The 131962-nt window shown below is 37.8% G+C and overlaps 6 protein-coding genes, 1 long non-coding RNA gene and 2 pseudogenes across 11 annotated transcripts; 5 read left to right on the forward strand and 4 right to left on the reverse strand.

The window, feature by feature from the left end:
- Positions 1-252: 252 nt before the first annotated feature.
- Positions 253-821, forward strand: LOC143594161 (histone H4). Its single transcript, XM_077073541.1, has one exon. The coding sequence runs from the start codon at positions 435-437 to the stop codon at positions 744-746; it is 312 nt and encodes a 103-aa protein (XP_076929656.1). The 5' UTR covers positions 253-434; the 3' UTR covers positions 747-821.
- A 1345-nt stretch (positions 822-2166) lies between these two features.
- On the reverse strand, positions 2167-5125 carry LOC143594165 (putative protein phosphatase 2C 23; annotated as a pseudogene). The gene is made up of 4 exons (XR_013146275.1): positions 3438-5125; positions 3244-3357; positions 2671-2934; positions 2167-2484 (listed from the first exon to the last, which is right to left on the reverse strand). The product of XR_013146275.1 is annotated as a putative protein phosphatase 2C 23 (transcript).
- An 18796-nt stretch (positions 5126-23921) lies between these two features.
- On the reverse strand, positions 23922-74558 carry LOC143594164 (uncharacterized). Its single transcript, XM_077073544.1, has 3 exons — positions 73764-74558; positions 72992-73667; positions 23922-24190 (listed from the first exon to the last, which is right to left on the reverse strand). Exons 1-3 carry the CDS (start codon positions 74556-74558, stop codon positions 23922-23924), a joined length of 1740 nt encoding a protein of 579 aa, XP_076929659.1.
- A 3637-nt stretch (positions 74559-78195) lies between these two features.
- Positions 78196-80488, forward strand: LOC143594162 (uncharacterized). The gene is made up of 4 exons (XM_077073542.1): positions 78196-78309; positions 78403-78488; positions 78581-79421; positions 79700-80488. The coding sequence occupies exons 1-4, from the start codon at positions 78216-78218 to the stop codon at positions 80278-80280; spliced, it is 1602 nt and encodes a 533-aa protein (XP_076929657.1). The 5' UTR covers positions 78196-78215; the 3' UTR covers positions 80281-80488.
- Positions 80489-81820: 1332 nt separating this feature from the next.
- Positions 81821-92619, forward strand: LOC143594166 (DNA-directed RNA polymerase III subunit 1-like; annotated as a pseudogene). The gene is made up of 24 exons (XR_013146276.1): positions 81821-82048; positions 82143-82278; positions 83545-83694; positions 84827-85004; positions 85090-85274; positions 85464-85576; positions 85759-85858; positions 85959-86183; positions 86522-86670; positions 86745-86886; positions 86970-87110; positions 87481-87669; positions 87758-87974; positions 88125-88218; positions 88887-89121; positions 89209-89400; positions 89490-89588; positions 89672-90301; positions 90381-90532; positions 90634-90789; positions 90858-90971; positions 91790-91863; positions 91958-92365; positions 92437-92619. The product of XR_013146276.1 is annotated as a DNA-directed RNA polymerase III subunit 1-like (transcript).
- Positions 92620-94728: 2109 nt separating this feature from the next.
- Positions 94729-96034, reverse strand: LOC143594163 (uncharacterized). The gene is made up of 3 exons (XR_013146274.1): positions 95962-96034; positions 94913-95353; positions 94729-94740 (listed from the first exon to the last, which is right to left on the reverse strand). It is a non-coding gene; the product is annotated as an uncharacterized LOC143594163 (long non-coding RNA).
- Positions 96035-99312: 3278 nt separating this feature from the next.
- On the reverse strand, positions 99313-108395 carry LOC143594167 (uncharacterized). Of its 3 annotated transcripts, none has more exons than XM_077073545.1 (6): positions 107819-108395; positions 105248-106505; positions 104690-104734; positions 103603-104595; positions 100064-102307; positions 99313-99871 (listed from the first exon to the last, which is right to left on the reverse strand). In XM_077073545.1, exons 2-5 carry the CDS (start codon positions 106196-106198, stop codon positions 101690-101692), a joined length of 2607 nt encoding a protein of 868 aa, XP_076929660.1. In that variant the 5' UTR covers positions 106199-106505; positions 107819-108395; the 3' UTR covers positions 99313-99871; positions 100064-101689. The 3 variants fall into 3 exon arrangements, with proteins under 3 accessions (XP_076929660.1, XP_076929661.1, XP_076929662.1); XM_077073546.1 differs by lacking the exon at positions 107819-108395 and having other exon boundaries at positions 100064-101087; positions 101430-102307; positions 105248-107111; XM_077073547.1 differs by lacking the exon at positions 107819-108395 and having other exon boundaries at positions 99313-99667; positions 99765-99871; positions 105248-107111.
- A 12440-nt stretch (positions 108396-120835) lies between these two features.
- Positions 120836-121768, forward strand: LOC143594158 (putative F-box protein At3g16210). The gene has a single exon (XM_077073539.1). It carries the CDS (start codon positions 120836-120838, stop codon positions 121766-121768), a length of 933 nt encoding a protein of 310 aa, XP_076929654.1.
- Positions 121769-125507: 3739 nt separating this feature from the next.
- Positions 125508-126572, forward strand: LOC143594159 (F-box/kelch-repeat protein At3g06240-like). The gene has a single exon (XM_077073540.1). The coding sequence runs from the start codon at positions 125508-125510 to the stop codon at positions 126570-126572; it is 1065 nt and encodes a 354-aa protein (XP_076929655.1).
- Positions 126573-131962: the final 5390 nt, after the last annotated feature.

Here is a 131962-nt window from a genome sequence, read left to right on the forward strand (position 1 = left end):
CTACAATTAGATCCCTCTAATATAATAATTGTAATATCTAATCTAACATGTCTAATAACGTCGAACCAAACACGCACATTACGATGTGCTAACTCGTAAAATTTAGACCAAAAAGTAAAACATAATATTCGTAAAAGATTAAAACGAGTATGAGACCAAATTCAAAAGTTAAAAATGTTAATCGTAAAAGATGTAAAAATATTAGTTTCAACTTTCAAACACGTCACCAAGACAAAATCCGCGTCTTCACTAAACAACCAATCATATCAATTCCTTCTTCCCACACGGATCACAATCCTACGGCTCTCCACCCACCACATCCTCCAAATCCAACGGTCCACCACACTCCACTAACCCCAATCACCACTATACATACCTCACCTCTCCACCCCAAATTCCATCACAAAATCAAACAAATCAATCAAAAATACAAAATGTCAGGCAGAGGCAAAGGCGGCAAGGGTTTGGGCAAAGGCGGAGCAAAGCGTCACCGGAAGGTTCTCAGAGATAATATTCAGGGGATTACGAAGCCTGCGATCAGGAGGCTGGCGAGACGTGGTGGAGTGAAGAGAATCAGTGGTTTGATTTACGAGGAGACACGTGGCGTGTTGAAGATATTTTTGGAGAATGTGATTAGAGATGCGGTGACGTATACTGAGCATGCCAGGAGGAAGACGGTTACGGCGATGGATGTGGTTTATGCGTTGAAGCGACAAGGCCGTACGCTTTATGGATTTGGGGGTTAGGGTTTGTGTAGTAAGTTTGGTGTTTCAGTGTAATTGAATCTGTTTTATTATGTTTTCAGCTTAATTGAATGATCTGAAAGGTTTATTATCCATTCTGATATTGGATTTGTTAATTTCTTCTATTATAATTGTGGTTGCTTTCAATTAAATCTATATTCATTGCTGGTTGTTTCAGTAGATAACAGATGGCAGTCTGTTTCAATTTAATACAATTCTACCATTTTTTATGTATACTTTTTAGTGTAATTGAAGCTGTTATATTAATTGAATTTAAAGGATGTTTCTGTTATTTTTAATTTGAGACTTGCTTCCAGTATAATCCCTGTTTATTCCAAATTCTTGCAGTAGATAACAGATAGCTGTCTTTTAACAATTTAATTAAAAATTAGTTTTGACACAATCCTTATGTTATAGGTTTCTTTGAGCTGTATCATTAAGGATTTTATAAATTTTCATGATATTTGTTATGTTTTGAAGCATTTGTGTGAAATGAGTCTAGAGACACCCATATGGCACAAACTTGTATTGAGATTCATTTGTTTTGTTCTGCTTTAAAAATGTTGCTCAACTCCAACTCTATGCTAGTGTAATACTTTTGGCACATATGTTAACTAAATGTGTGTTCAGCCACTCATTTGGCATGAGCTGGGTCACCAGAAAATGGTTAGTTATGGTTTTAATGGCACAACAAAACGCCTACCAAGACAAGTATCCGTCACATAGATTAGGAAGTGTATGAAGCAAGTCCCAGTGTGTGTTCTTTTCATCTTGTAGCTTATTGTATACAAATTTTGTTGGTGTAACTTTTTAAATCTTCTTTGGTTATGACTTATGACATTTAGCCTTTTTGATTTGACTAATTTGTGTGTTATTAATTTCAACCCGACTCTCAAAAGACACCTAACTAACTCCAACAGCATGTTTAGCCACAACTGACTAGGCTAATTAACATACGTTTATAAGACAGTCTTCAAAATTGTGTTAATTTGTGGCCAATGTTGGAACACATGTAGTCAGATGAAAACTGCAAGGACGGAGGTGCATGAACGAGAAACACGGATAATGTGCACCCTTCATCCATGATGGTGGGAGGCGACCCGTGATTTGCATGCTCTTGTTTTCTATTGTTTCAAGATTTGCTTGTTTTCAGAAGATCTTTTAATCCATTTGTTGTATTCACTATAATGCAAGTAATCCGGTATATATATTCTTTAAACTGCTAAATTCCCCAAATAACCTACATCCTTTGTCTGGGTTAGAACTCAATATCTCACACGAAGAAAGTAAGAAACAATAGCCTCTACATAGCTTTTTCTCTTATGAAAAATTTATTTATTAAAACCATTGACAACTAGAACTAAATGGGGTCATTTATTAGAATATATTCATGCCAAAATTATATTCATAAACATTTGAGTAAAGTTTTCACACCTTTACAATTCCTAATCACCCAACTTACATTTCACAACCAACTCTCTTTTAAAGTTCTGGAGCTTCATTGCCATGTTACATAAGGGTGACAAAGATTTTTAAAAAAGAACCAAAGATAATCAAAAAATAGATGTACGCATTCACATATTCTCGTCACATATCATCGGGTCGTTCGTACCTTGAATACTCGCTCACACACACGATCTCCATATTCTTCCTTCAAGCGAAATCACAATAATCGAAACATCATCATGATAACGCCTTCTATCCCCTTGCGGTATTTCTAACAACTCATGAAAATCCATACCTATAAAAACAAACAAATTTCATTAACCACATCTCAGATAAGTAGTCTGTCAAATATGATTAAACAGTTACTTTTATGCATCATTAAACATCTTAGACTATCTTTTGATTTTATCGGTATGATCTGTTAGAGATAAAATATAACTTGGAAAAATGATAACTAAAAATGAACTGGATTTATTATTACCAGCTTTCTTGGCTGCACGAAACAATACTTCTTCGATTAGATGCTGAGCCGGATCACCTTCTGGGGACCATTGAATAAAAAGCTCGACTTCAGAAACGGCCTCCTCGTTAGTGAAATATTGATAAAGCCCGTCTGAAGATAATATTAAAAATCTATCTCTCGGCCTAATCGGTGATGGTAAAGACTCGGGACACAGTTTATGTATGAAGAATTTCCAACATAATCAATCCGAAACATCTCTAAAAGTGCATCATTCCATTTAGGCTGCAATAAATCAAGAAACACATTGTAAAAAGTTAATTAAATGATTAAAAAAATAAAAACTTGAACAATCTTTACATGCCTATTTCTTTTAAAAGTCACTGTGAAAGTCAACCAACATATTCTATGTAAAAAGTTATGGAAGATTCAATCTTTATTTCTACCAATTTGGTTTGTTGATCCAAATAGGAATTTTTTTTAACTTTTTAAAGCACCAACAAGGAATTGAATTCACATTGCTTTTATACAAAAAGATAGATCAAGTTGAGCATTGTTTATTGACAATTGGTGATTGGCCATTTAGTCAAATACCTGTTTGAGGAAGCCAGCACCGAAAGCACGAGTGACCTTGAGTGACCCTTTAACGCGGTCGTTCATAATCGCACAAGAATCATCAGGGTGTTCGCTCTTTATTCTTTGAATTTCCTACAAAAGATTAAAAATATTTTTAAGGAAATTATTATATTAAATTTTCAACTTTTAAGGTTAAAAGAAAAAACTTTTACCTCTTCAATAGAGGTACTATGATCCCACCGTAAGCTGGCAGGCGGTTAATGTTGGATTTGTGTTAGTAACATCCGTGTCGAAACCCTCAAGATCATACAATGTTTCCTCTTTAATCCTCTCTAGATCATGTCTCCAAAGATCAGGCTCGGGTTTTTGAGCTAAAACCGCTCGACTATCTCCTACACTCATGATATAAACATCTTCTTCTTTCATCAACATTACAAGAACACACGAACCCATCAACGCTAATTCAGGATTCTCATCTAGCATCTGATCCGCCACATTAAAATAAGCTTCTTCCGTCTTCTTCAACCCTTGAGACAACGCTTTCAAAACATCCGAATGGTTTATCGCATTCGACCCATTTGAATTCAATTGTTCCCTTAACCTCCGATCCAACTCTAACCGCTCCCGATCAAATTCACACTTCCATCTCCTATGATTATCTTCCCATTTCTTCGCAGCCATTCTACTTCTAACCCTCGAATTCTTGCTTCGTTTCTTGTTTTGACTCGTTTCAAAATCCTCGACCGGATAACGCTCCTGCTGATCCACACATGCTCGATTCTCGGTTTTTAGATATTGATCATTTACACAAGATTCCATTTCCATTTCAACTACCGGTCGAACTGAATTCGACGAATCAACCTCAACCTCATCATCCCATAACAACCCCTTTAGCTCCTTATGAACATTCGGGTACAAATTCGTTAACAAACAATCGGGTGCATCCGGGCCATTAAACCCGTCATAAATCCCCACGAAAACCCACCCGTGCTCCTCCGAAACAACCACATGTACCCGATCCTCACCCGCTTTCCCTTGAGCCCATTGCAGATTCTGACTCCGATTATTATTATTATTATTATTATTATTATTATTATTATTATTATTATTATTATTATTATTATTATTCAAACTCTCATCTTCATCAAGAAAACTACATTCACTGCTCAAATTAGCACTACTAATTGTCAACTCATTATTATTATTAATATTATTCCTCTCAACAGCCCAATCCGGAACCTTCAAAGACCCTTTACTAATCGGAGCGACAACCGAATTCTGCCCGCGGGTCACAAAACTCCTCGAAATCGCCCGTTGAATGACCCGAATCAACGACTTCTTCCTTGATCCACGTTTAAACTTAAACCCACCTTGTGAATAGCTTCTCTGGAACTGATCCTGAGCACTCTTTTCAATTGGGCCCGAGAAAATCGGGCCCGACTGAAACCCGCGCTCAATCGGGCCCGAAAGAAACCCTCGTTCAATCGAGCCTGAGAACGGGACAGAACCCGAGAACAACGGGCCCGAATTGATCGAATGAATCGAGGTTCGGGGTAACGGTTGTAACGGGATCGAAGCGAATGAAGTTGAACTTTCGAAAGCTGAGGCTTTATCGATGGAATTGAGATCGATTAAGGAAGTTGAGAGTGGAGTTGATGTGTTGGCGGAGACTGATGCGCCGGAGATTGAGCGGAACGTGGTGGTTTCTTCGGAGCAGTGGACTTTGGAGGAGGTGATTCGGGTCGGGTCGGGTCGGACGTAGCAGAAGGAGTGACCCAGATCGTCTAGTGGATGATCGGGGGTGTGTTTGTGGTGGACGATGGTGTGGGTTCCGGTGAAGCATTTACCTACTCTGTTACCCATAATAATAATATTATTATTATTATTATTATTGTTATTAAGTTATAAGAATTGAAATGAATTGAATTGAATTGAATTGAATTGAATTTGGGTTTGTTTGATATGTAAAGATATGATGATGAAGAAGGTGAAGGTGGATGGATGATAGAGAGAGAGAGAGAGAGAAAGGGTTGACTTTTGTGAGGAGATATTGAAATCATAAAAATGAAATTAAATTGTGTGTGTGTGTGTGTCTGATCAGCTTTCAATTTTTTTCATTACTTCATTGATACTGTGTGTGTGTACAATGGATCGTTGACTAAGATGTGGGTGTGAGTTTGGTTTGTTTTGAGTTTTGAGTAAGATTGAAGTACGTTGAGACTTAAGGTTTTAATTACTATGCTTTGGAAGGCTACTCTTGGTACAGGCGCGTGTTGGTCACGATTGACATTGTTTCTAGAGAATTCAAAGATTTGGAAAAAATTTAAAAGTAAGCTACTTTTTAAGACTTGTTGCTATGGGCATTATTGGGGGTTTTGATGTCCCCACCATAGAGGATCAATGGCGAAGCTTGGATTAAGATATCGGAGGGGCCGGACTCAAAATGTATACAAAATTTCACAAACAAAGAGGGGGGTGGGGTGGACTTAAATTTTCAGCCGAAAACGGCTAAATCACTACGTATAGAAATTTTGGGCGAGAACGACTAAATTTTACACCATGTATAAAAAATTTCAGACGAAAACGGCTAAATTTTACACTACGTATATAATATTTCGGTCAAAAGCGTCTAAATTTACACTATCTATAAAAAATTTCAGCTGAAAATTGGTAAATTTACACTACCGCTTAAAAAAACAGGGGGGTCGGGGCCACCCCTGGCCCTAAGAGTCCTTCGCCACTCTAGAGGATAGTCTAAGGGTAATATAAAAGATTAAAAACTTTAAGGCTTACAGTGGATGGTTACAAAATGAGGGGCTTTTCGATAAGTGGCGTCACGTCGGTAGAGGGACGATTTTCATTTAAGAGATGTAGTGGTGTTATAGACCAAAAATCTCCTCTAACGGTTACCATTGGTCCATTTAATAAAATAACATTTATTTTTAACCTCGCCGGCGACAAATCAATGTCGCCCACCTCCCTGTCGTCCCATATATCAACCGGGGTGGTGTTGCCGCTAAAAGTTGCCCCAAACTCCTTCCTTTGCCGCGCCAGTACGCTCAGACTAATCGTGTTGAGATAGTTGGTTGAATTATTTATTTATGTGGAAAGAATTAGGCGTGTGACTTACAACTAAATGGTTGTGGTTCTAGTCTCATTTGAGACATATGATAAATTAGATGGAGAAAAAACTTTTAGCTGTTAAAAAACATTTATATATGTATTCTTGTTAATTACATCAACCTAATATGAATACCTTAGAAACAAGTAGTCTAACACATCTTGTTTAACTAATTTATCTAAAGTATCAAACGCTTTAACAAGTTAGCGAGTAGTAATTAAGTTGTAAATTGTCAATCGGGTTTGTGGGTTGTAATATATGAGTTAAACTTCTACAAACGAGTTGATGAATCAACTAGTTTAACTTAATGGGTTAAATAGGTTAACTCGGACACTATACGTTTCATTAAACATGATGATCCGATTAGATATGATAACCCAAGACCTTATTATTTTGATATCATGTTTCATTCGGTTAACATCCGTTGATGTAGTACACGCATAAAAGTAAACAAAAATTGAGTATTGTGTAAAAAGTCAAAAGCATACATAAGAGGTGTGGGAATGTCAAAGTCATACATTAAATATTAAATAAACTAGATACACATTTACAAGTATGTTTGTTACAAACTATCAATACTAAAAGCAACAATGTGTATTGAAATGGTATGAAGTACGTAGAGATTCAAACCAAATTCAACATGTGAATATTAAAGCATAACCAAGACAAATTCAAAACCGGTGATTAAGGCCTAAAACAAACAATGCATGCACCGGAAGTTACACACACTTTTGCCTTTGTTGAATTGAATATGGGTGCGAAAGTCGTATCTTGATGGTGATGTGTATATATCTTCTCTTTTTTCTAAAAATATCAAGTGAAGGGTTTGATTTATGACTGAGTTACCGTCAAACTCTTTTGTTATCGTTAATATTCTTTATATTCATCGGTTTTGTTATTCTTTGATGACATAAGGACCATGTAAAACAGTAAAAGTCAAGTCAAAATCTTGTGCTTTTCGGGTGAATTCACATTCACTTGATGTTGGATAGATAAGGAGTTGGATTTCATTACCCCAAAATTTTCATAGGCCAGATTATGGAGTTTGATGGATACATCATAAAGTCATAAAAGTAAGAAGTATCAGTATACTATTAGTACTAAAAATATCAACTTGTTTTGTCACCCAACTATTGTTTTTATACCAATAACTTTTATCTCATCATCAACTAACCTCTTTAAAGTTGTGTAACTTGTGTTTGTCATCAAACATGTTTTGTTATGTTGTTAGCTATCAATAGAGAACGATTTCATATTAGAAAAAGCTTCTAACAAGAAGCTAGAAACATAAGCATGCAATCCAAAAAAAAAAAAAGAAGCTCAAAGAACTAGGAAGTTAACAAAATTAAAATTACACCAAACTGATCACTCAAAAAATGGTAGTTTCGCTCTTTATTTTACCCAGTTGTTGGTGTATATTCGATGTAGAAATGACAAAATTTCCAACAAACTAGCTTCCGGATCCAAAAAGACAGTGTATAAGGTTGTCTTACGTCATGCGTATTTTGGTATTTGTATTGACATGAAACGTATGTCCACAACAGAGCTACAAGAGGGGCAATCATGTTACACCATGCACATATTTGGCACCAAATGTACTTTTCAAAATCATAGAATGTCAGTAGAAGTTGCTAAGACACTTATTTGAGAGAGCCTCCAACGTTGGAATCATTTTTATCACAAGCCTCCAGCCAAAGAAGTTGTTTTTTGATGGAATCTAGTTTGTCCAACAACGACAACGAGAATAAATAACTTAGTTACAAGCATCTCGTTCAATTTCCAAAATGAGAGATTATACTGAGAATTATTTGAAGTTGTTGTAGGAATTCTGAATGGCACGACTTATATACTTTAAAAATCATGTAGTCTCGTTTTTATATTAAAGTATCTCATTGGTGTGTAAGATCCTTAATCGGGTAAGACATGAATGTTTTAACTAAAAAAATGTTTTGTTATATGAGAATTCCAAGTGAAAACTGATGATTAAAATCAGACAAGTTGATTTCCTTGTACATGTGTTGCATCGACACAATGTTTGGGGTGAAATGCCGCATCTGTACAAGAATTAGTTAAGGCATTTAGGGTGTAACCGCCTTACATCATAACCACTATCGACAATAACTACTACCAAAGTTCTTAATTGCTACCGCATACAAAGTTTGCCACCATTGCACAAACTTGTTTCATTATACAAGTTTTATCCCGCTTTTAAGATTGCTACTTATACATAGAGATGTTCAACGAAACCGGTTCCTGGAACCGAACCGGTGGACCCGAACCGGTTCCTACCCGTTTTTTGTAGGAACCGGACCCTATCTGATTCAACCCGATGATCCGTGACCGGTTCTTGCATTTCTGAGTGGGGGCGGGTAGGAACCGGAACCGAACCGGAACCGGTTCTGGAACCGAACCATCCGGAACCGGTTCCTAACCGTTTTTTTTGGCCATTTTTTTGACCGTTGGGGTCAAAAATAGCCGTTTTTTGACCGGTTACGGTACAGGAACCGGGTTAGGAACCGGTAAGAACCGGTTAGATAGGTTAGGGGTCCGAGGGTGGGAGAACCGGTTCGGTTCCCTAACCGGTTCGAGCCTGGAACCGGTTTAAAAGGGGGTTTTGAATATAGGAACCGGTTAGGAACCGGTTCCGGTTCCTAGTCCCAAACCGTTTTGAACATGCCTACTTATACACATTTAGCCACCAAGCAACAAAAAATGCTACTTGTTTTGAATCTTAAAGTTGCTACTTAGCATCGAACGTTTACTCAATACCTCCAAACATGTATTGATTGTTATTATGATTTCTCATTTGTTCTCAAAGTAAATCAATTACTTGTAATAGTTTGATGAAACTAAAATTAGCAACAGCAGTCTCACATCAAAACCAATTTGTCATTTCAATCGTAAATTACCATTTGATTAAAAAAGACAACACAATGTTATACGCTTATACCTCCCGAGTTTCCAAACCATCTTACACGTTCTCTTTCACCACCATTCCCAATTCCTTTCTTTCTGTATCGTCATTCACTTTGCACATGCCAGATGATTCTAAAGCAATGTGGCCGAGATAATTCACTCGATGAGCTTTGATCAGTCCACACCGCCTCCGTCAATAGAATCCATGTTCTTGAAGCGAATGAAAATGCCCAAAAACCTTAACTAACAAAATGTCGGACTAGATTGCAATTAGGTCGTTTCCAAGGGTCCAAAGGTAAATTCTCCTATGGTAGCGCACTAGCGCGTGAATAAATAAATACGAACCCAAATTGAAGAGTTCATGTTTTCTTGTATTTAAATTTTAACATGTCAAAAAGAATTCAGTAACTTCGTAATCTATTATTGACTTGCTTGATTATCGTAACTAATACGTGCCATAATACTCATAAAAGTTCATTGTCAAATGACACGTGGAACTCTCTTATTGCCTCTCATATCCTTTTATTTTATTTTTTTTTTATTTTGCAAGTCAAAATAGTTTCTAACCGACAATCAAAATTTGAGCAATATTGACTCTTAAAGTTAATTAATTTATTTATTTTTAATGAAATAAGATCTCATACCCTTAACGAGGTCATGTCTAAGATCAACTTCTTGACCGTTGTGAGATTGTATCCCCCTGTCCCCTGATACGGGGGAAGCAGATGTAATCCTTAAACACTCATTCAATGTCAGGTTTGAACACATGATTAAAGTCATGATTCGTCGTCTCTTCAGCCAGATGTCCTTCAAACTAATCCAAATGAGAATCGAAAATGCATCTTCACTTAAAATGGACATACTTATTACTAGACCAAATTCTCAGGACAATAATTTATTTGAATAGACAAATAAAATGAAATTAAAATAATATATTTATGATCCAGTTGAAATTATGCATAAAATTTAATAATAAATAAAAATGTAGAAAAATATTAAATTCGGCGAGGTGGGGTGGTTGCAACTTGCCAAATAATGAAAAGACCATTAAATAAAAAAGACCAATAAATACAGGTAGAGTGTTTTAGGCAGCCTTGCCATTATATGCGTGTCTTTATGTTTGACTTTTTAATATTTGTCACTTTTATTTTAATTACAATTTGAATAGGTGAAATATCGACTATTTCCACCACGGATTTTGTAGGACCATATTGCTCCTCCAACATTCCTCATGCTTACCAATATTTTATCTTTTCTTCTTATTTATTTCTCAACCCAAAATTAATTCACTTTTTGATTTTTTTTTAGGTTTTTCTTTATATAAGAAAATAACAAACAGCATATCTATTAATTTTTTAATAAAGTTAGTAATTTGTTGTCCTTTTACAGCCAACTCAATGGTGGTTTCGAAAGGGTTCCTTCAAGAATAGAGGATATTGTATTTAGGTTTGGACCTTATTTGAGTTATTCCAGTGAAAGGATGACATACATTTTTACTTTTTTTAATTTGTTATATATATATATATATGTAAATACTAGTTTTATTTCCTCGTATTACAAGGTTTTTTTACATTATTCGTTTATAATATATTTTTTTGGACGTTAATTTTATTTATTATTAGCAAGTTAATAATATATTTAGGATTGGAAATGATGAAAATGTTTTACAAAAAAATAAAATGTTATATCCCAGTTTAAAAGATATTTGGGTTTAGTGTCCCACTTATTTGTTTTATTATAAAATTGTTTATTAATTATAAATAACATTTAAAAAAACGGATACTAATTTTTAGTATATCACTATATCCTTATTTTATAGGATTTTATATCAAATATTTAGTGAGAATAATTTTTAATCTAATGAGATGTTATAACCCGTTTAAGGGATATCTGGGTTTGGTGAGACTCATATCCGTGAATTAGGGTCAAATACATGAGAAACCTCCATTTACCAATAAAACAATCTGGTAGCTTAAGAGAATATAGATAGATTTCGTTTATATATATTTACAATATTTAAGTTTTTAAAAGATAATAAAAAATATATGTTATTAAAAAAGTAATAAATAAAATTCTAATAGTTATTACATTATAAAATTTCAAATCCTCATTTTTTATGATGTTAAGATATAAAAAATTAAATACACTATAAAATTTCAAATCGTTTGGTTTTTCTTTTATGCGTCCTCACTCCCACGTACAGATTTCTGCATTGCTAGCCTTCTTTAGTTCTTCCTCACTGTTGATGGATGAGGCAACCACATATATGAGATGTTGTAACCTATTTAAGATATATCCAAGTTTGCTTATAGCCCATGACTCGTGAAAATTATTGTTTGATTATAGAAGACTTTATAATAAATGAGTCATATGCCCGCTAATTGAAATCAACACATGAGAAACTTCATATTACAAACCAAATAATATGATGGCTTGAAAGACTAAGGAGCAACAAGAGAATGACACATACGATTTTTTTAATAGACATTTTAATTAGATAGTAAAAAAAGGGTAAGTTTGTGTGATAAAAAAAATCATTTTAATAGCGCGTGATTTCTAGAAGCATGTTTTGACAATTTATTTGTCATATAGTAAACATGTAAGGCTGAGGGGTGTGGGGCTTCAACGGGGGCGCTAGAGCCTCTCCGCTCGCGCCCCCAGGCGTTAACACAACACCACCAGGGCGCTAGCGGGGGCGCTAACGGAAAAAAAAAAGAGAGGCGTGAGCTGGTTAGCGGCTGAAGAGAGAGAGAAACTTGCATTGTGTTTAGAAAAAGAGCCGTTGGGCTCTTAAATAATAAAAAAAAATATTTTCTTAAACTATAAATATATACTTTTATAAAATATACTTCATTTCACAATTATACACTTTTCCTCTTAAAATCCTCTCAAAACTAACACAAAAAAAATGTCGTGGTACTCGTCTGATTCCAACTCCTCCGAAGAGGATGATTTGCTTCTTCATGTAGGGGGAGTTTTGACCGCAACCGTGGTGGATCTCTTGCAAAATCAAGCCCATCAACCACGAGTCCCGAGAGTTAGAGCACCACCTCGTGATCGTGATCGATCGGGTGCTAACGATACTTTGATTAGGCATTATTTTAGCCCTCAACCGGTATACGAGGAGTCGGATTTTCGAACTCGTTTCCGAATGAGCAGACAATTGTTCATGCGTATAGCAAGTGATTTAGAGGCACGATATCCCTTTTTTCAACAAAGGGAGGATGCTATGGGTCTCCCCGGTTTTACCTCTCTTCAAAAATGCACGGCTGCTATCCGTCAATTAGCGTACGGCATCTCGTCGGACGCTTTGGATGAGTATTTACATATGTCGAAAAGGGTTGCACGTGAATCCCTTCATTTTTTCTGCCAAGGTAAAAAACATTAATTTTAGTTTTTATTAAATATTTATTACATTTTTTAATATATATTATATGTTTATAGATTATTTTATATACGTAGGAGTCATATCGATTTACTCTCGGAGATATCTGCGTAAACCTACAATGTATGACATCCAACGCATATATGAGGTGCACGCAGAAAAACATGGTTTTCCTGGGATGCTAGGTAGCATCGATTGTACGCATGTTGGATGGGCTATGTGTCCAACGGCCTAGCGAGGTCAGTTTCACCGTGATGATCATGAAGGGCCGACCCTTATACTTGAGGCGGCGGTGTCACAGGATCTTTGGTTTTGGCATGCTTTTTTTGGTGTTGCTAGGTCAAATAACGACCTTAATGTTATCGATCAGTCACATTTGATCAACGACCTTATCGACGGGGTTGAACCACCTCAATCTTTTGTTGCAAATGGAGAACTCTTCAAGTACGGGTACTATCTGGTCGATGGTATTTACAACGAATGGGCTTTGTTAGTTCAAGCTTTTACAGATCCAATCGCCGATAAACGGAAGTATTTTACAAAGAAGCAAGAGTCTGCTAGAAAAGATACTGAAAGAGCTTTTGGAGTTCTAAAAAAACAATATTATGTGCTAGCGAACCCGATACGTTATTGGACTCGGGAGAGGATAATGGACGTCGTCTACACGTGTCTGATCCTACACAACATGACGTTAGAAGACGAGGGCAAAGCTATCTGCCAAAACTACCAAGGTGACATTCCGCCAAAACCGTCCACAATCAGTGATCAACAAAGACTTCATAACATAGCAAATATCAAGAGTCGTGAGATACACGGGAATCTTCGACATGAGTTGGTTGAACATTTGTGGGCGAGGCGACCCGATGATCTTGTATTAGATTAGTGTTATTATTAAGTATTATTGCTTGTTTAATTTTTAGTATGTTTTTTTTTTTAATTTGAATTTTAGATATTAATGTGTTTTTTTATTAATGTGTGTTTTTTTAATAATTTATGAGTTTTTTAATAATATGTTGTTTGAATATATTTATAAAAAATAAAAAAAAAATTTCACTGGAGCCCCTCCACACCAGGGGCCAGGGCTCCAACAACCCCCTTATCCAGTTTCTCTCTCTGTCACATGTCATAATATTATTGGTTGGAGCCCCACTAAAGCCCCCATTAAAGCCCCCCACACCCCTTAGTCTAATTATTTTAAGCGAACGTACTCTCAAATCTTTTGAAATGACGAATACATTTATAATATAATATATTAATATTCTTAGAATTGAAAAATATGTACCATTACAAGTCTGATTCATGCACTTGCACAAAAACCATATATATCAAAACAAAAGGATAACCAAATAAATATCTTTTAAGAAAATAACGTGGATACACGAACTAGCCACTTGTGAACAATTTTAATCCGCCTCAGTAAGACTTTGAATCAAATCAAGGTTAAACAAACTTGAACTTAATTATTGATACGTGTTTAATAAACAAATTCGGAGTAAAAAACCTCACGTATCACGTTTGATTAAGTTGTTGGGCCTAAAAAACCATTATCATTGATAATGGTTTGGCTTTCCGTTGGTGATGTACTACACCGGGCAAGAAGGTGTGCGAGTCGTACCATCGGCCGGGGCACATAAATTTCGGGGGTACAAATTTTTTTATACATATTATAAATATATGTTTTTTGGTGTTAAAAATAAGGTTATTTGCAACGGTTTATGAGATAATTACATATTCATAATGGTTTATGCTTATAATAAATGTGTCGATAAAAGTTTTATCCATGTACATTAACGAATAAAAAATTTCGTTAAGCATACGGGCCCTTTTATTTTGGCTGAGCCGAGGTATTTAAATTCTCGGAGACGACCCTGTTGATCGGGTTGATAATATTTGTCTCTTGGGGGGCTTTATAGAGATTAAGGAACGACTTGGTATTAAAGAAGAATCGTCACAACAAACAAACAATCTTTGATGATATTTTATATTTTTCTTTCTTTTGGTATAATACTATAAATCGGAAATGCAAAATTTCTAGAATCCATTGGCTTAGGAATTCATTATTGTATATGTAATTATTTTGTTATCCTGGCGTCTTGCTAGGTTTGTTTCTTTATATGACATTTTGTCTTGAAAAAAAAGTGACGGTTTTCATTTTATCTAATAAAGCTAGTATTACACAATAATATAAAATAAACAGTATATATAGAAATATATATTAATAAATTTTATTTATCAAGCATGTAACAAGTTGTCAGGCTAAGTTTAAGCTTAAAAAGTTATTAATGAGTCAAGCTCGGGTTTTAAACATATAACTCAGATTAAGCCGAGTTCAAGACCAAGAGCTCTTTTAAATAAGATCAAGCTAAGTTCAAGACCAAGAGCTCTTTTAAATTACATGATCCTAACTCTAGCTTTTTTAAAGTAAGTCGAGTTCAGAGTTAAAAGAACTTGGACTCTACTTATTCATTTAATCCAAACTTTATTGATATCCTTTGGACCTTTTTCAAAGTTTCTAAAGTGTCCAATTTTTGATTTTCATATTATGAAAGGAAATTTCAAACATTGACCATCAGACCCTTTTGATTGAGTAATCGAATTTAATTTTAAGTTTTATTTATTGAAAAATAAAAGTCAAGGAAAGAAACTTCTCCATTTGGCTTTACCTAGGCTAAATACTTCTGTTTTACCCTTGATAGCATGTGGAAGATTTTAAATTTATTACTTTTAAACGTTTATAGAATGATTACAATAAAGGTTATGATTTGTTATACTTTTATTTTTATGATAATGTCAAAGTTAGGTGCTTATTAACTTTTAGAATTACAATCAACTATAAACGGTCAAAGCAAAGCATAAAGTACAACCCCGTAATGCAAAAAAGTAAATAAACAGTACTATTCAATGTATGACCGACTTTCTTCTTTATAATATGTATATAATAACTGTTTTTTCTTAATTATTTTGAATCATTATCGATGAAATTAAGCTATTACAATTTAAATTATTTTTTTTAAAGAAAGTTTGGGATGGCCGGAGGATGACAATGATGGACATTGTAAGGATTAAAGATCGGTTGGGAACGGAATGAGAAGAAAGTGAAAAAAAAAACTTATGTGTTGTTAATGTGGATGAAAGCACTAGTCAAAGATAAGAATGATTTAATTCGTTTAAATGACAATTGTTCTCTCTCAAATTACAAAGCATGAAACGTGCTTCACGTGAATAAACGGTGTTCAATACAAACTTTGAGTAGTGAGAAACGATTCAGCAGAAAGCAAAATATTATATTAGGTTTAAATATGTTATGTTTATAATCTCCTATTTAATATCATAAATTGATAATTACTATCAATATTATTATAAAATTATTTTGTTGATCAATAAGGAAGGGATATAGTGAAGCAAAATATTCCACATATCCGATCATAATATATTGGTGGAGATGTCAAAGCCAATATCATTTAAATATTTGTAAGTGGAGACCTTCTAGGCCCACCCTCTCCACAAACCTAACCACACATACCACCTCCCTTCAAGTCTTCAACACCTTCATGTACACCTTCTCTTATGCATTATTTTATTTAACAAATGGTTCAACCCAATTAAAGAAACATTCGGATTTGTTTTAGTGCTTTAATCCAGTTTAAAAATTATCAAAATATGATTGAGCTTGACAAAAGCTTCTAGATCATATACAATGACAACCAACTCATACTATATTATTATATGTTGTTTTGTTATTTGTTAAATGCAAAATTTTCTTAATGTAGTTGTTTAATTTATAACTACATTAATATTAGAGTTAGTTACAACGCTGACCTTATCATTACAAACATGATATATTGATGCTAACATTAGAGACAATTTTTCTTTTGTCCAACTTTGAAAAGTAATGATTTTGAGGTATATAGGGTTGGTTTATATACATAGTCGTCTAAAAATAAAAAGTCATAAGAAGGGTGTCAGTTGTCAAACGGACTTCAATTGAGTTCAAACTAATGGTATTGGAATCGTCTCATCAAATTCTACGATATTAGATTTTAGGTTTTCACTTTCCATTTCTAGCTTGTAGATTTTCAAATTTTTGTTCAAATCATTGTGTATTTTCGTCATTGTGTCTTTTTTATGATGTTGTGTTATATCACTCAGCATTGTTGTCATATTTTGTTTGGCATATGTATAATTCACAATTCGTTATGTCTTTGTACCCTTTCTAGATATATGAGACCGTGAAGAATAACTTAACCCTATAGTTATAACGTAACATATTTTTGTGTAACGCTTTTAAAATTATGTAAGTTATGATAAAACAATTATTTTGTCTTTTACAAACCAAATTGGCCGTTTACATAATTTACTCCTAACATACAGACAGTGACATGCCCATGAAATTTTCTCATAGGGGTGGGTCTGTCTCTGCATATAGAACCCAAACTCCCAATTCCGGCAATCTCCTCCCTGCAGCCTTGAAAATCGCATGTTGCCCTCTTTTCATGTATCAACTTACGTAATCGAAAGGTTCATAGTTCCCATAATGAATAAATGACTTAAAAATTCATTTACGAGAACGCGCTTATCTCCGATGGAAATCACAAAAATCGGTAAATTTTCGGAGGGGCCGAACTCAAATTTTCGAGAAAAAACTGGATAATTTGCACTACATAGAAAAAAAACAAAGGGCGCCGTGAACGCCTTGCCCTATCAAAGCTTCATCCTTGGTTGAGAGATGAAGCTTCCACCATGGTCATTGCATGGTTTTTTCTTATTGTAGCATGTAATTAATGACCGGTTGGAAGTAAGAAAAAAATAAATTTCATTCATGGTCAACTAGGCACTCGATGGATTTTAAGTTGTTGCATAAGGAGATGGCCAAAGAAACATGAGGCCGGTGGCCAATTTTCATTTAATTTTTATATCTAGCAATATTACGCTCAAGCTAAATGTAAAAAAATATTCTCTTTTACGGTGTAACTTAAAAAAATAATAACGCGGATAAAATTCAATAATAATGGATTTTCATTTCCCCATTATACCTCTATAAACAATAAAATATAATATAGAACTAACTAGAAATTCAACGGTATTGATCCATATAAGTTTTGAGTTTTTATATTTAACAGTAGGTAGTCAGTTGATCATTTCAAAAGAAAATTGAACATTTGCACGTGTATGAATATTTAATTGTGACCTTTTCATCAAGCATTTTAACTAGTTTTGCCCTTTAAAGAAAATGTTTATTTTGTTTGACAAAATAGTTATACATATATGGGTTGTGGTATACATTTTATTGAAGCTATATTAGATTTTGTCGTGCAAAGGTCTATGTTGAGAAGCTTTCATAGGCCAACATTGAGAAACTTTCTTGTGGATAAAACGGGTCGAATTTCCTTGACTCGTGTATTATTGACATCTTGGTGAATCTGGGCCGGGTTATAACCGGTGTACTTATATTTTAGTTTCACCACACATAGTGTGTTGGGCCAACTTCTTTTATTTCGCATTGGGTTGCAGTATTATTAGGCTCATCAATCAAGTATCAAGGCTTGAGTTTAGAATATAAATTTAGTCATTTGGTTAGTTGCATATTTTCTTGCTTCAATAAGTTAAAATGATTTGAGTGGATGTGTTCGGCTAACTTGCAAGGTATAAACATAATTTCTTACACAAGGGTAAATTCCTTAAAATGAGAATTTTGACTAGTTGGAAGCTTTATCAAGTAAAAAACTATAATCAGTGTTCACTATGATGGGGAGAAAATGTTGTATATATTTTGTATTCTAGAATCAATCAATTTAATAAATAAACCTGGTAATCATGTATGTGACCGTAGATCACAAAATTGTAACCCTGATTATTCTCTGAATCGTATAATCACTATCAGATAAGTCTATTTGTGGATTACATACAATGATTTATCGTATTAGACGGAGAAGTTTGAACATGAAATTGAATTTTTTTTGTTGATATTGTGAATTGATGAAGAACCAGAGAGAACCCTTGTATCCGTCTGCTCTCTTCTGTCTCATTTTGATCGATCAACATATCTCCAGGGATTATGTTGATCAAGATTCCCACATGAGCCCAAATAAAATAACTAAAATCCCATTTAAGCCCAAGTAAAATACTTACACTCAATTATAAAAACAAATAATAAAGCCCAAATAAAACTTAAAATTAAGTCGAGTCTGCATTTCCGTGTCACATTACTCGTTTATTTCTAACTTTATTTCCTCGATCGACAATTTAATCTAATAGCACTAAAATGACCAACAGAAAACGTTGACTGAGTGCACGATGTATCAATAGAGGCTAAATCAAACATTTAGTTGATTTGAGTAAAATTATATCTTTAATTGATTTGTATAATATTGATTTAGTCTGCATTTCCGTGTCACATTACTCGTTTATTTCTAACTTTATTTCCTCGATCGACAATTTAATCTAATAGCACTAAAATGACCAACAGAAAACGTTGACTGAGTGCACGATGTATCAATAGAGGCTAAATCAAACATTTAGTTGATTTGAGTAAAATTATATCTTTAATTGATTTGTATAATATTGATTTAGTCTGCATTTCCGTGTCACATTACTCGTTTATTTCTAACTTTATTTCCTCGATCGACAATTTAATCTAATAGCACTAAAATGACCAACAGAAAACGTTGACTGAGTGCACGATGTATCAATAGAGGCTAAATCAAACATTTAGTTGATTTGAGTAAAATTATATCTTTAATTGATTTGTATAATATTGATATATTTCTTTGCTTTTGTCGTCTGAACTATGTTCCTCATGATGCATAACAATAATAAATGTTCACTATGGGCTTTGTCTTTGTAGGGGTATGGTACTAAACCCGGTTTTACGATTCTAAATTTATTATGTTTGGCTTACTTTATTATATGGACTAATACAATGTTATTGGGCTGAGGGGGTTTTGTGGAGGTAACCCTAATTGGGCTAGGCCCATTAGGGTACCATGATGGTGGCCATGAGACTCTCTATATAAGGAGGTCTCCACCTCCTTATTAGGGGTCATGCTCAATAAGAGCCACCACCACTTTTTGTGTCTGTAAACAAGAGATCTCAGGATTTCTTAGCAGTCACCTCCACTCCCCCAAAAAGCCATCGCAGGTCTCAACATCGCAGGTCACAAGCACAGCCGCATAAGAGGATCAAGACGTGGTTCGTTCATCTCGAAAATCCGTGGAAACATCGTCATGGATCAGGTCAGATTCATTTCGTGCTTCGACATTGGCGCCATCCGTGGGACGGCAACGAACTGCCCTTCGATCTTCATCTCGGCTGTCGGATCTCTCCCAGGAAAAACCCAGATCTGGAAGTTTACAGAAAAAGGCTTCAAGGCTTGTTCTATTAAAGCTCAAAAAGATCCATAGATCTAAAAAGAGGCTTCCAGATCTGGGCAAGAAGAAACGGCCTGATTCGAATGATCAGGTCTCCGGATCTGTGATGGTTTTAAATCTGCTCCGGGCTTCAGATCTGTCCAGATCTGATTTACAGATCTAGGTCTAGACTACAGACCTGGATTTTAGGTCTAAAGTTGCAAATCTGACTCTAAAATTGCAGATCCAGAAATTACCAGACTTCCGCCGCCATGTACGCACGCCCGCGGATTCTCACTCCGCAGCGGTGCATGTGCCGCCGCGGAAACCACCATCTGGGTTTTGCGCAAGAGACCTCCGCCATGCACGCGCACTCACGAGTCACCACTCCATCGCCGTGCATGCGCGCATCAGGCTACGCGCCAAACTTCAAGGTTGGGAATCCTCATAATATCCCATATGGCTACGCGCCAAACTTCAAGGTTGGGAATCCTCCTAATATCCCATATGGCTACGCGCCAAACTTCAAGGTTGGGAATCCTCCTAATATCCCATATGGCTACGCGCCAAACTTCAAGGTTGGGAATCCTCCTAATATCCCATATGGCTACGCGCCAAACTTCAAGGTTGGGAATCCTCCTAATATCCCATATGGCTACACGCCAAACTCAAGGGTTGGGAATCCTCATACCATATGCTCACGCATCACATATGCTCACGCATATTACACATGCTTACGCATCACATGCTCACACATAACACAGTCTACACGCACGCGCATGCAACATCTGCGCGTGGCGCATAACACATACCAAAGTCTACGCGCACGCGCATGCAACATCTGCGCGTGGCGCGGGACATAAAGTAGCTCGTAAGACGCCTCACGCGCAAGCTTTATTATTCACACAGCTCGTAAGACGCCTCGCGCGCAAGCTGTTATTATTCTTATAGCTCGTAAGACGCCTCACGCGCAAGCTTTATTATTCACACAGCTCATAAGACGCCTCGCGCGCAAGCTGTTATTACTCTTATAGCTCGTAAGACGCCTCACGCGCAAGCTTTATTATTCACACAGCTCATAAGACGCCTCGCGCGCAAGCTGTTATTACTCTTATAGCTCGTAAGACGCCTCACGCGCAAGCTTTATTATTCTGCGTACTAAACCCGGTTTTACGATTCTAAATTTATTATGTTTGGCTTACTTTATTATATGGACTAATACAATGTTATTGGGCTGAGGGGGTTTTGTGGAGGTAACCCTAATTGGGCTAGGCCCATTAGGGTACCATGATGGTGGCCATGAGACTCTCTATATAAAGAGGTCTCCACCTCCTTATTAGGGGTCATGCTCAATAAGAGCCACCACCACTTTTTGTGTCTGTAAACAAGAGATCTCAGGATTTCTTAGCAGTCACCTCCACTCCCCCAAAAAGCCATCGCAGGTCTCAACATCGCAGGTCACAAGCACAGCCGCAGAAGAGGATCAAGACGTGGTTCGTTCATCTCGAAAATCCGTGGAAACATCGTCATGGATCTGGTCAGATTCATTTCGTGCTTCGACATTGTCGTGGGTTCGAGTCCCACGGATGGCGCCAATGTCGAAGCACGAAATGAATCTGACCAGATCCATGACGATGTTTCCACGGATTTTCGAGATGAACGAACCACGTCTTGATCCTCTTCTGCGGCTGTGCTTGTGACCTGCGATGTTGAGACCTGCGATGGCTTTTTGGGGGAGTGGAGGTGACTGCTAAGAAATCCTGAGATACAAAAAGTGGTGGTGGCTCTTATTGAGCATGACCCCTAATAAGGAGGTGGAGACCTCCTTATATAGAGAGTCTCATGGCCACCATCATGGTACCCTAATGGGCCTAGCTCAATTAGGGTTACCTCCACAAAACCCCCTCAGCCCAATAACATTGTATTAGTCCATATAATAAAGTAAGCCAAACATAATAAATTTAGAATCGTAAAACCGGGTTTAGTACCATACCCCTACAGTCTTAAAACGAACCATTAGGGTTACCTCCACAAAACCCCCTCAGCCCAATAACATTGTATTAGTCCATATAATAAAGTAAGCCAAACATAATAAATTTAGAATCGTAAAACCGGGTTTAGTACCATACCCCTACAGTCTTAAAACGAAAATTTGTGTCAAAACACAAATTGTGAAGTCTACTATCAAATTGTGTAAGTTAAGTTTTCAAGACTTCATAGCATGCTATTGGAAGACGCCTTTCAATCATTTTTGTTCTATGCTTCCAATTTATTAAAGTCGTTACCTTTTATTAACTTTAACAAGTTATACAAATAACCACATATTTGATTTGCCATGTAAAAGTTCCATCATTCATATAAAAGGCTCTTCTAATTTTTATAAACCTTGCTTTAGTGGTCATTTTCAACTTTAAAATTCGAAGACATATCCTCATCACTCATCAGCCCACACTTTTAAACATCTTTATATCTTAAAACTCAGATTTAGTTTACAAAAGTTATGCTTATAAGTTTTATAAAATGTATTCATTTTATGTGATTTGTAGGCTTGTTGAAGACTTGAGATATCACAATTTTAATTGATTAGCATCGATCATGTTCCTTATGTTGCTTGATTCTTTAAATGTGTGTTAACTTTCCATCAAATTTCATGTCTATGATAATTCTTCTGTTTAATGCTTGCTTCAATTTATCAATTTGGACATCCTTTTCGATGATTCGAGGATGTGCTGTATGTAGGGGTGAGCAATCTGTGGTTCCAAATCGCCGAAACCTGGGAACCAAAACCGAACCGTTAGATTTGAACTGTATTAGTGTATTCGCGTTCGGTTCCGATTCTTAAATGTGGGTGAAAATAGTTCTCGGTTCGGTTCCGATTAAAGAACCGTTAGAACCGAGTTGGGTTTAAACTTTAAAAGTTATACTTAAAACCCTATTTATATAGTGTTGAAATATATGTATAATTTCAATTCAATATTAAAACATTTTTTTATATCATTTTTTCTATTTGTTGGTTAACTTGTTTTGTTTGTTTATGTTTCATGTTATATCGAGAATAATGGATACGGGTTCGATTGTTGGCTGAAGATTGTGTGGTTGATTGGGCTTAAGGACTGGCCGGTTTATGATTGAAGTTGGAGTCATAATAACTAAAGATTGTGGGCTGGGCTCGTGATGTCTAAAAAGGTTGGGCTCATAAATATTCAGCTGGGCATGAATGTGAGGAAAGGAAGAAGAGTTATATATGCGAATATATGATTAGTCTGAAGACTGATCGGTCTTTGTCTTCTTCAATCGTCAGAGATCATCTTGCTTGCTTTCTTCTTAAGAATCTTTAAGTCATCGTCTTTATTGTTTTCATCATTGTTTTCGCTTGTTGAAACTTTCTATTGAATATCTTGTATTTAGACTTTCGTTCTTTTCTTGGGTAATAAAGATTTGATTAGATGTTTAAATTCTGGTTTTGTGACATATAGACATGTAGTAGACTTTCCAACTTCGAGGTTACATACAATCCCATTACAATATCATAAGCGACAATCATCGTCCCGTCCTAAATCTATTTTAATATATAGTTATGTTTTAAAATATATTTGTTTTTTGTAATATCTTAACATATTTTTAATCCATTCTCAAACCCCTTCATTAAAATATAATATCTTGATATGATAATATTTTATTTTATGAGTTGTCTATTTTTTTTTCTTGCACATTCTTATAGTTCATATTTGGTTTATTGGAATTTAATAATCCAAACTTTGGCCTATTGGCCGATATTAATTCCAACTTAAGAAATTCCCTAGAATAATCCCAACTTTCACTCTATTGGCCTCCACTGAGCCTTTTGTTAACAGGAACTAACTCATTTAGTTTTAAGACAAAATATGTCATTTCTACAAATTGAGGGTGACAAACGAAAAATATGAATTAACTTACAAACTCAATGACACGGGCGCCACCACCACCGCGGTTGCCGCCACCGACACCGCGACCCTCGACACCGCCACCACTACAACCATCGCCGTCAACACCGTCACCACCACCACCACCACTGCAGCCTCCGCCACCGGTGGTGGGGGTGTAGGCAGTGGCGGAGGTTGCGGTGGTAGTGGCGGTGTCGACGGCGACGGTCATGATGGTGGCGGTGTCGAGGATCGCGGTGTCGGTGGCGGCAACCGCGGTAGTTGTGGCGGCAACTCAATTTGTAGAAATGACATATTTTGTCCTAAAACTAATTGAGTTAGATACTGTTAACAAAGGGCTCAGTGGAGGCCAATATAGTAAAAGTTGGAATTATTCTGGGAAATTTTTTAAGTTGGGATTAATATCAGCCAATAGGCCAAAGTTTGGATTATTAAAATCTAATAAACCTTCATATTTAGGATTTAACTGGAAACCGGCTTTAGTGAGAACCATTTACATGAGAACTGTTTAAGCTGGTTCTGAACTGAACCGAAACCGTTAAAATACGGTCCAACCCCGGCTCTTATTTTAGCATTTAACGGTTTCGATTCGGTTGTATTAGATGTTCAAATTTTTATTGCAATCAAAACAAAACTGCGTTCGTATGTGTGATATAGTCAATTGATGAACACGCTTTACGTTTAAGAATTAGACACAATGGTGATCACATGATTAAATAATTAATCTTTAAATACTATTAAAGCAATACAATGTGGACACATGGCCTTCTTCTAGGTTGTCCATATGTGCAATCCAGTCACCATATTTTCATTCTCATGTGCTCTAATATTATGCCATGTGTCATGTTGACCAAACACCAAAAAACTTATTTAAATCTTAATATTTTCCATAAAAATCATTTTAATCTCTCTCCCTTTCTCTCTCTCTCTCTCTCTCGACTTACTAACTCCACCATCCACCATCTTCTATATTCCAGTAATGTAGATCGGGATTAATCGTTTTCTGGTAAGGTTATATATTATACTCTAATGGCCAACAATGTTATTTGATTTTCCGGTAAGGTTTTCCGATATGGTTTTATATTTATTTTAATTGTTATATGATTTTGTAATAATCTCTTTAGGTTGTATATCAAAATCCAATATTGAATTGATATTTTGAAGTTATTACGGTTTTCCGGTAAGATTTTTGTTTTCCGTTTTTTTTGTATTTAATCTCTCTCTCTCTCTCTCTCTCTCTCTCTAAATCCACCATCCACCATCTTCTATATTCAGGTAATGTAGATCGAGATTAATCGTTTCCCGGTAAGGTTATATATTATACTTTAATGGCCAACAATGTTATATGATTTTCCAGCAAGGTTATATATCTTTTTCCGGCAACATCATATTTTCTTCCAGTTATTGTAGATCTAACCTTTTTATCTTTATTATCATTGTTAACTGATTTCTTTAAAATCAGTTTATGTTCTAAATCAAAAACGGCGATTAAGCTAATATTTCTACGTCTTTACGTTTTTCCGGTAAGTTTTTCGGTTCATGTGTTATACCTATAACAATGGTTGTTTTATATTTATTTGAAGTTTTTATATTTTTCCTGTATTTTTCTTTTACATGTTGTTCTTCTAGGTTCTACATAAAAAGTTTCATCCATGGACATTATCATTAGTCTTTTTCCGGTAAGGCCAATAATAAATTGTAAATCAGTGGTTTAAAATTCCATAACATGTAGCATTACCGCGATTAATTTTTTTATTTCTAAAACGATTACAATTTCGAATTTTAAATTCCAAATTTAAGTTAAATTTGAAACTTGTAAATGGTAAGTCAATATTCCATAACGTCTAAACTTACCATCATTACAATTTATTATTTTCTAAAACGATTTAATTTAAAAAGTTTAAATTTCCAAATTTAAATTAAAGTTGATTTTTTTATTTAATTGTTGGTCAAACGTTTAAGTTGGTAAGTTAAACGATTTGATTTAAAAAGTTTAAATTTCCAAACGATTTGATTTAAAAAGTTTTAATTTCCAAATTTAAATTAAAGTTGATTTTTTTATTTAATTGCTGGTCAAACATTTAAGTTGGTAAGTTAAACGATTTGATTTAAAAAGATTAAATTTCCAAATTTAAATTAAAGTTGATTTTTTTATTTAATTGCTGGTCAAACGTTTAAGTTGGTAAGTTAAACGATTTGATTTAAAAAGTTTAAATTTCCAAAAGATTTGATTTAAAAAGTTTAAATTTCCAAATTTAAATTAAAGTTGATTTTTTTTATTTAATTGCTGGTCAAACGTTTAAGTTGGTAAGTTAAACGATTTGATTTAAAAAGTTTAAATTTCCAAATTTAAATTAAAGTTGATTTTTTTATTTAATTGCTGGTCAAACGTTTAAGTTGGTAAGTTAAACGATTTGATTTAAAAAGTTTAAATTTCCAAATTTAAATTAAAGTTGATTTTTTTGTTTAATTGCTGGTCAAACGTTTAAGTTGGTCAGACAATTTTAAATTGTCTGGTCAAACATTAAAGTTGAATTTAACTTTTAGTTGAACTTTTTAAATGGCTGATTAAACAAACATTCATAATGTCTAAAATTACCATCACTAAAATTTATTATTTCTAAAACGATGTAATTTAAAATTTATAAATTTTCAAATTTAAATTAAACTTAAATTTTATGAATTACTATGTAAATATTTCATAACATGTAACATTACCACGATTAAAATTTATTATTTGTAAAACGAATATTAATATTTAATTTTCTCATTTCAGGTTATGTTCCTAACTTGATATAACTAATTTCATGGGTTGAAGATTTGTTGATAAGATATCTTATTTTTTGTTTAATATTAATTTATATTTTTGTTATTATTCATGTATTTATGTATTTTTCACTATTCATGTAATTTATTTGATTTTTATATAATCAATCATATATAGTTGTTGGTTTTGTCTATTTAATATATTTTAATCAGAACCGATGTATTAAAGAAAAATTTTATTTTTGTATCTTATATTTATCTATTTATTAATGATAATCTCTATAATTTATAATAATTATTATAATTTTAGTAATTTTGTGATGCGTGTGCGCGTGTAGTAGTAAATTATAAAATGATGGAATAATTTGCTTTTGCACAAGATCGTGTTTTAAATTTATAAAAGTGATTTCTACATAGACTAAACACACACAAAATAGGCAAGTGTACCTATCGTATATGTAGAATAGTATTGGTAAGAACCAAGTATCGATCCGTAGACACAAATGTTTCTAATAATAAATCGTTGTTTCACTTTAATCGGAAGTTTCATTCATTTTGGGGTTAATTTTTAAACTTTTTATGAAATGTAAATACTTAAATATAATATATAGGTGACCAAGACAAGAAATTCTAACCGAGTTGTTCAATTATGCGAAGGTTACTATCTAAGATCAAGAATCCACTCCATTTTAGCATTGATAATTAATATGTAGACATGTGATAAACTTACCGTAGCAATATATGATAGATAGCTCCTTATACCTTAATTGAGCATCTTTGGCACTAAGGAGATGATATGCGCATTTTAAAGTCCACCCTTTCCTAATGTCATACCATCTCAATGATGTCAATTTAAGTTGGCAAGTAGTTTCGTAAAGTAGAAAGATTAGGATTGACTTCAATTTCTCGAATACCAATTCTAACAACTTCGGGTGGTTGTAGTTCATCACACAACCTCCCCTTGGTTGATTTAAGTAGGTTATGATTACACATTCCGTTAACATATGGTTTCTTTAACTAATTTGATATCCTAAGCAAAGCCATTTTCGGATTACCAAGGTTTAGAAAAATACACCATAACTTATATCTCATTATTTCTAAGTACAATATAAGGATCCATGTTTCGATAATGTATCAAAGTATTTCTATCTTTCAAGAACATGAATCGATCATGAACGATTGCCAATAAGATTGACAACCACCAACTTTGAATTAGTAATTTAAGATGGTGAAACAGTTCTCATCAAAAGATAATTGTAATATAACCATGTACTTTACTATACTACATCACATGTCTTGATTAATTATCAAGTAAAACAAAGCTTCTTCATAGATTTTAAATGGTAAAAGATGTTTAGCTCATAATGAGCATGATGATAAACATTAAGGTGATTGATAATAACAAATACATGATTAAACTTGGAACAATCTAACCAAATGTAGATGAATCCTTCTTCTTAATGATGGTAATGATGGTTGATGATGCTGATTAGTGGTGATGACCTCTAAACCTTCAAACTCTTCAGTAGATCTTCAAAGTGAGTGTTAGTGTGTGTTTTTATAAGTGAAAACCGAAAAAAACTCTTTTCAAGGCACACTTGATGAATGCAACATGAGCCACTATTTATAGGCAATCTGGATGGTGAGGCACGGCCCCGTGCATGATAAGCACGGCCCCGTGTTCTTTTATGACATGTGCCAGATTTGTTTTGTCTTTTGTATGAGGTGGCAATGGCCCCGTGGTTAGCAGGCACGGCCTCGTGGTTTTTACTGACATGTGCCTAATTCTTCTTTGTCTTTTCTGCATTCCCGTCCACGGCCCCGTGCATGCTGAGCACGTGTAAGGCCCCGTTACCGGTAGCCCTACTTTCGTGTTGGATTTACTCATAACGCAGTTCTAAATATCAGAGTTAATTATAACATTCGCGGAATATAAAAGCTTTCATAAAACATTTCATAACAAAACACATCTTGTCTTAAAACGTCATCTTGTCTTTCAAATAAACAAAACATTAAACTTAAACGTCTTGAGTCTTCCGATGCCAGCCTCTTATTCAGTGCCACGTGTCTCCTCAAGCGAGCTGCCTCATCCTACTTACCTGCGTGCATACTAAAAGTCAGCTACGCTGAGTGAGTTCTAGTTAATCATACATTATACAATACACATAAACTTATATTCTTTCAATCATACTTTCATACTTTCTTTTGTTTTAACTTGCTTTCATATCTTACGTTATAAAGAGCATTACGCCCTACATTCCTCGAGTATTATTAGGGCTCGGTACCCTCCTTCCTCGAGTATTATTAGGGCTCGGTACCCTCCTTCCTCGAGTATTATTAGGGCTCGGTACCCTCTTTCCTCGAATATTAGTAGGGTTCGATTCCCTCTTCATTACCATACAACCATACATCATACCTCGAGTATTATTAGGGCCCGGTACCCTCTTCGTAACCATACAACCATACAACTATCCTTTCATTCTTTTATTAACTTTATCACATTCATACACATAAGCGTACATATCATACTTACCTTATACATAGCGTTACAACCTGGCAGTACGTGCAATATCCGAAGATCGTTCACGTACCATCAGGAAATCATTCATACATTTCACATCATTCATATAAGGCATACACTTATAACTTAGGATAAGTGTATTAACAAACATATCGAGTATACACACAGCCCCGAAAACATAACACAGAAGTGGGGCTAGAAACTCACCTGAATCCTGTTACGCTCTCCGTTAATAGTTATTCCCTTCTTGAGCTGTGCACGGCTAACTGTATAATATTTACACGTATCAATTAACTACTACTACTCATGTTGTATTTCTATCTTTATATGACCCACAACGAACGGGGGTCCGGGGGCAGCGCCCCTGGCAGCGGGGTCTAGGGGCGGCAGCCCCTAGCAGGGTCCAAGGGGCAGAGCCCCTGGCTGGGGTCAGCTTGGAAAAATTTTATTTCCATTAACTGTCTTAACACATTTTTCATTAGGTTTTTTATTTATTTTCTAATCGAACTTGACTTTAGGCGAAGTTAAACCTCAGGCGAACTTAGCTTTAGGCGAAGTTAAACCTTAGGCGAACTTAGCTTTAGGAGAAGTTAAACCTTAAGCGAACTTAGCTTTAGGCGAAGTTAAACCTTAAGCGAACTTAGCTTTAGGCGAAGTTAAACCTTAAGCGAACTTAACTCAGGCGAAGTTAATTAGTTAGGCGAACTTGCTTGCAAGCGAAGTTAAGCTTGCAGGCGAAGTTAAGCTTTGCAGGCGAAGTTATGGCTTTGCAGGCGAAGTTATGGTTTTGCAGGCGAAGTTGCCCAGTTCAGCACAGGTTTGGTTTTTATCAAGCATTTTGGCGATTTTAATACCCTTGTTATGGTTCGACATCACCCACTACGTTCCCTAACCGTTTTCGGTCGTATATATATCCCGTATATACTATAAAGGTTGGACCTTTAAGTAAAAACGTTCAATACTACGTGAACTTTAAAGGTCAAGAACATACCTTTAGCGCTCGTTCGATCTTGGTTAGCTTGTTTATGCACTCTAGATCTCGTGTAATAAGATCTAATACCAACTAACGTTTACTCTCTCTCGGATCTTGCTCGTTTATGGTGTGTGTGTGTGTGTTTGGAGTGTGTAGAGATTATGATGGAAATGAAATGAGGGTTTAGGGTTTTAGGTTGGTTTAGGGGATATTTATATCCCTTAAGCCCATGGACCTAAGGCCCATTCTCATTTAACCCATCTCAATTAATCTAAGTCCATGATCCGTTCTTTACTCGATATTAATTAATTAATAACGCGAAATCACTAAACGTAACTTTCTTTATTCAACATTATAAATTTTAGGATGTTACAGCACGGCCCCGTGCTTTTGTTCTCAGGTTTTGTCTTTTCTCGTGTCCGAAGCATGTGAGCGTGTTTCTTGAGGCATGGGGGCGTGTTTCTTTGTTTTCTTCTGTTTTTCTTCGTCTTTTTGCTTGTTTCTTCGTTTGGGGTTTGGTTTCACCTGAAATTACGTTTTATTATGATAAGTAGTCTGTTATGCTATGTTATTAGATAGAAATTGCAGTTTTTAGAGATTATTTGATGCCAAAAAGATGTATGTTTCTATGTTCATCATTTTGTTATTATTAATTTATTACATTTTCTAATTAGTTGTTACATCTTATTTTGACAGAAATAATAACATTTACTCCTTACCATTTTTATATTTCAATATATTTGACTTAAAACATTATTATTTTATTATATTGTAAGATACATTATATTTTTTATGTATAACCAATTACATTATATATGGAAAACCCAATAAATAAGTTATAAAGTTTTCATGAGTTTAATTACAAGATATTTAAACTTCTTTTAAATTCAGAAATTGACCAATATTTCAACAAATTTTTAAAGGTTTTAATACTCTCAATAATTTTAAACTCATTTCAAAATCTTTCCATATTTTTTTGAGGTTTTCAAATTAACCGAATTAATTTGACTTTCCTTATTTGTTAAAAAAACCGATTTAATAAGTTATAATTTAAGTATCCCATTAATACAATTTATTGAGTTTGACTATCCTTATTTTTTTAAATAACTAATAAGGATAGTTAAACTCAATAAAATGTATTAATGGTTTTAATACAATTTAATTAACATATTTAAACTCCTTTTAAATTCGGAATTTGACCAATCTTTCAACAAAGTTTTAAAGTTTTTAATACTCTCCATAATTTTAAACTCATTTCAAAATATTTTCATAATTTTTTGAAGTTTTCAAATTAACCGATTTGATTTTCATTTTTGTAATTATTTCTAAATTAATTAGTTATATTTTTTCACCTTTAATTATTTTCAAAGTCAACATAAATTTTTTTAATTTTTCCAAAGTTAATTGAAAATTCATTTATTGTAAAATGTTTTCAAGTTTTCCAATTTTAACAAAATATTAATGTCAGTGATTTAAAAGTTTGTTGCAAGATTGGTCAAAAATCAAACAAAATTTCATAATTTTTTAAAGTTGACTAATTCCAATTTTTTTTTATATTTTGTAACTATTTTGAAAATATTTCAAAACAATTTGTTTTAGAAGAGTACAAAATTTGTTAGGTATAAAATGACGGCCAAAAAAGGTTTTTATTGATATATCTTTTTGATTTAATGGTTTAAGTTAAAGATATTTTATGTTGTCATTTTACTTTGTTTGTTGTTGTATGTTATTTTGTTTAAATAAAAACAAAATTTTAATAAAAACAACTTTATTAATGTTCAAATGTTACTCATTATTAAATATGTTATTATGGTATATTTAATTGGATGCTATTGTTTTATTATATTTTTCAGGTGGTGAAACAAAATGAGTTTATTTTGATAGAATATTTGAAGAAGTTGATAGTGGTTTAATATGAAAATACATGTTTATGTGTTTTGTTGATGTTTTTTGGTTGTTCGATGTACATTAACTTATTGTAACTTTTAACTTTTAAGATCTAGATAATGTAAATGGTTAACGTTTTGGTCCGAAAGTTTGAAGAAGTATTGTGTTGTTTAAATTGTTGTTTAAATTTATTATGTTTGTTATGTTCAAATTAACTTCCTGTAATTTGGAAGTTTTAATATTAAGACAACGTAAATCTATTAGTTTTTTGTTGGTATGGTGATGCGTTAAGTGACAATATAAATGTATCAAGTTTTAATAGTTAAATAAATATTATGTTTGTTTAAATTGATGTTTAAGTTGATTATATTTAGTGACAAGTTATTTCATCCGCGTGTCACGCAGGCATATACCATTGTATCCCATTCAAGCCTTAAATAGTTTCAAAATCCGCCTACTTCTCTGTTTATTTTAGGAAATTTTTGTACTATCATATAGAAAATAAATCAACCACTAAAATGTGAAAAATATATAGTACCTCAAAAAAGATATTTAGTGTGATAGTTGTATTTTATAATTTAAAGCATATACATCCCTCTCATCATATTTTATCATATAATTTAACTAAAAATCACATTTTTCAATCTCTCTCTATATTTATTTTTGTCTTACTCGCAAATTGTATTATTACTTTTTTCGTATTTTACACTTACATAAATTTGATAGAGGATAGATGGTAGCTTTTTATATATGAAAAACACTATACTTTTTATAGCTTATGGCTAGAGAAGTGGGTATAAGTCGTTTAAAGAACTTTTTATATTATAAAGATAAGAAATATTTGATACATAGGTTGTGATTTGTGAATGCTCTTAGAGCATTCTCATTTTATTCTTTAAAATTATGTTAGGGAAGTTTGAAAATTATAATGTGAGGTTTTAGTGTAAATTATAGAGTGAAAAGAAAAAATGTAATGATTTTTTTGTAAAATTGGGGAAACAAAGTTTGCCCTTATTTATTTTTTAACATTTGTTTAACTGGTTGTGAGTATAAGAGAGATAAAATTGTAATGATAAAAGTATAAAAAAATATTATTTAATTGAATAAAAAAGAGAAATGTAGGGTTTTTTTATTGTAACAGAGATGATAATGTGAACATGTTAAGAATGCTCTTACATAGTTACATTGCATATTTCTTCCTTCTCTACGGCTTAACCACTCCCCGCCATCAAAATTCATGTTTTTTTTTCATTCTTTAACGGCCAAAATTCATGGTCTTTTAAGGGTTTTTATTTTCAAATTTAATAGTTGCTTTACGAAACATTGTTATAATCACCGGGATACAGAGCATGTTCGGTTCAACAGGGTTGGATCCCATTGATATGGATCGCGTAGGAACAAATGCTTTAAGCTGGTAATCCGGTTTTGCTATTAAACCGATACCGAGAAAAGTTTCCATTACAAAAATGTTTATTATATGTTTATATTAGTTGAAGTTATGACCTTTCATATATGCTGAGTTTGTTATTGATATCACATTGTTTAGTAAAAATTAATGTTGGTCATTGGTTAATAGTTTAAATTAATAAAATGTATTTTTTTATTATTTTATGCTATATTTGGAAGAGTAAATTATAAAGTAGTTAATATAGTTATTTCATGGACCATGGACCACTTCAACGTCGTTTTCATTTATATTCTACATAAATTGTGTTTTTATACTTATATAATACATATCACGCCTGTTATTGCATAAGATATTGTATTATTTACACGAACTTATGGTATAGTTTGAAATACCTGGTTAACTTTTCTTTTAGTTTAGAACTTTTAATTATATTTTTACATTATTACACAATTTTTTACAACGATTAAACTTAAGTCTTACATATTGGAAAGACAACATCTTCCAACATATTGTTTAATAATAAGTTGGACATGCTAACGGATTTAAGTTATATGTTTAAAAAAAGTATTTTTAATGTATGATATTATTATATTTTTTTAGCTCGTGTGCATAAATTTGAATTTATCACAGTAACTTTTAAGCATTCATTATTTTACTTTTATTTCTATGAGTTAATAACTTGAAAACTATTTGACAGAGATTAACGTTAAAAGAATATATTCATCATTTTGAACATATAATCCACAAAAGTTCTTGCTCGTCTTTTGATTAAAAATCATTCTTAATTTGTATTAGAATATAATTATGCAATAAGACAAGGATGTTTGGTATTTGTAAAACAACTTGAAGAAACCGATATACAAAACAAACGGAATTATTCAAAGCATGAAGTTGAATTCATTGACAATCATTGTTTGGTTTAGTTTCTAGGTGCTTTATAAACAGTCATGCTGTTTTAAATATAACCGGACGAATAATATATCGGTTTTGAAAATAATGTTTTTGAAATGTAACTTGAAAGGAGAAATACGATGAAAAGTTATATCATATGAATGTTCGAACGAATCTTAAAAAGATTATAGCTAACTAGTTTTTTTCTACCTGGCGCGTTGCTCTGGGGCAGCTGGCAAAACCCTAGTGTTGAAACAAGGCGTTGGTAAAACCCAAGCGTTATGATGGTGCGTCGACGCGAATTCTATCGGTATCGGTTATGTTTGTTACAACATAAACACCGTTGGTAAAATTTGAGCGTTAAAAACCAAAAATTAATTCGTCAAATTAACATACAAAAAGATTAAAATATAAAAATAGATATGAATCTAATCGATTCTGATTATGTTCGTTACAGTACTAGAGCTAACAAACAAACAAAATATATAAAAATTGAGGTGGACCAACGGCTAATGGGGTGGGTCGGTCGGTAAACTTGCACATTGGTAAGCCTAACCGTTGTTGCTCACGGACGTTGAGACTGTGAGTTTTCACGAATTATGTAGGCTCACGTCAGCTTCGTTATGGTACCAACACTAAAACAAAAAAATGGCGCCTGGTCGGTTTCTATTACCTTCGTTATGGTAAAACCCAACCATTGAGTCGGTAGGTCAACGGAAATTCGGTCAGTTTCAGTTATTTGCGTTATTGTACCTGAACTAAAACTAAAAATAAATCAAAAAAGATTATAAAAGTTGATGTGGACTAATTGGGTGGCGTCGGTTGATAAAAATCGAGTGTTGGTAGAACCCGACAATTGTCGATCATGAGCATTGAGACAACCATTCTACGCAAATTCGGTATGTTTTTGTTACGTTCGTTACGGTACCAAAACAAAAACAAATAAAATATAAAATTGGATTTCAGACGGTTTTGTTACGGTACTGAAACTAAAACAAAACACGGTGAATCTATGCGAATTTGGTTGGTTTATGTCACGTTGTTACGGTACCGGTATTTAAACAAAACAAAATTGACATTTAGTCGATTTCCGTTACGTTCGTTGCATATTAAAACTAAAAAAAAAAAGACAAATGTATTGTACTAATACGGTACCGCCAAGTGACTCAATGGACATGGCACCAAAACTCTTAGTTATTGCTATTAGTAATAGTAATGACCAAAATAATTGATAAGCACATTTCTTGAATTTTACTCACATACCTGTGTATAAGTGAATGTACATATTTTAGTACGAATTGTTTAGAAAATTCAAACTTCTGCATGTCTGTATCATGCAAACACGAGCGTTGGATCTTAAATGTCGAGATCATGCAAGCGAATTTTTTGATTCATCCCAAAATTTTATTTTTCTAAATACACTTCTAAGGTCTTTAGTCGAATAGTTGCCATCTAATATTCTCAATTGTGTCCATGTTGACCAACTTATTGTGAAACACCCCCCCCCCCCCCCAAAAAAAAAAAACAAAAAACAAACCAACAAACATTGTTTTTGTGTAATTTACCGAGTTTTACGTTAACCACGATGTTGTTAAGCGGTTTACTTACACACTAAAATAGCATCTGAAGAGGTATGTACCCGCCTCAACATCGAGCGGGGCGGGTCAACCCACAAGATATATACAAGACATTAGAAATCAAAGATATTATCAAGGCACAAAGCCAAAACTTATGCGCACAGCGCATATCGCATATGCTCAAGCATCACATGCTTGCACATATCACATATGCTCAAGCATCACATATGCTCACGCATCACATATGCTCATGCATCACATATGCTCGCGCGTATCACATCCTCACGCATCATATATGCTTATGCATATCACATCGTGCGTGGCGCATCCGCGCGCGGCGCATATCACATACTCGCGCATCATACATGCCCACCCATATCACAGTTGCGCATGGCGCAGCTGCGCGTGGGGCATCCGCGCGTGACGTGTATTACATGCTTGTGCGTATCACATCTGCGCATGCGCGTGAGAATAAAGAGAAGACCTCGCGCATCCTCAGGATGGGCGCATATCACACATACACATAATCAACCTCGTCCTTATCCAAATCAGGATTAGGGCAACCTTGATTGTGCACGTCAGACAACCTTCCAGAAGGCATCTTTTTAAGGAATAAGGATATGCTGTTGTTGACAGCTGCTAAATGAAAGGTGGACAGCTCGGCATGACTCATGGGTTACCACGTGATTATAACCAATGAAAAAGCACCAGGTGTCTCCAAGGACACGTGGCGCAAATCGATTGGAGGAGGCCAACAAAACCCTAATTTGGTCCCAGCTCAATCAGTGGAAACCCTAGCACTATAAATACAGCATCAACTCCACAAGGAAAGATATACAAAAACACAGTCACACAATCATACAGTATTCAGCTATTAAGCAATACTCTCCAGATTCCCTTACTCACACATTATTATCTTCTCCTACATATACTTATTCTCACGCCGGAGGGTTACCCCAAAGAGGACCCCTCTGTCCCTTTCTGAGGGGTAAGTTAACGGCGTTGTTCATTTTGTAGGTGGAAGAACACAGATCCAGAAGAACCATCGGTGAAATAGTACAATCAAAACCCGAGGAAAGTAGATCTGCTACCAGTGAGTAGATCCACGTTTCTTCATTGGCGCCATCCACTGTTACAAACGGCAATCAGATCTCATCAGATCTACATAAAAAAAATCAATCACCATGGTTTCTGGCATTCGTAACGCTGATCAAGCTCTGGAGGATATTGAACGTGAGGGTGTCAATGAGGGACAGCAGTTTCTGAGGGTGCCGCGTGATTCTACGCGCACCACCAGTAACCGTCCCTTCATCACAACCCCTCACGGCCAGACTGAAACTCCTCCAGACGATCTCACGTTACAAAATCTTGCCGGCGCGAAACTGAAAGGACCAATGGGTCCAGAAGAAGAAACAAATGATCCGAATGAATGGCTCATAAACGAGCAGCGGCGTCTAATGGAAAAGTACAATGAAATGGTCAAACAGAAAAAGCCAGCCGACCAAACACAAAGGCAAGCGTTTGATAAGCAGACTACCAAAAGGCCGCGCGCGCCGGAAGACGGACATTCTGTTCACACTGCACACACTGAGTTCAGTGATGAAGAAGTGCATAGCATGAGGAAGACGCGAGATACTCATGCAGGAGGCTCACAACTCCGCGCGCCTGTGAACATGGCGCCTGGAGCCAGAGCAGATCTGGATCTGCACATGCCGTACAGCCCGCCAGTGAGTGGGCAAGTGGACGTAACCACGCCGTACAGGCCGGCCATCTTAGTGAAGCACTCAAAATTTACTGAGCGCATCGCTAAGGCCCCCATCCAGCACAAGACCAAGATGCCAAGTGGTCTGGGCAAATATGATGGCACAACAGATCCAGATGACTTTTTGCAAGGTTTCTATAACACGGGAAACCTAGAGAGCTGGACGATGCCAACATGGTGTCACATGTTTGCCCGCTGCCTTACGGGCGCGACGCGTGTCTGGTTCGAGAGCTTGCCGACTGGGCAAATTGATGGGTTCGAGGAACTATTGGAAAAGTTCCAAGCCCACTTCGTACAGCAGCGCAGACACACGCGCGATCCTGATAACATCATGCACTGCGTGCGCAGGAATGATGAAACGATTGAGGACTACATCACTTGTTTCAATCAGGAGTCTCTGGCAATCGGGGGTATAACTGAGCAACTCCTGCGCGTGGCTTTTATACAAGGCGCGCGCAGTGATCAACTCCGCCGAGCTCTCGTAAGCAGAGATGGTATGCCCACCACTTGGGCAAAACTAATGGAAGCATCGCGAGTCTTCGCGAGAAATGAAAAACAGATTGCCCAAGATAGGGCAAGAGAAAGAGCGCATCAGGCTGAATCACCGCACAACAAAGAGAAGAGGGCCAAACAGAACTCTGTATGGTCCAGGTTGCAACCAACAAGTTTTTCTTCCGCAGAAAAGCAAACGCAACCAAGCTCACCCCAGCCCCAAAAAGATGTTCGTAATCGCGGGGAGGGTGACAAGAGGGAGGGCGGCAGAGATCCTAGCAGACCTCTGCCAAGAATATGGACTCCCCTCACTAAAACACCTTCACAGGTGTTAAGTACTGAGAATGTCCAATTCAAGCCCCCCAAGCAACTACACTACAAGGGACCGCAAAACAGTGGCAAATATTGTGAATTTCACAGGTCCCCGGGCCACAACACCGACGCATGCCATCATTTAAAGGATGCGATCGAGAAGGATGTAAAATCAGGCAGGCTGGCTCACTTGGTGAAAAACCCAAGAATAGAAGATGAGCAACCGGAAGGAGCCTCTGCCAGCAAGAAATACAAAAGAATCTGTGTGGCTGAGGGGGGACGACAAGGGCAGACGTCAAAAAAGAGAAGCGCGCAAATCCACGGAGATTGGCGCGAGCAGCAAGTTATCTTCCCAAGAATCAGTGGAGGCCCTTCAATCAGCAGCCCTCTCGTCATCACCACACACATTGCTCATTACGAAGTGTCAAAGGTCCTGGTGGACACTGGAAGCGAATCTGACATTATGTATGAGCAATGTTTCAGAAAGTTAGACCCGGCAGACCAAGCGCGGCTCGAGATGGTGAACGCACCAATCTGTGGTGTTTCAAATGAAATCATCCATCCCCTAGGTCAAATTCAGTTTGAACTAACTATGGGGGATGATGAGCACAAGCGAGCCGAAGTTGTCAACTTCTTGGTCTTGCCCACCACGTCATGCCACAATATGATCCTGGGTAGGGGAACGATTGCCCAATTTAATGCTATACCGTCGCCAGCGCACGGCGCATTGGGGTTCCCTACACCAACAGGCATAACATTTGTTTACCGCGATCATTTGTGCGCAGTGACAAGTACGCCGCGGGAAGGGAGAATGAAACTTCCAATGGCGGACAATGCGCCAGAGAAGTGGATTTTAAACCCAAAATTCCCAGAGCAAACGGTCACAATTGGCGCTACCATTTCAGACGAAACGAGATTGAGAATGAAAAGGTTGCTCACAAAATACACGTCGGTCTTCGCGTGGCAACACTCCGATATGACTGGGGTCCCGCGAGACTTGGCGCAACATTCTCTTAACACGTTCAAGTCGGTGGAGCCAATTGCTCAGAAAAAGAGAATCATGGGGGATGAAAAGGCGAAGGCCATGAATGAGCAAGTTGAGGACCTGTTGCGCGCAAACATCATCCGCCCGATCCGATACCAGACGTGGGTAGCCAATCCTGTGATGGTAAAGAAAAGCAACGGGTCATGGAGGATGTGTATTGACTTCAAGGACCTCAACAAAGCATGTCCGAAAGACTGTTACCCCCTCCCAAACATCGACGCAAAGGTGGACTCCGTGGCGCCATTCAAGCTCAAATGTTTCCTGGATGCCTACAAAGGCTATCACCAGATTCAAATGGCACCACAAGACGAAGACAAGACTGCCTTCAAAACCGACAAGGGTGTTTTTTGTTACACAAAAATGCCCTTTGGTTTAAAGAATGCGGGCGCCACTTATCAGAGATTTAGGGATTCGGTTTTCAGTGAACAAATCGGAAGAAATCTAGAAGTCTACGTTGATGATTTGGTGATCAAGAGCAGGGAGGAGAGACAAATGCTCAAAGACATCGAGGAAACTCTTCAGCGCTTAACGGAAGTCAACATGAAGCTCAACCCGAGCAAATGTACTTTCGGCGCGGAAGAGGGGAAATTTCTTGGTGTAATGGTCACTAAGGATGGTTTCAAGGTGAACCCTGAAAAGGTGGAAGCCATCCTTGACATGCCTTCACCATCCACCATGAAAGAGGTTCAGAAGCTGAATGATAGATTGGTGTCAATCAACAGGTTCCTAGCGAACCACGCCAGCAAATCTACTCCATTCGTTAACACTTTGAGGAACTGCTTGAAGAAGAGCCAATTCAAGTGGACGCCTGAGGCTGAGCAAGCTTTCAGTGAGATAAAAGAATGTCTCATAAAGCTGCCCGCGCTCACAGCTCCACTTCCTGGCGAAACCCTTACATTGTACTTGTCAGCTGGAGACCGCGCCATCGGCGCAGTATTATTGGTGGATCGCAAGGGGATCCAAACGCCAATATACTATGTGAGTCGGGTGCTGACAGACCCTGAGACGCGCTATTCCATCATGGAAAAGTTAGTTTTGTCACTAACACAAGCGTCGCGCAAGCTTCATAGATACTTCAATGGTCATCCTATTGAAGTTCTGACAGGTTACAACATCCAGCAAGTCTTGCGACGCCCCGCGTTCTCCGGAAGGCTGACAAAGTGGGCGCTGGAATTAGGTGAACACACGATCACCTATAAGCCCCGTCCAGCAATAAAGGGTCAAGTTTTAGCGGATTTCATCACGGAAATCCCAGAGGGAAAGATTGAAGAAGCTCAGCGCGAGGTAGACCCTCCGCGAGCAAATGATGAAGAAGATGTTTGGAGGCTATTCACTGATGGAGCCTCCAACAGCGAAGGGTCCGGCGCAGGCCTCAAACTGGTGGACCCTGATAATCATGAATATACTTATGCTATTAGGTTGGACTTCAAGAGTACCAACAATGAGGCTGAGTATGAAGCCCTGCTGGCTGGTCTGCGCATTGCGCGCAAGTTTGGAGTTAAAAGGCTAGAGGCCCATGTTGATTCTTACTTGGTAGCTGCACAGGTCAATGGCCTTTATGATGCCAAGGAGAACACCATGCCTCTATATCTAGAGCAGGCAAAAAAGCTCGTTGAGCAGTTTGACTTCTTCAAAATCATACACATCTCGCGCAGCGAAAACAAGTCCGCTGACGCGTTGAGTAAGATGGCATCAACTAATTTTGATCACTTTGGCAAAGATGTCAGGGTGGAAGTGATGAGCAACCCGTCAGTGCAAACGCAATCTGTCCTTGTAATTCATACAACCCCTTCATCCTGGATAACTCCAATAATGGAATTCCTGAATGAGGGGAAGTTACCGGACGATCGCGCACAGGCGAGAAAGATAAGACACAAGGCGCAGAACTATGAACTACTTGATGGTACATTATATCGACGCTCTTATCTTGGACCGCTCATGAAATGCCTGGATGCTGAAGAAGCAAGCTATGTGATTAGGGAGATTCACGAAGGAATCTGCGGAATACACGCTGGCCCGCGCATGGTGGTTGCCAAGGCAATAAGCTCAGGCTACTATTGGCCAGGCATGTACTTGGATGCGCTAAAAGAAATACAAAAATGCAAGGCATGTCAGAGCTACGCGCCAAACACCATGCGGCCAAAGAACAACTTGATTCCAGTGACCTCCGCATGGCCTTTCCACAAATGGGCCATTGATATTGTGGGGCCCCTGCCGCAAGCGCAAGGGCGAGTGAAATTTTTGGTAGTGGCGGTAGACTATTTCACAAAATGGGTTGAGGCCAAGCCACTAGCAAAAATCACAGCTGAGGCGATGAAGCAATTTATCTGGAGCCACATCATTTGCCGTTTTGGCCTTCCTATGGAAATTGTGAGCGACAATGGCAAACAATTCACTGACAAGAAGATATCCAGCTGGCTCAAAGAATTGCACATCAACCAAATCTTCACTTTGGTCTACCACCCTCAGGGGAATGGCCAAGTGGAGCGCGCGAATCAAAGTTTGTTAAATGGGCTGAAGAAAAGGTTGGAGGGAGAATCCCATTCTTGGGTCGAAGAGTTACCTAATGTCCTGTGGGCGCACAGGACATTAAGCAAAACTAGCAATGGCGAATCCCCGTTCAGCCTAACCTATGGGACAGAGGCTATGATCCCAGCAGAAATTGGACGCCCATCCCATAGGGTACTCATGATGAGCAAGACTGATAACGAGCGCGAAAGAAGATTGGACCTCAACTTGCTTGAAGGGCGCAGAGAAGCGGCTATCATCAATGAAGCCAAATACAAGAAAAAGCTGGAAAAATATTATAATCAGCGCGTTAAAGAATGCCACTTCAAGAAAAATGATTTTGTCCTTCGAAACAATGAAGCTAGCCGCGCAATACCCCCAGGAAAAATGTCCCCCAATTGGGAAGGACCTTATCAAATCTCAGAAGAATTGGGGAAAGGCGCGTACACTTTAAAAGATTTGAATGGAAAAAAGATACCGCGCGCGTGGAACGCAGCACAGCTTAGAAAATGCTTCATGTAAAAATTCAAATATGTAATCAAGGCTTTTAAGCCATCATGAATGATGATTCGCGCTATCTTTCAATATTTGTTCTATTACCTTTGCATACATGTTTCACACTTCCTTTATTAATTTGGAGCAATATGACAACACTATATTGACTTCAAAACAAAATAAAACGAAGTAAAACATACATGCGCGAGCCTTAGCTCAAACGCGTTAATGAGTCTTAACTCTAAAACGTCAGGGCTTAGCCCAAACCTGCGAGCCTTAGCTCAAACACGTTAACGAGTCTTAACTCTAAAAACGTCAGGGCCTTAGCCCAAAACAAAGAGCCTTAGCTCAAAACATTCACAAACATCCATCTTACATCCCGCGCAGCCTGATCATAAAAATCCCTAAACACAACTAAGGCAAAGTACATGCCAAATCATAGTTGTTAAGGTCTCAGGTCGAGGTCGCGCGCGGAATCATAGTGGATATCTGAGTAACACATGCTGACATGTAATGGCTAAAACTCATAATTCCATATAAAGAACGCGCGACAACGACGCGCAAAAAAGGAATAGTGAAAAGTCATCGCGCGTGTCAGCATAAACAAGATACTGCGAAACCACTTACAAAATAGGACTATGGTTAAGTAAATAATTTCTTTACAACCTTGTTCTTATTTTAACGTGCAAGCATATCTTATATCTATACAAGCAAACATGAAGAGATGAATGGAAATGCGCAAGATGTGAAAAAGGGAAAACAAATTTCATTCCATAGCATTGAAATTTACAAGTGTGATGAGTTACAAATTACAAGTATAACAAAAAACAAAAAAAAAATTAGAAAGATGAAGGGCTTCTCAAGTCTCCACGTCGACGTCAGCCACTTCATCACCCTCATCATCTCCCGCAGCATCTGGCGCGGCCCGCTCCTCATCTCCAAACTGACCATAGTCAAGTTCTTCCTCCTCAATGGAGTCTTCTATCACGACGGTGTCAGGAGCAGATTCTTTCGCCGCGCCAGAGCCGCTGGCAGGGGCAACATCCCCCGCGCCACCATCATCGCCACCAGCCCCCTCGCATTCATCGAGCAACTTCTTTAGCGCGCCGAGGTCGGGCTGGTCAGCAAGCGCAGCTATCTGCAAATCATTAGAAAAGTATTGAGTACAAAACACTTGGAAAATTAATCAAGAAAAACTCATTAAGGTCAAGGTACCTGCACAAGGATGGGGATGGGAGTATTCATATACTTCTCCCCCACCGCGGCCATGTCCGCGCAGGCCGCGTCGCTCTTGTAAGGGTACTCGGATGGGTTCTTCTTCAACATGCCATATTCATAGCCATCCGTAAACCCTTCAGCTCGACCCACCAAGCGCGCGGCAGCATTGCAGTCCATCACAAGGGCCTGAAACTCGCCAGAATATTTCATCGCCAAAGCGCAACGAGTCATGCCCTGTGACACCAGCCATTGGCGATCCTGCGCGAGGCTAGCAACAGACGTCTCGAGGGCAGGAACCTGGGAGTTTAATAACTCAACAGTTTCCTTGGTCTTTTTTAGCTCCTCTTTATCAGACGCTGCTGCAGCCAAAATTTTTTCTTTCTCCGCCTGCGCAGCATCAAGTGCTTCCTGGCTAGACGCTGCCGTCGCCAAGGCCTCATCTCTATCGGCCTGCGCGGCCGCCAACTCCTTCTTCAGGCGCGCAACCTCACTCTCCAGTGATGATTTCTCAGTGATACTCTGGACGATAGCTTGGTCACGCGCCTCCGCCTCCAGTTCCAAGTCACGCACTCTCCGCGCGTACTTGGCAACTTCGGCCTCCGCCACCTGCTGCTTCTCCCGCGCAGCTTGGAGCTCATGTCCGCGCTTAATAAAGGCGGTGTTGGCACTTGCTCGGTTTTCACTGAGCTCCGCCTGGAGTTTCTCAGCTCGTGCGCGAGCATCAGAAAGGTTCCAGGCAGCCACCTTAGCCTCTTGCTGGGCTTCCACAAGAGCATCGCGTACTTTAATATAATCACGATGAAGCTCTTGGGAGGCAGCAAAGAAAGCCGACCCAGCGAAAATGTGATCGTTGAGCAAGTCAGCGCGGGTGCGCCCCTCCTGATACCTCCTTTCAGTAGGAGGCACGGCATGAGCCCGGAAGTCCTCGCATACACCCATGGATTGGAAGGAACTGTCTTCGTTAATATTCCATCTCGGGCGGTAAACGTGGTCACCTTCCTGCAAAACACAAGAAATGTTCTAAGTCATAAAAACATACTTATATGGAAGTACGCGCAGCGGAGCAACAAATTAAAACATACCTGCGGGGATGAAGCAGAAAAGTCAGCGCCAGCCTCACCAGAAGTCTGCGCTGCGAAGTCTTGTGGCATCGCAGGGCTGGCACGGACTCCGAAGGAGTCTTCAGCTTGAGCTCCCTCATCCTCCTCATCTTCTTCAATCGGCCTCTTCTCCTGCGACCTGGAGGGCTCCAAACCTGTCTCGCGGAGAGGGCTGCGCGTAGGAGGAGGCGAGGGAGGTCTCGACGCCGCCAGTTCGGCGCGCAATACGGCTTCCTGCTCCTTTGTAATCCCAATAAGGGGAGACGCAGCACTAGCAGGAGCAGGAGCAGGAGCAGAACCAGCGGCGCCGGCAACGGCACCAGGAGTGTCACCAGCAGCTTGTACGACAGCTACAACTCCTATGAACAAATCAACAACAAAAAATGGTTTATGATTTGATCAAAACAAAAAATTCAGAAGACAATGGCGCAAAACATACCTTGGCGCAATTCTGTTCGCGCGGCGAACATCGCCATAAAGTTCATTCTACCCTTTTCTGAGGGTAGAACAGGGGACTTCGAAGCAGCCCCCGGCGCAGCCTCAGCACCTTGTTGCGCCTGCGGCTGATCTGCTACCGTCGCCGGTCCTGCAAACATTCAAATGCGAAAAGATTTAATAATAATTCAATCAGAATCGCCCTCATTGAACCATTATAGGTAAGCAAAGTATACCTTTCGCAGGCGCGACACTGCTTCTCTCTTCAGCCGCGCGAAGGGAGGAGGTCACGCCACCATACCTCAAGTGGACAGGAGGTCTGCCCACTTTCACAGGCAGGGAAGCTAAAGAAACCTTGGTGGTAAACACCTGGGTTTCCTCAGGTCCCTTCGTTTGAGCATGGGGATGAGCGACAGGGGTGTCATCTTTCTTCTGTTTCTTACCGCCCCCTGCGCCAGATTTCCCCTTAGCTTTGCGCTTTAGTAGGGGCGCCTCCTCTTCCTCCTCCTCCTCTTCCGCGAGCTCCAGCTCGTAGTTTTCGAGCGCATCTGCAAATACAAGCAACAGAACTGTTAATAAACTTTGGTATTCTAAAGGAATAAGCATAAGTGCGAAGGCTTACCAGGCGCGTCGCTATCAAAGTCAAATTCCAGATCCACAGGGATGAACATGTCATCGAAGCGATCTGGGAAGCCCACCTCCCCAGCGCCCAGCGGGACGGAGCCACCCTCCACTTGATCGTCGTATGCGGCGTGGAAAAACTCCTTGGTTACTGCGCAAAAACAAGACAAATAATATCAGCAAAGGCAAATTTTATTAGCGCGAAAATAAAGCAATGCGATAACTTACGCAAGCCGTCCACTTGGATGACAGGCTCCGCCGCGCTGTCGGCCCACAGCTTACTCATGCCGACCCCCACCAGCGCCTCCTCGCGAATTTTCTTGGCGGGGGATGGTTCGGCGGTCAGTTTCTTAACCCAGGCGCCGGTTGGGTTCTTAATAACATCCGCATCCGCGGGCGTAGAATCGATTGCGCGCATCGTCATGCGGATGGGGATTACACCAGCCCTGATGTAGAAGAACCTCTCAGACCAGTCATGAAGGCTCTTGAATGACACGGTGCTGCACTTAACCTTCTGACTGCGAGGAATAAAGGAGATCCAAGAATCTTGGATCTTGGGCTTGTAAAAAAATTGAAAGCGCCGAGGGGTGGGCTCCTCGCGCTGTGATTTGCACATGAACTCGAAATGAGTCATGCGCACAAGTCCAAACGGATGGACTTGGGATATATGAATCCCGAAAAACCGTAACACCGCGCCTACAAACCTTGTCATCGGAAGACGAAGGTTGTAGTGGGTGAAAAAATGGGTGTACAGTGAAATATAGCCGGGAGGCGGGTCCGCCGCCGTTTGCCCGGCCACAGGCAACATGCAGCCAAACACAGGGAGAAAACCCTGTGACGAGATGAGGCTGTCGAGATCGGCCTGCCTCAGTTTGCAAGGGATTTCATTCCACCTTTTCGTGGCCTTGGTCCTCCCTACTTCCTCCGATGTGGTCTCAACAACCCTCTTCCCCTTGCCCTTTTGCTTCAATGTCGACATTACCACAGATTTCACACGGCGTCTTCGAGAGGCAATAGAGGTGATTGAGGGGTTAGAGGAGTCTGAGCTATCAGACATACAATAACAACAGCAACAGATAACAGGGTATCTGGAAGCAATAACCAGAAAATCGGAAAGATAGAAGCTTTGGAGTACACAACAATGAAGATGAAGATAAAAATTTTTCCTAAGGGCCTGCTTTTATAGGCCCAGGAGAGAGAAAATTGGCAACTGATCAGATTTCACGCGCCCCCACTCGCAGGTGTAAGCCAACGCGGGCGCGGCACGTGTCCCTAACACTGTTGAGGGGACATAAAAACGTAACGGAACTGCCACGGAGCAGAGACGCGCCCCCACTCGCAGGTGCAAACCAATGCGAGCGCGACACGTGTTCCAGACAGCTGTGCGAGGGGACATGAAAGGCAACTGTAGCACCTCGAGCACACGAAACGTCTGACACGTTTCCGGCGCACGTCACCACCAACCAACCACGTGTTTGGACCCTTCGTTTCAACCAAATGGATAGAACTTCGCGCAACGATGGAAACAACCAAGAAAACGACAAAACCCCATTAAAAAGACCAAATCAGTAAGTCTAATATCTATCTTACCGCGCTAGCGCGAGATAAGACACACATTAGACTGGGGGGGCTTGAAGAGGTATGTACCCGCCTCAACATCGAGCGGGGCGGGTCAACCCACAAGATATATACAAGACATTAGAAATCAAAGATATTATCAAGGCACAAAGCCAAAACTTATGCGCACAGCGCATATCACATATGCTCAAGCATCACATGCTTGCACATATCACATATGCTCAAGCATCACATATGCTCACGCATCACATATGCTCATGCATCACATATGCTCGCGCGTATCACATGCTCACGCATCATATATGCTTATGCATATCACATCGTGCGTGGCGCATCCGCGCGCGGCGCATATCACATACTCGCGCATCATACATGCCCACTCATATCACAGTTGTGCATGGCGCAGCTGCGCGTGGGGCATCCGCGCGTGACGTGTATTACATGCTTGTGCGTATCACATCTGCGCATGCGCGTGAGAATAAAGAGAAGACCTCGCGCATCCTCAGGATGGGCGCATATCACACATACACATAATCAACCTCGTCCTTATCCAAATCAGGATTAGGGCAACCTTGATTGTGCACGTCAGACAACCTTCCAGAAGGCATCTTTTTAAGGAATAAGGATATGCTGTTGTTGACAGCTGCTAAATGAAAGGTGGACAGCTCGGCATGACTCATGGGTTACCACGTGATTATAACCAATGAAAAAGCACCAGGTGTCTCCAAGGACACGTGGCGCAAATCGATTGGAGGAGGCCAACAAAACCCTAATTTGGTCCCAGCTCAATCAGTGGAAACCCTAGCACTATAAATACAGCATCAACTCCACAAGGAAAGATATACAAAAACACAGTCACACAATCATACAGTATTCAGCTATTAAGCAATACTCTCCAGATTCCCTTACTCACACATTATTATCTTCTCCTACATATACTTATTCTCACGCCGGAGGGTTACCCCAAAGAGGACCCCTCTGTCCCTTTCTGAGGGGTAAGTTAACGGCGTTGTTCATTTTGTAGGTGGAAGAACACAGATCCAGAAGAACCATCGGTGAAATAGTACAATCAAAACCCGAGGAAAGTAGATCTGCTACCAGTGAGTAGATCCACGTTTCTTCAGCATCCAACTTATACTTATTTTGAATGATTGATAAACCCATTTCGTGAGTAGTAAATAATAATGACTATAAAAGATAAAATCTGACGTTTTTTGAATATAGAATGTTAATATTTTAAACTCATTAACGAGGCCACGTTTAACATACATAAATTACAACTTTATGGGAAAATGCCACTTTTTAAACAAACACGTGTTCGTCCCACATTCAATATAAATTAATTATTTAATATGTCCGAAAAGACGAAAATAGTGGTCACACTATATAAATGTCAAATACTATCTACTCCTCTAATAAAAGAATAGTATTTTTGTTACTTGTTACTCTCTTATTCATCCTCATATTTTTTAAACTCATTTTTTATTAACCTAAAATAGTCTTATTCTTATGTATATATAAAGCAAGTGTGTTAATGTTTATTTATTTCTTTTTTTATTCTTTTTATATTTTAACGTCATGTTTATACTTAAATAATAAATTAACTATAGAAAAAGAACATGTCAAATGGAATTGAAGTGGTCGGAATATTGCTTTATTATTATTTTTTGTAAGATTTTCAGCTATATAAAATAAAAGTCAATTACAGTATTTTCTTTCTTCAAAAATTTTCATTATATACATTTATTACATTCTCATAAATTTGTTTATCGACATACTAACAATTTAAATTTATTCTTTTGATTTATTTTGGAAAGCTAGAATCAAGAAGTTCTTTTCTTAGCTATCATATATATAACTAGCTTGTATTCCCTGTAATACGGGGTTGTTTTATATTATTTGTTTCTAATATTTAATATATATTTTTGGATTTTAATTTTATTTATTGTAAGAAAGTTATTAATATACTTAGGATTTGATGATGAAAGGGTTTCACAAATAAATGAGATGTTATAACCCGGTTTAAAAGTTATACGGGTTTGGTGAGACCCATAGCCTGTTTCTTTTTTACTATAAAATTGTTTCTTAATTATAAATCATATCTTAAAAAAACGGATATTAATTTATGGTATATCCCTATTTTATAAGATTTTCATATCAAATATTTGATGAGATTAATTTTTAATATAATGAGATGTTATAACCCGTTTAAGAGGTTATCCGGGTTTGGTGAGACACATACCCGTGAATTCGGTTTAAATGCATGAGAAATCTTCATTTACAAATAAAACAATCTAGTGGCTTGAGAGAATTTAAGGAGGTTTCGTTTATATATATATATATTTAAGATTAAGATTTCATACCTAATTTATTTTATTATTTATGGTTAGCTTGTACTTGAAAGAACCCTGTTTTCACACGGACATCTACATGTCGCTTTTTCAATATTTATAGGTAGGCAAAAAATTTTTATTATTGATAAACTAGGTATATTGACCAACACAACAGCAGACGTAGTTTACAAGGGAATTTTTTCTTATTATTAAATATTTGTGTAATGTTTCTTTATTAATTCCATTAATTTTAATATAAATCTTAATTTTATTAACAACATATGATACTTGTGTTGCCGATTATATTTTGATTAATGTTCAAATTTTAAAATTTTCATCAGTTCCCCGTGTAATACACGGGGCTCAAACTAGTATAGATATAAAATTACAAGTTTACAACGACCAATCAGTTGATTTTAGTAAATCTTCGAATTGGTACCCAAAAATAAATTACAAATATATATACGACAAGGTTGATAAAGACTGTCAGGATTAGGGGTGTTCACGGTTTTTACATCAAACCGTAACCAAACCGTTAGTAACGGTTTTTTATTTTCGTAAACCAAAATCAAACCGTTGAACTCTTAAACCGAACCAAACCGAACCGACGGTTTGGTTCCGGTTTGGTTTCACGGTTTGGGCTTGTTGGGGTTTTATACAAAATGCCCAAAGTAATTTATGATATGTAATTATATAGCTCTTCATAATTTACAAAATTTAATAAATACCGTTACAACAATTGATTTATGGATTCTTATTCGAAAATTTGAAAGTTAAATTAAAGACTTTTGCGTTTTAAATGGGGTTTCGCCCACAATTTTTTTATTCACTGTTGGTCTTTATATTTATTAATGTTTGTTATAAGCGTTAGTAATTTTAATTTAATTATTTCTATTAGTATATTTGTATATACATACATATGCATATATAATATAATATATTTAGACAATATTTATAATTAAATCATACGGTCCGGTCCAGTTTTATACGGTTGGTTTTGGGTATAAACCGTAAACCAAACCGTTCGTTACGGTTCGAAAATATTGAAACCAACCGACCGAAAGTTAATAAAGAAAACCAACCGTGAAATCAAACCGGTTTGGTCGGTTTCGCGGTTTCGAACCAAACTATAAACACCCCTAGTCATGATGTTCACTTATGTTTATTCACACGTTTGATTATAATGTTGTTATTTAGAAATAGTCATAGAGTTGATCGCATTAACGTGTCATGTCTTTGATCTTAGAATATAATTTTGCATTTTAAAAATGTTTAATTGTAATCAAAATCCGTCTAAAATACAAATTATCTTTTATTTAAGTCAAGTTTATTTATCTATATTTATATCTATATCTATATTATATATAAAATATGAGTTAAAGACCTTTTAAATTTTAAGTTTATCTTATCTATATTTATATCTATATCTATATCTATATATATACCATATATAAAGCATGAGTGAGTGACCTCTTAATTTTTAAGAGGTACCAAACTTGTTGCTTTATATACAACATACAATGTATTAAAATTTAAGATTCTAGGGATAATTTTGTCTTTACACAATTAACTAACTGGTTAGTTCTAATTTGTGATTTTATAATTACAATATATATCCCTTGAAACTTACAATATATATCCTTAAACTTTAATCATATTTTGTTAATTTAAGAAATAATTATGATTTTCATCCTTCATTTTACCCTATTTTCACTCTAACTTTATTTCTTTTGGTTTTCTTGTTATATCTTTTAAAAAGATATGATTAAAACTAAATCTGAACATACCCATTTAACGAGCTTATTTTTATTGACGTGTCAACGTGTCAATATAATTTTTTTTAAAAACAGAAAAACGGTTTAAATTGTACAAGTCATTAATGCATGGATATATGCATGATGTACAAGTTACTTTTACAACTAAAAAAATAATTACAAGTATAGTACCTCAACTTTACTCAAATTTTAATATTTTAAGGATTACTTACAACTTGACCCCTTATGTTTATGTAAATATTATTATCTTTTGATATATTTCACAAAAATATAATTAAAAGTACTCAAAATATATAAATATCAAAATATCAAGGCGAACTTGAGTTTAAGATTTTATTTTTAATTTCGAGCTAAGCTGAGTCGGCTCAGTATGATGTTCGACTCGAGCTAGGCTTAGCTCGCTAACAACCTTTTAAGTGTCATGTCCCGCTACATCGTGCGGGCATCTGACTAGTACTATATATAAAGCATGAGTTAGAGACATCTTAAATTTTAAGAAGTACCAAACTCAATGTTTTATATACAACACATAATGCATAAAAAATATAGAAATTAAAGGTAATTAAGTCTTTACAACTTTCTTTCTTTTAACATATACTTACAACTTTAGTCCCTCAACTTCATTACTTTTTTTGTAAAGTTTAATAATAGTTACACACATGCCCCCTAAATCAAAACCAACTACCCCACGACTTTTTAACGGCCATAACATTTTCACACGTTAATGTTTTTTTAAAAAAAAAAATACATCATAAAAACGAACATTTTATTCTCTTTGATTTGAGTATGATATTGCTATAGTTTTTTTAGTTTTAAAACGTTAACATGTTACGCGCTTACGATTTAGAACCGAGTAACAGGTCGAGTCGGGCGAGTTCAGGTCATTTGTAAAAGTACAATAGGGTCGGAATGAGTCAATACAAAAAAAATGGTTAATTTGGTTCGGGTTCGAGTAGAAAGGGGCCATGTCAGAACGATGTCGAGTCAGAACAGGTTTGGGGCCAAAACGGATTGGTTTAAAAAATGATGTATTTCAAATTAATGTATATTTAATGTTTGCCTTTCGATTTTCGTTACAAGTACGCAGATACCGTTGTTTAAATATACCGGGGCCGATAAATACGTGTCCAGTCCCACGTAGCACCCAACACTGTTAATCGCCATGAATTACACGCGTGATGTTGGTTAAGCATGTTCCAATGTCGGTAACGTGCATTCCCGCCGGGTTATGCGTGTTCAATATTTGATAACACGCAACTGGCTTTGAACGAGTTACGCGGTCCAATTTTAGGCTACGTGTGCACTGTCACCAGGTAACGTATGTACTGACAGGACTATGCGTTTACTGTGGAGTTGCGCGCGCCCCCGCTGCATCGTGCAGGCACCCGCTAGTTTTAAATTACATATGGCATGAAGACAATGTACCTTTTGTTATTAGATACATGGTATCTTTCAGTTTTTATCTATGTATAGCATGCTATAAAAATTATGTGGTTTAAATAAAAGAAATTCACGAAAGTCATCCACTTTGAACTCGATGAAAGACACATTCATGACCTACCACGATCTCTACCGCGGACTAACTATAACCTCATTATCCGTCGTCTCCTCTTGAGAAAAATCTATAAACGTAAAAATTAAGTCTAGTATTTCTATTTTGAACGACTATTAACAATCTATCAAAACGTATGTAATATATTGAATAGTTATAATTTGTATAAATATAACCCGTTTAAGGAAAACATTATAACCATGATTGCTAATCCACATGATACAAACCTAACAATCAAAATAACACTTTTTGACTTCTTAGCTCGAAATGGAACCTTATTTCTATATTTCCGTAATGACCACAAAGAGCTTTGATGAAAGATGATAAGCGTTGTCGTTACTTTCCACTTATATTCTTGACATGCCCAATGCTCCGTTACTTACTATCTCCCACTACATTTTCACATCACCAAATATGCATCTTGTAGGGTTGAAATCGACCCAAAATGATACAAGTTAACACAAATAGACGTATTTCCATTTTGCTAATTGTGATGAGTTGACGTAGTTTGCCTGCCTTTTTCATCTAATATAATCTTTGGCATGATTAAGAGTCCTAATTAAGATACTTTGTGGTTATAATGTAGAATAATATAACATCACTTTACTTTGTGGTTATAATTAAGATACTTTGTGGTTATCAGTAATCACTTTTCTATTAATATATTTATATTTGACAATGATGTAGATATAATTTAAATTAGCCTACTAAAATGAAAAAGAAGAGAAACTTCTCAGTTCTGAGATATATTAATTGTACATATTATTTTTAGTTTTTGAAATAGAGAAATGAATCGATAGAACTTTTATACTTTACTAAGTTGTAATATACCAATTCGATCTTACACTAACCACTCACTGTACATTTTTTCCATAATTTGTTTTTAAGTTTATTTCACAAATTTCTCAAATTTATTTTCTTGAAGTGACAACTATCATAAAGGATTTTTAAATGAAATTGTATTTGGAATTGGAATTGAATCCTTTAAAATTGTACAGCGTGCTTGGTTTGAGAATTTACGGAAGGAATTATAATTTTACAAATGAATATTAGAAAGGTTGCTAAACATGAGGCAGGGGGTAAACATGCGTGTGTTGTGTTTGGCTGGGCAGGGAGATAATGGCTTTGTACCGGGACATACGGTTTTGAGGGCGGAATTTAGGAAGATTGCTAAACATGAGGCAGCGTGTTTGGAGAATCATCACGTGTTCATTCCATTTGCCTTCGACACATTTGGATCCCTAGCCCCCGAGGCTGTTCGCTTCTTGGAGCGGGTACAGAAGGTGGTTCACAGTGACTCGCAGAGCCCGGGAAACCAAGGATTTATATTTAGCAGAATAGGCTTTGCGATTCAAAAGGAGATAGCGGCGCAGCTTGTTGCTCGCTTACCCATTATCTAGATGTAGCTCGGTTTGTATTATATAAAATGGAATATTAGAAATTTACCTTCCTAACATAATAACCATATATTGTGATTTTTGTTCGAACCTTCGGCGATTCAGTGTTGCTCCCTACTTCAATTAATGCTTTGATTTTTGTCTTGTGTTTCATTTAGACTTTCTATTTAAATCATCGCTCATTGTCTTCATCAATAAGTTCTCATAGATCACTACAAGAAAAATGAGAATTAGCGGCGACACTTTTAGATGGCAGTGGAGGTAAATAGATTAATTATGGAACAGAAAGCAAAGATTATTTTTGATTTTGTGACGAAGAATAAACAGATGTATTGGCACCAAGAACTAGAAAAGGAAAATATAACTTTTGAATTTTGTGAATTTTTTTTTGACACATTTTTTTTTTGTGATTAGCAGATCGTAGTGATTTATGGGCTTCAGATCTTAGTGATATATTTAAAAAATAGGAAAAAAAAATAAGAAACATTCTTGAGGATGATGGGAAAATGTTACCATTTTATTTTCTTAGTTGACCAATCAAACACAAATTTGGATGAAAAGTTTTCCAATTTTATATTGAATTCCAATAGATTTCATAAACCAAAAGGGCCCTAAGGTGTATTTGATCTAGATACTTACGTGATTGTAAATGTAAATATAGCATATCAAATTCACAACAAGAAACAATTTTAGTCCAAGTTTGTTAAAAGAAAAAAAAAACAAATAGGTGACGCCATCGTAAACAATATCAATTATTATTATTATTATTATTATTGTTATTATTATTATTATTATTATTATTATTATTATTATATGCTTTATGTTGAAAATTTTCCAAAATAACCTCTTATAGAAAATAAATTCCTATAATTACCTTTCTTTTGCTTAATTCCGCATATAACTCATTTGAAACCAATCCTGGCGATGAGTTTTTTTTATGTCGGACGATGAGACTTATTTGTCAATGAAAGGATGTCGAGTGACACAATCTTCACGCTTAAATTTGAAAGTCAATGATGAGATTCAGATGACTCAATTAGAAATTGACATGTGGCTACCCGATCTCATCGTGACAATGAGATTTTAGATCAATCACATCTTGACGATGAGATTGGTGTCAAATCTCATCTTGACGATGAGAATTGAGGCCGCGTGTCAGATTTTTGTTGGAAGTTTTATCTCAGTGTGAAGATGAGATTAGGATGGACCATTTTGGAAATTTTTCAAAGGAGCAGACCATTTTAAAAATCTCTCTTTGTTTTAGTTTTTCGAGAATTTTTCTCTTTTCTTGAGGTCGTCTACTGTAACTTATTTTATATACTTACAATTACGGTCCTTAAACGTAAGGGTAAGTTTTGTTAACTTATTAAATAGTTATATATTAACCCCTTTATTATAAACCAATAACTCCACTAACGACCATAACTTTTTTACATATCAATATTTTTTTTTAAAAAATTACACCATTAAAACGAGCATTTTATTCTTTTTAATTTGAGTATGATATTGTTATACTTTTTAAAATTTAAAAAATAACATGTTACGTGACATGCAATTGGGGCCGCAACGAGTCTGGTGGGCTTGGGTCATGTTTCAGACCGAGTTACCCGTTCATCGACAAATGGTTACACGTTCGATGTCGTGTTTAATTGTATGCCTCGTCGCATCACGCGGACACCAAGCTAGTAATTAATAATTTATGGGTCCTAGCATCAGGTCAGGCTACATAATGCTGTGCACCGGTACTAAGCCTACTCCGATGTTTCGCACCAAATACCAACTTTATCACCATACTTTTTGCCTTTGTAAATCAATTATTTCTTTTTGACAATTTCTCCTCTATTATTATCATGTTGCTTTGCAAATCATTACGATAAAAAAACAAACATATATATTTGTTTTTTTAATAGAATTACTCTTAACACTTTTTATGATATTTAAACTAAAAGAACTTGAAATCGAATCATCCAAATTGTTTTGCAAATCAATCAAGGTAAAAAGAAAATATATACGACACGTAAGGGAAAAAAAAGGCATATAAGAAAAACAATTGGTAGTAACGATTTCAAGTTATATAAAATTCTTTTTTTTCCTCAGTTTTGTTCAAATCAAATTTAATATGTAAATAAAAAACTGTGACTTTTTGTAACAAAAAAAGAAAAATAGAAAAAGAAATTACGTTGAACTTTTATGCTATTTGCCATAATTAAAAGAGTTTATGGTGAATGATTTTCTGTGTTTCATTATTGATAATAACAATCCCTTTATATAGGGAGAGAATATAATCATAACATACCTCTAATTAGAAAACATAATCACCATACAATTCTATAAGATAATGACTATCTATACAAATAATATATATCCTCTAAATATATCAGCTAAGACTCCCCCGCAGTTTGAGCGGGCGGTGGACAAACGCTCAAGCTGGACCGAAAAGACTGAAATAATTGACGAGACAGTCATTTGGTAAAAATATCGGCATATTGCAAAGAGGAAGGCACATGTAGAACACGAATATCCCCAACACGAACTTTTTCGCGAACAAAATGAATGTCAATTTCAATGTGCTTTGTTCGTTGGTGTTGGACTGGGTTATCCGACATATATACCGCTGAGACGTTGTCGCAGTAGACCACTGTAGCTTGACGAAGCGGGAGATATAACTCAAGTAATAAATTGCGTAGCCAAGTAGCTTCTGCCACAGCATTTGCGACGCCCCTATACTCTGCCTCGGCACTAGAACGTGAGATGGTGGGTTGACTGTAACACCGTGAAAATTTCGAGTTCAAAGTATCAACTTTTCAAAGTCTAGGGACTAAAATTGCCAAAATCCAAACTTAAGGGTTAAAAATGAAAATTCTGGTTTCCTGACCCATCGCGCTACGCGATGAGTCAGAGGAGACTCCCATCGCGTACAGCAATGGGATGTCTGACAAAGTGTGACACGTGTGCCACGTGTCACCACGTGGCAACACTGCCGCCACGTGGTAAGCCTACGCAGTTACTTACCTAGGCTACGTCGCGGTACGCGACGGGTGCCCAGGGACCCGGGTGCGGTACGCGATGGGACACCAGATTTGGTCTATAAATAGCGGCCAAGGGCTGCTCATTTTCACTCATCCAACAACAGTTCTCACTACTTTCTCTCTAGAAACCAATAATCATATAAGCGATTTCCTCGATAAACGTGCCTCGAATCCCTTGTTTGTGAACAACGTTTCCTCGAAGTTGTGCCACCCTCCACCCACATACCAAAGAGGTGTTTGTAGTAATGGCAATGAGTCTTGAAGTTCGTGCCAACGGGTGTTGAAGTTTGGTGTTCCTCGATTTGTGTGTCGAGAAAAGAGAAGCGGTGTTAGAGTGCTGCTCAAGTCCCTAGAGTTTCATACGCCGTTAAGGTTAGGCGTAATAATGAATTCAATATAATTTAATATTATATTCAAGGCTTAAGCCTTAAGTTGAGGTTATACTCGATGCCTCGATAAAGAAACGTCGGGTTTTCATATAAACTGAAGGTTTATAATTTACTTTTAAACAAGAGGTTTTCAAGTAAATAAGAATTGAACTAAAGGTTCAATCGAGGATTGAGATATAAGACTAAAGGTTTTAAGCCGGATCATGTATCCGACTAACAAATATTTATACTCGTAACTATAGGTTCGAGATAAAGAAAAGGGAAAGACCCTTGGACGGTGAGTGAAGCCGATCCTAAAGAGACGAGGTGAATACGCCCCCAAACTTTTAAACTTGTTTTCAAAATGTGTCAACTTGTTATATGAAATTGTTTACAAGGAACTATGTGTTCCTAAAACCGTTATAACTATGGGTATGAACCTAGCCCTCAGGCTGTGGTATACATATGTCTAGATCCTTACATAGGTGGTACTATGCGATGAATGGGCATGATCGCACCACCCTTGGTCGTAGGACGCTCTCCTGCAGGGAGTATGACCGTTGTGTATATTTACGTGTACTTAACTAAGTCGAACGTTGCGGTGTTTGCTGAGGTGACCTAGCGTAGAGGCTCTAGTTTATAATGTGTTATTTGACTTTGTTATTCCTAAGCCACGTTGGGCCGAGGCAGGCGTAGTCTCGAGGGGTAATAAAGTAAAAGAAGTTGTTTTGCGTCAGCGTGTTCACCAGCATTCGTTGCTGACATATTTTATTACATTTTGCAGGTGAACAAGTTTAGCACTTGGAGTGACGAAGTGCTTTGATTATCCGATGGCTCAGATTCTTTTTGTGAACTTAACATATATGGTGGTTTTGTAAATATTAAACACATAAATATTTTGTAACTTAAGCGGGTATTATAATCCCGTCTTTTGAATATATATGTAAATTACACTTTCGATCCTTAAAGTTTTATAAGTCTTCCGCAAATAAACGTAACTCTGATTTATTTACAAATACAATACCAACTGTTGGGTCGCACTCCTAGGCCCTAGACGAGGGTGTGACAGGTTGGTATCAGAGTCATCGATCTTAGCGAATTGGGTTTCATAAAACAATACCCAAGCTTCGATCCAAGTATAGGAATTAATTGTTTATGTGTTTTAGGGATAAGATAGGCTGGTAACCTTTCTTTCCCACTCCACACTCTAAACCACCCATAATATTAAATGTCGTTCAAAGCTCACATCGAAGAATTTGTGCGCAAGGCAAAGGAAGCTGGTATAGCCGAACCTTACCCCGAAGACAACATGAGCGAAGGATACTATGAAGCGTACTTTAACCAAGATATGGTGTCACACCCCGCCTTAGGGACTAGGCGTGTGACCAATAGTTGGTACATGTTTTGTAAATTCATCAGAGTTTGCGGGTTTTATTTCAGCGGAAGTCTTTAATAAAATCATATTGAAAACTTATTATTGAAAACTCGGGTTTAAATACTCAATTGATATTTCAAATACAATTCTTTATAAAACATAACTTTTTTATAATATTTTCAAATAAAATATCTGAGCCATCAGATAGCATCTAATGACTATACCCCAATCTTTTATTCCTTCTTGCTTGTCTAACCTTTCTTGTTCCCTGTAACATGGGGGAAAAATACGTCAGCACAAAGCTGGTGAATAACGCTGACTCTAAAATCTTTTTTCGATACCTTTGTGAAACCAACAATAATACCTTTGTGACTACTCATTAGGCACCCAACTAAATTGGGATCAAATTACCCTAAGTACCATGTACAATTAATTATATACACAATATCATTTCTCTGAACAGTACCGTAGACCTTCAGAGGCATGTTGATGATATGCATGGCCTCGGGGAAATGCCGAGTCACCATGTATGTTTGGATCCAGACACATGTATACTCTTAATCAGAGTGTTCGTTTCTTATTATTGTACACAAAGTTTTTAAACAGTCATACTCAGTATAAAAGGTTTGGGGCGTATTCACCTTTTCTGTTTATAATCAGTTTCTGATACCGATTCCTGTTTTCTGATTCTGTCTCTTGATTGGTTACCTCGGACCTATAGTACGAGAATAACATTTGTATAAATAACTAGATCAGCGATCTAGCTTCAGACCTTTAGTCCGTTTTTGTATAGCGTTAACATTGATAAAAAAATATGTTTATTCAAAACATTTTGACCTTTAGTCCCTTTCTTTATTTACCAATTATAGGCTACGTTTCTTCTTCAGGAAGAAACGTCTATACCGAGTCTCTTCTTCAAGAATAAACATTAATCAAACTTTATTATTTGAATATCATATTTCTTAATAATAAAGAAATACTATTTTAACTATAACCCTCACTTAAGAAAAGTTATATGATTCTTAATCATAATCAAGGTTCAGCCATACCTCCGACTATAGTCTAAGCCATTTAATAATAATAAAATAATAACTTAGGTATAACTCCTTACCTTGCATGGGTATTCGGAGTTATATATTCCTAAGTTTATATGAGCAGTACTTCTACTTTATGCACGTCTATCGAGGCGTTCTTGATCCACCTTTCTTGGCACGAAATTCGAGGCAATGTTTGGTCGCCGGGTCGTGCACGTGCTTCGAGGAAAACACCGGGTTTATGGCACGGATTACGATGTGTTATCTATCGGGTCGGTGGCACGCAAAACGATGTTCGGCACGCAAACCGAGGTAGAGAGAGTGTGAGTTTTAGAGAGAGAGAGCGTGGGAGGTGTCAATATGAGTGTGCCATGCCCCCTATTTATTGCCGATTTTGAGTCCCATCGCGGTACGCGATGGGCTCCTTTCCTGACTCTGTCGCGTACCTCGACCGACACAAGTGTGACGCGTGTCGCCACGTGGTCTGATAGGTTCTGCCACGTGTCCCGTCGTGCTGCTGTGACATCTGCCCCGATCCGACCCGACCCAGGTACCCGTTTCTCTGACCCGATCTCTCTTTTATTATTTAATATTTATACTTGTATTTTATTTTTAATAATAATATATATTTCCTGCCCGCCTCTTTCTCCCTCTCTCTTTCCGCCTTCTCTTCCCTCTTGTCCTTTGGTTCTTTCCGCCTAAGGATGTCTGCAGCTCCACGCGCCAGACTCCTTACATGGAAGCCTGCGTGAAGACATCTTGTTCCTGCGATGCGTGAAGAGAACTCTTCTCGCAGCGCGCTAAGAATGCATGTTCTTCCCGCAATGCGCTAAGAATGTATGTTCTTCCCGCGATGCGCTTAGAATTCTTGTTCTTCACGCAGCACGCTAAGGATTTGTGATTCTTCCCGCAGTGCGCTAAGGATTGTTGTGCCAGCCTTCGCGCTCGCGCACTCAGCCTTCCCGCGCTTAACCCTTGTATCACTGTTTATTCCAGCCTGTATGCTTTTGTGTTGTCTTATCTTCCGTGCTGTTGACCTAATCTGCTTTATGTCTGAATAGTTACTTTCGGCGCAGCATGCGTACCAACCCCCATTGGTTGGTAGAAAAAGTGACTGACATTATCTTTTGAGATCTGCTTTTGCCATGCTTGACCAGTACCTTTATCTGAACCGCCCATGCCTGTTACTGTTCCCTGTCAGCTTTATCTTGCCCCCTGCAGCTGCCATATCTTTTGATATCTTTTGCTTTTGGATTCTTATGCTTTTTGATATCTTTTGCTTTTTGAGATCTTTTCCCCTTTTCTAGGATTGTGTTCCCTAGGGTTTCTCTATAAATAATAGTATTTTTTTTTTCCTAACACATCACACACAAAACACTTAATCTCTCCTGTTCTCTTGCTCCTTGCTCTCTCTGCCGTCTTCCTCTCTGCCTCCGTCTTCCTCCTTGTTCTTCCTGCTTTTCCGGTAATATATATATTATAATTTACTTATTAATTATGCTAACTTATAATCAAGACTTAAAACAAATCATTAAAACAATAATCTTATTTATAGGTTAACTTGTGCTTGTTTAAAGTTGGTTCTTGCTTTATCTATCACCGCATCGTTTATCATGTGAGTAATCTCGTACCTAATCCCTTTTTGCTTTTAATGTTTTGGGATGTTCATGTGTTCATACAAACTTAGAGTCTTAAACTTGTTTATGAACTTTAGTCGCGCAGTATCCCATGTGTTGAGGACGTTTACTTGGCTGTTTATTTGTATGTGTGTATCATTAACCGCTTTGTTCGGCCTATTCCGCAGTTCCGTTGGTACCATTAGTTGAACACGGGAGACCTATCGTTTACGGTTTTCTTTGTTTACACTTGCACAGATGTTTTCTCGTTTTTATGCTCAATTGGGAGCATGGATTGAACTATGATCTATGAACTATCTTAGGCTTGATCACAATCTGATTACACCCTTGTTAAACTCTAGACATACACGTGTTGCGCGCAGATTTACTGTGATTATCTATGATTATCTATTAAACTTGATTTCTCACCAACACGCAAGTGTTTGACGTTTATTTTAACACATGTTCAGGCTTGCAGTAGCTGTTTTGGAGCTTGTGGACACGTAGGACGTTTTTACTTTTGGACCTAGAATTAAAATGTACCAAGACAAGTTAATGTTGTTTGAATGTTATAATTTATAATATATTGATTTATGTTTGATTTATGTTCTTTATTTTCCCCGCTGCGCGTGCGCGATAAAATGTGAATAAATATTGACACCAATAGTGTCGCGAGTAATGAAGCAATATGTGGCGCCCCGATGTATAATCCGCCTTTGGTCGGGGTGTTACAGATTGGTATCAGAGCTCGTTGACTTTAGGATAGGTGGTTAGACGTAACGGCCTAGAATACCTAAGAGTCCCTTCTCGCGCAGGAGAGAAATCTCATGTTTGCGCGCTTATTGTTAATTACTCGTTATTTATGAATATGCTCGCGCTTGCGCAGTATATGATTTTATTCCGCGATATTTCGACTTTTGTTGAATTTCGATTTTTATTGATTTTACTTACATATTCGTTTGTTGGGATTTGAAGATCCGAAAAGTCATGGTGATACATGAATAGTTGATTTTCAATTTCCATTTACGATTATGTTCTGAGGTTGGAGACTTGAAAAGTCATGGTGGTACATGAATTGTCAACCTCCAATACTCATTTTCTTGTATATTTTATATTGAAGATTGGAAAGTCATGGTGATACATGAATCGTCAATCTCCAATACTCGTTTACTAGCTATTTTAAATTGAGAACTCGGAAAGTCACGGTGATACGTGAATTGTCGGTTCTTGATTCGAATTTGTTACCTTTATTAAGTCTGCATTTAGGATCATTTATTTTACTTTAACTTTTGATAGTATCTAACTCCGTGAAACCAAGCTTTATAAGATTAAAACTTTGCGCTAAAACCAAGATATTAACTAAAATTAAAATTTTTATAGAATGCCTCCGCTATCTCGCCGATTTCAGAGAAGAGAAGCCTCGCGCATGCGTAGACAGCAACGTTCCCAGGAAATGGCCGCCGCAATAGCCCAAGCTTTGAGCCAAAACAATGCTAATACCTCCAGTTATAACATTAAGTCCTTTAATGCGGGTAACCCTCCGAAGTTCACAGGTCTTGAAGGAGCCACCGTGATGCTCCAATGGCTTGAGAAGATTGAAAACACTTTCCTCCACACCCAATGCCCCTCAGACAGACGAACCCTATATGCTTCCAGTGTCCTGGAATCCAGAGCGCTTACATGGTGGAATGGAGTAGCTCATGCGCGTGGCGCAGAGGCTGCTTCTAGCATGACATGGGAGGAATTCAAGGAAATTCTTACGCGAGAATTCTGCCCTCCCAACGAAGTTAAGCGCCTGGAGGAAGAATTCTGGAACTTGAAGCAATACAGCGGTGAAGCGCGCGAGTACGCGACGCGCTTCCACGAGCTAAGCTTACTGGTCCCTCACCTTGTTACCCCTTCCCGCCGAGCCATCGAGAAATTCCTTGGGGGTCTCCCCATGGAAATTCAAGATTCTGTATGGGCCAGAAACCCAGTTACCCTCTCTGACGCCATCGAATTGGCCGCTGTGCTCAGCGACAACCATGTCAGAGCAGGAACCCTGTTCCTGCGGGGAACTGAGAAGACCAAACCCACCAAGACTGTCCCTGAACCAACAGAAACCAAACCAGAACCCTCAAACCATAACCAGAAACGTAGGCGCAGACAAGCCTATGCGCTTACCAACCCGCCCATTGTCCAGCAACCCGTTTACCAACCCCCAGTTTGCGCGCCTAACCCACTGTCAACCTACCCAGCACCTCCTGCAGTCCACAACTATGCCTTAACCAATCCCGCACTCCCTGCCCCGCCAACTAAGAAACCTTACACAGGAAACCAACCCTTTTGCCCAACCTGTAGACTTCATCACCCACCTCAAGTCCCGTGTCGACAATGTAACCGATGTGGCCGCGTAGGTCACTCCGTCGAGTACTGTAGAACCCCTCCCTCCAATCCGATTGCGCCAACACCACCAGCTTACCCGCAGAACCCACAGCCAACTTACCAAAACCCACGACCCAGATCGTGCTTTAACTGCGGTGATCCAAGTCATTTCCGGAACGCGTGCCCAAGGCTACAAGTTCAGATTACTCAAGCGAATCCGGTGAACCAAATTTCGAACCAAGTGACGCGTGGCCGAGCTTTTAACATAACCGCGCACCAAGCGCAAGCGAATAACGACGTAGTTAATGGTACATTTTTGCTTAACGGATTTTATGCATCTATGCTTTTTGATACTGGCGCCGATCGAAGTTTTATCTCTCGCGCCTTCGAGCAGAAGCTTGCGCGACCGCGCGATGACTTAAAAGAAGATTTTTCAGTTGAATTGGCTAATGGCGAAACTGTTTTAATAAACTCGGTAATTAAAGATTGCACGCTTAACCTTAACGAAAACGATTTTCTGATCGACCTCATCCCTATGCCTCTTGGAAGCTTTGATGTTATCATTGGTATGGACTGGCTCTCGAAGAATCGCGCCGAAGTTATTTGCGCCAAGAAATTGATTCGCATACCTCGAGAAAATGGTGATCTTCATATTTACGGCGAAAAACCCTCCAGTGGTCTTAAACTTATGTCTTGCGCCGAAGCCCAAAGACTCATGCGGAAGAAGTGTATTGCATTTCTAGCCCATGTGGTTAAACCCGATGAAGGAAAGAAGCTTCGCGATATCCCTGTTGTGCGTGATTTTCCTGAAGTTTTTCCTGATGATCTTCCTGGTATCCCTCCCGCTCGTGAAGTCGAGTTTCGTGTTGATCTTGTCCCTGGTGCTTCCCCCGTTGCTAAATCTCCTTACCGTCTTGCACCCGCTGAGATGCAAGAATTGGCCAGCCAACTCCAAGAGTTGACTGCTAAAGGATTCATTCGCCCTAGCTCTTCGCCCTGGGGTGCTCCGGTGTTGTTCGTTAAAAAGAAAGATGGATCGTTTCGCATGTGTATTGATTACCGCGAGTTGAACAAACTCACCATTAAAAACCGGTATCCCTTACCGCGTATTGACGACCTCTTTGATCAACTCCAAGGTGCCTCCTGTTTCTCGAAGATCGATCTCCGTTCTGGTTATCATCAGTTGCGTATCCGCGATGAAGATGTTCCGAAGACTGCTTTCCGAACTCGTTATGGCCATTTTGAATTCTTGGTCATGTCCTTCGGTCTAACCAACGCACCCGCCGTTTTCATGGATCTAATGAATCGGGTGTGTAGGCCTTTCTTGGATAAATTCGTGATCGTGTTTATCGATGATGTTCTGGTGTATTCTAAGACCAAGGCCGAGCATGAGCAACATCTTCGGTTGGTGTTGCAGAAGCTTCGAACCGAGCAGCTCTATGCTAAACTTTCCAAGTGTGAATTCTGGTCTGATGAAGTACAGTTTCTTGGTCATGTTGTAAACAAGATGGGTATTCATGTCGACCCATCCAAGATTGAAGCAATCAAGAACTGGATTACGCCATCCTCTCCTTCTGAGATCCGTTCCTTTCTAGGCTTAGCTGGTTATTACCGGCGCTTTATTTCGAACTTCTCGAAGATCGCTTTGCCTTTAACAGCTCTGACGCACAAAGGTAAACCGTATATTTGGGGCTCGAAGCAAGAAGAAGCCTTTCTAACGCTCAAGCGTTTGTTGTGTGAAGCTCCTGTTCTTGCACTACCTGAGGGTAATGATGATTTTGTCGTGTATTGCGATGCCTCCAACCAAGGTCTCGGTTGTGTTCTTATGCAACGAGGCAAGGTTATCGCTTACGCATCAAGGCAACTCAAGGTTCATGAAAAGAATTATACAACTCACGACCTCGAGCTTGGTGCAGTTGTTTTTGCCTTGAAGATCTGGAGACACTACCTTTATGGTACTAAGTGTATCCTCTACACTGACCATAAAAGCCTTCAGCATATCTTTGATCAAAAGGAACTTAACATGAGGCAACGCCGATGGAACGAACTCATCAGCGATTACGATTGTGAGATCCGGTATCACCCTGGTAAGGCTAATGTGGTAGCCGACGCGCTCAGCCGAAAACCCTGCCAACTTAACTGTATCTTGCCGCGCACCCAGCTTCACTTCGCGCCGATTCAAAGCAACCTTGAATCGCGTATTCGTGACGCGCAGCGCGCATCCATCAGTAATGGTAACCTTCGCGCCGAGTTAGCGTGTGGCGCGGAAGCACTCTTTGTCCCTAATCTGAGTGGAATTCTCTGCTATCTCAATCGCATCTGGATCCCTTGTGATGAGAATCTTCGCGCTGATATCCTGAGTGAAGCGCACAAATCTCGGTATTCTATTCATCCCGGCGCTGATAAGATGTACAAGGATTTGCGCATAACTTATTGGTGGCCCGGTATGAAAAAGGATATTGCTGTGTTCGTAGCTAAGTGCCTGACTTGTTCTAAAGTTAAAGCTGAACACCAACGCCCATCTGGTTTGCTCGAACAACCAGAAATTCCTACGTGGAAATGGGAAGGTATAGCGATGGACTTTATTACCAAGTTACCTTTGACAGCAAGCAAACATGATAGCATTTGGGTAGTAGTGGATCGATTGACTAAATCTGCTCACTTTCTGCCCATTCGTGAAAACTACCGTGTTGAGCATCTCGCGCAGCTTTATGTCAAGGAAATCGTCTGCCGCCATGGTACTCCTTTGAGCATCATATCCGATCGCGATGGCCGTTTTATATCTCGCTTTTGGAAATCTCTCCAATCTGCGCTAGGAACTCGCTTGGACATGAGTACGGCATATCATCCTCAGACTGACGGTCAGTCTGAGCGAACGATTCAAACTCTTGAGGATATGCTCCGATCTTGTGTTCTTGATTTTGGAGGTAATTGGGATTCACACCTGCCTTTGATCGAGTTTTCTTATAACAACAGCTATCATTCCAGTATCGGTATGGCCCCATTTGAAGCACTTTACGGTCGTAAATGCCGCTCCCCAATTTGTTGGAGCGAAGTGGGTGAAACTCAAATCACAGGACCCGAACTTGTTCAAGAGACAACCGATAAAATCGCCAAGATCCGTGATCATTTGCTGACTGCCAGAAGCCGACAGAAGAGTTACGCAGATCGTAGGCGAAAGCCTCTCGAATTTCAAGTTGGTGATCTTGTTCTCCTCAAAGTGTCGCCTTGGAAAGGTGTTGTCCGCTTTGGGAAGAAGGGTAAGCTTGCTCCTCGTTATGTTGGTCCATTCAAGATTCTCGCGCGTGTGGGAAAAGTTGCCTACAGACTTGACCTGCCGCTCGCGCTCAGTAATGTGCATCCAACGTTCCATGTTTCCAATCTCAAGAAGTGTTTAGCTGACGAGAACCTTCACATTCCACTTGATGAAGTTCAAGTTGATGAATCCATGCATTTCATTGAGAAGCCTGTTGAGATTATGGATCGCGAGGTTAAGCAAACCAAGCGCAGTCGTATCCCTATCGTGAAAGTTCGTTGGGAGTCCAAGCGCGGAGCCGAGTTTACATGGGAAAGGGAAGATCACATGAAGATCAAGTACCCGCACCTGTTCTCTGCGCAACCTACTTCGAGATAAATTTCGGGACGAAATTTCTTAAAGTAGGGGAGACTGTGACATCTGCCCCGATCCGACCCGACCCAGGTACCCGTTTCTCTGACCCGATCTCTCTTTTATTATTTAATATTTATACTTGTATTTTATTTTTAATAATAATATATATTTCCTGCCCGCCTCTTTCTCCCTCTCTCTTTCCGCCTTCTCTTCCCTCTTGTCCTTTGGTTCTTTCCGCCTAAGGATGTCTGCAGCTCCACGCGCCAGACTCCTTACATGGAAGCCTGCGTGAAGACATCTTGTTCCTGCGATGCGTGAAGAGAACTCTTCTCGCAGCGCGCTAAGAATGCATGTTCTTCCCGCAATGCGCTAAGAATGTATGTTCTTCCCGCGATGCGCTTAGAATTCTTGTTCTTCACGCAGCACGCTAAGGATTTGTGATTCTTCCCGCAGTGCGCTAAGGATTGTTGTGCCAGCCTTCGCGCTCGCGCACTCAGCCTTCCCGCGCTTAACCCTTGTATCACTGTTTATTCCAGCCTGTATGCTTTTGTGTTGTCTTATCTTCCGTGCTGTTGACCTAATCTGCTTTATGTCTGAATAGTTACTTTCGGCGCAGCATGCGTACCAACCCCCATTGGTTGGTAGAAAAAGTGACTGACATTATCTTTTGAGATCTGCTTTTGCCATGCTTGACCAGTACCTTTATCTGAACCGCCCATGCCTGTTACTGTTCCCTGTCAGCTTTATCTTGCCCCCTGCAGCTGCCATATCTTTTGATATCTTTTGCTTTTGGATTCTTATGCTTTTTGATATCTTTTGCTTTTTGAGATCTTTTCCCCTTTTCTAGGATTGTGTTCCCTAGGGTTTCTCTATAAATAATAGTATTTTTTTTTCCTAACACATCACACACAAAACACTTAATCTCTCCTGTTCTCTTGCTCCTTGCTCTCTCTGCCGTCTTCCTCTCTGCCTCCGTCTTCCTCCTTGTTCTTCCTGCTTTTCCGGTAATATATATATTATAATTTACTTATTAATTATGCTAACTTATAATCAAGACTTAAAACAAATCATTAAAACAATAATCTTATTTATAGGTTAACTTGTGCTTGTTTAAAGTTGGTTCTTGCTTTATCTATCACCGCATCGTTTATCATGTGAGTAATCTCGTACCTAATCCCTTTTTGCTTTTAATGTTTTGGGATGTTCATGTGTTCATACAAACTTAGAGTCTTAAACTTGTTTATGAACTTTAGTCGCGCAGTATCCCATGTGTTGAGGACGTTTACTTGGCTGTTTATTTGTATGTGTGTATCATTAACCGCTTTGTTCGGCCTATTCCGCAGTTCCGTTGGTACCATTAGTTGAACACGGGAGACCTATCGTTTACGGTTTTCTTTGTTTACACTTGCACAGATGTTTTCTCGTTTTTATGCTCAATTGGGAGCATGGATTGAACTATGATCTATGAACTATCTTAGGCTTGATCACAATCTGATTACACCCTTGTTAAACTCTAGACATACACGTGTTGCGCGCAGATTTACTGTGATTATCTATGATTATCTATTAAACTTGATTTCTCACCAACACGCAAGTGTTTGACGTTTATTTTAACACATGTTCAGGCTTGCAGTAGCTGTTTTGGAGCTTGTGGACACGTAGGACGTTTTTACTTTTGGACCTAGAATTAAAATGTACCAAGACAAGTTAATGTTGTTTGAATGTTATAATTTATAATATATTGATTTATGTTTGATTTATGTTCTTTATTTTCCCCGCTGCGCGTGCGCGATAAAATGTGAATAAATATTGACACCAATAGTGTCGCGAGTAATGAAGCAATATGTGGCGCCCCGATGTATAATCCGCCTTTGGTCGGGGTGTTACAGCTGCCACGTGTCATCCGGATGTGACACGTGTCCGTGAGTCATCACGGTCCATCGCGTACCACGATGGCCCTCTTCTTGGACTCATCGCGTACCGCGATGGGTCCTAAAATATTAATTTTCATTTTTAGTCCCTCATCTTTGATAGCTTGTCACTTCTGGCCTAATTCTCGTTGTCCAAAATACTAAAGCGGCTCTTAAGCGGCGATGCGAAGTGCAAAGTGCGCCATCAAAGTGCCACATTGCGCCCAACGCCCTTCGCCATCGTCCTCGTCCAAGCGCGAGCGCGTCGGGTGCTACGCACCCTCCGCTAGGACCACTTGGGAGCATAATATTCATAAAAGAATATTACTATGGAAAATCTCTTCTTTATAAAGAGCTTCCATTTCTTTACCACTTTCCATGTGGGATGAATTCCATCTCCCTTATTTATACCTTAGTGGAATGCTTCCACTTTCTTACATATTCCAATGTGGGATGGAATTTCTTTCATGTAGTAAACTTTACTTAGGAAATATTTTTATTTCCTTATTTTTCTTATATTTCCTTATTTAATATTTTCCCATGACTTGTCTTTAATATTATTTTTGATCCCTCAACTTTCCTAAGTTGTCAAATTTGGATCAAAATTTTGGGGATGTTACATGTGGAGCATGACTTGACCAAACCTGTGTACTACCCCGGAAATCGACACTACCCGATAGATGTTCCCGATAGTCCACCAAAACAAGGAACGGAGCCACCAAGACACTCAAACTACCATCCACCGACTTTACCGATGTATAATCCCTCCGAAGTACCGACGTACCACTTATCGGAGATTCCCACTTACCAACCCTCGGAGACACCACAATGTTATCTAGCCGGATACCTACCAAACTCTCAACCATCCTCCGAATGGATGAAGTATCTTTCTGAACAACAAGAATGGAATGCCGGAAGCTCTACTTTCATTGAAGCTAGTTCCCAACCAAACCATGGTGAAGGACCATTCCGTAGACCAAAAATGAGAGTAATGATGCCCACTGAAACTTTCCAGATGATCCCAATTATCAATGAATCCACACAACCCATGGAGGAAGATGAACCAGAAGAAGAGGAATCAGAAGAGGAAGAGGAACCAGATGAGGAGGAAGATTCTGAAGAGGAAGAAAAACCTGAGGAAGAGTTTGAGAAAGAACCGGAAGAAGAACATCTAGAAAATCCTAATGAAATGCCAGGCCCAATGGATGGTTCACTCACTTCCCATAATCCAAGCTATGGTTCTGTGGATCCCTATGTCCAATGCCTAGAGAAACTTAGGATTGGGACTTCATCAAGCTTTCCACCTTTCCAAGGTGAGATTCCATCAATTCAAGAGCAAGCTGATGAGATCCGTGAACAGAATCAAGCTGCCAAGACCTACCTCTACCTTTCATCCACTATGGATTATGTTCCGTATCCAGAACCGACCAATCACTACGAGATGGTGACGTTGGGTTACCGTGACCCACCTCCGCAGTATGGATACCCCAATGTAATCCCACAATCGTATAAATGATGCAAATCTGGTGTACCATGCACGGGGAGCCTGCTTAAGGCCATAAAGAGACTTCTTTAACCTGCAAACAGAGTTGGGAAAACGTCTGTCCACAAACCCTGGGGGTTGATGCATAAATACTATCTCATTTAATGTGCCATGCAAAAAAGCGTTCTTGATATCTAACTGATGAATCGGCCAAGAACGGGAGACAGCAATGGAGAGAACGGTGCGTATGGTTGCCGGTTTTACTACCGGGCTGAACGTGTCTTCACAATCAATTCCCACAGTTTGAGATTTACCATTAACCACTAGTCGAGCCTTATACCGCTCAAGTGACCCATCGGATTTAAATTTGTGGCGAAAAAGCCATATGCACCTGATGACCGGTCGACCTGATGGTCTGGGAACAAGTTCCCATGTCTCATTTTCCTGTAAAGCGCTAAACTCAGCCTGCATGGCAGACATCCAATTAGGGTCGGCAAAGGCTTTCGCATAAGAGATGGGGACCGGGGAGATAATTTTGGTCACAAAGGTGTGGTGAGATTTGGAGCGGGTGGTCATGGGGTGTGTGTTTGTGGGTTGGGGTGGAACGGGTTGTTGTGAATAGGATGACTGAGGTGGGGGCTCAGGTGTTGTGATGGCGGCTAAGGTAGTAGTGGGGATGGTGGTAGGTGGCTGTGGTGGTTTAGGTCGACGCGAATAGGTATTTTGGAATGGAGAGGTTGAGTGTAAACGACTAGGTAGGGCGGCTGAGGTGGGTACGGTTGGGGCGAAAGTGAAGCCGGGTGGTATAGACTCATCAAGGAATTAGTATTGGGTGTTGGTGTAGGGATAGTATATGGGAATGTGTTTTCGTCAAACGTGACGTGACGGGAGATGGAGACCTTACCGGTGGTAGGGTCAAAGCACCTATACCCACGGAAATCGGGTGGGTACCCGAGAAAGATGCACCTCACGAACCTTTGGTGAAGTTTATGGGGTTGGGTGGGCGATGTGTTAGGATAGCAAACACATCCGAACACTCTTAAGTGGTCGTATATGGGGTGGCGAAGGTATAAGGCGAATATTGGGGTGTAAAAGTTAAGGTGTTTAGTAGGAAGTATATTATGTAAATAGGAGGCGGTATGAAGGGCTTCGACCCAAAATAGGGGTGGGAGATGGGCATGAATTAGTAAGGAGCGTATAATGTCATTAATTCGACGAATCATTCGCTCCGCTCGGCCGTTTTGTGATGATGTTTGAGGGCATGAAAAACGGAATAGGAGTCCGTGTTGGTGGGCAAAGTTTTTGAAGGCATGGTTATCGAACTCCCCCCCTAGGTCACGCTGAAAGGTTTTAATGTATTTGTTGAACTGGGTGGCTATGAGGCGGTGAAATTTGGTAAATGTGGTGAAGGTTTCAGATTTATATTTTAAAGGGTAGACCCACACGAAATTTGAAAAATTGTCTATTAGTACCATGTAATATTTAAAGCCTGTTTTACTGGTTATGGGCGTTGTCCACAAATCACAATGTATGATATTAAAGGGAGCAAAGGTAAATGAATTAGATTCATGAAAAGGTAATCGTTTACTATTAGCTAGATGACAAGAGTTGCAAAAAGTAGAAAGCTTATTCGAATTACATGATAAACCAAAATTTCTAGACAAAATATCAAAAACTTGTTTGCCAGGGTGGCTAAGACGGTCATGCCAAGGTAGAGTAGCAGCAGTGAGGGAGCATGCTTGTGGTGGTAATGTTGGAGCAGTGACCGGATAGAGATCGCCCGTGCTATTGTGACGCGAAAGGAGCCTTCCCATTTTGAGATCCTTCAAGGAAAAACCTAAAGGATCAAACTCAATAGAAACATTGTTATCACGGGTAAAACGACGGACGAACAGTAGGTTTTTGATAATGTGTGGGCTATAAAGGATGTTAGGGAGAATGTAGGTACGGTTGTGTATTGGTAGGTAACCAGTGCCAGAGCCCTCAATTGGTAAGTACTGTCCGTTGCTGACTAAAAGTTTAGTGTTAACATGAAATAAGTCAGGGTGATGAATCATACCTTGATTGTCAGTGACGTGACGCTCCGCACCTGTATCCATATGTGGAGTTGGGTCAGTGTAAGTGATATTAACATTGTTCATGGCGGCACTCAAGTCGGATGGACATAAAGCATTATAACCAGGCGGACCGTAGGTGGCAGGAGCTGGGTACCCTGTGTAGTTGGCGGATGGTGGTGGACCTGGTGGTGGAGGTGTGTTGGGCTGCCAGTTGGGCTGGGTCGGGTATGGGCAGGGTGGTGTGTTCCACCAAGCCCACTATGGATAATATTATTGGCCCATAGAATTTTGAAAAGCCCAATTCGAATTGTTACCTCGGTAGCCACGGCCGCGTGATCCTCTGCCACGAGATGCCTGATTGCCGCGTCCTCGACCACGACCCCTGTATTGGTTGCTGGACTGTGTGTATTGAGTGCTGGGGTCCCGGGGCTGCTGATATTGGTTGTTGTCGGCCGGCTGTTGAGGCGGAGAAGCGACAGTGGTGGCAAGCATCGTGGAGGACTGTTGCTGCCGTGCGGCTTGTCGGATGACTTCGTCATTCAGCATAGATTTGGCTGTGTCCCAATCGGCTGCTTGAGAATTAATCAATGAAGCAGTTGTGTCAAACTCCTTAGATAAGCCACGAACTAGTTGTAACACGAGGCGCTCTTCGGTTATTTGTTGGTCCACATCAGCAAGCTGATTAACAAGATTTTTAAGTTGTTTGTAATAATCATCAACGGAACTGCAAGCGGAAAGCGTGAGATTGACAAACTGAGTTTCGAGCGCTGCAGCCTTTGCGCGCTTGTTACTAAGGAACAACTTTTCTAGTTTCAGCCAAGTTTGTCGAGCCGAAGCCTCGGTGTCCAGAATTTGCTCCATATATTCGTTTGATACGCAGCTGTAAATCCATTGTGAGACCAACGCGTCCAATTCTTTCCAAGCTGGGTATGTAGGATCGGTATCAGCCGGAGGAGGGGTATCATCGAGATGATTGAGCACCCGGTAAGCGGTTGCATGAAACTTAAATAATTTTATCCAGGCCGAGTAGGTCACCGTAGTGCCGTCAAGGGTTCGGACTTTTGATTGAATATTGTTGACGGAATATGTCGGGTGTAAAGACGGGTTTGGGTTTGAATTGGATGAGGTCGACGTATCAGTTTTTGTCATGGTTTCCGATTAGGATTTGCCGGATCGAAAAAATAAATTAAAAAAAAAAGAGGTAGGTGAAAGTGAAAGGGAGAAAGGGAATACTGGTGGACAGAAGAAGATAATAATTAGGGTTAAAGGGAAGAAAAGAGAGGTATTCAGAACCTAAGCTCTGATGCCATAAAAGAGTTTATGGTGAATGATTTTCTGTGTTCCATTATTGATAATAACAATCCCTTTATATAGGGAGAGAATACAATCATAACCTACCTCTAATTAGGAAACATAATCACCATACAATTCTATAAGATAATGACTATCTATACAAATAATATATATCCTCTAAATATATCAGCTAAGAATAATGAGTATTGTATTTTCACGTTAAAAAGTTGATAAAGCATTCCACACTCTGTATGATATACTAAAATCATGACAATTAAATCTTTTATGAATCATAAAACACATTTTAACATTGGGAATCTTTTCATAGAATTCTAACACGTTGAAACATGATGACGCGATTTTTTTAACAATTTTTAAAATGAAAATCACATGTGTTACTATATCAGAACTAGAGTGACGTTTAGTCAGAAAGAAACTATTCCACGTATATTGATTCTTTTGTTTTTCCTATGAAAATAAGATTAAACATAAATCTAGCCAAAATTAAAACTCAGTTCAAAAAGAAAAAGAAGATAAAAAAAATCTAGCCGCAACTAATTAAAGCTTTCAATCAATCAATCAATCAAGCCCTGTATATCCCACCGCATAGCACGCTATCGGTAGGGTCAGGGGAGGGTGGGATGTAGGCAAGTCTTTCCTCTATCCGTGAGAATAGAGAGGCTGCTTCCTGAGAGACCCCCAGCTCATAAAGCTACATACATGTAAACAGAGTAAACATACATCCTACAAGCAAAAACACTTAGCAATATATAGATAGCAAACTACCAAATAGCAAGGAATCTGTAACCAACTAAGAATAGGGCATAAGAAGCAAAAAACAACATCAAACAAAATATATACATAAACAACAAGGAGCCAGGCTAGCCAACTATACCCTAAATACACAGCTAAGCTAACCAGGCACCTTCCCCTACGAGTCGCTAACCTTAATCCTACGTTTCCACGAATCTCTATCCCGGACCATGTCCTTCCCCTACAAGTCGCTAACTAATTAAAGCTTTGCATATAACATTAGAAACTACTTTGTAAATGTGTAATATTATGGTGATTAACGTATTTGTATAATTGCATATTTGTTTCTATTTCATTTAAACTCTTTTTAATTTTTATCTTATTATTAACTGAGATTTTGTATTAAAATTGCTCAAGTCAATATCATCCGTACTATCAAAAAGAGATCCTGGATGAATGATAAAAATGTCAGCAAAAGAAAACAATTATATATAAAAAAATTCATTATGTTCTAGATGTGATAACTATGTATTACAACATTGTATTAAGTTATTTTAATATCTTTGTACCATTTGTTACCAATTAATTATATTATAAGTCTTTGCAAATTCAAATTATAATCTTTTTTATATATAAATAAATAAAAGATAAAATACAATAATAGCTTGTTATATATTATGTATGAGACTCAAATAAACCGTTGATTTAATTCCAACTTAAAAACATGCGGTGACGAAGTTGTAAATTCTATCAATTTCGTTTTCATCTAATTAATCGTCTGCAATCACGTTAGTGGCATAACTGATTGTTGCAGATCAAAATCAGACCTGAACTCTATAAGGGTTAGGCTAAACGTACCCCCCTCTTCTACTTGTCATACCCCCTCCCCTGAACTTTGAATTCCTTTGACAATTTTGTTTGACATATTACCCCCTCAAACTTTCTTTTCTACTTTATAGTTTCTATATAATATTTCACCTTTTGAAATATAAAACTTTTTTATATGACTTAAGAATACAAACTATCACATTTGTGAATTTTTTCCGATTAAACTACGTTTTCAAATATAAACACTATATCCATATTAAAATACTAATTATCATATAACATAGGGTATTTCATTCTCAAATCATAAAATTTTATGTGTAGTTTATTACGTAAATACATTATTTCTATTTTTATTTATTAACAAACAATATGAAATTCGTTTTAAAAAGTGTGAGCTATCTCTAAAAGCTATTAAAAATAACATTCTCTTAAAAAGCAATTACAGAAAAAAATACGTGTTTTTAAAAATTAAAAAAATATTTATTTAAAGAAGAATAAAATGATTTATTTTTCGAAACTTAAAAAAAATGTTTTCAAAACCCTAAAAAAATGTTTTCAAAACCCTAAAAAAATGTTTTAGGTTATTTAAAAATCGTTTTTGAAATATAACAGAAATATTAAAAAAACACCCTTTAAAAATTGTGTTTTAAAAACAATAATAATAAAAGATAACAAATGAGAAAAAGGAAACCAAAAAGGTTTGAATTGTATTAATGTAAAACTTAAAGGAGGGGGTATGTTTAGTAAAAAAGAGGTAAAGGGGGTACGTTTAGCAGCACCCACTCCATAATTGCTGACCAAAATTAAAAGGAAAATTGGATTTTAATAATCCCAATTTAATGCAGTTGACCGATAATAATCCAAACTTTGGAAATAGCTGTCACTGGTCCCAACTTTCACACTATTTGTTTTCATTGAACCTCCGTTAAATTTTTTTTAACGACATTAACTTTTTCTCAAATTTCAAATTGATGTTTTAGGGTTTTTGATCGGAATGAGAATATGAATCGATTGCTGTAAAACTTAACTCGAAATGACGCTTCAAACAATTTGATTTTTGTTAATTAGAAGTTTAAACACCAGAATTGAAGCATCCTTTGGTCGTTTGGACCATCTTTTAGAGGTAAGTTTTACATCAATCGACTCGTATTCTCATTCCGATCAAAAGCCCTAAAATATCTGTTTGAAATTTGGAAAAAACTTAACGTCGTTAATTTTTTTTAACGGAGGTCCAATGAAAACAAATAGTATGAAAGTTGGGACCAGTGACAGCTATTTTCAAAGTTGGAATTATTATCGGCCAACTACGTTAAGTTGGGATTATTAAAATCCAATTTTTCAAATTAAAAACAAAATCAAACTGAAGTTCAGAATTGAGCGTGGTAAAATCGTGAATCCATTAGAGATTGAACCATTAAAAATTTGTGCCATCATTATTAAATCACGCACAAGTATAATTTTAAAATATAAAAAATAATAATGGTAAGAAAATCAAACTGGTGGACCACAAATCATTCTTATTTGTCAAGGTTAATTCCCTCCATTTCTAGTTAATATTAATATCCCTGGTTTCTCGTGCAAATGCAACCATGGTGGAGTTGTTACTCATTTGAGATAGTAAATTAACACACTCTCACTTTCTTGTTAATTCACACATGGGCATCCTAATTTAATCGACATGTTATTGTGTTAATAATAATAATATCCTACCTCCAATCTCCTTTTGCCGTTTGTTGCCATGATTATTATTTAAGTGACACCAAGTGTTTATAATTATGGGTTTCGTCTTTTCTCTTGTTGGCTACTCATTGTCTCACCTGTCTTCACTTTTCCTTTTGATTTCCTCATTTGTTTGTAATTATTATGTTTATTTCAAAAGTTCATAATTTGGGCTCATAGAGGTACTTGGTTTTTGGTATTTGAACGATTCGGATGGCGAAAGTGATGTGGGTTGAAGATGAACGGTTGGATAATGGTCGTCCACGGTGCATGTCTGGCTTATTTTGTGCTCTGAAACATGCCAAATGTAAGCAAAATATAATGTTTTGTTTCTGTATATATATATATATATTCATTGCTCATAATTGTATGAAATGACTTTGTGTTTGATTTTGTTTAGGTAATAAAAAGTACAAGAGGGTGTTGGATGATCAAGATCATTTCGAAGTTTTGAAACTATTTGATGCCAAAACAAGTCATATACTGGTATATTATTACTTATTATATGAATTTGTTTAAAGTTTATTGTTTTGATACAGAAAACAAAATGGTAAATGTTTCTGGATTATGTTCATTAGGTGGATCATAGTAATAGAAAAAGGTCGTTAAAAGCGCGAATAAAGGCGTTAATTTCTGAAGATCAAGATTTTGTTTCGAGTCCAAAACTGCAAAGGACTTACTCGATACATCATTTGGAAACCAACGAATGGGTTCGACCGATTATTTTCTTTCCTGAAAATGTTACAGAAAGAACAGTGAGCTCTTATTGTTCTAAAACACGTGTTAAGGTTACAAATCCTGAAGTTAACGGTTCTCGGGATATTTTAGAAATGTTTGAAGTTGACAAAGAGTTATTCATCAGCACGTTACGTGACCGGTCTGTATCTTCTGATACAAAATCAAAATTGATGCCTATGAAGCTCAAAGATAAACTGAATGAAAGTTATACCATTTTGAAAGCCGGAAAGATAAAAAACTCATACGATGATGTTAATGGTAAGAATATTACGAGTCTTAGAAGAATATCGTCACACAATGAATCTGCTACAAGGTTTCTCGATTTTAGCATCAGTAAGGCCACACTGCGAGCTTCTAGAAGCTTGAAGTTAACAAACGGAAGCGAAAATCAAAGTTCTCGTGACACTTATTTGTTTAGAAGTTCTAGCCAAAATCAAGATAAATATGCAGAGTTGAATTCTACACAAGATTGCGAGTCTTTGAATGAAGTGACGGATAAAAGTGACACTTTTTTAGAAAATGAGCATTCCTCTAATGTTAAATCTTCTGCATTTGGTGAAGATACACACGAGTTAAAAGTCGAGGAAAATAATTATCAGATATCCCGGGAAATTACTCAAGAAAGCCCTGTTTTAGTTTCTGCATATTGTCCACAAGACGAAAAAGTTAAAATCTCGAAAGGTAACTTAGTGTGTGTGTGTGTAAAGGTGGCAAAATAGCGGCTAATGGGTAATTAGCTAGACCCGAAACACATTTTCTTCAAATCTTTAGTAAATAGTTAGTGTGACAAATATGACCAAAAAGTTATATTATTTCTGTAGTAGTATGAGTTTTTTAATAAAAGGATCTAAGAGGTTTTATGCAATAAAGATTACATTTTTGGGTAAATCTTGACCCGTTTGACTTTTTTCGATAAATATATACAAACTGCTTTGTGTTAATTTGTTAATGAATTGCAGGCTTTCAAAAAAATGTTGAGAAGGAGATCAAGACTGTCAACAATAAGAAACAAATCAAATCAACGGGTAAAGACGATGATTTCGCTTATGTGAAGAAGATTCTAGAACGTTCAGGCTTCATCAACATCGGTTTTCAACAAACATGGTACTCCTCGAATCATCCATTAGACCCGTTTGTGTTTCAAGAAATAGAATCTCACTATTTCCATGATCCGGAACGGTTTGCAGAGGAGGTTAATGAATTATCTCATCGTTTACTAGTCTTTAATTTGGTTGATGATGTTTTGGTTACTATGTATGAAAGATCATTTACATACTACCCGAAAAAATTGTCATCTAGCTGCCACATTAGTCCTGTCCCAACTAGATCACTTGTTCTTGAACAAGTTTGGAACAATGTGAGCCGGATGCTCAACTTTAAACATGATATTAATGAATCTTTAAACGATATTGTGGCTCGAGATTTGAGAAGTGGTGATGGTTGGATGAATTTGCAGTGGGATTATGAAAGTGTTGGACTTGATTTGGAAGATTTGATTCTTGATGAAGTTTTGGATGAAATAGTATTTGAATTGCTTTGAGAAGAATTTAGAAAAACAGGTTCATGGAAGGGTAGATTGGTCATTTTGCTTGTTTAGTTTAGGTTCATTGAATTGGCTTCCATGTAGAATAAGATGCATGGATGTGTGTAGTTTGATGACAATAGAAGTTTTGGAAAAAAAAGTCAAATAGTGTGGCCTTGTGGGTGTACTTTGTAAATGTTAGTTTTGGATGTATCATAAATTGTTACTTTTTTATTATATTGTAATATTATTTACTATTTGTTCGAAGAATAATCACTTGCATCGTTGATCATTATAATCGTAAACTTCCGATCAATAAACTCTACAAGTATGCCTCTATCAACTGCCTAACACATGCCCCCGTGGCCCGTGCCACACATCACATGACCTGAAATCAGTGTATTAATTATAGCCTTCATAATGCTTTCCATTCACCGATTCGACTTGTTGATGGTTCCCCATGCCTCCATTAATAACTCAACAAGCCTAAGTTGTCTTATATCATGGTTGTTTCTAAATTATATAGAAAAATATAAGGTTACATATGTTATTTTATTACTATATTCGACATTTAACAATTTATGGAAGGCCAAACATACCTACAAAAGGAATGCTAGCGGACTTATAGCCTAGCGCTATCAAGATATGTGAGAAGGCGTTTATGCATAAATGGTTGGCGTTATAGTCTTATGTAAACAAATGTATATATTTAGAAGTAGTTTAGAGAGTGTGTAAGTTAAAAAGAAAAAAAGGAAAGCTAAAGTATTCTAGTGATCGTTCACTTGAGCACTAATCAATCACTATAAAACTTAAAATACTAAATTATAAATTAGATAGTTAGTTGATGTATATACGTTCATGGACCACTTTAACCTCGTTTTAATTTATGTATTACATAAATTCTTTTTATATTATGTTTATATAAAATATCACGCATGTAATTCATGAAATATAATATTATAGTATCATATACAATGGAATGCGACACAATGCCAAAATAATTAGGTTTAATTGACTATCATAACTCTTTAAATAAACGAGTGATATTCGGGTTAATATATTTAATAAATAAATTGATTTGCTAACACATTTAATTTATAGGTAAATTGGATTTTACTATGACAAAATTATAGAAAACATCATTTACGTTCATATAAAATTACAGGTTTCATCACTTATATTTAAGAATCACGTTTAACATCCTTTATGCTAATGATAATAATTTACGTCCTTCACACTAACAATCGTTAAAAACCTCAGTTACCTTTTGAAAATGACAATTCCACCCTTACATCTAAAAGACCAAATCTGTAATTTTCATAATTATGCCTGCTACGTTTAATTACTAATTTCACTTATCATTCTGATCAAATTTACGTAAAAGAGCGAATATTATTCTAGAACAGACGTCAAATAACATTCGCTTCTTTCGTTAACGTTTTAGCGTTCCATTATATTTTTCTAATTTCACGTTTTAAAGTCCATATTTTAACGTTTTCGTGCCCGTTTCGTTACGGTTTAGCGTATAGGCCAAGCCCGGCAACCACCCCAAAATAACCCTGGGCCAGCAGCCACACTCACTAACATAACCGCATATGTCTTCGATCAATCGATCAATCAATCGCCTCTCGTCTCATTCATTTCCACTCTTCTTAAAACCCTAAACCCTAACCACCACCACCACCACCACCAACACCAGCACAATGATGAACAAAGGTCTAGTACAGGACACCTCCATCTCATTCACCAAGCAACCGTACATCGAAGATGCCGGTCCACGAAGAATGTAATTTTTTATAACTATTTCATACTAATTTTAATTTTTACAATCGTTTGTCATATACTGACTGTGCTCATTTGTTTATTAATAATGAAATCAGCAAGCGAATTGAGTTCTCGTTGTTTTCGGAAGCCGATATACTCAAAATGGGCGAAGTTCAAGTCTACCGTGGCCAATGTTACGGCAGTGAGGATGGCAGAGGCACTGTTGCCAGTGGCTTGTTGGATTCACGCATGGTAATGTTGCTCTACTCGATAATTGTATCTATCGATGGATTAGGGTTTAGGCACTGTTTCTGTTGTACAACTCGCTAGGCGTTAGTGATTAACCGGATTGGAATTTTGTTTGTAATTACTCTATTTGAATCGCATGTTTAGCACGTTAATTTAATTTGTATTTGATCACAAGGGGAACGTTAACGTTCAAATTAAATTAACGTGCTAACTGTGCGAATCAAGTAGTGTAATTATATATACAACATAGTGTAATTATGTAATTACATCGTAGTGTAATTATGTAATTACATCGTAGTGTAATTAATTACACTATGCTGTAGTTACACTATGTTGTATATATAATTACACTGCTTGATTCTCACAGTCAGCACGCTAATTTAGTTCGTACGTTAACTTTCCCCTTAGGATCAAATACAAATTAAATTAATGTGCTAAACATGCGAGTCAAATAGCGTAGTTATATATACAAGTAGTGTAGTTATGTAAGTGTTTAGTAGCTGTTTTGTATTCAGTGTTTTGTTTGTAGTGTAATTACACTATTTGTAAATATAATTAGACTATTTGATTCGCATATTTAGTACAATTTTTTAGTTTGAACGTTAATTTTTCCCTATATATATAGATTTTGCGAAAGTAAATATATTTAACTTGAAATCATACATACATATTTACCTCGTATATGAAATACATTTATGTAACTTTGCAAGATACATATATGTACCTCGTATGAAATACATTTATGTAACTTCTTTTACAACGTTGGTTTGGATGGAGCTGATTACCGGAGGGAATAATAAGTTTTTGATGATCAATTTTAAAGTAGATTATCCAAATGGTTTTCACCATTCTCAATCTTTTCATTCCAAAGCATTATCAATCTGTCTAAACACTTTTAATAGTGTTATGAAACATGCTTAAGCAATAATTTGGTGTTTTACACACCAATTTATCAAAGTTTTGTTTTAGATTGTTCTTGACTCATTTCAATTTCTTAACCACATTCATGAGTTATTCATGTTAAATTTTGAAATTAAACACTTGTAACAAGTGCTATACATAATTTGCATCTTTGTTTTTTTGAGTCATATGACTACTATATCAGTGCTTTTGGTTGAAAATTGAGTTGGATAAGAAGTTGTACAACATATTTCTAAATTATGCTACATTTTTTTTGTCTTGCTTGGCTGAATGCATTAACTAATTTCTTATTTCCATTAAGTAGTTTTTTAGTTATTGAGTTTGAAAGGCATGTGTTTGATATTTCAGAGTCCTCCAAACAAGTCTGCCATATGTGAGACATGCCATGGTGATTTTGCTAATTGCCCTGGTCACTTTGGTTACCTGAAACTCGTGTTGCCAGTGTTTAATGTTGGATATTTATCTTATATTGTGGAAATTTTGAAGTGCATATGCAAGGTATGTAGCTTTGGTTTATGTTCACTGGCAATTATTGTTTGATATTGATCTTGATCAGGCTTGTAAACAACCGAACGAAAACGTACGAGACATGTCCGTGCTTGTTAACTTCAACTGAGTAAACGATCGGATACAAACAGTTAGACGAACAGGGTTTTGTTGTTTGTGATCGTCGTTAAAAAGTTGGTGTGTTCGTGTTCGTTTATATTTGTTTGTTAATAGTATTAGCGAACGGTTCACGAGCATAAACGGATGGACATAATTGAACATAGATGAATGAACATAAACATAACGAGCGGGCACCAACTAATTAAATGTGAACATCAATCTGTTGGGCCTAAAATATAAAAAGCTAAACCAAATCACAGTGGGTCTAAAAACTTAAACTTACTGAATATATAAACAAATAAACTTTAACGAATGTAAAAGAACGAAGGTAAGAGAAGTCACAACACATCCACCATTCATACCCTCATTTTTAAATTTTAAGAAAAATGACTGAAAAACATGAACAACACCTCTACATCCCATCCTGCATATCCATCATCATCCCCCATATTTTTTTATGGGAAAACAAACTAATCCCCCAAATTGGCTTTTAACTATTCTTCCCCCATATCCACACACACACACACACACACACACATATATATATATATATATATATATTTAATGCTTTTTAGTGGCGGATGTGAGTGGATGAAAGAGAAAGTATAATAAAAATAATTATAAAAAAGGTATTATTTAATTGTATGGAGATAATATTGGGAATGGAATGTAGGACGCAGGAGTTTTCTAAATAGTGATAAACAAATCTAGAAAAATGTATTTTTGGTTAAATTATAGGGTTAGAGATGGGGATGGGATCTGAATGCTCTAAACGAGTGTAAATGAACGAACGAGACACGTGTTTATGTTCGTTTGCTTAACTAAATGATATTAACTAAACGAACTTCCTGCTAAACGGTTCCCGAACGGTTCATTTACAGGCCTAATCTTGATAACCAAACATTATTTGGTTGGATGTCTACGTTTCCAAACTATTGTATTATATGCATATATCAAAGTTGTAGTTTTTACATTTTACATTTGACTGCTGTTTTTATAATTCTCATGTGTTTTTCTTTTTCAGTTTTGTTCCCGTATCTTGTTGTCTGAGGAAGAACGTTTAGGATTTTTAAAGAGAATGAGAAATTCAACAACGAATCATATGACGAAGAATGATATTTATAAAAAGGTAGTTAAAAGGTGCACCGCAATGGCAAGTAGCAAGAAGGCGGTTACATGCTCCAGATGTGGTTATATAAATGGTTAAGAGCTTACTCTATTTTTTGTAATTTTTTTTAAATTTTCTGTCACTTTATTTTTTCACTAATTGTTAATTAAAAATTACAGGTATAGTGAAAAGAGCTGTTGGAACAGTGGGAGTCATACATGATCGTACCAAGGTTCAAGATAATACCTCAAAGGAATCCGATGATACTATATCTAACATGAAGGAGATGAAGACACCTGCCAATTTATTTTCAATGTTAAACCCTGACAAAGTTCTTAAACTTTTTAAGAAGATGCTCGATGTGGTATAGTTGACTTCCGCTTCATTGTAGAGTTGACTTTATTCTATCATGTCATGAAATTTATAATTCAACTAGAATTAGTGTTTGAATATAAGTTAGTACATGATATTGTAACATTATATATCAGTAACTTTTGACATATTTTCGTTGGTCATTACTTGTGAATAATTTAATTTTTTCATTGTCTTACAGGATTGTGATTTGCTTTATCTTGCTGAAAGACCTGAGAAACTCATTATATCGACCATTCCTGTTCCTCCACTACCTATTCGTCCATCTGTCAAAATTGATGGCACATCAACAAGGTTAACTTCAGTTCCAAATTTTTTATTTTGTTCTATTGCTAATGCATAGTTTACGAAAAGAAAAAACAACTATATACTAAAGTGAAACGGTTAACGTATCAATTACCGTGTTTTATTGCTGATACATGATCATGAAAACTAAGAGTTCAAATGCCTTACTAGTTGTATATTCTATCTTGCAGCAATGAGAATGATGTTACCCTGAAATTGGCAGAGATTATAAAATTTAATGCTACAATTAACGGTTTGTTAACTGACCCAAATCATCCTATCAAAGAACTGGTATGATTTTCTTGTAATTCTATATGATTTTTTCAACTTAAAAATAACGAAACACTTGTAATTTTATACTCTGATGTATTTTATAATGATGATGTTGTAGGTTTTTTGGGAGCATCTGCAATTTACAGTTGCACAGTATATAAACAGTGACATTCGCTTACCACCATCATTTACCATGATCCAAAACTCTTCCAAGCCAACTACTGGTCTAATTCAACGTTTGAAAGGAAAACAAGGACGTATACGTGGGAATCTATCCGGGAAACGTGTCGAGTATACCGGCCGTACTGTTATTTCTCCCGACCCGAATCTAAAGATTACAGAGGTATGTAAATTTCACATCTTTATATGGGAACGGGTCGGTTCGGGTCACATAGGTTTGATTATGGGTCAAGTGGGTATGCTGTAGAAAAAAGTGTCTTAATATGGAACGGGACGCCAATGTGGTAAATAGATCAGAAGTAATATTATATTTAACGGGTGTATGCCAATTCATACGTCTCATATGACCGATTGACTGCCAAGTCATATGACCAGTACGATTCGCCGACATGGTGTGAATGTGTGATATGGGCCCATATAACATGCCAGTCACTTGTGATCTTGAATGCTTTTATGAGACTTGATTTCTTGTGATGAGATATTATATTATTATTGGTCCAGGTGGCGATTCCTATCTTAATGGCTCGGGTGTTGACTTACCCTGAGCGTGTTTCACATCACAACATAGAGAGACTCAGGCAGGCGGTGCGTAATGGTGCCTCTAAATACCCTGGTGCAAAGTTTATCAGAAAGCCAGATGACACCTTGCTGTAAGTGCTTTGACCCGTTTTACATGTTCCTTCTTAGATTTGACCCATATGACCCCGTGAGTGTACTGCGACAGGTCGTTGAGTATTAATGCTAGAAAGCGTTTGGCTGATGAGATGAAATTTGGTGACGTAGTTCACCGACACTTAATAGATGGCGATGTTGTCCTTTTCAACAGACAACCAAGTTTGCATCGTATGTCGATCATGAGTCACAGAGTGAGTTTGTTGAATCTTATCTTTATTAAAATCTGTGATTTTCATTAGCTGTCATTAATCTTTTTGTTATTTGGTGTACGTAGGCAAGAATTATGCCTTGGAGGACATTAAGATTCAATGAATCTGTTTGTAATCCATACAATGCTGACTTTGATGGTGACGAGATGAATATGCATGTTCCACAAACTGAAGAGGCCCGAACAGAAGCTCTAATGCTAATGGGGGTAATCATCTTTACAAACTTCTTAAATTACCTATTTGCCCTTTGATTTTCATAATATAATATCTAATCTTGCAAATACCAATTAACACTTCATATCTGTGAACTATGTTAAAAGCATAGTTGTCTTCATATCTGATTTTGTTTTGTTTACTATGAGGGGTAAAGTGGGAATTTGTTGCTGTACTTTTGGCTTTTGAAACGTTAAGTATGATATTATTAGATTTGTACCGTAAATTTAAACTTTTAGAAGGATATATATGAATTTTGATACTACACATTATTATTATTACTATTACTATTACTATTATTATTATTGTTATTATTATTATTAATGTTATTGTTATATTTTATTGCCATTTTTAATTATGCAGGTGCAAAACAATTTATGCACACCAAAAAACGGGGAGATTTTGGTTGCATCCACTCAAGATTTTTTGACATCTTCATTCCTTATAACAAGAAAAGACACATTTTATGATCGTGCTTCATTTTCACTCATGTGTTGTTATATGGGTGATGCAATGGATACCCTTGATTTACCAACTCCTGCTGTTATTAAGGCAAGATCTTTAAAAAAACTGATTCTAAATTTCATTTGCACTTATGCTGTTTAATTCATAACTGTTTATTTTACTATTTGTTATTCAGCCAATTGAGCTTTGGACTGGTAAACAGTTATTTAGTGTATTGTTGAGACCACATGCAGATATGAAAGTTTATTTGAATCTGACTCTTACTGAAAAGAGTTACAGAAAACCGAGTGGAAAAGTGGTCAAACCTTATGAAACAATGTGCCCGAATGATGGATATGTCTGCATTTACAACAGTGAACTTATAAGTGGCCAGCTTGGAAAGGCTACTTTAGGTTCGTTTTCAGTCTTTTTTAATATTGTAACGGTTCAAAACAGGCACTTTTTGGTACATTTTAAACTGGGACCAAGTATATGATTACAAGAAAAACATTACTACAACAAAAATAGAGTACTTTAACTCACATTTTATTTGGCTGCTATAGGGAATGGAAACAAGGATGGACTTTACTCGGTTCTTCTTAGGGACTACAATTCACATGCTGCAGCTTCTTGTATGAACCGCTTAGCAAAACTAAGGTATGTTTTTATACATACAAACAGACACACACAATAGGTTAGAAACCCGTGTATTGCACATGCTGAGTAAAGGAAGTGATAAAATAGTTGGTAATAAAATATTTAGGAATTATAAGACGATATTTTGAGATATGAAGATTTAGGTATAAAGATTATATTGGGGTCATAGAATTGTGCCACGTGGCACTGCATTTACGTATTTATAAAGTATATAGATATAGATAAATGTTATGTTATTTTATATTTTTTAAAGTTTTTATATAAAAGTTAATTGATTATCTTAAACCTTGAATTGCCCTAAAAAAATTATTTTACTCCGCTCATAAAGTCATACGAATTATATTATGTTTTCTAGATGCTTATAAAAACAATTAGATACCATGTATTTACCAAAATTAGAAATTATCTGATAGGAGAATAGTAGAGGGTTTAATGTTAGTCACTTTATTTAATTAATTATTAAAGTTTAATAACTACAAATAAAAATCCATGCATTTAGGAAGAATACGAAAAAAAAGCTGTAAAAAACAATGTTGGGGTCATAAATTTTTGCCAAGTGGCACTACGCTTATTTATTTATTACATGTACATATATATGTTTGTTTGTAAATATATGTATGTAAATTAGATGGAGTGATATATGGATGGATGATATTATTTTGATGCAGTGCTCGATGGATAGGAAATCATGGATTCTCAATTGGAATTGATGATGTTCAAACTGGAGATAACTTGAATGAGAATACACTTAGAATTATTTTTGAAGGAAATAATAAATGTGAAAATTTCATAGTTGATTTTAATCAAGGGAAGCTCAAGTTGCAACCTGGTTGTAATGCCTCTCAGACCCTTGAAGCTGAGATAACAGGTGTTCTATATAAAATCAGAGATGAAACTGGGAAGGTGATACATCGTTTGCCTGTTTAATAATTTATTAACGTTTAAAGATTTTATCTTTTAGTGATGAAAATGATTATTTGTTTTTACAAGGTTTGTATGGAAAAACTGCATTGGAGGAACAGCCCCTTGATTATGTCTCAGTGTGGGTCAAAGGGATCTCCTATCAATATTAGTCAAATGGTTGCATGTGTTGGTCAACAGTCAGTTGGAGGTCAACGTGCTCCAAATGGATTTGTTGACCGAATTCTTCCGCATTTTCCAAGACAGTCAAAAACTCCTGTTGTATGTTTTTGCTCTCATGGTCAGGGGTCATGTATTAACTATTAACTGTAAATTTATCTAATAGTTTCTTTTTTTTTTCCTGAATGCAGGCGAAAGGGTTTGTAGCGAATTCGTTTTATAGCGGTTTAAGGGCTACCGAGTTTTTCTTCCACACAATGGGAGGCCGAGAAGGGCTTGTGGATACAGCGGTAAGCATCTAGTCTTTAAACAAATAATTATTATTCAGAAATCATGTAGTTTTCTAAAGGTTTGTCTATTTATATGATGACAGGTTAAGACAGCTGACACTGGTTATATGTCGCGAAGACTGATAAAGGGATTGGAAGACTTATCTGTTTACTATGACAACACAGTACGGGATTCCAGTGCTTGTATTGTTCAGTTTACATACGGTGGTGAGGGCGGGACCCGTCTCAGATGGAAGGAAAAGCTGGATTTCCTCTCAATTTTGACCGCTTATTAATGAAAGCCAAGGCTACATGTCCAGCTGGTCAACATAGAGGCATTTCGGCTTCAGAGATTCGTGAAGCTGTTGATGAACGTCTTTCAATGCATGATATGACCCCAGAAGGTGGTTGCTCTGAGGACTTCAGGAAGAACTTAAAACAGTTTATTTACAAGTATGCTGCAAACTTAGAAATCACTAAACGAGCACTTCTGCCGCATGATGATGGACAGTTAGATGATGAAGAATCTGATATTATTGAAAAGGTTTCTCAAAGCATATGTGGCATAACTTTACAGCAGCTGCAGGTATTCTTAAATACATGTATATATCGTTATCATCAATAGAAGGTTGACGCGGGAACAAATATTGGTGCTATTGGTGCTCAAAGTATTGGAGAACCGGGAACACAAATGACATTAAAAACCTTCCATTTTGCTGGAGTTGCAAGCATGAGTATCCTTTTGTTATTATTATTGTTATTTTTTGTTTAATCATAATATGTAGTGTTGTGTACTACTTAACACTTTGACAGATGTCACTCTTGGTGTTCCTCGTATCAAGGAAATTATAAATGCAGCCAAGAAAATCAGCACACCTGTCATTACAGCAAAACTCAGAACTAATGATAACTTATCATTTGCTAAGCTGGTCAAAGGTCAAATGGAGAGAACTCTTTTGGGCCAGGTTTGATGCTTTTTAATAATTTAATGATGCTTTTGTCAAGGTTTCAGTATAAAAGGTTTAAGTAACAAATTGAGTTGGAATGTTGGATTATTTTAATGTAGGTTGCAAAGAGTATAAAGCTTATACTGGGATCAAGATCTGCTTCTATTGTTATTAGCCTTGACAATTCAACGATTCAAGCTTTACAACTCGCTATAGATGCATATACTGTGAAAGAATCAATACTTAAAACTCCTAAAATGAAACTGAAAGAACATGTAAGATTGTTTACATATTACCTTGAAATTATTTTATATACTTACAGAAATGACTGCTTTGTGTGCAGCATATTAGGGTTTTGAAGGCTAGTAAACTTGAAATTTGTCCCTCGTCTGATAGGGATAAACTATATTTTGAACTTCATTCACTCAGAAAAAAGCTTCCAACAGTTGTTGTTAAGGTAAGAGGTTCGAAAAGGATTTAAGGTTTTAGTCTGGTGGCTGTAAACGAGTTGAGCTGAGTCTAGCCTGCGTGGGTTCGAGCTCGAACTAGAAATTAAACGAGGCCGCTTGGCTCAGCTCGAGCATGAGCTCGAAGTTAAATGAGCCTAGCTGAGCTGCTCGCTTACAAAAATGAGCCAGCTGAGCTCAGGTCGTTTGAAATCAAGTTTTTTATCTAGCTTTATTTGACCGGGCTACGAGCTAATAACCATTTTAGTTCAAAAGTTTAAATTTGACTTCTTTTAATCCATCACTTTCATTTTCGTATCAAATTTAATACAGCACTAAGTCCATCAAATAAAAGGGCATTTTGGTCTTTTGTTATGGGATACAACCATTAATGAAACACGGTACAAGTTTTTATTCAAAAATACAAATAAAAAGAATATATAAAAATTATAAACAACCACTTTTAACCCTATCCCCTGACAAACTTCATCGTCCCCAAACCTTGTTTGTCACCACCTTCCGGCTAGGTAGGTAACATATTAGAGAGAGAAAGAGCATAGTGGGTTACACTTTGGCATATTTGTACCATCTGCATTAATATGTGTACTTGGGATAAAAAGACTAGAATGCCCCTTTATTTATCTGAATTAAATGTGGAGTCGATGGACACAAAAAAAAAAACTAATGGGCTAAAAAAGCCAAAAAAAGACTGTTGAACTTAAATGGTTGTTCGGGTCAAACAACAGGGACTAAAACCGTTTATAAAGTGTTTTATACTCAGTGTGTCAAATATGATTACAAATATCCAACGACTTCATATGATTGACAGGGCATTGGTACTATTGAACGGGCTGTAATAAACAAAAAGAAAGAGCTGGACAAGTTTAATTTGCTTGTCGAAGGGTATGTTTGTCTTTAGTTACACAATAATAATAATAATAATAATAATAATAATAATAATAATAATAATAATAATAATAAAACTGTTATTTTTCAGAACGGGCCTGCAAGCAGTTATGGGGATTGAAGGAATTAATGGACATGAAACGACAACTAATCATATATTGGAAGTATACGGTACACTCGGTATTGAAGCTGCAAGAAGGACGATTATTAAAGAGATCCAATACACTATGGAAAGTCATGGAATGAGTATAGATATCAGACATATGATGCTTTTAGCTGATGTCATGACGTATAAGGGTGAAGTATTGGGGATGACTCGATTTGGGATTCAGAAAATGAAAGACAGCGTGTTGATGTTGGCTTCGTTTGAGAAAACAACGGATCATCTTTTTAATGCTTCGGTGAATGGTCGAGTAGATAACATTGAAGGTGTTAGTGAAAGTATTATCATGGGTGTACCCATGTCGACAGGCACAGGAATCATTGGAGTTAAACAAAGGTATCGTTTTTTTTGATAAATAATTCATTTATCAAATATGTTTATATTTATACAACGTTTGATGGTGGCAGGGTTCCTCAATATGAGCTGTGCAAGGGATCAAATGTCATCATATCTTGAGTATCAAAGTCAATAGATTAATATGTTCATATATTAAACTTGTTTTTTAAGTTTACTATTGTAGAACATTTACCCTTATTTAAGAGCTCACTTCATATATCACAAGACACAAGGTACTTTCTCAAAAGATTTTTACTGGATTACATATATATATTTTTAATGAGTAAACTGTTAAAATAGTGTATTGGCTTCATCATTTTTGCCATTTAAAAACTTTTCAAAATCGAAGTAGGATGCATCTCATTTACCACCACCAGTCCACCTGCATGTAGCATCGTTGCGGCCAACCAATTCTGACACATTTCCACCCTCTCTTATTTGAAATTTACATGCACCACCATCAGCGAACCTGAAATTTTTCGGCTGCGTTCAGGCATGAGGGTGAAGGAGGCGACGATTTTCCAGAATAGTGGTGGTGTTTAGGCATGGTGGTGAAGGTGTTGGCAGTTTCCAACATGGTGGTGTGTTCATATATGGCGGTAATGGTGGCCGCGTTTTGATTGCATGGTGGTGGCCGGTGGGTAGAAATGGGTGGTGACAATGGACATTAACCTAAACACGTTATTACATGCTAAATTAGGTAGACAATACTCAAATAACGAGATTAGGATAATTAACCAACTTGTTATTATCCAAGTTCAACAACCTATTCTTGTGCCCAAAGTTTTTGTCTCATTATTTGTGGCCTAAGGTTCGGCAATTAATCAACAAACACCCTCTAATTTCTGACACAAAATAGGTGATCTTTTTTTTTTAAATGGGAAAAAATTGATTGGGTATAAATGGTTTATACGAGAGAAAAAATTATATTTGTGTTTGTAGGTGATTTGTCATTTGTAATGACAGATCTTAAAAGTTATGGTGTTGTCAGATCTTGTGCGGTGACATTGAAGTTTTGTATGAGATCCACCATTTGAAATGACAGAACCTAGAAAAACATTGGGTGATCCGCCGCCAACTGAAATGGCATATCTGGAATAAAATTTCTCGAACGAAATTACGAAAATTTACATTACTAAGCGGAAAAACAGGGATGACCAGAAACACCCAGGTCCTTCATAACCTCCGCCCCTTGTTTACATAGTAACATGTGATTAGTCATGCTTTCTAATCCCCTAGCTCTACTCTAAAATGATGATTGATTATATTTGATATCCAAATTTTGTGTGAATATTCTATATTTTTTCAATGGCCAGACTAAAGCCATGAACGCACCAAAACAATTATCATTTAGGCGGTGTTTGCTTTTTCAAAAAAGCTCAGCAGAAGCTCTTTTGTCTGCGTCGCATGGACCACGCACAAATATGAGCTTTCATTAAAATTTTTTTTGCGCGGACTATTTTTGGTGCAGATCTAGCTCAACCTCCTCTTACCTAGCTTTCTAAGCTCATAAACCATCGTTCTCCTTCACAGACTCTCAACCCTAGCCACCACCCCTCGCTCCTCCATTGGTCGTCGCCCCTCCATAGACCCTACTCCACCGATCAAAATCCAATACTTGAGGCATGAACCTATTGTACCCTGCTTCGGTACCTCTCGTCCCCACCACTGCCACCACCTGCCGTCTTTTCTGAACTTTGACGTTAGCTGTAAGGGGGTGTTTGGGATTGCTTATTTTCACCAACTTATAACTTATTAACTTTTTGAAAAGTAATAAGATGTTTGGGATTGCTTATATTGTGAGAGGAAAAATTTAATAAGTTACAATGTTGTAACTTATTAACTTAATAAAAAGTTATAAGGAGGTAAATAAGGAATCCCAAACACCCCCTAAGTAAAATTAACAGTCTTCAAATTTTTTATTTGGTAAAATTCCCATGATGAGATTGAAATTAGTCATTAGGTTTTCATGTATTTGAAAGTTGAAATCAATTTATATAACATTTGAGAACTCATTGAAAAGACATGTTTAAAAAATTGGTGTATTTAAATTCAAATTTATTTTAGTAATCTGCAGAAGTTAAAAAAACAAACACTATTCTTATTTTTGGTCCACATCTTCTTCTAAAAAGGTCTGTAGATGTGTATCGCAGAGTGCGAGTACTTTACCTCTTAAAAAACAAGCTGCACATTAATATCATAATTACCACTTTTCCATATAATGTATAACTTTCATTTTTCTCTCTCACATTATCTACAGCCTCTCTCTGCAAGGTCGTCCCGTGGGTCAGGAAAATCAAGGACTTTACCCACACTTAATTACTCCCTACATTATAAACCCCCCCACACAAAATATATGGGATAGGATGTGAATGCTAAGAAAATAGGGGAATGTTAACGTACAAATGAAATTAACGTTTTAAACGTGAGAATCAAGTAGAGTAATTATATATACAAGTAGAGTAATTATTTACATAATTACTCTACTTGTATATATAATTACTCTACTTGATTCTCACGTTAATTTCATTTGTATTTGATACAAACCCAAGAAAATATAGGTGAAATAGTCTCATATAAACTTACATTTAACGAAACTCGATGCTGCGTACAGTAAGTCCTGCCATAGTTCCTTCGTAAGTTACAAGTTTTAGGTTAACAAAAAGATGATCATTTTTAAGCACATAATTTGAGTTGTATTTCCATATAATAACCTCCATCCATCCATCTAACCTCGACTTTGGAACCCAGTCGGTATTATGTAAATTCCATGGTTTTTGGGGTCTAAAATAAAAAACTTTGGTCTGTTTTTTTCTCCAATGGAATAGATCGCGTACTACCACCGGACCATGCAACCCGCAATGCTTATCTGAAAGCTTGAATACAAGGTAGCACGTGTTTTCCTTATTTGATGACAACATTTCACTTTTAATCTTGCACTTGATGTGAAATACTTGTTCTCGTAGAAACTCAATGGCCCACTTGAATCTGCATGTATGATATATTATCATATAGTTGACTCAATTTCTTTTTTTTATTATTTTAATGGAACGACAAAAACGGATGATACTTTTAAGTACTTTTGCTTTTTTAGTTTTTGATTTATATTTCGAGTTATGTTTCCTTAATTATTTTTTGAGTTTTTTAATGAGGGGTTTTTGAAATGGTTCAAAATGAGTTGAGCTTTTAGAAACCCCTTAATAAAAATTTCAAAAAAAAAAAGTTAAAAAATCATAACTCGAAATATAAATCAAATATAAGAAAGTAAAAGTATTAAAAAGTTTCCTCCGCTTTTCTCGTTTCATAAAAAAAATTTCGATAAATGTTAACCCGTTTTGACCCATTTCAATCATTTTTTTTAGTTTGACCCATCCTGACCCATTATATACATTTTATTACAACCCAATGGGTCACATTTGCCACCCCTAACCTAATCGCATTTATAAAACTTTAAACGTCATTTTTTTGTTTATAAACATCTAGATATTATCATTTTTGAACATTTATAAATCTTCTAACTTTTTTACTTTATAAAGACTGACTCCAGCTTTTTTGATAAACTTGTATAATTCAGGAAGTTGGTTCAAAAAGCAAACCTGGATTCGATAGCCAATTTAGACGAGTTGTGCACAACCTCCATTGCACGAAGCATCTGATATTCCTTTCTCTGTAACACAATGGAAAAATATTTGAATAACTAAAACAAAGAAATGTCTAAATAATTTGAACTTAGGGGAACCCCTGTATATACATTATATACTGATAGGGTTTGATATATGTGAAGATTGGATAATAGGGATAAGATGGAAGAACGGTTATATTATTATAAACGTAAATAAAGATTACAAAATATTCCCGGGCCTAGCTGTAACAACCCAGCTACCACCGCACCATAATATTGTCCGCTTTGGCTGGGACGTACCACGTTCGCCTCACGGATTTGCTTTTGGTTGCCCAGGTGGTCACCCATCCTCATACTTCTCCCACCTGAGCACGCTTAACTGTGGAATTCTCCTCTCATCCACTACCATTAAGCGCCCAAAACGCGTTATGATGGGGAAGATATCCACCTCCTTATAAAGAAGGCTTAGTTCTCCTTCCCAACCGATGTGGGATGTCACACTAGCCCTCTCTCACCGCATACACGGGAGCCATGGCAATGCCATCTTAAACCTAAAACATACTCCCTTTTCTCTATTAGCTATTGATACCTATTTATAGAAATATAATTACACTTAACCCCTCCCAAAATAGACTAATGACAATTATGACTAAAACTAGAGTATGATTCCTATCATTACTCCCCCCTTCAAAACAGTCTTGCCCTCAAGACTGGTAACGAACAATTGACTCGATAACCAAGCGGAAGCTTCCCCGAGAGCGTTTTCAGGTGGTCGACCCTGCCCATGCACCATCCACAAATGATATGATCCAATACTTAACACAATAACAAGACTGGCATTCTTGTACCACCACTGAATACCCGATAGTTCTCTAGTAAAGAAAATTCCAATAGAGGTAAACGGGCCAAAAGACAGAACCCGGTCAGCACGAGTGATCCAAAGTGTGCCTCCTTTCCAACCAAGGCGTCTATCGCCATTTTTGAAACGCAGGCCCAAGGAACTAAGTGACAAACTGAACGTCCCCATAAAATGGGCCTAGATATGGGGAGTATCGGCCGACAATGATTTTCAGCTCCAGATCGTGGCCCACCCCTGTACCAAAGCCTAAAGCCCACAAATATTATCCAATATGGCCCATTTATCACCTAACAACCCAAATTTGGCTTGGTCGGCTAATTGTTTGTCAGATCTGGGTAGTTTCTCGTCAGCGCCAATCGTATTGGCTTCAGAATTGGGGATTATTGTCGTCATTCAAGCGGGTAGAGATGGGAAAATAGGAAAGAACCTGAGAAACGATCCACCACATAGCCAATTTCCAGATCTAGAGACGGATCTGGTAGTGTAATAGATTTTGAATCAGATCTGGAGAAAACCTCGCAGGAAAATCCAGATCTCGACGAACCATCGACGTTCTGTTTTTCTCTCTCATCAGATCTGGACACGAGTGCCTCCAATTGAGCTATTACAGATGGAAGACCACCAGAAAAATCCCCCTCGGAGTCTGATTTGAGGCCAGAATCCGTGCCGGAAACAGAGTTGGAACGAGAATAGGGAAAGAACTCACCGAAATTGCCTCCCGAACCAGGTGTGGCGCCGGCTGAATATTCCAGATCGGAGATCCCGGAGCTAAACGAACCATCGAGCTTCTCATGTGATTTCATCCAGGCTAAAAAGACCAATCGGAATTCCCTTGAATCCTCCCGATCTGCAATTAAAGTTGAGAGAGAAGCCTTGATCTCAGTTACATTCGATTGAAGTTGCTGAATCTGTTGTTCATGAATATCCAGACGAGCTTGCTGATTTAGGGTTTCCATGATTGACTGAATAAAATGGCAGGTCAAAGGCAGGTCGGACCAATGATAGGGTTTGATATGTTATAGATTGAATATAGAAAGGATAATAAGGATAAAAAGAAAGAACGATTGTATTAACGAAAACATAACGGTTACAAGTTCCGGGCCTAGCCCTCTCTCACCGCATACGCAGGAGCCATGGCAAGCCATCTTAAACATAAACATACTCTCCTCTCCTTATCAGCTATCAATCCCTATTTATAGAAATATAAGTTGCACTTAACCCCTCTCAAAATAGACAAATGATATTTAGACTAATACTAGATCATGATTCCTATCACATACAAGCATACATACAAGCACGAAGGAAATCTTAGTTAACTTATGTTCGGCCCATGGCCGATAAAGTAATCAAATCTAGCAACTGCTATATATAATTAACCCTCCTCGTCCAGTTGAAGCATGCAGGCTTGGTAAACAAAATCTATTAGCTACAAAAAAGATGATATTCCATTTTCACATGCACCGACTCAGAACACTCGCAATATATTAAATATCTAGCCCCATTTAACTATCAAGTAGTTAAGCTTCCCAACCAATCACCTATATCGTTCTAGATTCTTCAACGTCTCAACTCTCAAGCCCTCTAGAAGGGGCTTCTATACAGAAAGCATGATCATGGATAATAAACTAATAACATCTAATAACCGGTAAAGTCGGTTCTCGCTAATCGGTTTCGCCAGAACCGTTTCCGTTGTATATTTATCAAATATGTTGTGCAAACTTTGCAGATTACAAAACAAGTGTATATAATCGTATTCTTCTTTCATGGTAAAATAAATTTAGATTACAACATAAACATCCGTATATTTTTTATTAAAACCTCATTGTTGAAGTTAAATAAATCATTTGTAACGATAGATTAAAGGAAGATCATATCATTTTATATTAAATTACATTGATAGCTTAAATAAAAATTGATCATGGTTGCTAGGTCTTGAACATAAAGAAAGAATATTTGAATTAAATAATGATTGAATGGATGCGGGTTAATAAGTTACTCTATAAAAATGGATATTGGTAAATTTAGTTAAAACGTTTTTAATATTCCGGTTTTTCGGTTCCAAGTCTAGAACCGCCAGTTTTACCCGAAACCGAACCACGAACCGTTTAATGCAAATTCTGAGAACCGCTAACCATAATGTAACATAGGTTAGCGGTTCTGAGAACCGGTTCGTTCCGATTATGCGATTATGGCGGTTCCGAACCGTTTTTTCTCACCTAATAAGAATCAATGTTTTAGTTATATAATAGAGATTAATATCTTAAAATAAAGGGACATTTTTGCTATCATCATAGTTTTTTCACCTCAGTCATCGTCTTCGATTCTGATTCGGTGACTTGCTGGACTTTCTTTAGGTTGTTGATATCTTCATGTTTCATCTGCGTAGATTATGTAAGACCATATTATAAACTTGTAATTAGGTTATATAAAATCGTAACCTAAAGAATATATTTAAACTTGCATTTCGAATTTCTTGAAATCGAATGCCTTCAATGTAGACAGAACGCCTTCCACAATAGGATCTCGAACAGCTTTCTAGTAAAACCTCAAAATCAGTGTCTTTCTTGTGACACAAGAATTGAAACAACTCAATCATCATCCATCCGTCTTCTCTCCATGTTGTGAATACGCGCACAAGCTTTCATTCCCCATTTTGTACTTAAGGTTTACATACATGGGTTTAGCATGAGATTTTCTTGAACCAGAGAATCTAAAGACGAGATAAACCTTGTAATTCGCATTTGGGCACAAAAAAAGAGTTCTTATCTTAATATGAATATCCAAATTGGAACTATCAAACATCTTCGATACTTTCGAAAACCTGCAAATGTAAGAAGATATTAAAGTTCTAATTAGTCATAGCTTAAGTGAATGATATATTTTCTTATATGGAGAAAGTGATACAATTAATTATGTACCTTGACCCCTTAACGGACCGAAACTTATGTAACGAAGGGTTTTTGTACGAAAACTTTCTTGCTGATATCATTTCATTCCCTTCCCCATTACCGCCGATTGAAAAGAACTAGATAAACAAAACAAATGAATCAAACTCAAAAGTCATCATATGTGTATGCTTGTACTATTTGCTGAGAAATGCTATAAACCGACGAACACTAAATTGGTGACTAGAATATTTTTTTTAGGATATTATTTGCATTTAAAGGATTCTTCACACAAAATCGTTAGTAGAGTTGAAACGCGAGGAGTTAATTACCACTTTGCCATCTTGAAAGAGGATTCCTTCATGGAGCTGGTAGTAGAGTTCCTCTTTATGTCTCCCAAAGTACTCCGGGATAATTTCTTGTAGTTTATAGGCAGTTTGTGCTCCCAGGCTTCAAAATCGTCCTATTTATCAATTAAACAATTAAGATATTATATTGATATGCATTTCTTTTCATTTTCTCTAATACATATTAAAGTATCCTTAAACTAACTTGGATCATCAAGGCCTGCTTAAGTACTCTTATAACCTTGTATCGGCTTGGGTAATTAGTCAACTTTCCCTGTAAGCATTCAATGGCAGTGGCATGATATATAGCTAACGATTGTGGATCAGTTTGATCCTTGATACCATCAAATATTATGTCATCAAAGTTTTTGTGTGCATAGTAGTGTGCATCCACTAAATAGGCTAACGATTGAGATAATCCTTACATCCCTCTGCCCACGCCAATCTCCCGCACAACATCTCAACTAAAATCACACCTAATGAGTATACATCCAATAGTATAGTTCTTTGATCCGATTTTGTTTTTCTAGGTCAACGTATCCATCAATGTTTGAAATCTTAGCATTCCAATTACCATCAAGTAAAATGGCTACCACTTCTAATGTCTCCCCCTTTCACGTTTCCACAATGAAGACAAATCACTCCCCTTGCAACACCGATGGAAATCTTGAGACGTTTCATCCACGTTAGACTAGGATCACCCAAATGTTTATCGAGACTTCCATTAGAGGCATGCTCATAAACAATGATCTTTTCATCCTCTTCATCACAATAGCCTTCAATACCAATGATGTTATAACTATTATTCTCGAAAAGATTAACAGCCTCCGCCAAAACAGAAAACGTGCTTGATCAGAATTTTTATCCCATCGCTTTGCAATAAAGGGGTGATCACGCCATTAGCATGTTCAATCTTTCCTTAATAAGCTTCCAAAAATCTTCCTTCTCCTATGCAATTGCTGAAGTTTTGTGTGCCCAACTTTATACGTTTAAGTGGGACAGAAAGTTCCTGTAAATGATCATGACACTTAATTAACTAGCTAAGTGAGCTAAATAATAATAATCATATCTAAAAATCTGTTAAATTAGTATCCAAGCACTATCAATCACCAATTAAATATAAATAATGTAAAAATACATATAAATAAGCACTTTAACTCTTATAATAATCTACAATTCACTTATTTACTATAATAAACTAAGAGATCTATTTTTCAGAAAAAAAAAGAGTAACTAGTAGTATTGTTATGACCCCAATATCTGTAAATGTAATTTTTTAAACGACCTAGTTTTACATTCAGAAAGGGCTCAAAGCAAGAGCTAATTAATCAAATATAACATGAAAACTTACATGGAAGCGCAATATCTTTTCAAGTTTTCTTACTACCGTAGCTGCATTTGGCCGACGGTTTTTATCATGGTCCAAGCATTTTATTGCAATATCTTCAAAATTGTTATCAAATTTTCGCCGAATTTGTTCCTTTATACTCTCAGATATCATCTCATCAAGGTTTTGGTTTTCATAGTAGTGTCTAACAGCTAAATGGCCTAAGAACTGAGAGTGATCCTCACACCCCTCAACCCACGCCGATCTTCCGCACAACATCTCAACTAAATCACACCTAATGAGTAAATACCCGACTCTTTTGTATATTTGTTTTCTGGGTCAAGGTATGCCAATGAGTTGCAGTCATTATTATCGACATGTTCAGCCTTTTCGTATATACCTTCGCTATGTGACAACGCAAAATTAAAAATTTTAGCATTCCAATCACCATCAAGTAGAATGTAACCACTATTAATGTCTCCATGTTCTATATTGTTACCATGAAGAAATTTCAATCCTTCGGCAATATCGATGCATATCTTGAGGCGCTGCATCCATGTAAGACTAGGATCACCCAAATATTTATTGAGTATACCATTAGAGGCATATTCATAAACGATGATGTTTTCTTTCCCTTCATTGCAATAGCCTACATGACCAACGATGTTCTCATGTTTATACCGGGAAAGTAAATAAAGCTCTCTAGAAAACTGAATAATTCTTTGATTAGACTTCATATCCCATCGCTTTGCAACAATGGTGGTACGCTCATCAGCATGTTCAACTTCTCCTTTATAAAGCTTCCAAAATCTCCCTCCTCCCATACAATTGCAATCATTGAAGTCTTGTGTGCCTAATTTTATGGCTTTAAGTGGTATTTGGAGATTGTTCTTGTTGGTTGTCTGTGAATCACACCATTTAAATAAACTTCGTAAGGTAGAAACAAAGAAAATTTGCCTTCAACCAACCAATGGAATTACAGATTTTACCATCACATTCCAATATTCCATCCAAAGTTATGTATAGTTGGTCAATAAAGGAATTTGATACGGAAAATATTCTTTCAATCAACAATTTTTTTTAACCAGTTTTATTTCTTCGGTTGTTGGTTTCTAGAAACAGAAATCAAAACTAAGATAAGATAAAAATAACTTATTGATGATGAGTTTGAAAATAGACTATCAATTTGATTAATAAATTTTATTTACATATGTGTAATTAACTGTTTGAATGTGTCTAAATATGTAAAAAAAAAATACAAAACTTGTAACTTGATATTTTCTATTGTTTTCTTCCCGCCCATTTTAACCCGAGTTATTTATCGGGTCTAAACCATTTACTTTAGAGCATTCATAACCCGAGTTATTCCCTATCTTCAAACCTAAAATTACATTAAAAATCAATACACTTTCTCATTTTCAATTAAATAATATTTTTTATACTTTTATCATTACATTTTCTCTTTCATCGACTCACAACACCCTAATTAACTCCTTAAATTATAAAAACTCCACTCACATATTATGGTAGATAAGATGAGAATGCTTTTACACATTCTTGTTTTCAAGCTTACTGTATAAAATATAAATTTTGGTATTAATAGAAACATATAAAATCTTCCGTTTATGCCTATGTTTTGATGACTCACGCAACAAACAACTCGCTAGCTAGTTATACAGGTGTAAAGAGAGTTTGCTAAGCCCAAGCTCAACTAAGTTTGAGTATGACTAGTCTAACTTAAAAGAGCTTGAGCTCGTTTTATTGAGCTCAATATCTAAATCTTTATCTTGGCTCGTGTGTATTCTTTCTTTTTATTTTTGAACGGCCAACGAATCGTCCAAATGGGCTACTAGCTAAATTCACCACATCAGGATACACTCGCATTCCGCATTCCGATTTGGGGAAAACCACACCTAAGGCTAACGCCCGTGAACACTCGCCCTAGGCACGGAAACGTGGTGAGATAAAACTCGTTCGGTTCAAGGATCCAACTAGTGAACACAACCTACTCGCCTAGTCTCCCATCATCGCCGAAACTAAATGCTCATGTAGGCTCGTAAGCTAGTCAAGCTCAGTATATGAGCGTTTATAAAACCAATCTCGAGTAGCTCACAAAACTCATTTACTCACTACCAAAGATCAAGAGTAAAGATAGAAAAGGAAGTTACAATGTTACATTCATATAAGAGATACTTACTTGAAAGTTTAATGCTTTCTCAAGTTCTTTGATGACGACTCCCATTGTTGGGCGCTCAAGTTGAGTTTTCGCCAAACATTGATATGCGACTTTTGTAAATGTCTCGAAAGAATCTTGATCGACCCCTCCCCCGATTAGCATTAGAATGTTTTCATCAGTTTCCTTTATTTTTGGATCTATCAAATCATTCAAAGTTCCCTCATTGAAGCGTTGTCGTGCTATTGATGGAAGCCTATGTTGACCGTAAGTTTTATCATGTGCCAATTTTCCACACATGATTTCAAACAGAACTACCCCGAAAGAGTAAACGTCCGACTTAGTTTTCAACCTACCTGTACTAAGATATTCTGGATCCAAGTATACATCTGTCCCAGCAATATTATTGGTAATGAGGGTGCTACCTTGCTGATTTGAAGGGTGTAACTTGGAAAGCCCAAAGTCGGCTATCTTTGCCACCCAGTTTTCATCCAGTAAAATGTTAGCACCCTTTATATCTCGGTGTATGATGCTTTGTCTGTCCTTTGTACTTGTGTGAAGATACTTTAATCCATGAGCAATATCAATACATATTTGTATACGTTCAGCCCAAGTAAGATTGGCCTTTTGACCAGTCTTTTCCAAATAATCAGCAAGACTTCCATTAGAAACATACTCGTAAACGAGAATCATCTCCTCTCCTTCGTCACAAAATCCTAGAAGAGAAACTATATTGGGGTGCTTAACATTGCTAAGCATTTCAATTTCTGCCAAGAAACCTTGTTCTCCTTGCTTGTCATATCTACTATAGATGCGTTTAATAGCCACCGTGCTATGTTTCCTTGGCAATTTGCCTTCATTTTGACCTTCAATTTCCGACAAATTTATTTCATCATTGAGTTTTGCTCTATACACCTTCCCGTAGCCGCCCGACCCAATACAGTATGATTCAGAAAAATTATTGGTTGCCAACTCTATATCTCTCAATCGAAATCTCAAGTGATCCAAACTTTTATCCTACAATATCAAATCATTTTGTCATGTAATCATTACACGTAAAAAAACTTGTTTTTTGTTACTTAGTTGATACACATAACTTTAATCATACTACCTTCAAGTGCTTGCATAACAATGAACCTTCAGCTCCTGGATCATCCTATTATAAGATTGATTATTACAATAATTAGAAATTAAATTAGTAAACATATATGCCCTGCTTGCGGTGCGCACATATAATGTATATATGTGTGAACCCTTGGGTGGGCAAAAGTGAAATTACACTAATTTTGACGTGATTTTACTAATCTCGTGAAAATAACGTTAAAAGTGGCGGAAGGTTAATCAGGCATCATGTGGTGGCGTTGATAGCCGAAAGACAAGGGTACACTAGTCAGTTGGTGTCCCGATGATTGATTTCTATGTGCCTTATGTCCAAAGCTTGATGCAAAACTACTATCGAGTCGAGGGTCTCACCGGAAGCAGCCTCTCTATCCCTATGGGGTAGAGGTAAGGCTATCTACATCTTACCTTCCTCAGACCCTACCATAGCTTTGCTATTGGTGGGATATACTGAGTACGATGATGATGATGATGATGATGAAATTAGTAAACATATAGGCTATATATTAATTAATAGATAAAAGGTAGAAAAGCGGAGTCAGAGGATTACATGTTTGTGTTGCAGCTTCAGTGCTTCCTCAAGTTTTGAGAGAACTTGATTCATATTTTCACATTGTGATCGTTGCTCTTTAATGCAATAGTATGCTGTTTCAGCAAACATGTTTAATGACTGTAAGCTCATTTGTTTTCTTAGATCCGGATCAATCAAATCATCTAGTGTCCCCTCTTCATAATGTGATCTTGCCAACAGAACAAAATGAAAATTATCATTGGTTTGGAAGGATGCTTCTCTCCCAAACAAGACTTCAAACAACAGGACACCAAAAGAAAAGACGTCTGACTTATGAGTCAAACCAGCTGTGTTTTCGTACTCTGGGTCTGTGTAATGTGATGAACCATAATACTTAGCAGTAAGGTGAAGAGTATTCATTTTGGATGCTACAGCATATCTAAAATCATGCAACTTGGGTTCCCACTTGTGATCCAGTAAAATTTTAGAGCTTTTGATGTTACCATGTATGATACAGAAATAAGGGATACGAGAAACATGGCAGTCTTCTATATCATAATGAAGGTATTTTAAGGCATGCGCAATCCGGACACATATATGCAATCTTCGCCTCCAAGTAAGGGCTGGACTATTTAGATGTTTTTCTAGACTTCCATTATCTGCATGCTTCTTTATAATAAACTTAGCATCTTGAGCGGAGACTATTTTATAAATAGGGGCAATATTTTTATGCCTAAGCATATTATATATACTAAGCTCCTTGTAAAATATATCTTCATGCTGATATCTGTGTGCCACGATATTTACAAAGCACCCTGATCGGAAGAGTATTCCTTTGTAAACCTTAAAAGATGAACCTATTGAAAGGAGATTTTTATCTGCAAAGTTGCTGGTGGCTGATTCTAGATCTAGAAGTGAGATCTCTAAGAACTCCATATAGTCACGCATACTCATGCCAAATGGGATTTCTGCTGAAGATGAAGAAGACATGTTTTGATCAAAGTATACTCACACACCAAAATACTTACACGCCGATGAAATGGATCAGGTAGGAAAAATGTCAAAGGAAGGATAACATATTAATCATGGTTGGCAATCACAACCAGTCTTGCTAGAAATGGGAGGGTTTTGGGTAATATTTTTGTATTGTTTTTGGGTTCATTTGGTTTGCCTCAATTTCACGAATCACGACTCAACTTGAAAAAACCTGCTAAGAAGCGGTCAAAATAGGTGAACGACGGGTGGTCAAGTAATTAGTTACCACCAGAATTCAACCACCACCTATCTGTTGTGCCCACTGTCATGACCATAAAAAACAATCAAAATCAAACACAAATATAAATCAAGAATTTATCATGTACAACCTAATTATCATGAATTCGTTAAAACTATTTAGAATTATATAAGTCTTAAGACATATGCATGTATAAATACAGTTACCCTTTATAACTAACTAGCTTGAGACCCAGTGTACTACACACAGATAATTGATGGAAAAAAAATATCCTTAATAAACAAAAATAGGTTTGTGCCACGTGGCACCTCATCGGGCCACTATTTCAAAAATATGATAGTGGCGCGTGGCATCTCCTTGTGTTATTACTCCCAAAAGAAAATGCTCCTGTTATTACACACTTTTTCTTTCTCTTACCTGTTATTGAATTGTTGTTTATTCTCATGTGTCCTCTAATTTTGAAATTATACCCCATTTTCATACAAATTAATTTGCCTTTCCGTTCACCTTCCCAAAATCCTTCTCACGATTTCAAACACCATCCCAATGGTGTCTTTATAGCCCTATATGGCTCGTATAGGAATTATACGAGTTGTATAGGCATCACATAACTGACAAATGTACGGAGGGAACATGTTGACAGATTTTTGCAGTCTATAAAGACTGTATAGCCCCTATACGAGCTGTACAGGCTTCGTTCGGTTCGTTACCGGTAATTCATGCAAAAACCGGGAAATACCGGTACCGTACTGGTACCGTACTGATACCGAAAACTAAAAACTTGGTACCGATTCGGTACCGACGATATCAAATCGGTACCGAAAACGCTCATCCCTACTAGTCTCTATGACTCGTACAGGCAAATTTAAAAAAATATATACAAAATATAGGAAATATCAACCGACATGGCTATAAAACAAAAACACGTAATTTGATAGTACATATTTTGCTTCATACTAAAAAAAATTAGGATTATGCCTAATTCAATCTTAAGTTCATCTGTAACAATTTCATATATTTCATTAAAAAGTAGTGTTCACATCGATATTGAAGGCACACTGACAACAAGTTGCGCCGCTGGACACGACTAAGTAGCTCTACAGCCTCATACCCGTTTGGGATCTTAAAGTTTATATGTATATATGGCAAGCGTCTTATTGCAGTTGCCAGAAATCATAAGTGGCAAGGGTTTTAGAGGTCGATGGAGACAGTCTGGTTATATGATGTTGACTGTTGAAGATAAAAAGAGTTTTGAGGGTTTTTTCTATGCATATGTGGTGTAATGAACGTGCGGTCGATATTTCAGCTTGTCTCAAATCTTGTAGGTTTAATTTTCTGGTATAGTATAAATCAAAGGTCTAAAAGTAGAGAATTACCTTAAAAATGGAGCTAGAGTCGTATACACGTACTTGAGTCTTGTTACAATTAGCCTTAACTGTCTCCGTTTCTCTTTGTTGGTCGCTAATCTAATTAGCTTTAATTTGTTTCCTGCATGCAGTAAGTAGCAAGGATTAAGGAATAAGGTTGAGGGGTATATATAGGAGGTCTAGAGTCACATGTCACATGGATGCAAGCTTATCAATTAATTATTTTAAACAAGGAGACTCACACGTCCTCTTAGTTCTAATTCTACACACCATATATGTAATGAGGTTTTAAATTAAGAAAATAAATGTAATTCTCCATATTGTGGATTAAATAATATAGTGAGTCGTTAATCTAAATAGTCTTTTTTTTAATAAAACCTAGGTAAGGCCCCGCGCGTTGCGCAGAACCAAATTATTTTTGCATATGATGTGTGACATAGGTCTTGAACAGGACCGTTTAGCTTGTTACGTGTACATTAAAGCGCTTCGTTCTACAGTAGTATACACCTTGGTCAGCAGCATCACCAGATGTATGTGGTTATCTTATTGACAGTTGAAACTCAGAAAGATAAAAAGAATTAAAAGTTAATAGAAAAATATTAAAATAGTAATTAAGTTATAGAAAGCAGAAGATAGATGTGTAAATCAATAGTTATTAAAGATGAACCAACTTTATCAACTACTGCATCAAGATTGCCAACAATCTGCAGCAATGAGCAATAATGCAACTTCAAGATATAGACAATGAATTTTTAACTTTAAGTTTCCAAGTGGGTCATTTGGTTAGCTAACCAATAAACTTAACAAAGCCCCTTCAAACTGGAGAATTCATAACTCTGTAAAATCGCAACAGCAAAACTCATTTTCACAAAATGACTACTTGAAACTGAAAGCATATACATAAATGCTACTTTCCCGTCACTTAGAATGCTAGACATTAAACATTCAAGCATAGTTATTAAAAGCCCTCGTTTCTTGTGCCTAGGTCCATTTTCCAAGCGAGGCCTAATATATGCGCTTCTAGTTCCTAGGTCCTCGCTTTTTTAAGTTGACGACACCTCTATTGGTATTGATGACGGATCAAGAACAATGATCATTTAAACCTTTACTATTTATTACTTTTTGAACTTTTGGTTTTCATGTTTTGAACATTTTGTTATTCAAAACATTACCTTTGAATCTAGATTCTTTTGGAATTTTGGTACTAATCAGATATTAAATGTTATATAATATCTTTTGTTTATTTTATATGAAGAATAGTATTATTTTATAATACATAATATATATTTTTTTATTTAAGTGCGCTTTTTTTGCGTCTAGGCCCCAGGCGAGACCTACGCGCCTTGGGTGCACCTAGCGCATTTGATAATTATGCATTCAAGCACTCAAAAATCCCCACACAAAATAATAATCAAAAACTAAAATAGAAAGGATATTCACATTCCAAACACACAAAAAAACCACATTACATTCGAGTAGGTTTGCAATATGCTAATCAAATTAGAGTTCTCATTCAAAATAAGGGTCTAACTTCACAAAACTAAAGCTCATGAGATTATTTAACGATAGAAGTGATATAACTAACAAAATCGAAAGATTACAATCTAGTATCAATGGCTGATTTCAATTTGGTTCGTTTTAGAACACAGATACACACGTATAACAAACCTAACAAAAGCTCCTTCACATAGCCTAGTCAAAACTCTAGAAACCCAAAGCTAACAAGTTCAAAACCGGGATCTGATAAGATTTGTTTATCTAAATCTACTATAACAAACCTGAAAAACTACGCGCAACTAAGCGAAAATCCATGTACAAAGTGCAGAAAAAAAAATTGAGAAAAATTAAATCACATTTAGGGGTTGCAATTGAAAACTAAAGAAGACAAATTATATGGCTGAGTGTTCAATTTATAGAATCGGATGGCCATTGATATAAATAAGTCTACTTATAACTGGCCATTAACAATTAACTCCAAACCCTAAATAGACTCAATTCAACAATTTGTGTAATCTTAGTTATGTAATTTATGTAATTTTAATTTAATTGTAATTGTATTAACAATATATAATCAATTTCTTAAATGCATTTCACTTAATGATCAAAGTTTAAAATTTTCAACAATTACCCGTGTAATACACGAGCCTCAAACTAGTAATTAACAAAGTAATAGTATCATGTTTTCATTGAGTATTATCTTTTAGATTTGTTTCCGTATTCTTATCGAATTAACTTAATTGAAAAACACAAAATTCGACGATAAACAATTTTAGGAGGATGTAAATATAATTGGAATTTTATATTCTTAAGTAACGTGTTCCCTAAGGTTTTATCTAATTAATAAAACCATTATGGCATTATATGTTGCAGACCTTGGTGATCGATATTCAATAGCAAACATGCAGCTCGGCAAGAAGATGAAGGCTGGTGAAGAAACACTAAGTGACCCGGTACAGATTATAGATAATCTGGGGGTTAAGTAATGTTTCCCACGGATGAGATCTAGCTGAGAAGGCTGTTCTTCAGGAGACCTGCAAAACAAACACCGTAAGCTCGTCACTGAGAAGGGGGGGTTCCTCCTTGTGACCACCCTCCGGCGTGAGAATCAGACTAGGTTGCTCTGAATATAAGTGTATATTAAGAGATTGCTAGATGACTGGATAGCAGATGATCTTACAATTCCAAGATGTTGGAGTATTTATAGCCGAAGGTAGGTTTCCAAGCAGGTACAGCCGGCTAAATAGTATTCCTGTTCTACCAACAGTGGACTATGCACAGGCCATACTGGTTGGTGGGTAGGTTACGGCCAACAGTGACAAAGTCGGCTGCACTATTCCACCAACTGTAGATTATGCATGTCCCACCTACTGTGGATTGTACGCAGGCCATGCTGGTTGGTGAAAAGGTTACGGCCAATAGTAACACTATTCCACCAACTGTAGGCTGCGCATGTCCCACAGTAAGGGTTGGTGAGTAGGCAGCGGCTAATAGTGACAAACAGTACTAGAGGGTGCTCCTCCTCGCACTGTTGTCGGTGAGCTGTCACCCTGTGATTGGCTCATGGGCTGTTCTGGTCAGATCGTCTGTCCTATCCATACCTTGGTAGGTATAGTACAAAAGATCTTTCAGAATCATACAGACTGGCTCATTTAGGCGGGATTGTTCCCGCCTTGCTCATTCCTTCATGTGACTACTGAAGTATCTAGTGTCTTGTGCGTGTAGCCCTGCTGTCTGCGGGTAGCCTTCCCTGATGGCTTGTATCCGCAACTGCGGGAACAGGCGGGGTACTTCACCATTGGGAGGCTTTCCCTGCGTGTACAGCTTGCGTACTGCGCGTAAGATTCTATGAGCATGGTGGGTCCTGCGGGAGCAGATGGCCTTTGCGCAGACGTCCCTGTTGAAGGTGAGTCTTGCGGGACCAACTGGTCCGGGATGGTGATGCTGGGGATGAGCCGGGTGTGGAAGGAGGCGTCTCAGGTTCCCATCCTTCTCGAATATGGTTTGAACTCTACTCCTTATGGTATGTTTTGTCTTTCTTGCTGATATGAGTTTGTCTTCTAACTGTTTCTTTTCTTTCAGAGGGGAACAATTTGGAGTCGCTCCTGTACCCGCGGGAAGCTGACGATCCTGTGCGGATGGGTACTCGTGCTCTTGATGAGAACGAGTTGCCCATCCTGGAGCAAACAGCAGATCGGTTTGTGGAGGTTTATCCGCTGGGCCACGAGATCCTGAGCCACCGGCGGCCAGGTAAGGCGTTATTCTCTCCTCCACCCCTCAGTGCTGTACCCGCTGCTGGAATTCCTTACACCCTGTCTTCTTCTGAGGAATCCGCAGATGGTCCTTCGTTAGTGCGGAAGAAGCGGGCTGCCGGCGGGAAAGGGAAGGAGAAGGCGGCCTCCACAGCCGATCCAGTGCTCCTATCTGACACTGAGTCAGATAGTGAAGAGGCGGGGGGGAAGCCCGGTGGTGAGAAGACCACTGTTCCGGAGGCTACGACTGTTACCTCTGGAGAACCAATGACGACGACGGTGACCGGCATCAAGAGACCGGCTCCATCGGGTTCGTCCCCGCCCGTCCGTACGTTCAAGCTGAAGAAACCCTGTAAGTACAACTCTCTTAGCTTTTATCTTCATAGTTTAATCTTCAAGTCTTTTTAACACTTTTCTTCTTTACGCAGGTGTGGATGTTGGCGCATTCCAGGGTGAGGGGCCGAGTACAACCTCTCCGCTAATGACGGTAGGCTTGGTCAGCCTACCTGAGGCGTCGACCCAGGCGCCTGCGCCTGCTTCCGCTGGTTCAGTTGCTCATTCTGAGCCGACTGTTCCAGCCGAGATGACGTCACCGCCGGCGGTGAGTGCAATTTTTACAGCATCGTTCACCGAGCCGGCGGTTACTGTTGCTGCTGACTCTTCGGCGGCGTCCGCGACGGACACCATGCCTCCGCCATCGACTGCGGCGGAAACCATGCCGCCTCCGCCATCGGCCTCGACGGCTGGACCTTCAGGTACGCGCGGGGCTTCTCGCCGATCTTTGTTACCTTCCCATCTGCCTGACCTTTTGGATGGATTTCCCTTAGGTTCAGGTGATGGGTTCAGTGGCTATCGGCCTGTGATCGACCCTACAGGTGCGTAGGGTTCTTTTGTCCTTTATGTAATTTTTATCATCTTTTCCTAACTGCTTTGTTTCTTTTGCAGTGTCGGATTCCAATGAAGTGTATGTTCCAAGATGGAACATACGCCGAGGAACAACCCTTCGTACACCTGTGGAGTGCGTGGACTGGGCTCGCCACGCTGCTCCCCATGGTGCGTTGGGGGAAGCCATGGTTAGCTACCAGGAGGGTAGGCTAACCAACGAGCTTCGGGTTCTCCTGGCCCGGATGCAGCCACGCGTCGAGCTGCTTTGTCGTGAAAACGACAAGTTGAAAGCAGCTCGTGTTAAAGAAATATCTCAGGCGCGTGCTCTCCGGGAGGAGAACCAAAAACTGACCGCAGTATCTGCGGAGAAGGAGAAGGCCTTCAAGGCCCTCGAGGTTGAGGTTCAAGCGCGACTCGAGGCCCGCTCCAAGGCTGCCCAAGCTGTTAACGAACAGCTTCGGCTAGCTAAGGAGACTGCGAGGAACGCGACCGAGAGGGCCACCAAGGCTGAAGCTGTTGCTGAGCCTCTCCGCCTGGAGAATGAAGAACTTAAAGCTAAGTTAGAGGCTCTTCAACAGGCTCATGATGCCTTGGCTATGGAGGATGCGAAGAAGCTTCAAGAGATCCTGGACCAGAGGGGTGTGCTTGCGCAGACCGAGCGGAAGCTTAAGGGCGTTGAAGAGGCCGCTGCAAAGGATGTGCTTCTCGCCAATCTTAATAAGAACGAAGCTGAACGCGCCTGCACCCAAGCTCTGGCTGCCAAGGAATGGCTTCTTCGAGAAGCGTTGCCTCAGGTATTTTAGCTTTATGTCGTCACGCTTTCCTTTGTAGAATAGAAGTTCTTATACTTGTACATTTTTTGTAGGTTGTGCATCGGGTCTTTTCAGAGACATCTTACGACGATGCTATGAGCGCAGCCCTCAACGCTTCTCATGAGGATGGGGAACGGACCGGCTTCCTGCTTGGTCTAGGGTTTGCTGAGAAAGGCGTCCCGCCTTCCAACTTCCCTTTGTATAATGCGGATACCGAAACTATTTATGACCAAGCAGTGAACCATTATGCTGCCTTCCCGCATCCGGTGGTGGAGAAGGTAAATGAAATTGCTGCTGCTGATGATGGGCTTGCTGTCCTTAGAGCTTTCCTTGAACCGTCACACTCTGCTGATGGTGCGGGTCCAAGTGGGAGTGGTCCTGAAGCATGATCCAAAAGATCCCTTTCCACCACTAGCGTAGATATTTGCTCTTGTACTTCTTTTGTTTGCGGGTATATACCCAGCAATGTTTGTAATATTCAAGTTGATGAAATAAAGAATGTGTTTGTCCTTTTCTTTATTTAACGCATGTTTACACTTAGCAATTTCTTTAGTACTTAGATAAGTTAACTTTTTGACATGGTAAATTATAAGTTTATTTTTGCTTCCTCTTTCATGATTGTGCGGGTAAGACCGTCACTTGCACTTAGTAGGATGGCTAAACTTACATTTATCCTGCGTGGAAGTTTTCCTTATCTTTTCCTTGAAATTTTCTAAGTGTTCAGAATAAGTTAACCTTTGAACGTGGTAGATGATAGGTTGAAGTTTTGCTTCCTTGTTTGTGATTGTGCGGGTAAGACCGTCACTTGCACTTACAAGGATGGCTAAACTTTACTTACATCTGACCTGCGTGTAGGTTTTCCTTAGAACTTTTTAACATTTTTAGCGTTGTGTTTATGCGGGTTTTGCCGCCTTCCACACGCAACTACTTACTTCTTCACGCATTGGTGCGGTGAATACCGGCACATGGGAAGTTCATAAGTTAAAGGTAAGGCTATCAACACATTGTGTAAGGAGAATCATTTCCATTAGAAGTGGCTCTAGGCCTTTTCTTTACAAGTTTGGAATTGATCTACATATAACATTTGCGTAATTGAGCTCCATTCCATGTTCTTGGGATAGGAGTGCCATCGAGCCTTTCAAGCCGGTATGCGCCTTTTCCCAGGACTTCTTTGATAATGTATGGCCCTTCCCAGATCGGGGCCAGCTTTCCTGGGCGCTCTTGGTTTGAAGCCTCGTTGTTACGCAGTATGTAGTCTCCTTCATTGAAGTTGCAGAGTTTTACCCGCGTGTTGTAGTACTTTTGCATTTGTCGTTTGTAATTTTCTTCACGCACTGCGGCTAAGTCTCTGCGTTCCTCGGTTAGCATAAGGTCTAACCGTCTTTCCGCATCATTGTCTTCTGGCTGGATCAAGACCCTTGGTGAGGGTAAACCAATTTCGACTGGGACCATGGCTTCAGTGCCATAAGTAAGACTGAACGGGGTTTCCCCCGTACTGGCCTTTTTCAGCGTTCTGTTTGCCCAAAGGACGTGCGGGAGCTCGTCCACCCAGCCGGATCTGTGTCTCAAGAGTCTTTTCTTTATGCCATCGACGATGCTCTTGTTTGCTCTTTCCACCTCACCATTACCTTGCGGGTGTGCCACTGAGGTAAAGGTGTGGGTGATTTGAAGTTCTTTCAGCCACTGCTGTAGCTTCTTGTCAGCAAAGTTGGTGCCGTTATCGCTCACCAGATTCTGTGGAAGTCCAAAACGACAGATAATAAATTCCCAAATAAATTTTTTGATATGTTTTGCGGTTGTTTGGGCTAAAGGTTTTGCTTCTATCCACTTGGTGAAGTATTCGATGGCTACCACTAGGAACTGAACATTTCCTGCTGCTGTGGGAAATGGGCCTGTCACATCGATGGCCCACTTCTGAAATGGCCACGAAGAAGTGACTGGAACAAGTTCATTCTTCGGGCGATGCGTGTTGGGTGCGTAAAGCTGACAAGACCTGCATTTTCTAATGTATGCCAGTGCATCCATATGCATCCCCGGCCAAAAGTATCCCGCATTGTTCAGTTTAGCCACAACAGCGCGGGGACCTGCGTGAACTCCACAGATGCCTTCGTGTACTTCCCTTAAGAGGTAGTCAGCATCTTGGTTGTTCACGCATCTTAAAAGTGGGCCAAGAAAGTTACGTCTGTAAAGGTTGTCATTGATGAGTTGATAATTTAGTGCTTTACAGCGTAGTTTTCTTGCCTGTGTTTTTGACTCTGGTAGTGTTCCTGCTGCAAGGTAATTTATTATCGGTGTCATCCATGTTTCTGTACCGGTTTGGATGACACAAATTTCCTTGTGCGGGACTGATGGTGCTTCGAGGAGTTCAATGCGGATGTCCTTTCCCAAATGGGTGAAGGCTAGTGACGCAAGCTTGCTTAACGCATCCGCAGATTTGTTTTCGCTGCGCTTGACGTGTATGACTTTACAATCACTAAAATCACGCATAAGGGTTTTTGCCTGGGCGAGGTACAGGGCCATGGTGTCGTTCACAGCCGTGTACGTCCCATTTATTTGGTTGGCCACCAGCATGGAATCCACGTGGGCTTCCAAGTTTTTCACTCCCATCTTACGCGCAATTCTCAAACCGGCCAAGAATGCTTCATATTCGGCTTCATTATTCGTACTTGGAAAATCCAACCGAATAGCGTAAGTATATTCTTGGCCTGCTGGGTTGGTTAATTTTAACCCTGCGCCTGAACCCTCGTTACTGGCTGCTCCATCAGTGTAGAGTCGCCAGACATCATTGACGTCCTGTGCTGGGGAGGGTTGAGCCTCCTCCTGGCACTCTTTCTCCCGCGAAGCGGGGACTTCTGCAATAAAATCGGCCAGGACCTGGCCTTTTATGGCTGGTCTTGGCTTGTATTTAATTGCATATTCTCCCAATTCAATTGCCCATTTGGCTAGACGTCCCGATAATTCGGGTTTGCCTAGAACGTTTGAGAGTTTGAAGTTGGTGAGAATGGTAATTGGGTGACCCTGGAAATATCGTCTTAACCTGCGTGAAGCGTGTATAAGTGCTAAGACTAATTTTTCGAGGGTAGAGTACCGGGTTTCTACGTCTGTTAGTACACGGCTAACATAATAGATTGGCATCTGGATGCCCTTTCGTTCTACTAGCAGGACTGCCCCGGTTGCTCTATCTGTTGCGGAAAGGTATAGGATTAACTCCTCTCCTGCTTGTGGTGCTGTAAGTGTTGGGAGTTCGATTAGGCGTGACCGAATCTCCTGAAAAGCTGCTTCCGCTTCTGGTGTCCAGCGGAAGTGCGTTTTCTTCAAGCAGTTTCTTAATGTTGACACGAAAGGAAACGACTTATCTGCATGGTTTGCCAAAAAGCGATTAAGTGCGACTAGTCGTCCATTTAGTGTCTGAGCCTGTTTGATGGTGGTCGGTGATTCCATTTTAATAATGGCTTCGACCTTTTCAGGGTTCGCTCTGAAGCCATCTTTAGTAACAATGACTCCCAAGAACTTCCCTTCTTCCATCCCAAATGAACACTTGCTCGGGTTGAGCTTCATGTTTATCTTTCTGAGCGTGTTGAAAGTTTCTTCAATGTCTTTCAACATCGCTTCTGGCTCGGGGCTTTTGATGACCAAATCATCCATATAGACTTCCAAGTTTCTCCTGATTTGGGCATGAAACTCTTTGTCCATCAGGCGTTGGTACGTGGACCCTGCATTCTTAAGTCCGAAGGGCATCATTTTATAACAAAATGTACCATCGGGCGTCCGAAACGCGGTTTTGTCCCGGTCATCTACGGCCATGTGGATTTGATGGTACCCCTTATACGCATCCAAGAAGCATTTAAGGCGAAATGGTGCCAACGAATCCACCTTAAGATCAATTTCTGGTAACGGATAACAATCTTTGGGGCATGCTTTGTTCAAATCTTTGAAATCTATGCACATGCGCCATTGTTTGTCATTCTTCGGTACCATTACGGGATTTGCAACCCATGTTTGATATTTACTAACGCGTATGATGCCTGCATCAAGGAGTTCCTTAACTTGGGTTCTACACGCGTTAGTTTGTTCAGGCCCCATTACTCTGCGCTTTTGTACGACTGGCGTAACAGCCGGATCGCACTTGAGCTTATGCTCCGCCTTACCTCGGGGTACACCAGTCATGTCAGCTGGTGTCCACGCAAAGATGTCGGCGTTTTTCTGCAGTAGGCGTTTGAGTAAGGTGCGGGTGGGATCAACGATTGTTGGTCCAATGGTAACGGCCTGGTCGGGGTATTTGCCATTGAAGGCCCATTTTTCTGGTTCGGTGATGGTTGGTTTGGCCATTTTTGGTTTGGGTTTAGATGAGACAGATGCGATGCATACCTGGGGAATGCCAGTGATCATCGCTACACCCTCAGCTGTTGGCCATCCCATCATGCCGTGGACTGAAGATACCACGGCGTTGAATCTTGCCATCCCGTCTCTTCCGAATAGGATGTCATACGTGTGGTGTGGCTTTCTCATCACGACAAAATCCACGTCTTCTGTGCGTGAATAATTCCCATCGGTAAGAGTAACGGGGAAAGATAGGATACCCAGGGGGGTTTCTGTGCTGCCATCAAACCCTTCCATTGAAGCGTAGACCGTTTCCAGGCGCTCTTTGTCTTCATCATCCAGCTTGTCAAAGAACTGCCTGTACATCACCGTCGACGAAGCGCCGTTGTCAACAAGAGTGCGGGAAATGATGTAATGCCCCAGCTGGCTTTTGATGACGATGGGGCCTTCTTTGCTGGGGCCTCCTGGCACTCGCGGGAAGCGCACCTCAGCTTCCTTCCACACGCATGGTTCTGTCGCTCGTCTTTTTCTTCCCCCGACCTTGCCATGAACCATGTTGATGCTGATGTCGACGGGCTTTCGTCCGTTACCTCTGTACCGGTTGTCATTTCTTCCTCCCTTCCTGATTGATGCCACGAGATGTGCAAGTCTTCCATCCTTCACAAATGTCTCAACAATATCCTTCAGGGATGTGCACTCTTCAGTACCATGACCCTTTGTCCCGTGGAAATCACAGGATTTGCTCTGATCCGCATTAGGTTTCTGCCGGATCAATGGGGCTTTTGGCCATGGCAATTTTTCCGTGGCAAATATCTCCGTGACGCTCTTCGTGAGTGGCGTCCACCGGTGTTTTCGGTTTGAAGGGTGTGTGTTATCCCTTCCGCCAACAAGAGGGCGAGAGCTGGATGAGGTGTCAAAGTTTACCCTTGACTGCCAAATACCTAGCCTCCTCTTTTTGTTCTGCCGGGCGATCCGGACATTGTTCTCTCTTGTCCTCTGCGTGTAGAGGTGTGTACTCTGGGGAAGATCCCTTCCCAGTTGCTTTTCCGTCTCGGCAAAGCGCTTTGCCGCCGTCATGATGGCATCCCAAGTTGATGGCATGCCATCCTTACCCGTCAATGTGCGGATAAGTTCTGGGTATTCGGCGCCTTGGATGAAGGCGGCGCGAACTAGATCCTCACTTATGTTGCCGAGACTAAGCTTTTTAGAGTTGAAGCGAGTGATGAAGTCCAGTAAAGATTCATCCTCTTCTCTCACGCAGTTGAGGATCGTCCACTGCTCTTCAGTGTACTTCCTCTGTTGGCTGAAGTGCTGGCTGAACTTGTTCTGAAAGTCCGCCCAGTCATATATGTGGTGGATCGGTAAACGATCGAACCATGCCCTGGCCGCTCCGACCAGAGTCATTTGGAACATGTAGCACCACGTGGGTTCCGTCCAGTTGCTGACGGTAGCCCCCACAATGAACCTGTTCAAATGGTCGTCTGGGTCGGATAGACCATCATAAGTGCCAATGTTGGACATTTGCTTGGCACTTCTCGGGGCGATTGCTTCCGCAATGTCCCTTGCAAATTTTGACTTTCCTGCATTTGTAGCAGTTGGTCTAAAGGTCTTGGAGAAGTCACGCGGGTTTCTCTCCGCGATTGGTTTAAAAATTTCCCCAAAATTCCTTTTTGGTTGGACGTCCGTTTCCTTACGCTTCCCTTTCGCCTTATGGCGAGGGTTCGCGTCGGTATCGGACTCCAACTCGTCGTCTGAGTACTCGCAGTCACTGCTCATATTGAGGTGTTGGCGAGTACTGCCGAATTCGTCGGCCTGTTGAGCTGAACGCAAGCGTTCATCCAACTCGGCTTGGAATTCTCTTTGCCGTGCTTCGGCCCACGCCTTCACTTGATCTAGTGTTTGGCGAGGGGCCCTCGTTCGTTTTTCCAGCTGGGTATTGGTGAACCCCAGTGGAATATTTACTCCACTTGCCCCGGCTTGTGTAGTCGGGGTAGTGTTCGTAAGGATTGTATAACCGCCGGTGTTCCCCCCAGTTGCTGGGGTTGTTACCGGGGTTTCTTGGTCAGTTACTGGCCTTTGGACCGGAGTAACGTTAACCATTTCTTCAGAAAATTCGAAAAAACTAAATTAGTTCTAGCTTTTATGCACGGATGGCGCCAATGAAGAAACACTAAGTGACCCGGTACAGATTATAGATAATCTGGGGGTTAAGTAATGTTTCCCACGGATGAGATCTAGCTGAGAAGGCTGTTCTTCAGGAGACCTGCAAAACAAACACCGTAAGCTCGTCACTGAGAAGGGGGGGTTCCTCCTTGTGACCACCCTCCGGCGTGAGAATCAGACTAGGTTGCTCTGAATATAAGTGTATATTAAGAGATTGCTAGATGACTGGATAGCAGATGATCTTACCATTCCAAGATGTTGGAGTATTTATAGCCGAAGGTAGGTTTCCAAGCAGGTACAGCCGGCTGAATGGTATTCCTGTTCTACCAACAGTGGACTATGCACAGGCCATACTGGTTGGTGGGTAGGTTACGGCCAACAGTGACAAAGTCGGCTGCACTATTCCACCAACTGTAGATTATGCATGTCCCACCTACTGTGGATTGTACGCAGGCCATGCTGGTTGGTGAAAAGGTTACGGCCAATAGTAACACTATTCCACCAACTGTAGGCTGCGCATGTCCCACAGTAAGGGTTGGTGAGTAGGCAGCGGCTAATAGTGACAAACAGTACTAGAGGGTGCTCCTCCTCGCACTGTTGTCGGTGAGCTGTCACCCTGTGATTGGCTCATGGGCTGTTCTGGTCAGATCGTCTGTCCTATCCATACCTTGGTAGGTATAGTACAAAAGATCTTTTAGAATCATACAGACTGGCTCATTTAGGCGGGATTGTTCCCGCCTTGCTCATTCCTTCATGTGACTACTGAAGTATCTAGTGTCTTGTGCGTGTAGCCCTGCTGTCTGCGGGTAGCCTTCCCTGATGGCTTGTATCCGCAACTGCGGGAACAGGCGGGGTACTTCACCATTGGGAGGCTTTCCCTGCGTGTACAGCTTGCGTACTGCGCGTAAGATTCTATGAGCATGGTGGGTCCTGCGGGAGCAGATGGCCTTTGCGCAGACGTCCCTGTTGAAGGTGAGTCTTGCGGGACCAACTGGTCTCTGCTGGGACCTACCTCTTCAGCTGGTGATAAGCTTCCACTTAGTTTAATATAATCGGAAATACTACCAAGGCTTCCGGCTAAAATCGTAGGTCGTTGCATGAGCGTGTGCAAACAATGGAAGTCGTTTCTAGCGACACCTACGTTTGCCAGGATGCATCTGCGCCACTTAACCATCAACGACTATAAACTTCTCCAACTCGAGCACTGTGGTTCAAACCCTAACTTTGATCCTACTGTTGTGTCTATTGTAGGAAGCTTGGTTGGATTGGTGTGTTTAGCCACAACAAATGCACCGGCTAAGCTAGCGTTTTGGAATCCATTCACCGGTGCCTACAAGAAGTTGTCGGCTAACCCTGACATTACTCTTTCCTTTAATAAATGTTATGTTCTTATCGGTTTCTATATTGACTCTTCTAATGATTACAAACTATTATATTTGGTTGATGGTGGTGATTTGGCTTATATCTATTCCCACGGATTGGATTCATGGAGAAAGATTTATTTACCGGTATGCTTTATCTCGGTATGCCTTCAATCTGATGCTACTTTCTGCGGTGAATGCCTTTATTTCATGGCGGTTAAGAACGAAAGCAATTGTTGGATTATATGTTTTGATACGAACAAGGAAAAATTTATGAAAATACAATATCCACCAGTTCCAAGTGGTGCAAAATATTATCGTAACAAATTAGTCGTTCTTAATGGATGCATTCACTTGTGTGTTTCCTATATAAAAGATAATAGTATGAAACAAGGGGATCTGTGGAGGCTATTGGAAAGTGATCATGACGGGTGGGTGAAGGTGGCCGCTTTCCCTGGTGGAAAAGATAATAAGTTGACAACGCAGTCGCAGTGGACATGCACCGCGAGTATTGGCAATTGGCTTGCCGTTTTGGAGGAAAACAGGTCTTTGAAAAAAATGAGTACCGAGGACTTCATAACACGCTTCTGGGATTTTTGTTCTGTTAGCTGCTATTATACAAGGAATCGAAGAATATATGTTGAGACTCTTGTATCACCCAATCCGTGATTGAAGAATTAATGTTCCTCTGATATGATTAAAGATTTTTAGCATTCAGTTTATAATATGTTGGTTTACTATTTGTCTAAATATCATTGTCCTCTAATTTTCCCATTCGAAACGAATCCATAATTAAGTAGGCATGAGAAATTCACAATAATGATTTGTATGTTACAGTGTGAGACTTCTGTAACTTCAATCTCAAACTGTATCACAAATATATCATCACTACTACCATCCAGCATATCAATAGTTGAGTCTGGCTCGAGCACTTTTAATAAGACGTACACTTGGTGGACAGACTCAACTTTTGATGATACCGTATGACTGTTAAGCCGCAACAAAGTTTTCTTATGCTTTCGTTTCTATGGTATTTTTACGATAAAAAAAATGTCCAAAATAAAAACTGGAATTGTGTTATTAAAGCCGTAGACTTTTAGTTCTAATTTATCACCAACAAGTGACGTAAAGTGTCAACTTTGGTCACACTTGCCTGTACGAAAACGAAATCTTGATACTTGAAAACGAAAGTGTTAGCGTCTCAACTCACTTGACCCTTTACCGAACCTAGCCAGTTTGCCGCAACTAATGCTCGTTTTGAAATCTATGGTTTTTGGTTCTAGAGTGAAACATAATTAATAAATTTAATAATATTATGTTTTCATTAGGTATTATCTTTTTATAAATTAATGTTTGTTATTAAAGAAATAGATTGAATTGAAAAGCACACCTAATTCAATATTTACTAGAGGTATATACATACAATAAAACGCTAAGATATATATGCAAGTAATCAGAACATATGTAAAGCTTATTATTTGGGAGAGAATAATATCTTTAATTGTTTTTGTTTGCGTGAGCATGATTTTCTCCATATTCAATTGTCCTATTTACATCCTTGAGATTTGTTTCCATGTTCTTATCGAATTAACATAACTAAAAAGTAGAAAATTAAAGGCTAAAATTCTTAGTTTTAGGAGGAAATCATTATAATTGGAACTTTTAAGTTCTAATAAACCTCTAGGTTCCTTAATTTATAATCCTATTAATAAAATTCCTTACGATATTCAATGACAAATCTGGAGCACCACAAAAAGATGATGGATGGTGATAAGCTTCCACCTAGTTTAATAGAATCGGATATACTACCAAGGCTTCCGGCTAAGACCGCTGGTCGTTGCATGTGTGTATGCAAACAATGGAAGTCGTTTCTTTCAACACCTATGTTTGCCAGGATGCACCTCAACCACGTAACAATCAACGACTATAAACTTCTCCTACCTGACGTCAATCGGCTAGGCAGTTTCCGTACGCTTGATTGTGAACCCCTTAACGACGGTTCAACAACCTTTCGTTCTATCCCAAACCCTGATCCTGGCGTTAGTCTTATTGTAGCAAGCTTGGATGAATTGGTATGTTTAGCCTCAAGGGATGTACCTAGTAAGCTAGTGTTTTGGAATCCATTGACGGGTTCCTACAAGAGGCTGTCGGCTAACCCCAACATTGCTTTACCCTTTGATAATACTTATGATGTTGTCAGTTTCTATATGGACTCTTCTAACGATTACAAACTTCTTTATTTGGTTGATTGGGGTCGTTCAGGGGCTTATATTTATTCCAACAGATTAGATTCATGGAGAAAGATTGAGGTTTCGGCTGATTTTACCGCATGTCAGTCTCCAGCTACTTTCTATGGCCAATGCCTTTATTTCAGGGGAACGGCAAAAGACACGTCTACACATATTAAAAGGAATAGTTTGATTATATGTTTTGATGTGAAGACGGAAAAATTTAGGAAAATACAATGTCCACCCGTTCCAAGTGATGCAAAAGATTATTACAGAAGTTTAGTTGTTCTCAATCGATGCATTCACTTGTGTGTATCTTATAGATTATCAAATGCGAAGCAGCACGATATGTGGAGGATGGATGGTGATTGTCAGTGGGTGAAGGTAGTTGCTTTCGATAATGCAAAACATAATAAGTTGACAAGGCAATATATATGCTCGGCGAGTATTGACCACTGGCTTGCCGTAGTGGAGAAAAATGAAGTCTTTAATAAAATGGATACGGAAGAATTCGCAACACACTGCTGCGATTTTTATTTATCGAGTTGGGTGTTTACATCTGTTCAAACGATATACGTTGAGACTCTTGTATCACCCAATCCATGATTTTGCTTTCCTCTAGTAAGTATGTTTTCATTTATCGTTCTCTTATCATAGGATTCAAACTACTCGTTATTAAAGTTTCTTCGCATTCAGTTTATTAAACGACTCATTATCTGTTTGTTTTGTAAGTTACAGGGCCGGCTAAATGAATGTGGAGGCATAAATCAAAACAAGATTTTGTGGTCTTTTCATGACAATTATTAAGATTTTTTTTTGCTTATAACCTATATTTTAGAAACCATAACCCATATTTTGAACTCATAACCTATATTTTAGAAACCAACAAGCCCACCACCACACCAGTACGTTACTTTGAATTTAATTTAATTTACTATAACTTGTTTTCACTGTCCCACAAGCCACCTCGTGTAAGCCGCAGCAAAGTTTTCTTATACTTTCCTAAAAAAATGCCCAAATAAGATCCTAAGCGTGTCATTAACGCCGTAGGCTTTTATTTATAATCTATCACCAACAAGTGATATTTAAGTGTCCAACTTTGGCTACACTTGCCATTAGCATGTATAAAAATAAATCTGGTTACTATGTATAACCATAAGGTTCAATTACAAAATATATATTACTATCCACAAGGCTTTTGCAGAGTTTGGGGGCATTGTGGTGCGGTAAACACCGCGCTGGGGGGGGGGGGGGGGATAGGTTGAACCATAATGGGTGGTTGCAATACCCATCATATTGTGTCTTTTCCATGAAGTTGAACAAGGTGTGGATTAATGTCTCGTGGTTGTCAACTCATACATTGATTATTTAGTGGGTTATAGTTAAAAGTAAAAAAAACACTAATAGATTAACTATATGTGAATTATATATTATACACCCCAACCCATGGGCATATCAATGGGTATGAAGGATCCGCGTATTCAGAGATTAAACATGGTGTGAGGTGAGTCAGTGAACGCGTTCGGGTCATCATAGCAACGGATCCAAGTTTCTCAGCTACAAGCCCAATAAGCTTCCTCAGTTGCAAGCTAGCCCAAACTCCAAGCCCACCAACATTTTTTTTTGAATATCGACTTTCTTTTTAATCTCTTATTGTTTGTGAGTAGGAAACGTTTCGGAACCACCAGAACCAAGGAGCCGGAACCGAAGGTGCTTCAGATTCTCTAGCGTGTGTTACCTTATGGTTCTCGGTTCTCTGTATTTGCATTAAATGGTTCCCGGTTCGGTTCCGGGTAAAACTGATGGTTCTAGACGTGGAATCGAAGAACCGGAAAAAAAATACCAATCCTCATTTTTTATATGATAACTTATTAGCCCATTAGTCCAAGCCCATCAACATTTAAATCATGAACGATTAACAATAAGTTTATATCGAATTAATTCAATTAAAAATCAATCTTTAAGATGAAATAACTAAAATTTAGAAGTTTATATCCTAATAAACCTCCTTAAAAATCTCTTTGTTTCCCAAATTAACGTGTTCTATTTGTTAATTCAATCTCTAAAACAAATTAATAAAATCCCTTCTTAATTGATTTACACAAATTGTTCAAATTAAATCTGCTAGACATTGATTGAAACCATATATAAGGAATTAAACCCATAAACCCTACAAGAAGATGAAGATGAAGAAGATTGATGAGCTTCCACTTAGCTTTATAGAATGCAACATACTACCAAGGCTTCCGGTTAAGACCCTTGGTCGTTTCATGCGTGTTTGCAAACAATGGAAATCGTTTCTGTCGACACCTATATACGCCAGGATGCGCCTTCACCACGTAACCATCAACGACTATAAACTTCTCGTACTTTACCACCGTCGAGCAGTCATTTTTAGTTTGCTTGATTGGGAACCCAACAAAGATGCTTCAACAAGCATGTGGTCTAACCTTAACCTTTATCCTAGTGTCGTATCTATTTTAGTAAGCTTGGATGGATTGATATGTTTGGCTACAAATGATGTACCTGCTAAGCTAGTGTTTTGGAATCCATTTACCGGTGCCTACAAGAGGTTGTCGGCTAACCCCAGCAATCCTTTTTCTTTTGTTCATACTTATGATGCTATCGGTTTCTATATCGACTCTTCTAATGATTACAAGTTATTATATTTGGTTAATGGTGGTGATTTGGGGGCTTATGTTTATTCCCACATATTGGATTCATGGAGAGAGATTGAGTTTTCAATCCGCTCCGACACTGCTTGTAGATTTCACTCTAATGCTATTTTCTGCGGCAAATGCCTTTATTTCATGGCGGTTAACAAAAGAACTGATTGTTGGATTATATGTTTTGATGTGAAGACGGAAACATTTAGGAAAATCGAATATCCACTGGTTCCGAGTGGTGCAAAAGATTACGGTAGAAGTTTAGTGGTTCTTAATGGATGCATTCACTTGTGCGTATCGTATACAATATCTAATTTGAAGCAAGGGGATATGTGGAGGATGGAAGGTGATGGTGAATGGGTGAACATGGCTGCTTTCGCAAGTGCAGAACATAATGAATTGACAAGGGATTATATATGCTCGTCAAGTGTTGACAATTGGCTTGCTATACTGGAAGAAAACAATTCTTTTATTAAAATGGGCATGGAGGACTTCACAACACATTGCTGGGATTTTTGTTCGTCGTATACATCTGATAAAATGATATATGTTGAGAGTGTTGTATCACCAAATCCGTGATTGCTGAATTGCCTGCTTTCCTCTGGTAAACATGTTTTCGTTTATCGTGTTCTCGTATCTTTGGATTTAAACTATTGGTTTTACCAAAGTTCTTCACATTTAGTTTAATTAATACAATTTATAACTTTTTTTTGTTACTAACTATTATAGTATTGTATCTTCGGTCTTGTCTGCATTTGGACTACCATCCAACATATCAATAGTTGAGTCTGACTCGAGCATTTTATCGAACGCTCGTTGGACAGACTCAACGTTTTGATGAAACCTTATGATAATCAAGCCGCAACAAAGTTCCCTTGTACGTTTCTATGGCTTTTTTAGGATAAAACTTGCCCGAATAAGAAATTAAGAACTGAAAGCGTGTCATTAAACTTGTAGAATTTTAGTTCTAAATTTCTAATTTATCAGCAAGTGATACAAAAGTGTCCAACTTTGGCATGCCTGTATGAAAATAAGTCTGGTTATTATGTATAATCATAAGGTTAAAATTACGAAACATACAATACTAGTAATGAAACAAAATAATTAAAACATAACCATCTGAGGATAGAAATGATAAATGAAAGTGTTAGCGCCTCAGCCCAACTGACCCGTTACCGAACCTACTTATTTTGCTGCATCTTCTTGTTTTGAAACTCTATTGACTATGATCAGTTGTTCTTCAAATGATTTGCCTTTCCTAAGAGTGTGGGCCCAAGCCCCGTGGTTGTCAAAAAAATAAAGGTGTAATTTAATAGTAAATTATAGAGTATGTGAGTAGTTGTTAAAAAATAAAACACGGGTAATAAATTAACCACATGTGGATTATATGCTACTTTAACCTGAGAAAATTATTATAAACTAGTATTAAGCCCCGCCGCGTTGCGGTGGGGGCAAAAACCACTAAAAAAGGTAACTTTGAAACATTTATCGAACCCGTGTGTTGATGGGCCAGGAGCATTAGACCCGTGTTTTGTGGCGGGATTGTTAAACCGAACGAAAAGTAGACCTAGAAACGTCCAATCACGGCCATTTGTTGCGCTTGTTAACACATGAAAAATAGACCGAAAAGTAAAACACAAAAAATAATAACTAAGTCGTCTTATGACCAAATAGTTGAATGAGAAAGATAGACATAAGAACGTTGAACAACACATGTGTGTTACAACGTGTAAATTTGCAAAATTTGGACTAAAACGTTAAATGAAATTAAATTTCGTAAAACATGAAAAGTATTAGAAAACAATGTTGAAAGTAGAAAATTGTTGAGATAAAAAATGAAACATATTTTGTGACAAACTTGTAAAAAATAAAAAGGATATGAACCAAAGATGAAATATGAAAAGTACATAATGAAAAATAAAAGTGAAAATTAGAAAAGAAAAACCTAATGCATAATGTACAACTCATTATGCTTACAAACCTTTCAAATTGTTATATATATATATATATAACTAGTTTTTATCCCCTGTATTACGGGGGTTGTTTTATATTATTTGTTCTAATATTTATTTATTTTTTGAATTTATATTTTTTTATTGAATGAAAGTTAATAATATACTTATGGTTTGATGATAAATTGTTTCACAAATAAATGAGATGTTATAACCCGGTTTAAAAGTTATATGGTTTTGATGAGACCCAAGACCCGTTTATTTATTTTACTATAAAATTTGGTTTTTTAATTATAAATAATATTACGAAAGTTAATAATATACTTATGGTTTGATGAGACCCAAGACCCGTTTATTTTTTTACTATAAAATTAGTTTTTTTAATTTAAATAAGACAGAATTACAAATTTTGTCCTTTAAAAAAAGCCAAATTACGGTTCGTGTCCTTTTCTAAGTTTCCTTGCAGGCGGTGTACTTTAAACTTTTTTTTTCTACACGTTATGTCCTTTACGCTAACTGGGTTAGAAAAACTCAGTTATATGCCCTCACGTGAGGCGCATGTGAGGGCATTTTTGTCTTTTCGTCTCTACCTGCAACCAGTCACCTACATCACCACCGCCGTCCGTCCGGTAACATCACCACTGTTGTCCCCTTCATCACACCGTCCGTCCGGTAACATCACCACTGTTGGAAAGTCTCCTCACCAAGTCAACTTCTTCTTCTTCTTCTTCTTCTTTTCCCGCTCCGACCGATACCACCATTAATATAATACATACCTCCCATTTCCTTCAATTTCTCACACAGCTAGTAAAACAATCATGGGGCTTCCTTATATCCCCACCGTAATCATCCTCCCTAGGGTTAAACAACCATCCCCCCCCCCCCCCACCCCCCGCCATCAGCACACCCCTAGGGTATTCCAGATCGACACCATTCCAATAGCCTCTACACAACCAACCTTGCACCACAACAAAACCCTAAATCAGGTTGTGTAAAGCCGATGGTGGGAGATGCGGCCGTCATCCGAGGATTTCGCAGATCTGGCTGGAATGCGATGTTGCAGATCTGGCCGGAATGCGATGTTGCAGATCTGGCCGGAAAAACGTACCTTTTAACGATGTGGGTGGTGAAGAACGGTGACGGCGGTGGTGTAACCTGGCGACGACGATGGTGATTAACGGTGAGGAAGGTGACGGACGGCGGTGGTCATGTAAGGGACGGACGAAGGTGGTGATGAAGGGGACAACAGTGGTGATGTTACCGGACGGACGGCGGTGGTGATGTAGGTGACTGGTTGCAGGTAGAGACGAAAAGACAAAAATGCCCTCACATGCGCCTCACGTGAGGGCATTTAACTGCGTTTTTCTAACCCAGTTAGCGTAAAGGACATAACGTGTAGAAAAAAAAAGTTTTAAAGTACACCGCCTGCAAGGAAACTTAGAAAATGACACGAACCGTAATTTGGCTTTTTTTTAAAGGACAAAATTTGTAATTCTGTCTTTAAATAATATATATATATATATATATATATATCTTTTTTAAAATATATAAGATAGTAATTTTTAGTATATCCTATTTTATAGGAGTTTTACATCAATAATTTGGTGAGAATAATTTTTAATTTAATGAGATGTTATAACCCGTTTAAGGAATATCTGGGTTTGGTAAGATCTATAACCCATGAATTCAGATCAAATGCATGAGAAGCCTCTATTTAAAAATCAAGCAAATCTGGTGACTCCAAAAAAAGAGGGAGCGACCACATCGCGACACGTAGAATTTTTATGTCTTCGTTTATATATATTATATAGATAGCAAAGAAAAGAAAGCCAAGTTGATCGAATTCTATTATCACTCTTGAGAAAGCTTTGAAAAAGGAAAAGTATAAAAGTCAAAAGAACCTAAAAATGTATTGCTGGTTTATTGCCACTAGAAAAGGTCGTAATTTGTAAGTTTTTGTTAGATGAATACCTCACAAACCCACTAATCCTAGTCCTAAGTCTTTTCTTTTGTCCACCAATACATTCAACCTTAATGATTCTATTAAGAGGCTACCTCTGAATTGACAAGAGGTTGCTTGTATTCCTTCTTTCCCATGATCTCACGTAATTTAGGCATAGTTTATAAACTAAGAGGTTGCTTGTATTCATCTTAATGATTCTATTAAGAGGCTACCTCTGAATTGACAAGAGAAAAATGTGTTTAGTTGTAACTCTCAATGACTTGTTAAGCCTTTTAATGATTAAATATCATAGACTTATGTGAATAATACAGAGACCACTTGCTTAATCAATTAGACATGTTATTAATTCAAAACTAGAATGCCAAATAACCCCTTAGTTGAGTGGGTGGTTTTCTCCATTTGGCTCCACGTCCTAACATTAAAAGAGAGATGATTGTTAAAATTATATATTTAATATAAGATAAAATAAAAATAATAATAGTATCCTTAGCAAATTGCAATATTCCTCGGAAACAATATACGAACACACAATGAAAAAAAGATTTAAAATGCTATATACTACTAAATTACCAAATCTTATACTACGTGAAACACACAAAAAATAATAATAATAATAATAATAACTATTATAAATTTATAATTATCATTGGTAATAATAACTATTTGACCCGATTAATACCATTGGTGATTCAGCCTAGAATAGAAAGATATTATTTATATAATATATAAAATTACTCGTATCGTCACCATCACGTATCATAGTCTAACAATAATAACGAGTCAATACTTCTATCGTGTAAAAATTATCTCTTGTTGATAAGAATTATACTTTTTTCACTTTTTGTGGCGTTACGATCTAACAACTTTTAGAAAACTTCAAAAATGAAACTCTTTATTACACTAATGTAAGCCACCCGATTTAGTCAGTGTGGTTTTTTTCCATAATAATAGGTTTTATCTTTCATTGTGTTCATGTGTGAATTGGACTAGAGCGTCAAAGTATTATAGACAGTTAATATCCCGTCTTAGTAAGACTAACTTAGTTAATTGTGGTAGTTCCAAAACATCGTTAAAAAACTAGTAATGATTTACATGAAATATTCTAACTATTAAATTTAAAATTTATTTGAAATAAAATAACACTATTTTCTTAGATAAAGTGGGTTGTTTGTTTTCTTTTTGTTTTCTGTTTTATAATTGTCATGAATAAAGTCCAAATGCTTAAAATTCAATTGGATAAAATACGAAGAATAAGTTGGTTGCTTTTTCAAAAAGTAAGGTCGACTCTCAATGACCATTCTTTTGTTCCAAAAGAGAATAACGCCCATAAACCCACCCTTGATGATAGTAAATGTGACAACAAGGCAATGTCAGTACAATTGTACCTTATGAATGTTAATATGTACATTTAAATGTTTAAACTTAATTATTTTTTGTTTGTACATTGGATAGCAAAATCGATAATATGTCATTGATAACTAGATTATGACCTTTGTGTTACCTTTTTTAAACATTGTTAGACAAAAGGTTTATTTACAAAGTTGTATGTATTACGTATGTAATATTAAGGTTGAAACGAAAATCAACTCAAACCATTGAAATTCAATTTGTTATTATATTGATCACATATTGGTTCTCGGGTTTAGTTTGTAATTTTATTGTTCACACATAAATAATTCGGTTTCGTATTATAAGAGAAGGATATATTCAATACAAATTAATTGAGTAGAGAATTATAAGAATTATATAAATATTTTTACATCTCGTATAGCATGTGAGTTATCGGGTTTGGATTTATCATATATGTTAGTTCACTTTGTAATTTGGTTTATCACACATAAGTTGTTCAGTTTAAAACATTATATTACGAACGAAAGATGTTCAATAAAATCATTTTGAGTAAAAAAATTTATGAGAATCACTTAAAGCTCTTCTATTCTCGTTTCAAACATGATACATATAATACAGTATCTTTTTTAACCGTCTCTGTATTTATTACACTCACCGCATGTGATATCTACCGTGTTGAGCATAATACCTATGGGATTACAACT

The sequence above is a fragment of the Bidens hawaiensis genome, unplaced genomic scaffold (assembly GCF_021521415.1).
Source record: "Bidens hawaiensis isolate Kalapana, Puna unplaced genomic scaffold, B.hawaiensis_p1.1 tig00043196_1, whole genome shotgun sequence".
Classification (NCBI taxonomy): Eukaryota; Viridiplantae; Streptophyta; class Magnoliopsida; order Asterales; family Asteraceae; genus Bidens; species Bidens hawaiensis.

What these genes read in the sequence shown, in the direction of transcription:
- LOC143594159 (XM_077073540.1), top strand. Translation starts at nt 125,508, where the DNA reads ATGAAGATGAAGAAGATTGATGAGCTTCCACTTAGCTTTATAGAATGC.
- LOC143594158 (XM_077073539.1), top strand. Translation starts at nt 120,836, where the DNA reads ATGAGCGTGTGCAAACAATGGAAGTCGTTTCTAGCGACACCTACGTTT.
- LOC143594164 (XM_077073544.1), bottom strand. Translation starts at nt 74,558, where the DNA reads ATGACAAAAACTGATACGTCGACCTCATCCAATTCAAACCCAAACCCG. An exon ending in GTCGAGGACGCGGCAATCAG is followed by an intron (nt 73,668 to 73,763) that starts GCATCTCGTGGC and finishes TATTATCCATAG; the next exon opens with TGGGCTTGGTGGAACACACC. An exon ending in TAGAAATTTTGGTTTATCAT is followed by an intron (nt 24,191 to 72,991) that starts GTAATTCGAATA and finishes CTACAAATTGAG; the next exon opens with TTGCCGCCACAACTACCGCG.
- LOC143594167 (XM_077073545.1), bottom strand. Translation starts at nt 106,198, where the DNA reads ATGTCTTCTTCATCTTCAGCAGAAATCCCATTTGGCATGAGTATGCGT. An exon ending in TGAAGCTGCAACACAAACAT is followed by an intron (nt 104,735 to 105,247) that starts GTAATCCTCTGA and finishes ATCTTATAATAG; the next exon opens with GATGATCCAGGAGCTGAAGG. An exon ending in AGAAAGCATTAAACTTTCAA is followed by an intron (nt 102,308 to 103,602) that starts GTAAGTATCTCT and finishes TGTGATTCACAG; the next exon opens with ACAACCAACAAGAACAATCT.
- LOC143594162 (XM_077073542.1), top strand. Translation starts at nt 78,216, where the DNA reads ATGGCGAAAGTGATGTGGGTTGAAGATGAACGGTTGGATAATGGTCGT. An exon ending in CCAAAACAAGTCATATACTG is followed by an intron (nt 78,489 to 78,580) that starts GTATATTATTAC and finishes TATGTTCATTAG; the next exon opens with GTGGATCATAGTAATAGAAA. An exon ending in AAAAGTTAAAATCTCGAAAG is followed by an intron (nt 79,422 to 79,699) that starts GTAACTTAGTGT and finishes AATGAATTGCAG; the next exon opens with GCTTTCAAAAAAATGTTGAG.
- LOC143594161 (XM_077073541.1), top strand. Translation starts at nt 435, where the DNA reads ATGTCAGGCAGAGGCAAAGGCGGCAAGGGTTTGGGCAAAGGCGGAGCA.